The sequence below is a fragment of the Rhodnius prolixus genome, unplaced genomic scaffold, assembly GCF_049639745.1.
Source record: "Rhodnius prolixus isolate KJV_2025 unplaced genomic scaffold, Rpr scaffold_12, whole genome shotgun sequence".
Taxonomy (NCBI): Eukaryota; Metazoa; Arthropoda; class Insecta; order Hemiptera; family Reduviidae; genus Rhodnius; species Rhodnius prolixus.
In genome coordinates this window covers 174,972-319,150 of record NW_027411635.1, presented here as the reverse complement: position 1 = coordinate 319,150, position 144,179 = coordinate 174,972, and the positions used below count along the sequence as shown (strand labels likewise).

At 38.9% G+C, this 144,179-nt stretch overlaps 5 protein-coding genes, 1 non-coding gene and 1 pseudogene across 6 annotated transcripts; 5 read left to right on the top strand and 2 right to left on the bottom strand.

Annotated features, from left to right (window-relative positions):
• The first annotated feature begins 11,067 nt into the window (after nt 1-11,067).
• On the top strand, nt 11,068-11,222 carry LOC141462107 (5.8S ribosomal RNA). The gene has a single exon (XR_012463108.1). It is a non-coding gene; the product is annotated as a 5.8S ribosomal RNA (ribosomal RNA).
• Nucleotides 11,223-31,084: 19,862 nt separating this feature from the next.
• Nucleotides 31,085-32,863, bottom strand: LOC141461954 (protein FAM200C-like). The gene has a single exon (XM_074143440.1). The coding sequence runs from the start codon at nt 32,861-32,863 to the stop codon at nt 31,085-31,087; it is 1,779 nt and encodes a 592-aa protein (XP_073999541.1).
• A 9,433-nt stretch (nt 32,864-42,296) lies between these two features.
• LOC141461953 (uncharacterized) lies at nt 42,297-43,127 on the top strand. Its single transcript, XM_074143439.1, has one exon. It carries the CDS (start codon nt 42,297-42,299, stop codon nt 43,125-43,127), a length of 831 nt encoding a protein of 276 aa, XP_073999540.1.
• A 51,436-nt stretch (nt 43,128-94,563) lies between these two features.
• Nucleotides 94,564-116,567, top strand: LOC141461948 (uncharacterized). Its single transcript, XM_074143432.1, is given in 3 exon segments — nt 94,564-94,573; nt 94,735-95,185; nt 95,187-116,567. Coding segments are annotated over 3 exon segments (945 nt in total). The 3' UTR covers nt 95,671-116,567.
• Nucleotides 99,156-108,306, bottom strand: LOC141461947 (uncharacterized). The gene is made up of 3 exons (XM_074143431.1): nt 107,654-108,306; nt 102,398-107,551; nt 99,156-99,818 (listed from the first exon to the last, which is right to left on the bottom strand). Exons 2-3 carry the CDS (start codon nt 106,298-106,300, stop codon nt 99,156-99,158), a joined length of 4,566 nt encoding a protein of 1,521 aa, XP_073999532.1. The 5' UTR covers nt 106,301-107,551; nt 107,654-108,306.
• A 3,486-nt stretch (nt 116,568-120,053) lies between the features above and the next one.
• On the top strand, nt 120,054-136,469 carry LOC141461946 (uncharacterized; annotated as a pseudogene).
• Nucleotides 136,470-136,911: 442 nt separating this feature from the next.
• LOC141461945 (small heat shock protein C2-like) lies at nt 136,912-137,367 on the top strand. The gene has a single exon (XM_074143430.1). It carries the CDS (start codon nt 136,912-136,914, stop codon nt 137,365-137,367), a length of 456 nt encoding a protein of 151 aa, XP_073999531.1.
• Nucleotides 137,368-144,179: the final 6,812 nt, after the last annotated feature.

The following is a 144,179-nucleotide window of genomic DNA, read 5'->3' as shown; positions in this document are numbered from 1 at the left end:
TTGAAAAAGCGTTTTGAATGACATAGGAAGGTATTTGTACGTAAATAGCAAAATTAAACTGCGATTTCAGTACTTCCTTTTAAGAGGAGTAAGGAAAATAAACTACTATTGCAGTACTTCTTCCTAAAAGGCAAAGAGGCAAAGATCTTTTAATCGAACGACAATTCATTGATTTAAATCGGTTCACTCATTGATAATTTAAATGATTGCAGTACTTCCTCTTAGTAGGTGCAAGAGCATCAGCAACGTAGAGGAGCTTTAACCACTTATTCGAGCTGAATTTTATCAAAATCGGACTAAGCGTTATAGAAATATTGGTAATAATAGTTTTAGAAAGGGCCTTATTTGGGTGGGGCAAACTCCCCTCCTTATGAGGCACGGCGTCGAGACTTTTAAAGTGCAAATCTGTACAAAATTTCGATTCGAATGACCCTTCATTCATGCAAATCGGTTCACGTGTCGATAATTTGCAACGATTGCTATACTTCCCCTTAACAAGTGTAAGAGCAGATCGTCGCTTTAATGTTACGTAGGGGAGCCCTAACCCTATCATCCTACCAAATTTTATCAAAATCGGGCCAAGATTTACAGAGTAATTAGTAATAATAATTTTGGAGGGGGCCTTACATAAAGAGGGCTAACTCCTCTCCCATTCGATGTACAGCGTCGAGACCCCCAAAAGGCACATCTACATAAAATTCCGAATCGAATGACACCTCATTCATGAAAATCGGTTCACGCGTTTAGGCGCTACGTTGTTTACAAAAAAGGTAACAAGAAGAAGAAGAAGAAGAAGAACAAGAACAAGAACATTTTTTGAAAAAGCCGTTTTTGCTCATTTTTGGCAACTTTTTTCTCGAAACCTATTAGATCTGGGTTGTTGCAAAAAAATTACAGTTATAAAGGAGGGTTTGCCCTATAATTTAAAGAAAATTTGGGAATTTTATCTTTTATAGAAAAAGAGAAAAAAATTGTCAAAGTTTGGTGTTTTTCAACGTTACGCTTTTTCGTGCAGTTTTTGATGATCAACCCTTATACAACTGTCCTACCGGACAGTTTTAATATACGTTGTCTTCCATTTTACTGATGAGTTAAAAAGCTGTGGAAGGACTGACTGGTGAGTAGACGGAAAATAGGCAGACCTAGAAGGAGCTAGACTGAATAGAATAGAATAAACTTTATTTAACAATTGAAGTATATACAGTCAGAGTCATAAATATTCGTACACCTGCAATCTATTCAGAAAACATACACAAAATTGGAGTTAAAAAATAAAAAATAAAACGCTTTGCCCAACAATTGTTTTATTAACATCATATCAATTGAAATTTTACCATTTAACGTCTTTTAAAAATGAATAAATATTTAATATACAAAAAACATATGGGTTACGAAAAAACAATATGTATCAAAAGTATTCGTACACAACTAGGTATATGAAAATTACACATTTATAACAAAAACAATATCTTTTAGGAATTAATATTTTGTTGACCCCCCTTTAGCCTTTATTACACATTCCAAGCGCCGTGGCATGGAATCTACTAATTTTTGTGTGACTGAAGCGGGGATTTGATTCCATTCTTCCAAGATTGTGTCCTTTAAGTCTTGCAAATTAGTTGATGGACGTTCGCGTACTTTTCTTTTTAAGTACCCCCAAACATGCTCAATTGGATTGATGTCAGGTGATTGCGGAGGTGTCACCAACCACTTTGGAACGTTGTGAATGATCCACATTTTAGATTTCCATGCGGTGTGCTTAGGATCATTGTCTTGTAGGAAAATAAAATTTTGCCCAATTCCTAATTTTCTTGCACTAGAGTGAAGATTCCTTCTCAGAATGTTTATATACTTCACATGATCCATAATACCATCAATAAACTCAAGAAAGCCTACACCACCGGCACTCACACACCCCCAAACCATGACTAATTTGCCACCATATTTTACCGTTAGAATGAGATTCTTAACATTCATGGCATCATTTTTCCTCCTCCATACTTTTTGGTTTCCTCGGGTACAAAATAATTCTAATTTAGACTCATCAGTAAAAATCACTCGATTCCAGAAATCAGGGGGGTTGTTTATATTCTCTTTAGTAAATTCTAATCTTTTCTTTTGATTAGCATTACTGATGTAACTTTTTTTCCGAACCCTTCTTCCATGTAAATCATTTCTTTTCAAACACCTTCTAATTGTGCATGAACTTACTTGTCTTCCAGTTTCAGAATAATATTCATCCGCCAATTTCGGAGCACTAATTTTTGGATTTTTTTTTAACTTTTCTCACTATGACCCTTTCATCGTGCACACTTAATTTTCTTGGACGTCCACAACGTTCTTTAGCCCCTAACGTCCGCACCCCGCGGAAAGGTGGTACTGCTCGTTCAGTTACCTGCTATGTGTGTGGGCAAATCGGTCACTATGCGCGCGAATGTGATAAAAGAGCCACTCTGAGGAAGGTAGCGGCCACCAGATCTCAGGAAGGAACTAACCCAAAAGGCGAGGGCTCGATGGATGCCCCACCGTCGATCGCCCACCCTTATTAGGGGCAGCTCCGGCACTCGTACCCAGCGTCTCATCAACGCGCCTTCGAGGCCTGTTGTTAACTGCGGAAGTGGGCATACACAGGTTACAATTGCTCCTTGACAGTGGGTCCGAGATATCAATACTTAAGCTGCCAATCCCGGAAGTACGAATTGGTAGTTCGGAAATGAGGGCGACAGGGGTTATGGGGGGAACAATTCCCATCCTAGGCGAACAGGAGTTGGTGTGTAAAATTGGAGACGAGGAAGTACACCATGTCTTTGTCATTGCAAAGGTGACAACGCGCGGAGACGACATTATAGGGTGGGACCTAATGACTAAGTTGGGAGTAATAATCAATGCGGGAAATGGGGCTGTCCAAATAGAAGGAAAACCGGTGTCCTCGGTAATACTGCCCGAAGGAGAGGAACCTCACAAAATATTGGGTAGCACGACTTCCGAGAGGGAAGTGTCAGAGGAAGCGGACTCTCCACTCCTATCACCTAAAACAGTTAAGGCTGTGGGCGCTAATTCGATACCACCTTTTCACGAACAAATGATTGAGGGCAAGTTAAACGGCCGTCTAGAAGGGGATTGGGTGTTGGAGCCCGTTCAACAATTACACTATGGAGTGAGGGTTGCCCGAAGTGTGAACCGAGTAGAAGGACGACGAGTCTGGATAAAAGTCATCAATTCCACAAGGGAGGCAATTCAGTTAGAGAAAGGTCAGATATTGGCTTTCGCGGAGAAAGTTCCTGCTTCAGTAGATCATACAGTGGTTGCGGCTACAGCGGAAGCCCAGAGGGGGGCAGGGAGTTTGGAGGAATTAATATGCGAAAAACTGGCCCATCTGAAGGGAAGGGAACGTCGTCAACTACTCCAAGTCTTATGGAAGTACTCGGGAGTATTCGGGGAACCAGGAAAGGAGGGATGTAAGCTGCCGGTACATCACGCGATCAAAACAACAGAAGGGGGGCCCATTGCCAAGAGACCATATAAAGTACCGTTCCATCAACGAGACCTAGTCAAGCAGCATCTAAACGATATGCTTGCTAAGGGGATAATCGTCCCTTCCACGAGTCCTTGGTCAGCCCCTGTGGTGCTGGTACCAAAAAGAGGCGAGAATGGCCAATGCCAATACCGGTTTTGCACCGACTTCCAGGGGCTGAACAAAATAACGAAAACCGATGCCTACCCTTTGCCCATTATTTCCGAAACTCTAGAGAGCTTGGGCCAAAGTAAGTATTTCTCCACAATCGACCTCGCGAGTGGATATCACCAGATACCCATTCGTGAGGAGGATTGCGAAAAGACCGCATTCACAACAGTTGGGGGCCATTTTGAATATAGACGCATGGCATTTGGTTTGGTCAATGCACCTGCAACCTTCCAACGGTTGATGGACCAGCTCCTAATGAACTTGAAGGGAGAGGAGTGCATGGTCTATTTGGACGATGTGATAATCTATAGCCGGGATCTGAGGGAACACTGCGAGAGGCTGGACCATGTATTTCAAAAAATAGAGGAAGCTGGATTAAAAATTAATCTGGCTAAATGCAAGTTTGCCCAGACGGAAGTCAAATATCTCGGTCACGTAGTATCGTCTGAGGGAGTCAAACCCGATCCGGGAAAGGTGTCGGCTGTGAGGTCCTTTGCGACACCGACATCCGCCAAAGACGTTAAAAGCTTTCTTGGGCTTGCTGGATACTACCGGCGTTTTATCTCAAACTTTTCGGAACGCGCCAAACCACTAACTGTATTGCTGGGAAAAAATAAGACTTTCCATTGGGGTGATCAAGAGCAGGAGGCTTTTACCGATCTGAAAGGAGTGTTATGCTCCTCGGATGCCTTGATATATCCCGACTTCCGGGATCCCTTTTTGTTAGCCACGGATGCCTCCGGAGTAGCGATAGGAGCGGTCTTATCCCAAATTCGAGAAGGCCATGAGAGACCAGTTGCTTATGCCAGCCGACAGCTTAATAAAGCAGAGCAAAATTATTCAACAACGGAACGGGAGTTGTTAGCGGTAGTGTGGGCAACGGCTCAATTTCGGTGTTACCTCGTCGGGCGTAAATTTACATTGTTGTCAGACCATGCAGCGTTGAAGTGGATGCTGCACCTAAAAGACCCTTCGGCCAAATTGACCCGCTGGGCGCTGCGGCTATCGGAATTCGATTTCGAAGTAGTGCATCGGCCGGGAGTGAAACATCAAAATGCGGATGGGTTAAGCCGCGCCGAGGCCATAACCCAAACGCAGGAGATATAGAACCGCGCGGCTCAGAAAGGACTTACCGAAAAGGATAGATGGAAACGGGAACAAGAACGGGATGCATGGTGCACAGGTGCCAGACACAAGTTCCCGGACAAAGTAGCACAGGATTCAGGGTTATGGTATTGGACCCAAGGCGAGGATAACTGCAAAGGGTGGAAGATCATGGTACCAACCAAGCTACGCTTCCACGTGATTAAAACCCATCATGACACTCCCTGGTCGGGGCATCCGGGAGCGGAAAGAACTGCCGCTAGGATCCGAGAACAGTTCTACTGGCCAAAGATGGACCAGGATATTCAGAAATTTGTGAAAAGTTGCCATTCGTGTAACTCCCGAAAAACTCCAAAAGGGTTAACAAATCCCTTAGGAATGGTGGAGGCGGCAAACTTCCCACTAGAAATAATCTCGCTGGATATAGTCGAATTTCCGAAAAGTAGGAATGGCTACCGTTATTTGCTATATATGGTGGATAATTTTACTAGGTACGCGGAAGCGGTGCCTTTAAGAAGTTTGACGGCCGAAGAAACAGCCAAAGCAGTATTAAAAGAGATAATTTTAAGACATGGGGCACCTAGGTGCATTCTAACGGATAGAGGAACAAACTTTGTGTCACAACTTTTCAAAGCGATGTGTCAAGAACTGAGAATCAAAAAGCTGCAAACAACAACATATCATCCCCAAAGTAATGGGATCATAGAACGTCTGCATCGCACTCTAGTAGATTCGTTAGCCCATTATGTTCGCCGGGATGGGCAGGATTGGGATGAGTGGATTCCCTATGCGTTAATGGCTTACCGAACCACCATCCATTCGTCCACTGGATTTTCACCGCATTACTTATTTTATGGGCGGGAGCCGGAATTACCATTCGATTGTCCGTACATTTTGAGGGAGGAAAACCATGATCTAGAAGAATACACGCGGACCCTAAAAGATAAACTGGTTCAGGCCTACGCAGATGCGAAGGAGACAGAGGTAAAAGCCAGAGAACGATGGACCCGAGCACATGACCGCGGGAAAGAGTTACGGGTATTCGGAATGGGACAAAGGGTTTACTTATTAGAACCAGCGGTCCCCCGCCACCATGCGAAAAAATTTCATAAACCCTGGACAGGACCACATGTCATTACTGAGGTTATTGCTCCTACAACCTATGAGTTGGCTCTCAAATCAGGGGGTAGATATGTAGTGCACACGAATCGTTTGAAACCGGCGTTGGGTCGAGAAAATGAAGCGGATATACCAGCAACATTACCTGCAAGTAGGGAAGGGCACTCCTTCGAGGAAAGTGATGACGGTGCGACTAGCTCCGAAAGTGACCAAAAACAAACCGAAGAGGAAACGGCGAGCGGTCAAGCCGAGGAAGAGAAGTGGGATACCGGAAATGGGATTGGGAGAAAGAGGGTGGCTTCCCCGAGAGAACTCAGCGGGTTTACAAGAGAAACCATAGGGGGGAGAGTAACCCCGGAAGTCGTAGACCCAGCCGATCCAACGTGGCATCCCGATCGCCGGATTGTACATGAACGAGAGCGGTCCCCATATAATTTGAGAGGACGAGAGATGACAGATGCGGACGGTCCTTCCACACCATTTAGGTCACCATACACGCTGGTGAACACACGGCCCAGAAGGCGGCAAAGGCAAAGGGAAACGAGCGAGAGCGAAGAATGAATGGAGTGAATGACTATACCTGACCCCCCCCATATACCCTTCTGAAGTACTAGAACATAAAGTGGGGAACATAGCTTATTAAAGTAGGTTAACGTAGCTCTAAAGACGCAATACGAGAATTAGTAACATGAAAAACTAGGAGTTAATGTGGGGAACTTGGTTGAGTGGGAAAGGGGTGTTGAGGGGAGGAGCATTTGGCAGAGAAACTCAAAACAGGAAATGCACGTGGCACCGGCGTGTGAGGGCAACCTTCGAAAGAAGCAAACCTCTCTGAGGGGCAGAGCGTCCAGAAAAAAAAAAAAGAGGACGAAGAGGCTTAACAGAGAGAGACGGAAACGATCCTCGCTGGGGCAACCGAAACATCGGAGACACAGGCGCAGTCGCAGAGAACAAGAAAACGATAGCAGGCTTCACAACATCAGAGATGCTGCCAAGGCCGGCCAAGATATCAAGAGGAAGGAAGTCCACCAGCGGCAAGACGACATAATAAAGAAAACGAAGACAGGGGACGTAAAAGTAGAGGATGAATTTGACAGATACTCTACTTTTCAAAAGGGGGGAATGATGTAAAGTGTTGGTTGTGCGCAATAATAATAATAATAATAATCGTAAATAATAAATATGTAGAGGAGGTAGAGTACAAAGTGCAGTAAGGTAAGAACCCTGGTGAGTGGTGGGGAGGAGTGACGGAGGCAGAAGGTGTAAAGCCAGTGCCGAGTTAAGTCCACAAGTTGCTGAGAATTATATCTCTACCCGATTTGGCGTGAGGTGAGCCTGACTCCAGAATAAGCCTTCTGTGTACCCTTAACCACTCACCAGGGTTCGGCCATTAACTCGTATCATTTAATAATTAACATATCTATTTTTTTTAGTTAGAAGAAGTTAAGTTTATTTGGTTTTTAGTTATTTTGCGTTATAGTTTGGTTATTATTTAAAGTTATTCCAGGGTTTTTATGTTGTTGGCATTCCGCGATAGTAAGAGAATTTGTAAATATTGAGTGTATGTAGAATAATAAGTCAGTTGGTAATAAAGAGCTAACAAATTAACTGTGACTTATTCCTACTCCCTACCTGTGTGAATGGTCGTGTGAGTGTGAGTGTGATTGTGAGTGTAAGTGTGTGCAGAAGCTGAAGGAGAGCGCGCGCGTCTGAAGGACCGCGCGCTGTGCCGTAGGTTGGCACTCAGAGAGGTTCACATGTGCAAGATGTGGTGAAGAGGGTCATCACATATCTCGATGCAGTAGGGGGGAAGTTCACTGTGCAAACTGTCGGAGGATGGATTTTAAAAATGATGGTCATCCTGCTTGGTGGAGTGGGTGTCCAGTTGAGAAGACAGCGGAGAAGGACCAGGTATGAGTAGAGTGGGTGTTTTTGGAATACCTGGCGTAGGTGAGTTGCGAATTGGACAGATCAATACTGGTAGGGCGCGTTGGCTATGGATAAGTTGAGGCGGGAGGCAGAGCTGAGAAGGTTGGATATGTTGCTAATTCAGGAGCCATATGTACGGAAAGGAAGAGTTGAGGGTTTCGGACTGAGGGATCGTGTTTTAGTGGATGACAAGTCGAAGAGGCCTCTAGCTGCGATAATTGTGCTGAATGTTGATTTGGTAACTTTTAAATATAGTGACTTGTGTAATGATTGTTGGGTTGTGGTTTGGTGGAGCCGCATCTGTTGTTGGTTTCTGGGTACTTTCGGTACTCGGATCCAACAGCAGAGCATATAGTGCGATTGGAGAGAATACAGAGGAGTGTTGGAGAAATGTGGAAGTGGACATTAGTAGGTGCTGATGTAAATGCTAAGTCGGGTATGTGGTTCACTGGAAGATCGGATGAAAAGGGTTTAATTGTGGAGGAGTTTTTAAGTGCAGGTAATTTGATAGTGTTAAATAGACCAAGTTCCTTAACGGCTTTTGATAATGAGAGTGCGGCCACCAACATTGATGTGACATTGGGGGGAGCGGAGATATGTAGTAGGATACGAAATTGGGAAGTGGTAGATGCTGACTTAGGAAGTGATCATAGATTAATAGTGTTTAAGGTAACTCTTCAGCAACGTATTAAGGAAAGGGAAAAGAAGAAAAGAATAAGTTGGAATAGGTATGTGGAGGTGTTGGGGGGTGGAATTGGAAAATTGCAAGAGAGGATATTAAATGCGGCTCGACAGGCGAGTGGTAGAGGTTTTCGTAGAAAACCACGAAAACAGGTGTGGTGGACCGAGGAGGTGGAGAAGATGAGGCAAAGGTTGGCAGAGAAAAGAAGAAATATGCAGAGGGAAGTGAGAGAAGAGGATAGGGAGTGGAAACGAGAAAAGTATAAGGCATACAGGAGAAGGTATGTAAAGATAATTAGAAAAGGCAAAAGAGAGTGCTGGAAGAATTTTGCTTTTGAGGAAAGTAAAGATAGTATGTGGGGTCTTGAGTACAAGATGGTGATGGGTAAATGTGGGAGTAGGGATGTGGTCCAATCGGTAAGGAATGGAGATGGATATACCTTAAGTATTCGTGAGACGTTGGAAGTGTTGATGGATAAAGTTGTGGTTCAGGATGTCATTCTGGAGGAGAGTGAGGGGCAAAAGGAAGTTAGAAAGGGGAGGAGCACAGCTGATAACATTTTCACTTTGACCAATTTAGTTGAATACAAGTGAAGTATGGGCTATAAAAAGATATATACCTTTTTTATAGATTAAAGGGCAGCGTTTGATTCGATAGATAGGCGAGCTCTCTTCTATTTTCTATTTATATATTTTTTATATAATTTGGATGAGATTATATATATAAAAATGTTCTTTTCAAGTATTTGTATATACATATATATAAACGTGTGTAAAAGATTATATGTACGATATATATTTTCAAAAATATATATACATGGTAAACTAGTTTAGATAGTTATATGTTTAAGAATGGTGCATTCTACCTGCTTATGTGTTGTTGTCGCTTACAGCAAGCAGGTAGAAATTCTATTACCTACTACTTTTAATTTTTATTATTGCTAGTATAATTTGTGTTACAGCTATAGCCGTTGTGTGTTTGTTCTTTGCAACATTCACATAGAAAATATATAGCGGCAAACTGGTTACCTATAATAAAAAATAGTTTGGCGACAAATTTTCTTTATATCGTATATTACATAATATTTTAAAGTTAAAAAGATTTTGTTAATAAAACTAATTTTTATTTTTAAAGTAAGAAAATTTTATTTTTCGCAATAATGCTAAATTTGGAAAAAGGAAACAAAAAGTTGAATAGTTCTGTATTTTGTGGGGAATATTTTTTTCCTCATAAAAAAAATTATCATTATTTGTAATCGAAAACAAACTTTTATTATAAATGTTTTATTTTTTATTAGCAAAATTTAAAACTATAATAAAAGAAAAATCTTCAAGATTGTTTTTATATGTTCTCTAAAGGAGGATTTAAAAACTCTCTGGTTGATCCTGCCAGTAGTCATGCTTGTCTCAAACGTCCACGATGCTGCATTAGGCTTTTAAAGGCCGATGTTAGCGTCGTGTGTACTTTTGTTGGCCGATCTCTCCTACTTCGGTGCTCTTAAACGAGTGTCGAGGTAGGCCGACACTTTCACTTTGAACAAATTAGAGTGCTTAAAGCAGGCTGAAATATCTGCCTGAATAGTGGTGCATGGAATGATACAACAGGACCTCGGTTCTATTTTGTTGGTTTTAGGAATATGAGGTAATGATCAATGTGGACTGGCGGGGGCATTCGTATTGCGACGTTAGAGGTGTTCTTGGATCGTCGCAAGACGCACTAGAGCGAAAGCATTTGCCAAGTATGTCTTAAATGATCAAGAACGAAAGTTAGAGGTTCGAAGGCGATTAGATACCGCCCTAGTTCTAACCATAAACGATGCCAGCCAGCGATCCGCCGATGTTCCTTTAATGACTCATTTGTGGATCGATTTGTCTGGTTAATTCCGATAACGAACGAGACTCTAGCCTATTAACTAGACGATACCGGTATCAATGCTACCGGCGACACTTATTCTTCTTAAAGGGACAGGCGGCTTACAGCCGCACGAGATTGAGCAATAACAGGTCTGTGATGCCCTTAGATGTCCTGGGCCGCACGCGCGCTACACTGAAGGAATCAGCGTGTACTTCCCTGGCCGAAAGGCCCGGGTAACCCGCTGAACCTCCTTCGTGCTAGGAATTGGGGCTTGCAATTGTTCCCCATGAACGAGGAATTCCCAGTAAGCGCGAGTCATAAGCTCGCGTTGATTACGTCCCTGCCCTTTGTACACACCGCCCGTCGCTACTACCGATTGAATGATTTAGTGAGGTCTTCGGACTGGCGGTTATTCTTTATTAACTTTGTTGGTATTGATGTACGCTGGAAAGATGACCAAACTTGATCATTTAGAGGAAGTAAAAGTCGTAACAAGGTTTCCGTAGGTGAACCTGCGGAAGGATCATTAATAAAGAAAAAAAATTATTTAGTTCTTGCATTTATGGTAGATTTAATTTTCCAACCATATTTGCGTGAAAGTTAATAATTTATTTTTTAATATTAACCTTATAAGGTTAAATATTAAAATTTATAAAAAAAGAAAAGTTGCAATTATTTTTTAAAACAAAATTATTACCCTGAGCGGCGGATCACTCGGCTCGTGGGTCGATGAAAGACGCAGCAAACTGCGCGTCGTCATGTGAACTGCAGGACACATGAACATCGACATTTTGAACGCACATTGCGGCCCTGGGATTCTATCCAAGGGCCACGCCTGTCTGAGGGTCGTTAAATAATTGCTAGCATATATTTTTTATATAAAAATAGTGCGCGCAAGTTTTTTTTTCATCCCATTATTTTTTTTCTTTAAAACTAGTAGTAGCAGCAAGCCTCTCACACACAAAGTATATTTGTATATTGGGGTTTTTGCTATATAACTTTTTTTTAAAGGAAAAAGGATATGAAAAAAAATGAAATGTCCTGTTTTTTTCTATAAAAAGTACACATCTTTTTTATAGTAATTCAGCATTTTTAAATACTTTATAATTTATTTTTTTTCCCCTTTTTCTTGTCATTACTTAAAAATTGCTTTCTATAATGTAAATATAGTTTTTTAAACAATCAATAATGTTAAAAATCTATAACCTGGTTAGTGGCAATATAATTTTATTGCAAGTATTAAGTGGTGAAAAAAAGATAATTTTTCTTTGTTTCAATTTTTTTACAATTACAAAGGGAAAAGAATTTAATAAATTTTCGCTAGTTAGATATAGTCTAGGCGAATTTTTTTCTATTCCCTATTTGTAAAAAAAAAGAAAAACTTGATCCACTAATAAAGTTTTACTTGTAAATTTGCTGCTAAATTTTATAAATAAATGGAAATTTTTTCAATTATACTATAAATCCCAGGTAATTAGATTTGTTATTAATGTTAACTATATTAAAGGCAATTATAGAACAAAGTAATTTTTTGCAAGAAAGGAAAAAAAAAAAAAAAAATTAAAAAAATATTTCGACCTCAGATTAGGTGGGATTCCCCGCTGAATTTAAGCATATTAGTAAGCGGTGGAAAAGAAACCAACAGGGATTCCCTTAGTAGCTGCGAGTGAACAGGGATTAGCCCAGCACTGAATCCCAAAAGCATTGCTTTTAGGGAAATGTAGTGTTTGGGAGGGCTCAATTAACCCCAAGATATGTGCATTTCGCCCAAGTCCATCTTGAACGAGGCCACGGTCCCGAGAGGGTGCCAGGCCCGTTGTTGGCAAATGTCTATTTCGGGTGGGCCTCTCCTTAGAGTCGGGTTGCTTGAGAGTGCAGCCCTAAGTAGGTGGTAAACTCCATCTAAGGCTAAATACAACCACGAGACCGATAGCGAACAAGTACCGTGAGGGAAAGTTGAAAAGAACTTTGAAGAGAGAGTTCAAGAGTACGTGAAACCGCTCAGGGGTAAACGGAAAAGACCTGAATATCCGGAAGGGGAGATTCACGTCTTACCATTTGCTCAACTTTTAAATGATTTGAGATGGCCTCTCGCCCTATTCAGTGTAACAGCTGTGATAGTGGGTTTGGTCGCTCTCATTTGAATAGCAAGGGTAATGGTGGACCGCACTTCTCCCTTAGTAGGACGTTGTGACCTGTCAATAAATATTCTAAGTATTTGGCTATTATGTCTGTTCTAAGTTATACCGTTAAGGTATTTTCTTTAAAACAGTTTTAGCCGTTTTATATACTGGATAAAATTGACAGTAACGAATTATGGTGTTGAGCCACATGAAATTATATATATGTAAAAATATATATAATGGAAAGTGTCCTAAAATATGGCTGTTTGCAAGTGGGTTGGTAAAAAATAATTTTAATTCGGATTTTTAACCGGTTAACTATTCCGCCTACTGTTGGTAAACTGTTCCTAGGACTGTGCTTATTATCACCGGTCGGCAGCGATTCAGGTTCAAGCTCTTATCCGACCCGTCTTGAAACACGGACTAGCGTGTACGCAAGTCATTGGGCCTATAAACCCATAGGCAAAATGAAAGTAAAGAGTTTGAGTTTTGTAAATTTTTATATTCTCTACTTTAGGGAAGATGGAAAATATTGTGCAGCAATGTATAAGATTTTCCCGCATTCCCAGGGCGCTTGATTCTTGCTTTGCAAGTCAAGCTCAACCTTGAAATAGTTTTGTCCTCTGTGAGACCCCCTGGTGGTGGACCAGCGTCTATGACCTGGTCTGAAACTGTGTCGGTGATTTTGGACTCTTTAATACCGGATGATTCTCCTTTGGATGATTCCGATTTTCAACGCAGTTTGAGAGAATCTTTTCAGTCGTATTGGTCACCTACATTGGAGCCGGAGTTCGATGATTTGGAAATAGAAACCGCGATCAGTCAATGCCAGGTGGGTAGATCCCCGGGGTTGGATTTGATGGAGGTTGAGGTTCTTAGAAGAGTCTGGTTAGTGTGCCCTCAAGTTTTGACCAGTTTATATAATGAATGCTTGGCTTTGGGAATTTTCCCTCAATGCTGGGAAGTCAGGGAGCTTAAAATTGTTATTAAAATCCAATGATAAGCCGACACATGAATGTAGATCCTGTCGGCCCATCTGTTTGCTGCCGATCGCCGGAAAGGTCTTGGAGCGCTTGTTCGTGGCACGGCTGATGAGGCGGTATTGTTCATTTGGGTTACCGTCGAGTTCCCAATTTGGTTTTAAGAAGGGCTGCTCCTCGGAGGATGCCATGCATGCTTTGGTAAAGGCTAGAGAGTCACCGGAAAAGTATGTTGGGGCTGTTTTTATTGATATAAAGGGGGCGTTTGACAATCTTTGGTGGCCGGCTATTTTTGAGCAGCTGCGTTGTAGGTTTTGTCCGGTTAATTTATATTATCTTATTTATAGTTATTTGTTTAATAGAAAAGTGGTTATAAACTCTGCTTTTAATGAGGTGCAGAGGACTGTTGTCAGGGGTTGTCCTCAGGGTTCAGTTTGTGGTCCGGTGTTTTGGAATATGGTTTACGACGATTTGTTGAGCATGGATTTAGGGACATACACACAGAAGATTGCTTATGCGGATGATCTGGTATTAACGGTAAGTGGTTGTAGTAGGACCGATCTTGAATCCCGTCTTTGCTCTGTTTTGGATAGGGTTATTGGATGGTGTGCCAAATATAAATTGGAGATTTCTAGTGAGAAGACAGTGGCCATGCTAATTAAAGGTAAATTGCACCCCGAACGCCCTCCGGTTGTCTCTTTGGGAACGACAAATTTAAGATGGTCACAGCAAGTGAAGTATCTGGGGGTCCTTTTTGACTCCCAGTATTACCCCAAAACTGGTGGCAATAATTAAGGCCTGACCTCGCTCAGTGGAGAAGGGGGTGGGTGGCTTAAATGACCAAAAAAAGAATCGAAGAGAAAGCAAAGAAATACGGGAAGAAATTAATTTAAAAACCGACAATCGCTGGGCGTCACGCTGTTAATAAAGTGGTAACAGCGAACCACAAAAAAATTAAAATAAACATAAACAAAACAGGAAAATAATAACAAACAATAACAGAAAAATAGAACAATAAAAGGTAATATCAAACACAAAACGCAATATGTATTTAAAATAAAGTGACAAAAAAACAAATACAAAAAATACAAATACAGTTTAAACTAAATTAACAATATACTATTGGCCAATATTACAAAATTGTCTCACAGTTTTGTTTTCCTCGCTTCCGGTCGTCCACGTAGGTGATAGGCGTTTCCCTAAATCCCTCAGAGGTGGTCTGCCGGGAAAACTCTTCCAGGCAAGTACGCTGGCAGGGTACTTCTGTTTGCCTATTTCTTTACTGAAGAGAAAGCTCCTCAACAAAAAATCCGGTATTGACCGTATTATGGACGTCCGTCTAACATGAAAACTTCCCCTCTCTCGGCCTCCGCGTCCACTAGTCTCCTGTTCCCCCACCTTTTAAGGGTCTCCTGTTCCCCCATCGTTTAAGGGGTTTCCGGCCGTTCTTTATACGAGTATTAACAATATAAATTATCTATATTACCCGAATATATTCGGGTAATATTCCCCCCCTTACCTCCAGGACGGAACGTCCCGCCGAGAGGATCTAAGGGTTTGGAAGGTACAATAGATATTAAGGACTCGAAGGATTCGGTTTCAGATCTTGCACATGCCAAGTCCCTAAGTTTCTCCCGTCCAAGTCCTCCAATTCAGGTATAACATCAGACAGCATTCGACTCACTTTACATTGCACAAATCTTGGTGCAAGTTTGCGGGTGAAATGTTGACTCGCATCGGACTGAGCGAAATTTTTCTTCCAGACGATGTCACCACGTCGATATTTCACCGGCCGTCTCCGAAGGTTGTGGGTCTTTTGGCCCTTCTCATACGCTCTCGCAAGTCGATCTCGCACTTCTTCGTATAAAAGAGGAAGTTTTTGTAGCTGTTCCTTGCGGCTTTCTCTCGAAATATCAGGAACTTGATGTTCACCGTCATTACCAAGGGTGTCTGGGTAATCTTTTCCGTTCCTCTTGAGTTCTCTACCGAAGTTCAAAAAAGCAGGAGTAACTCCAGTAGCTTCGTGAACGGCGGTTTGTAATGCAAACCCGATCTTTGCTAGGTTTTTGTCCCAATGCCTGTGGTTATCGTTTGTGTAACAAGAGATCATGGTCTTGATCACTCGATTAGCTCTTTCCGTCGGATTTGCCTGTGGGTGGTAAGCAGCCATATACCACAAGGTGCATCGGTACTCTTCCATTAGATCTTGAAATTCCTTGCTTTTAAATAGCGTTCCATTATCGCAGACAACTAACTGAGGGGCTCCAAACTTCAACAATACATGCTCTTCCACCAATTTGTTGACACCTTTAGCTGTAGCTTGTCTCATCGGTAGTAATATACTGTATTTAGAAAAGTAGTCAACTACTACTAATAAATATTTATTCTGCTTTGAGGAAGAGGGTAAAGGTCCCATCAGATCTATGGATATCAACTGCCAGGGTTGTGTCACTATCTTCTGGTGTCCCATAAGACCTGCTTTAGCTTGTTGCGATGGTTTATTTTTGAGGCAGATCGAACAACGCGCTACGTATCGAGCTACGTCCGCTGCCATGCCTGGCCAATAATAGTACTCCTTAATGCGGTGTAGTGTCTTGAAACCACCTAGATGTCCTGAAAGGGGACTGTCATGAAATTCTGTTAGAATATCCTTTCTTTGAGTCTTCGGTACCACCAATTTCCATCTACATTCGTCACCTAACACTTGCTCTCTTGAATCTCTGACCCGTTTATACAATTTCATGCCTTGCTCAACCTTCCAGCTTGGGTAACTTGCAGCGTTCTTTGTTACCTTCCTTACCATCTTCATGTACCAATCATCCACATCAGTGAAGGAAATCTGGATAGTGGCTAGCCTGTCTTCGTTAGTACGTGACAGTGCATCTGCAGCTGCGTTGTCTTGACCAGGTCGATGTTGTATGTTGAAGCTATACTGTTGCATTTTTAATGCCCATCTGGCGAGTCGCCCTTGCGGATCTTTTAAATTCTTCAACCAAATGAGAGAGTGGTGATCTGTGAGGACTGTAAATTCTGCTCCTTCTAAGTAAGGCCTGAATTTCTCTATGGCCCAGAGGACCGCTAGACATTCCTGTTCGGTTGTTGAGAAGTTACGCTCATTCTTCGTAAGACTTCTACTCGCATAGGGGATGGGTTTCTCGCCCTCGTCAAAAATTTGGGATAAGATTGCCCCAATGCCAGTCGACGAAGCATCGGTTTGAAGCACAAACGGTCGTCTGAAGTCTGGGCACATAAGAATAGGTGCGGACACAAGAGCTTCTTTTAATTCCTTGAAGTCCTTATCTTGATCTTCTCCCCAACACCATTTCTTCTTCTTCTTTAGGAGTTCTGATAAGGGAGCACTTACTGAAGCGAAGTGAGGAACAAACCTTCTATACCAACTAGCCAAGCCTAGAAAACGTCGCATTTGTTTTACTGTCTTGGGTTGCGGAAACTGCAATATGGATTCCACCTTCTGCGGATCCACATGTAGTCCATCTTCATCAACTATATATCCCAGGTAGGATAGTTTTGCTCGGCAAACCTGTGCCTTTTCCCAATTTATGGAAAGTCCCGCATCTCGGATCTTGGTTAAAACTTGTTCCATTGTTTGAATATGGGGATCAAAATCCTGTGTCACTATAACTATATCGTCTAAGTACACAAATACCTTTGGCTCAAGTTCTGACCCTAAGATTGTGTCAATGAACCTCTGCCAGGTGGCTGGTGCATTATGTAGGCCGAATGGCATGCGCACAAATTGATACAATCCTCGTCCTGGCACGGTAAAGGCAGTCTTTTCTCGATCCTTTTCTGCTACTTTAATCTGCCAATAAGCTGATTTTAAATCTAAGGAAGTCAGATACTTAGCATCTCTCAATCTGTCAAGAATCTGGGTTACATATGGTAAAGGGTAGGCGTCTCTTTTTGTTACTGCATTTAATTTTCTATAATCGACGCAAAAACGGTACTTTCCCTCGGGCTTTTTCACCATGACAACTGGCGATGACCAAGGACTAGATGATCTTTCTTTAACAAACATTCTTGTATGTACAAACAAAGCTCAAGTATTTAACGTGTATAACTTTATTACTAGCGCAATGAAATTACGTAGTACTTTGTTACAGGAGTAACTCCAATCTGTGCCTACTTGAACTATCGTGTAATGTTTTTTATTTCAGCCAGTAATGCGAAGGTTTTATTTATGATTTTATACCTCCTAGACTCCTATTTACTAACAGTTTATGTTCTATTGAGTTTCATTTTTTTTCTTTGTTTTTTTAAGTTCACCTGCAGTTAAATTACGTTTTGTAAAAGTTTGTTTTAAGTTTTGTAAAAGTTTGTCTATTTCAATTATTTTTGTATTCTTAATTGTAACAGTACAGTAAAAGGTTAACTCCTGTAAAATACAACTTTGTATAAATACAGAAATAAAAAAAAAAAATAATAATAATAATAATTGTAGTGCAACTGTAAGGTGTACGTAAACATTGGGGCCACTTTCGTTTCCAAGCTAATAATATAGTTCGGGGTATTTCGCGGCAATCTCAATAGTTTCTTAATAAAGAAAGTTAGCAATTGCTCTACTTGTTTATACGATTTACCCCCCAAACTTGTGCCCCGTAGCACATAATGGCTCGACTGACCGCATAAAACATTTCCATTTTTGCCGTAAAAGGAACTTCATTATTAGCTATAAAAAACTTCCAGACAGAATTTAACCCCTTTTCGCATTTAGTAATCTACCATCCAAAAATTTACCTACACTTAGTTGCGGAGTCAGATTAACGCCGAGATATTTATACGAATTCACTATATCTACTTTTCATCGCCAAAAAGCCATTTCTCTCTCCTGGACGGTTTACCGCCATTTCTACACACCATTATTTTGGGTTTTGTTAAGTTAATTTTAAGGTTCCAATTCTGACAGTATTTTTTAAGAACAATAATGTTATATTGTAATTCAGTCGGATCTGAACTAATCAGTGCCAAGTCATCCGCAAAAGCCAGTAACTTAATTCTTGTTCCATTTATATTGATTCCACCTAATAAATCTTCATCAATATCGTTTATAAAAAGAGTAAATAATAATGGACTTAATAATGCACCCTGTTTAACACCCATAGTTGTTTGAAATACATCAGAATAAGCATTTTTACACCACACTGTCGCTTCAGTATTTTCATGCAGCTCCCTTATTAACTGTATTATCTTAGTTGAGATTCCAATTTCATGTAATTTATTGATCAAAGCGTGCCTGTCTATCCGATCAAATGCCATGGACAATCTACAAAAAAGATATAAACTTTCTGTCTTTTCTGCATCAGCTTTATATTAATTATACTAGAAAGGGTAAAAATGAATACTGGCAGTATTGAAAGACGGTTTTTTCTATTTTTCTATTTATTTTTACTTAAATACTTCCTATTTACTTATTTATTTATTTTTATAGACATTTATTATTATTTATTTACCTATTATTTATTAGTATTATTTATTAATTACTTATCAATATTATTTAATATCTATTAATTACTTATTATTTATATATATCTATTTATATATAATTAAATATATATTTACTATCAAAATTTTTTTTTTTTTAGTCTGGCTTGTTTTGAGTTGGTTGGATGTAATTTAGTTTAGTTTCATTCGATTTAACTAATTAATATTTATTTTATAGGAAGGTATTAAAGAAGAAAATATGATGGCAGAGATTCCTAGAGGGGAGGAGGAGCTGGATGGTGGAAGCGGGATCGCAAATAGAGGATATTGGTGGGAAAGGGGAAAATCTGGTCGCTGGAGTCAAATTGCTGGAGTCAATGGAGGAGGGAAAAGTAAAGAGCTTGTTGAGGGAGGCGTTGAAGGAAGAAGCGCAGTGTAGGGAATGGGTAGAGCCAGGGAAGAGAAATTTGTCCCAAAAGTCGGCGGCCTTTGTGGACAAGAAGGTTGGGAAGTTCATGAGCATTATTAAGGAGATGGCTGAGGAATGTAGGGGGATGGAGAGGAAGGTAGAGAAGGCAGTAGAGCGTTATACGGGAGTGTGTGCGGACATGGAGAGGAAGGGGGAGAGGATGGAAGGTTTGGCCGACCTTTTGGATAAAAAGGTAGATTTGTGGGTGAAGGAAGGAAGGAGTGAAGAAACTTGGAGGGACCTTGAAGGGAGGATTGAGGAGAGGGTGGGGAAAATAGTGCGAAGAGAGTTGGAGAATTATAAGGAAGGAGAGGGTAGGAGGGTACAGAACATCTGAAAAAATTGTATGAAGCGGTGAATAAGGTTCACGTTGGATTAGAGAGAGTTACACGAGAACTGGAGAAAGGGAGAATGCAGGAAAGTGGGAAGATGGAGGAAATGGAAAGTAAAATACAATTGATGTGTGAGAAAGTTGGTCAGAGTGTGGGTCGGATTGGGGAGATGGATAAGGAAAGGACTGAGAGGGGGAAGAGAATTGAAGAAATTGTGGAGGATATAAAAAAGGTGGGAGTTAGAGGAAGGGATCGAGTGGAGGAAACGGAGACAGAAGGAGAGGGAACGGATACATATGCGTGGAGAGTTAAGAGCGGGAAGAATGATAAGAAGAAGTCGGTGAATCTGGTGAAAATTGTTAAAGAGGATGAAGGGAAGAAAGGTGGAAGTAAGAAGGGCGTTAATTAAGGAAATAGATCCGGTGCAGAAAGGGTGGGGGGTTCAAGGCTTTAGATTCGGACGGGAGGGTTTTTTTGTAGAAGTTAAAGAGAAAGATCACATGAAGGAAATGGAGAAAGATACGGACCTTAGAGACAAGGGATTTAAGATTGAAGAGGTGAGGAAGAGAGCCCCCTGGATTATTGTGTATGACGTTCCTATTGAGCAAGAAGAGGAGTGAGTGGTGGAGAGGTTACGGGAAATCTGTAAGAAGGGAAGGGAGGAATTTAATAAGGAGTGCAAGATGAGGTCTAGAAGAAGATTTGGGAGCAGAAAGAATTCGGTGGTGGAGGTGACACCTGAGATTCGTCGTATGCTTCTGGAGGAAGGGAGGTGCAGGATAGGGTGGGTTTCCTGCAAGGTGGAAGATTATACGGAGGTGCCCTAATGTTATAAGTGCTTTGGATTTGGCCATATGGCAGCAAGGTGTAGGGAGGAGGTCCACTGTCTGAAGTGTGGGGGGAAAGGACAAATAGAGAAGGGGTGTAAGGAGGAGAGTGGGAGGTGTGGGAATTGTAGGAGTGCAGGGCATGGGAGCAGAAGTAAAGAGTGTCCAGTCTATAAGGCAGTACTGAAGTCTTGGATTAGGTCTATTGATTATGGCTGTTAGAAGAGAAAGGCTGCGGATTGGGCAAATTAACCTGGGACGGTCTCGAATAGCGTCGGATGAGATGAAAGGGTGGCGGTGGAGGAAAAATTAGATATTTTGTTGCTGCAGGAGCCATATAGTGTGAAGGGATCTATTCCGGGTTTTGGGGTAAAGAGTAAAGTGATGACTGGACAGGGGGTGCCCATGGCGGCTGTGGTAGTTTTTTCGGAAGATTTGGACTGTGTAGTGGTTGATAATGCGAGTAATAGCCACTGCGTAATGGTGGATATAGCAGGTAAAGATATAGGGAGGGTGGTAGTGATATCTGCCTATTTCCAATTTGGAGATTTGGTGGGTGAGTATTTAGAATGGTTGGAAAGAGGATTGAGGGGATTGAGGGAGGGGGTAAATAGAGTACTAATGGGGGCAGATGTGAATGGAAAATCCGAGTTATGGTTTATTGTAGGGAGGATGAGAGGGGAAGGGAAGTAGTGGATATTATTAGGGAAAATGATTTATATGTGTTGAATAGGGAGGGGTGCTTAAAAACATATAGGAAGGGCAGGGAAGGTACTAACATAGATGTTACGCTATGTGGAGAGGGGATTTTGGGGTTGGTTAACAAGTGGGAGGTTAGGGAGGCTGAGATAAATACCGACCATCGGTTGATCTTGTGTGTTTTGGAAGGGCGGGGGACTGGTGGTGGGATGGAAGGTAAAGAAAAGAAAGTGGGGACAAAAAGGATAGTTTGACGGGAGTACATTCTGGCTTGGAGGAGGAAGCCAATGAGGGGAGGAGGGCTTGGGGGGAAGAAACGGAGGTGGAGGGAAAGATTAGGGATTTACAAGGGTGGATGGTGAGAGCGGCGAGGGGTGCTTCGGTGGGTGGAAATCGTGGTAGAAGGGGAAGGAAGCAAAGGTGGTGGACTGAAGAGTTGGAGGAGAAAAAGAAGGAGGTGTATAGGTTACGAAGAAGATTTCAAAGAGAGAGGGATGAGGAAAGAAGAATGAGGGCGAGGGAGTTGTACAAGGTTGAGTTGAGGGAATATAGTAAGAGGGTTAGAGAAATTAAGCAAGAAAGCTGGCAAGGGTTGTTGAGTAGAGAATCGGAGAAGTTGTGGGTGTTAGGATATAAGCTGGAGAGTGGAAAGTTTAGAGTGCCTAGGATGTGGCATGCTTTGAGAACAGAGGAAGGGATGGTAAGTGAGGTGGGGGCAGTGCTAAGGGAAATGGTGAAGGGGGTTGTAGTGAAGGAAGATAGAGAAAGAGAAACGAGGTGGCAGAGGGAGTTAAGAGAACGGTTGACGATAGTGGAAAGGGAGGTAGAGGAAGGGGACTTAGGGCCGATTGATGGGGAAGAGGTGTATGAGGCTGTTGAGAGGTTTAAGAAGGGGAAGGCACCTGGGCCAGATGGTGTGACTGTGGAAATGATTAAGTATGGATGGGAGGTGATTGGAGAGGATGTTGTGAGAGTGTTGAGTGAACGTTGAAAGGAGGGAAAGTTTCCGAAGGAATGGAAGGAGGGTGAAGTGCGGATGTTGAGTAAAGGGGGTGAAAGGGATCTGAGGTTGGTCTTCTCTTATAGGCCGGTGTGTTTGTTGCCGTGTCTAACGAGTGGGAACGAGTGATTTTGGAAAGGATGTGGGGAGTGATTGAGAAAGGATGGGATGAATGGCAGTATGGTTGTAGGAGGGGAAAAGGGGTGGATGATGCTTTAATGGAGATTGGAAGAAAGGTGGATGGGTCTAACTGTAGCATCTGTAGTAGGTTTATTTTTTGATATTAAAGGGGCTTTTGATCACCTGTGGTGGCCACATCTGAAGCTGAGATTGCTGGTGAATGCCAAATCGGACTTGTGGTTTAGCGGAAGGGAAGATGATAGGGGACAGATGGTAAAGGAATTTATATCCGTAAATCGGTTATATATAATGAATAGGACAGGACAATTAAGGACCAATACTAGAGGGAGGGACGAGACAAATATCGAAATATTTGAAATACCTTGTGTGGTGAGAGAATTGTTAATTCGGTGAGGTTTTGGAAGGTGGTGGAGAGGGAGGTGAATACCGACCATAGGTTGATTGTATTCGATATTGAAACACTGCAAAGAGGAGGTGGTAGGAAAAAATGCAGGAGATTGAAAAGTATTCAGTGGAATAAGTACCCGGGTTACCTGCGAGAGGAGTTTGCGAGGGTTAGGAGAGATAGGGTTATGGAAATGCAGTTAGGACGAAGGATCCAGGATCTCCAGGAGAGCCTGGTGTTAGCAGCCAAGCGTGCAACGGTTGGTGGCGGGGGCCGGAGGAGGAAGGAGCAGAGATGGTGGAATTCGGACATCGAGAGTAAAAAGAAGGAAGTTTACCGGCTTAGGAGGGTTGCCCAAGGAGAACAGGAGGAGAGGAGAAGAGAAGCTGCAAGACTCTCCTACAATCGGGAGCTGAAGATATATAAGAAGATGGTGAAGAAGGCCAAGCAGGATAGTTGGGGGAAATTCCTGGATGGTGGGGTGGGGAAACCGTGGGGTTTAGGGTACAGTTTAGAGAGCGGGAAGAATCGGGATTCGGCAGTTTGGCATGCGTTGAGCACCGACTATGGATATACTAGTGTTACGGTGCGGGTATACCCACATGGAATTTTGGGTTAAATTTGGAAAAAAAAAGGGGGAAAAGAGAGAGAATGAATGCGTTTCCGTTTCGAGGTAGAGAGTGTTGCAGAGCGACAAAAATAAAAAATAAAAATAAAAAAAATTGTGGGGAACATGGTAACAGAAATAAATATAAACAGTATAACCATAGAATAATAGAGAGATGAACAATAGAGTGTGGTGCAGGGCGCGTGGGGAAGTTAACAGGCCCGAGAGTGGAGTAGCAATCCGGCTGCGAAGCAAGGAGGTGCGACACAACTCTTACGGTGTTCACCGGATTTTCTTTCGTGTCTGGAAAATTCTTTACTACCTTTTTGCCAGCCCAGTGTGCGTGGCGAATCACCTGCAAAGGGATCAAAGTAGTAAAGACGGAAGTGGAGTTGTAGTCGAGAAAACTACCAGAGAATCGCAGGGAAAACAGCACGACGAGTCTAACCATCACCAGATAAGTGAAAACTACAGCATTTTCTTCTTATCGTCATATTTATATAGCTATATAATACCTACGGTAAATAAAGGCCTTATTAAACAGTCAATAGTTGCGGGTGGAACTGTGGGGACAGTTTTGAATTTTCTAATAATTTTTTTTTGTAATAATTTCTTTTGTAAGTGTTACATGTCGGTCGTCTTTGGAAAAGAAAAAGAAGAGAGAGGACAAAGGTTTAGCGGTTATTTTAGTGGCGGAATTTGGGTTCTTTTTTTTTTTTTATAAGAGTTTTATTTAAAACGAGAGTATTTTATTTTTCCTTTTTTTTTTGTAAGATATATTGTATAATTTTCATTTATTATTTTATGATTAGGTTATTAGTTTGTAGAGAGAGCGGAAATGGGCGAGGACGGCCGAACGCCGAAACGGGGACCCCCCTAGTATAGCCCGAGTCAGTGTGGCCTAGAGCGTGGGCTAGAGACAAGCTAAAAGGAGTAATACTGCGCTGTGCACTACCTGCGAGCCGGAAGTTCGTCATGTTCGTCGTGGTGTCAACCTGGTTGGGAGAGACTATTCTTAGTTGCTATTAATACGTATGTGTGTATAGAGATTTCTTTTATTTATAATAAAGTTTTGTTTTCTTTTCGTTTACGTTGGTTTCCTTACTTACCTTCCCCCTCCCTACAAGTGGTGTCAGGTGTAGCGGTTTTTATTTTTCTTGTGTGGAAAAAAAAAAAAAAAATTATGTGGTATTAGAATGTATGTATGTGTAAATTAGCTTTAAGGTGATATCATTTAAAGAGTAAAACACAATTAATAATTAAGTAACGCAGTGTAATAATTCAGGTGAATTAATTACTAATACGTGAAAGGTGCGCTAGTGGCGGTGACCTTGAACGACTAGCATCGTTCTTGTTGCTAAGGGCTATAAGTACCAAGTTAGACGCACGTACTTATTTCGTGCTGTACAATAAGCAAATTGAATTTAAAAGGGAAAGATTCTTTTCAAGTTTATTCAAATTGAATAAACTTAATTAATAATAGATTAATTAAATTCAATAATTTATTAATTAATTATTAATTTAATTAATAATAAATTAAATAAAGCAAAAGTTAGTTAATTTACCACTGTAATAACAAGTTCTGTGTTTTTCTTCTGATTTCTTGTGGCACGAAGGTAGTAATCTTCTGGCTTTGGTAAGGGATATTGATCTACAGACAAAAATTTATTGACCGTTACTTTTAGATCTACACAAATACGAATTTTACCATTTTTTTTTGGAACACACACAATGGGAGAGGCCCACTGACTATTTCTAACTCTAGATATGATACCTTTGTTTTCAAGAAATGATAACTCTTTTTTCACTTCGTTACGTAATGCATAAGGAACATCATAAGCTTTGCAAAAAATAGGGACACAATTTTCTTTTAAATTTATATTGACTTTGAAATGTTTAATAGGTTCATTATTTGATTTTTTACTGAATGCTGCAGGAAATTTTTCTTCAAGTTCCTGAATAACACATGATTTATTGACACTGTTAACTAATAAGGGTTTAATCTGATTGGTCTTACCTACATTGCTTTCTATCACACCTGGGCTATTATCTGAAAGAAATATTTGTCGCCAAGCTGGTGAAAGGACATCTAGCCAATCTCGACCTAATAATGCTCTATGATGTTTCTGTAAGGTTACAACAAGGTTTAGATTATGGAAAAAATTAGAATTGAATTTGACAGTGACCACACATTTACCCAAGACTGGTAGTGTATGATTGTTTGCTGCAACTAAATTTCCATTAAATTTACTTAATTCGTAGTTATCAGAAAGAAATTTTTTGAAAATATTTAAAGGAACCAATGTACAAGTTGAGCCTGTGTCTACGTCAAAAATAACTAAATTACTATTAATTTCGATACTTAGTTGTAACGGGCTAGTAACTGTTAAAGTACTCACATGATTATTGCAAAAATAAGTAATGCTATCATTACGGTGTCTTTCGTTACCACAAAATTTAGAAGTGTGACCTTTTTTCCCACATGAGTAGCACACCCAAGACCTGGAAGGACAATTTTCGGGCTGATGTTTGAAGAAGCACTGCTTGCAACGCCCTCTCACTTTCTGTCTTGTTTGATTTGGACTGACTGATCTTTTCTGAGAGCGACCTGATGAAGCGGATCTTCCTCTGGGTCTATGACTATATAGACTTCTCGAATGACAACTTTGACCTGCAGACGAAAATCTTCCATACTCAGACTTTTTTACTTCACTGGCAGAATTTACTGTGTAGACTTCACCGGGACGAAATTGATTTGACACTATCTTTGAAGCAGACTGACTCGCACTTTCCATATCAAGGACTATCTGGCATGCTTTATCAAACGTAAGTGAATTGTCTTCAAGTAACAAACGATTCACCATTGGTTTGTCATATAGGCCGACTACCAACTGGTCTCGTAGAGCTCGATCGAGCGAATCATTAAATTCACATTTTATAGACAGTTGTTTCAAGGCAGAAATAAAATCAGAAAGTGTCTCATCTTTCTGTTGATATCGACTATGAAATTTGAAAGTTTCTGCTATTACCCGTGTTGCAGGAGCATAATGAGACAACAAAAATTTTGAACATTCTTCAAAAGAACAATCTCTTACTTTTTTTGGCACCACTTTGTTTTTTAAGATATTAAATTGATCAGGTCCTAATAATATTGTTAAATGATCCACTTTGAGTGCACTAGAATTAATGCCATTAATATGAAAATATGATTCTAAACGTTCTAAAAAATTTTCAATAGGCTCCTCATTCGGGTTAAATGGTGAAAATGTACTATTAAACATACGTGAACTAGAAAATTTTCCTTTAGTTTCCTCTTCTTTGGACATGTTGAAATATTTTAGTTATATGTATAATATAACTCGAGATATGCTGAATTATTGCCTCGTCGCCAAATATGTTGTGACTTGGTTATCAGACAAAAGGTATATGCTGCAATTTATATACTACACAGACTTCTCATTATAGCTTTATTTTAGACTCACATATTAGACGCCATCCTCCATATTCTTTTTTCCATATCACTGTCTATCGATAATACATATTTATTACAATCGATTATACAACAAAACTTACTAAAATATCTAATAGAATCAATTCTTTCCAATAATTTTAAAATATATTTTCCGTTTCCTGTTGCCCAAACTTATCTTCTTTTAAACAAGTAATTTTTCATTAAGTGAAGAAATTACAATTTTGGGAACAGAGAAAAGGAAAATCCGAGAACCCATTTAGCACAAGAGAACTTTATTTTAGCTTTTCTTTTTCCGGGTCACTACGAAAAGATATAAAATCGTTAACTTTATAATAAAGGTTCATGGGCCAAAAATTTATTTATTTTTACTTTTTCGGGTCCCTGTTCGGGCGCCATAATTTTCCCTTGTGACCGGTCAGGGGCGGTATCCTTGCGGGCGCCAGATAGCCGAAGCTATCAGATACGGGATCCCTAACCAGCCTCAAATAGAAAAAAAACCCTTAAGGGTGCCTCTGGCGGGATAGCTCACTGGTGAGAGGAGGGAGGGTCCTGGAGACAATCACCCGGGGCGATAGGGTGTAAAATAAAATTATCCTGTGCTTAATGAACCAAAAACAAAATACTTTTACTTTTTTTTTTTTTTTTGTTTTCTTTTTTTGGCATTGGCTTCCGCCATACAGCCAGCATCGTCTAGGTGCTTATCACTAGAATATCACTTACTCTCCGTTCTTACCTACAAATACATTCGCTTCACACATTCATCATTCTACTATATACCGCTATTTACATAAATTACTGCTAATGGATGGAGCAGCACTCTGTGCTCCTGCCATCCTTCTCGCTTAACCAAAATTAAAATCACGTAATCCTTCTCTAAGCATTTTGTTCCATTCATTCTAATTCGGCTATAGCTTCTAAATACATTCATATTTCATTGCTAGCTCTGCTATCGACTTAAGCACATAACTGTTGGTGGAGAATATAATGTCTTCGTAGCGAAATGGTGCATCTAAATACCTGTATATATCGTCAAACATTCGTTTCCTTTCTACCACATAACGTGGACATATCATTATTACATGTTTGAAATCTTCCTCCTCATTGCAATCTACGCAAAGAGGAGAGGACCTTTTGTTGATCCTGTGTAGATACGATCCGCACACCGCGTGGTTCGCTCTCAGCCTGCTACTTTTACTTAAAGAAAAATTAATACAAAAAAGAAAATGTATGCTAAATACAAAACGATAATAAAAATATAAAACTTACAGACGATAGATAACCTAAGCAGGCACTGGCCAGGCCGAACGCACGGTAGAGAATGAATTATTTATATTTTTATTTTGGAATCTTGGCTGTAAACAGCACATGGTCTTGCATTCCATAGTTCAAATTTACACTACGAAGCAGCTCCTGCCATCTACCAATATTTTTCGGTTACAATGGTTAAGGAGATTAAGTATTTGGGAGTGTGGTTAACACCAGGATTGAAACTGAGTGTTCATGTGGAGCGAATGTGTGAAAGAGTGGAGAGAAAGTGGGAGAAATTGAGAAGGTTGTGAGGACGGGACTGGGGTTACGGTTTTAGGGATATGAGATTAATTTATAAGAGTGCAGTGGAGTCTGTTTGGTGTTTTGGCGCAAGTTTTGTTTGGCCTAGGTTGCTTAGTGGGGATAAAAAACGCTTAAAGAGGAGTCAGAGGCTGGTGCTTTTGTCCCTTTTAAAGGGGTACAGGACAGTCCCGACTTGTGTGTTGCCTGTGATCGCGGGGGTGCTGCACATAACTTATAGGATGGAAGAAGCATGTAAGGGTTATTTAGTCCGACGGGGGTTGAGTGTGTTTATTGGGGGTAGGGAGGTGGATTGCGACGAAGTCAAAGTGGAGGGTATAGAGAAGATCAGGTCGAGAATACGCAAGGATATTTTGGATAGATGGCAAGCGGAGTGGAGGAACGGGACGAAAGGACGACCTGTGCTTGACTTTATTCCGGAGGTGGAAAAGAGATTCCAAGAGAAATGGTGGACCGTGGACCATTATGTGATGCAGGTTATGACAGAACACGGGGCCTCCCGTGTCGATTTGGAATCTGGGACCGAAGTAGCTGTGTGTGCGCTAGAGAGGACTTGATCAGACATAAGGTTTTTGACTGTGTATGTGGTGATAGGGAATGGTTCCTTTTGAGGAAAGAGATGGAAAGACGTGGTATTATGTGGCCAGCGGAGTTAAATGAATGGTGTAATAAAGATGCGTGGCCGTTCCTTGTGAAGCTAGCAAGGGAGCAGCAAACGCTGTATGTAAATACTATACAAGTTTTTTTTTTTTTTTTTTTTTTTCTTTGGCGTAGGTGTGTGGCGATACCATCGCCCAGTGAGATGCAAACAGCCACTGGCTCTCCAGGTTGGGGAGATTCAATACCCATTAACTTCCACAACCCTTCCTTCATTCCTATCCCCCGAGGATTTGCAGTCATGTTGGTTCTTGGCTCCTAGGATACTGTATACCTGACCCCTGAGACAACGGGTCAAATCAGTAGATGGTAAGTAGTAGGTCCATCCGGCGTGCGATCAGTCACGCGGCTATTCATAAAATAGTGAAGTACTGAACTACGGGCGCAAGCGCCAGATTCCAAGCCCAATTGCTTGCGATTGAGGTAGGACTCGTAGTGGCCGTTGGTTAAACAAGAGCTCCGCTGTCCTCGGACATGAGCTGGGCGGAAGGGTACACCGCAATATAAACGAGTATCCAGCCATCGCTTGACGATGGAAGTGCCTTACGCTAGAGGGTGCGGCTGACCAGAGCTAAAGTAGAGATTGCCTTCCCTACGATCTGGGAGTAAAGCTAACGTTTGTTGGCTCTATGCGCTGGTTGAGCGTGATCTCAACCCGCCTCTTTGGAGGCCAAGCGGGGGAGTGCCTGGGTGGGCACTTCCGCCATGGTGAGGCCTAGCACTTCAGCCTCTCCGTGGTGGTGACATCCTTCTCTTGTAAAACGATCCTGTGCTTGCACATGGGGTCTGGTATATCCGAAAGTATAGGAAGGACCTTAAAGAACCCCTAGTACTAGACAGGAACGGGTAAGAAGGGAAGAATGACCCTATCTACTGGTCACTTCTCACTCGACTTCCACGATTCAAACGAATGCCAAACACAAAGAAATAGACCGATCTGGCTGAAACTTGGTGTGTGTTCTTCCAAGAGATGCTACTAACTAAACATAACCTCGATACGCGCCAGTAGTGCTATCTCTCTGACTTTGCACGGACTTTTCAAACGACCCTCGTACTTCTGAGGGAACGGTGTTTTAGGGGCGATTTCTGGTTGGCCTCGCGGGGTGGCTCCGTGGCTGGGTGAACATTTTCACATTACTCACAGTACAGTACAAGCATTACAGATTATTACAGACTTTACATTTTTCCTTAATAGAAAAATACTGTTTAAATTTATGACCAAACTATTTTGATCTGTAATACTTCTCCTTGGGGAGCTCAGGTGAGTAGGGGAGGTCGAAGCAGTTACCTATCTCACGTTAAATAAAGTGTCTATTTACAATTATTGTACAGGGATATTTACAGAAATATATAACCAAACTATTTTGATCTGTAATACTTCTCCTTGGGGAGCTCAGGTGAGTAGGGGAGGTCGAAGCAGTTACCTATCTCACGTTAAATAAAGTGTCTATTTACAATTATTGTACAGGGATATTTACAGAAATATATATATACATAGAAATACTTACAATCACATAGATAATAGCAAAGCAATTGATATATACAAGCAGAAGAGTAATGCTAGATAGACATGCTTGAAAAACTAAAAAAGAAACCATGCACTATTGCATAACAAAAGATAAACTAAGGTAAACTAATAATAAAATAACAAAACTAAAGCTGATTGATAAGGAAAAACAGAAATATTAAGAAAATAAGCTTTTTGAGCACATGCTCTAGAGCAGAGTTCCCCAAACTTTTTTGTGTCGTAGACCCCTTGCCATGTTTTTCCGTGTTGGGTAGACCCCCTACTTACCTGATATTGATTTCCTGTAAATTTCTAACTGTAGTGAAGTTTAGTGTTAAAAACTTAAAGTAAAAACACATGTTAATTTATACATTTATTAATTGAATTTAAATTAAAACTACTCAAAATAAAATTTTGTATCTGTTATGTAAAATATACGTAACATTAAATAAACATAAAATAAACTATAAATAAAATAACATAAGCAATAAGTCAATATTTTTAGTGAGAAGGATGAACCTGATGCTTTAATAATAAATTATCAACATTTGGCGTCAATTTTGTAAGAGTTAATCTTAAATCTCCTCGGCTAATGATGTCCAGTCTGTTTCTTTTTTTCGTTAGGAGATTGGTAACAGCGCTGAACCCCCTTTTCACTAGGTATGACGATGGCAAGGAAATTAAAAATTTCCTCGCTATATTCCATAATACGGGATAACTAACGGGTATGTTGTTTTGCAGCCAGAATTGCTGATATCCGTTTTTAAACTGAACCTTAAGTTCTTCGTTTGTACTTAGTTCAGTCAGTTCCTCTTGTATTATGACATTCGTTTCTTCTATGTCACCATATGGATTAATTATCCACAGTGGTATTACCATAGTCAAAATATCCTCAAACCTAGATTCAAAATCTGAATAGAGGGCATTTAAATGTTGAACGTAAGTTGAAACGTCGTCTTCCTGGCAGCTTGTCTGTGACAAATTGGGGAACTGAGAAAATTCGCCCCGTCCAATATTTTGCTTCATTAGATTAACTCTGGCAAGAAACGCTGATAAGATGGACTTTGTTTTAATCAAATTTAAACTGTCGCCTTGTAATTGCAAATTAACCATATTAAATTTTGTAAACAAATCTGTTAAATAGGCGATGTCTGTTTTCCTCTTCATTAAATTTTCTTTTAAAATTTTATCTTTAGTATCCAGAAATTCTAAAATAGTCTCAAAAAGTGCAAAAAATCTTGTCAAACATAAGCCTTTCGACAGCCAGCGTACTTCAGTGTGAAGGAGTAATTGATGAAAGTGTTCGTCATTTTCTTCACACAACTGCGCAAATAACCGCGTATTCAACGCGTTGCTTCGGATTCGGTTTACTGCATCAATGACTAAATGAAGTGATTCATGCAATCTAACACTCAAATTTTTAGCAACTAATTGTTGTCGATGGATGACGCAATGTATTGCTAACACCCCTGACACATTTTGTTTTAAATAGCTTATAAATCCACGATAACGTCCAACCATGGCAGGTGCTCCATCTGTAGCTACTGATATTATATTTGATAAAGGAATTGCTTTTTCAATGAAGTAATCCTTCAAAACATGAAATATTGATTCACCTTTAGTGTCGGTTATCAAAGTTCTTGCGAAGAGCAGTTCTTCGTAGATTTCTTGATTCATAATAAAACGAACATATGCCAATAATAATGCTGCATTATCAGGTAAAGTTGACTCGTCCAGTTGTATAGAGAAATGGGTCGTTTGCAAATAATTACATAAGAAGCTTTCAATATCAGAACTCATTTCATCAATACGTCTTTCAACAGTATTGTTGCTTAAGGGAATTCTTTTAATGATATCAGATGCAGGTTTGTGTAAAACAGTTTTTAAAACCTCTTCAACGGCTGGCAAAATTAACTTCTCTCCGATAGTATGCGGTTTTCCGGATTTTGCTATAAGTAACGAGATATTGTAAGACGCCCGCAAACCATCATCATTTCTTTGTGACGTCGAAGCGAACATTCTGTCCAGTGTAGGTCTCTTCTGAAGTTTATCTTTGAGTGTTTGAAAGTATTTCAAATCTTTCTCTGTTTTATCAGGGTGGCATCTTCTCAGATGATCTTGCAGTTTAGATGGTTTCATAGCGTCATTGCCCAAAACTTTGTTGCATAAAAGGCACATAGGCGATTGTTTGTCCGGCAATGATGGAATGAAGCCAAATTTCAAATAATCAACACTGTACTGTCTACATTTCTTTTTAGATTCGGACATGGCATCAGTCATCTGTGGGCAAAATTAAATTATTTAAATAAGACAGAAAATCCAGCAGCTGTATATTAAAAATATTTTTTGATTTTTCCGAAAACATTCCATAATTCGAACATCTTCTTGCAACAATTAGCTCGAATTACGGAGATTGCACTGTAATTATAATACCGATTGCTAAAACTTTCAAAAAGAAACTATTGAGAAGTACTCGTGTAATTTTGCATGATTGAATATTAAACTACTAATAACTAAAGTCATGATTGGCGTAATTTATCTATCTTTGCTAACTACGAGTACAAAACTAAAATTTAATAAAAAATAATGTACTTACTTTTCTCCAGCACTCTCAAACAAAATAACACTGACTCACTATAATTTGTGTGATATACTATCTGTTTATATTTTTTTAAATATTTTCTTAGCACTTTCCTTTTCAAGATTCAGGAAACGAATAAACTAAACGTATTTGTCCCACATTCGTATTTATAGAGTGACGAATTGAACAAGTCAGTGCAAGGTAGCGAAGCTCTGAGACTGCGACTCTCAGGTTTTTACAAGTTCAAAATGTATTGCGACCACAAAGCGAATACCAACATCCTACAACTTACACAATTTTATAAACATATATAATAAATTTTTTACTTCATAGGTACTTTTATAAATAATGTATATGTTTTGATATTATAAGATAGTATGATGTAAGTAAATAGGTACTATCAGTGTATGTGTTGAGATCCACTATCGTGGACCCCATTTTCATTTCATGGACCCCCAAATTTTTTTTCGCTGACGTAGACCCCTTGCAGGTTGTCATAGACCCCTAGGGGTCGATATAGACCACTTTGGGAATCACTGCTCTAGAGACTGGAGAGAAGGTTATTCTTTTCGTTGGGTTCCGCTACTGGCGCTAGCTGTCCCTGACAGATCTGCCAACCTACGCGGTTACAAATTATAGAAGTTATTTTTTATTAAAAAAAAAAAAAAAAAAAAAGTATTTATCATAAAGAATACAATTATCCATTTCTTTTCTACAAATTCAGCATGTCTTCTGAAGTAACAAATGAGCATCTTGCAGCATTAATTGAGAAAATGAACTTAAATCTCCAAGGTGAAATTCGCAAAAAATCTGTAGAAATAAAACTCTTTAGAGAACAATTAGAAGTGACCAATAAACATATTATTGAGGTTGAACATGCTCAATTAGATATTGTTAAACAATTAAGTGAACAAGAGAGTCTAATTAAAAAGTTAAATAATCTCTACAGAAGAAATAATATAATTATATTCAATTTAGAAGAAGTAATGGAAGAAAATAAGCTTAATCTAATGCAAACTATTATAGAACTATTCTCTACTAGAATGGAAGTCACTCTGACCCCACAAGATATTGATGATGTTTTTCGTTTGGGAAAAAGCAGAGGTAATAGACCAGCACTTCTCAAATTGCATTCTTTTTGGCAAAAGACGGTGATACTTGAAATGGCCAAAAAACTTTCTTAAAGGTGATACTTAAAGGCACAAAAATTGTTCTTTCAAATGACTATCCAGAAGAAGTAAGAGCTGTAAGAAGAAAATTAATACCATATTTGAAAGAGGCTCGCGAAAATAACAGCAAAGCATTTTTAAGACATGACAGACTAATTATTGATAATAAGGAATACAGGTTAGAAAACTGCGAGAGAGGTCTACATAGAAATACGGAAAATCAGACACCAGGTGTATCCGCAAATATCGGTACCAAAGAAATTACAACATATACCAGTGGAGGTGAAGAAAATCTTAAGAATAAGGTGAACCATCCTAAAGTTAAGAGGAATCAGTCAATGAAGAGGAAAACTGTACCTAATGGCTCATCGTCTGGGCAGCTCAGAAAATTTGGATCGCTTGAGTCATTCATCAGAAGATTCGAATTTGATCCTGAAGAGAGATCTTTGGCTAGTCAATCAGGTAAAGATACGGTATACCAGAGGCCTCATATCGACAGGAACACCCAGGTATTAGGTAATCGGAATTATAAGTTAGGCTTATGTAAATTTGATCTTTTAAAGATTTGTTTTTGGAATATTGACGGATTTCAAACGCTATTTAATTTAGATAATAAAGAAATAGAATTGTTATGTAATTATAATATTGTAACGAAGTTGACCTGGGCGGAGAAGAAAGGCCTAGATTGTTCTAGAGGTTGAACGACCAAAGTCAATAACAGGCCGCCACTGCATAAACAAAAGGGGCGGTATCTACTTGTGGCAGAAAAGAAAGGCCTAGATTGTTCTAGGGGTTAAGCGACTAAAGCCGGTAGCAGGCCACCACTGTGTAGACAAAAGGGCCGGTCTATACCTGAACTAGAAAGGAAAGGGCTAGATTGTTCAAGGAGTTAGTGACCTGTGTAAAAGCCAGCTAAGAGAAAGGCCTCAGTTGGGGTGGTGGCATATGTGTTTCCCAGCCAGTGATTGACAGGTGAGAGTGAGACAGACGGAGTTGGAGAGAGACAGAGAATGGGAGGAGGCGGCTCACAGCTGAGGTGGTGGCAGTATGTTTTCTCCAGCCAATGAACGTCAGGAGGGCGTGGAAACTCATGCTCAGAGAGTTGGAGGAGGGCAGTCCCAGTTGGAGGGAGGCACGCAGTTAAAAGGAGGCCGACACAGCTGGAGAAGTCAGTTTTTAAGCAAGTTTTAAGGAGTTATTAGAGTTTATAGTTATTAGTCAAGTTTATGAGTTAGTCTTGGAGAGTCAGTGTTGCGGAGTGCTTCAGTGGTAGCTAGTTGGGCAATTAGTCAGTTGATGAGTAGAGCTGTGTTAGTGTAGCTGAGACTAGTGCAATTCGGTGCAGTGCGGACCAGTGGTCAGTCGTGGAACAGTTTTGTGGCGTTACGAAGTGAGTAAGTAACAGTAAACTGTTGTGACTGTTGTAAATGGTGACTGTAATGAATAGCGTTAGTTGCTTGTAAATGTTAATGTGAGTAATGTTAACGTGTTAATAAATCAGGTTATTACTTACAACTTTAGCGAGTTTTATTAGTTAATCAAACCCACATATTTAATAACTAGTGGCAGGCATTAGTTGTGTAAGTAAAGTTTTTAGAAAAACTTTACATTGGTGTCAGAAGTGGGATATAGTAAAACCGCTAGACGAGTAAGTGCTGATTCTATTAGTTCGTGTGAAGTGCTGGAAAGTCTTGGGAGGCAGACTAGTGGTATATGCCAGTAAGTACTAGGAAGCAGAACATGGAAGAGTTAATGACACTGATGAGGGAGATGAAGGAGGGCCAAAATGAGATGAACAAGCGCCAAGATGAGACGAACAAACGCCTAGACGAAACAAACAAGGGCCAGGAAAAGATGAAAGAAGAACTAACAAGGGATATAACCAGGCAAATAAGTAGGATGCAAGAAGAAATGAAGAATGAAATAGGTAAAGTCCAAGAAGAAGTAAATCAAGTCCAGAAGGAAATCCTCGATTCAAACGAATGCCAAACACAAAGAAATAGACCGATCTGGCTGAAACTTGGCGTGTGTTCTTCCAAGAGATGCTACTAACTAAACATAACCTCGATACGCGCCAGTGGTACTATCTCTCTGACTTTGCACGGACTTTTCAAACGACCCTCGTATGTAAACTTTTTACAGGAATGTTATCAAAGAGAATAATGCTGTGGGCAGAAGAGAGCAACAACAAAATGCAGGGGGTTCTACAGGGAGATTGTCTGAGCCCGTTACTGTTCATCTTGTTCATTAGTGATATTATTGAATTTTATGAAGAGCGTAATTCCAGAGGTTTAAATATAAATAACAAAAAAGAGTTAATTGTGTTGTTGTTTGCTGACGATCTGGTGTTATTTAGTCAGTCCTGGTCTGATAGTGTCGCAAAATTAAAACTATTAGAAGATTATTGTAGAACTAATTCGATAACATTAAACCCTTTGAAAACTAAGATGTTGCCGTTCAGTGCAGCTAACCGTACAAAATACATTAAAAATGTCTATTGGCAAGGCGAACCTCTGAAAATTGACAAACGGTACATTTATTTAGGAGTCCCTTTCACTACTAATTCTAAATTTAAATATGCAGCGCAGTATTTTTTAGAAAAGGCTACCCCTCAGATTGGGAAAATTATAAATATATTATGTAAGAGTAAATGCAGAAGTTGGGAAGCCTGACTAAAATTATTTGACGCTATAGTCTCCTCTACACTGCTGTATGGCGCGGAATTTTAGGCATCACAATATTTACATACTGTAGAAAGAGGGCAGGTAAGGTTCTTTAAACAGCTCCTCTGTTGGCCTAAATGTACTCCCGACTATATAGTCAGACTAGAAACTGGTAGGCTACCGTTAAGCGTAACTATCTTTAAGAAAATGTTGTCTTTTTGGATTAGAGTTCTGGCAATGGAGGAAAACAGATTACCAAAACTCTGTTTTGAAAGACTAAAAGAATTAGATAGAGTAAGTGATAAAGGAGCAGAGAGGAATTGGTTTGGTCAGTTGCGGAAGTGGCTAACAATTATTGGGGAACAAGATGTTATTTATAAAACGGAAGTAGATTCAGTTAAAAAAAATGCTACCTGATCTTAAAGAGAAGTGGAAAAACCACGAAATTTCAGTAGATGTTCAGAGGGCTATTAATTCAAGTTACAGCACTGTTTATAGACATATAAGTGGGTTAGGTGCGCCTGAGCAATATGTAACTTACAATAGTGCGATAGATAAAATTAGAGTGGTGAGCCAGCTAAGAGTGTCTAGTGACAAAATAATAAGAATATGGTATAGAGCTGGGGGCTATCACTCTATTGACACTCAATCTGTTTGCAATGTCTGCAATTTAAATAAGTGTGAAACTCTAGAACACTTTTTACTAGAATGCCCTAATTATAGCCCATTCAGGAAGCGTTAATTTTCTGAATTTATTGCCGATAAAGACGATATTCATTGGCTCTTAAACATTCAAAATAGGAACCATTTAGACAAAATGTATTTTTTCATTATAGCAGCTCTAAAATTAAGGTCATTCCATTCTGTCTAAATGAATGAAAATAAAACATAAATAATAGAAGCAATAAATTAAAACTGTCCGGTAGGACAGTTGTATAAGGGTTGACCATCAAAAACTGCACGAAAAAGTGTAACGTTGAAAAACACCCAAATTTGACAATTTTTTTCTATTTTTCTATAAAAGATAAAATTCCCAAATTTTCTTTATAATATAGGGCAAATCCTCCTTTATTACTGTAATTTTTTTGCAACCACCCAGATCTAATAGGTTTCGAGAAAAAAGTTGCCGAAAATGAGCAAAAACGGCTTTTTCAAAAAATGTTCTTCTTCTTCTTCTTCTTCTTGTTGTTGTTGTTCTTGTTACCTTTTTTGTAAACAACGTAGCGCCTAAACGCGTGAACCGATTTTCATGAATGAGGTGTCATTCGATTCGGAATTTTATGTAGATGTGCCTTTTGGGGGTCTCGGCCCTGAACATTGAATGGGAGAGGAGTTAGCCCCCTTTATGTAAGGCCCCCTCCAAAATTATTATTACTAATTACTCTGTAAATCTTGGCCCGATTTTGATAAAATTTGGTAGGATGATAGGGTTAGGGCTCCCCTACCTAACAATAAAGCGACGATCTGCTCTTACACTTGTTAAGGGGAAGTATAGCAATCGTTTCAAATTATCGACACGTGAACCGATTTTCATGAATGAAGTGTTATTCGAATCGAAATTTTGTACAGATTTGTACTTTAAAAGTCTCGACGCTATGCCTCATAAGGAGGGGAGTTCGCCCCACCCAAATAAGGCCCTTTCTAAAACTATTATTACCAATATTTCTACAAAGCTTAGTCCGATTTTGATAAAATTTAGCACGAAGAAGTGATTAAAGCTCCTCTATGTGGCTGTGAAGTGCCATCATGCTCTTACACCTACTAAGAGGAAGTACTGCAATTGTTAAAATTATCAATGAGTGAACCGATTTACATCAATGAATTGTCGTTCGATTCAAAATCTTTGCCTTTTAGGGAGAAGTACTGTAATCGCAGTTTATTTTTCTTGCTCCTCTTAAAAGGAAGTACTGAAATCGCAGTTTAATTTTGCTATTTACGTACAAATACCTTCCTATTTTATTCAAAACGCTTTCTCAAAAAAATGGTTATTGAGGATGGTTTGGGGACCGCAACTATAATCATTCTTTAAAAAGATCTCTCCAGTGGTAGTTACGGTTCCGATTTAACACCTTATCAGGTTATAATGATAGAATAGCTTATTCCAAATTTTAAAAAATCTGTAAAGCAGACGTAACTTTGCAAATAGACAAAAAGGAAAATCTATCCAAAAGGTACAAAAATCTCCTTAACAAAAACTTACAGTTTTAAAAGTTAAGTATAAGGGTTGATTAAACGCCAAAAGGTACACAAATCAGCAGTTCCCAACATTTCATTAATACTTCATTGATATAATTTAAGTAATTTTACTGCATTAACTTTTCCTTCACATTTTTTAGAATTTATTAGATGTCACAGACCCTTATGCTGGCCAGTTCATTCATAATATTTTTTTATTATAATTATGATAAAATGAGTGATGAATTATTCTGAGTAGTCACATATACATGCATGTTAAAGTAGAAAAAAACAAAGTTAGAGTCGGCCACTTTTTAAATTTCAATCACGGAGGATTCAAAACAATATTTCAGTCTTAAATTCGTCTTACCGAAATATTCGTGAGCACAAATAACATACATTTAATAACAAGTAGATTATTCAACAATATTTACTCATTTCTCAATTGTAATTTAATTTAGTCCCCCTAATTTTACTTATGGTAAAATACTGGAATAATTAGCTGTCCTAAAAATATGCATATCTTTATTTTCTTTATTTTATATTACATATATATAACATTGTGGGAAGAACACCTAGATTGAGAATGTAATTGAAGAAAACTATATTATTTGCGATAAAGCCAGATTATTTATTACTTATTATTGCAAACGTTTGACTACAACATAAAATAACAATTACTTTAATCGAAGTATGAACTTAAACCAATGATTTTTATTTAAAAATAAAAATAAATGCATAAAATCATTGATGTAAAAAAAGTTTATGAATTTTTTAGCCTCTTATTTTTTTTATATTTTTTATATCGTTTTCTTTTTCACCTGTGATTAATAGTTTGATTATTATAGATAAATAGATATTACAGTCAATCTAAGTTAAATGGTGTGCTACTTGAGTAAATATTTTGTAGACGAAAATGGCCAGCATAAGGGTCTGTGACATCTAATAAATTCTAAAAAATGTGAAGGAAAAGTTAATGCAGTAAAATTACTTAAATTATATCAATGAAGTATTAATGAAATGTTGGGAACTGCTGATTTGTGTACCTTTTGGCGTTTAATCAACCCTTATACTTAACTTTTAAAACTGTAAGTTTTTGTTAAGGATTTTATTAAATATGTAAAGAATTTTTAAGTTCATTGATAAATTGTGGTCGCTAATTTTTGTTTTCATTTTTATTTTCAAGTTTAAGTATTGAATAAAGTTTAAGTAAAATTAATGTACTGAGAGTATTTTTATTTGCAATGTTTGTTTTCAATTTGTTTTATTTTATTTTCTATCTGTTCTTGTGGAAACTATTATTTTCCTTTATTGCTAATATTATTAATATTCATTTTTATTTTTAAGTTGCCACCACAGCTATTATTATGTTTACTACTTCAATTTATATTATGACTGTGATTTTATCAGTTGAACTTTTGTAAAATATGTAACACAGAACCCCTGTAATGTGTATATATACACTAAATACAGAATATTATCTAATCTTATCTACATTTTTCCTTAATATCAATTATATGAAAATGTCGACTGAAGAGATGAAAAGCCCAAAGACACCATTGGGCACTGAGCAGCCCCGCTCAACTATACATAGAGAAGAAGAGAGACTGTTGGAGGGAGTCGGTGAATGGAGGGCGCCAATCATGTCTTCAAGAAAGCGGGTGAGAAGTTCTCCTTCATTGCCATCAGAAATTCTGGAAGAGGGAGTAAACTCAGGTATGCTGGATTTACTTGCTGAGGCGATAGAGGTTGAGAAGGAAGTGAAGGAGTGGACGGATAATAGGAAGAACATATCTCAGAGAGCTGTAGACTGGATACAGCCTAGATTTACTAAAATCTTGTTAGTTGCAAAGGATATGGCAATGATGTATGCTAAAGCGGAGAAAAAATATCTCCAAGAGGCTGTAAAATCGGCGGCTGGGGATATAAAGTTAGTGGAAAATCTCGACAATATAAAGAAAAGTATGGCTTAGGAATGGATAGGATGAATAAGCGATTAGAGGCATGGATTGATTCCATGTCTGAACTCGATGACAAATTGAATAACTTCCAAGGTGTAGTGGCCAAAGAAGTTAAGACTGGCATTGACACAGGGAATAAGATTCAGGAAGGGAAACTGGTTGAGGTTACGCAGAAATTAGATTTGATTTGTGACGTCACTAATAAAGTGTATGATGGGTTGGACTCAATGGGAACACAGTTACAAGGAATAATTGAAGAAGAAATTACAGTCAGGAAAAAAGATATGGAAGAATTTAGAACAGGAGTTACTGCTCTAACTAAAGAGGTGACTGTCCCTGCTGCAACATATGCAGATAAGGTGAAAGAAGTTCCGGCAATTAGTGTAGTTAAAAGGGCGGTGCGCCCGGTGGCGCCAGTTGTCCTTGTTCGACCTCCCTTGGGAGTTAAGGATACAAAGGGAGACATTTTAAAAATTGTTAATCCAGTAGCGGATAATATAAAAATTAAAAATGTAAGGAGACTAGGTCAGGGGGGAGTAGCTGTTGAGACCGCTACTAGTGAGGATGCAGCTAAAGTGATGGCACATATGGAACTCAAAAATAAGGGTTTCAAAGCAGAAATTCCGGGGCGTCGTGGTCCCAGGGTTATTGTACACGATGTTGATAGAGCATTGACAGAAGAGCAAGTAATGGAAGCGATCCTGAGGCAAAATGATTTTAATGAGGATGATGCTGCTGCTTTCAAGACGCAGTTTAGGCTTAGATTTAGGGATGGTAGGCCCCGTGAGGATCTTGTGGATTGGGTAGCGGAAGTTTCACCAGATGCAAGAACTAGATTACGTAAAAGAGAAAGACTGTATATAGGTTGGACAGCGTGTAGAGTACAAGACTTTATAGCTGTCAGCCGTTGTTTCAAGTGTCAGTTGTATGGCCACATTGCGAAGTATTGTAGACAATCAGGAATGGTATGTGGTCATTGTGGGGAGGATGGCCATGGAATTAAGGAGTGTAATAGGAAAGACTCTCCCGCTATATGTATTTTATGTAAGCGCGCGAAAAAGGAGTTCAGTCACGCCATTGTCAGTAAGGAATGTCAGGCATATCAGTATGCGGTTGACAGATTAGTAAATAGAACTGATTGTGGCCTTAGCAACTAGATTAGGGATGAGCGGTACTGATAAGGTGCTTCTGGGGAACGGACAGAGATCTTCTGCGGTTGCCCCACAGATAAGAAATCCGAAGATTGAAGAAAAGAGTACTAGAAAACTAGGTGTGCCTGGCGTTGGAGAGTTGCAAATTGGACAGGTTAACGCTGGTAGGGCGCGTTTGGCTATGGATGAATTAAGGCGGGAGGCAGAACTGAGAGGGCTGGATGTGCTGTTAATCCAGGAGCCATACGTGCGGAAAGGAAGGGTTGAGGGGTTTGGTCGGGGGGATAATGTTTTAGTGGATGATAGGTCGGAGAGGCCCCTGGCTGCGATAGTTGTGTTAAATGCTGAGTTGGTGACCTTTAAATATTGCGACCTGTGTGACGATTGTTCGGTGGTGGTATGGGTAGAGCCGAACCTGCTGGTGGTGTCCGGGTATTTTAAATACTCGGACCCAACGGCTGAGCATATTGGTAGGTTGGAAAGGATAAAGAGGAGGGTGGTAGAGAGATGGGGACAGGTTATAGTGGGGGCAGACGTTAATGCTAAATCGGAATTATGGTTCAGCGGGCGTACAGATGAAAAGGGGTTGAGTGTGGAAGAGTTTATAGGTGCGAATGATTTGTATGTTCTAAATAGGATGAGCAACCTTACGACGTTTGAGAATGGAAGATTTGCCACCAATATTGACGTGTCACTTGGAGGAGGGGGGATATGTCGGTGTGTGCGGGATTGGAGAATATTGGATGTGGTCATTGGTAGTGACCATAGACTGATAACGTATGGGGTAATAGGTTCCCCTTTTAATAGCAGCAGTGTAAAGAAAAGGAAGAAAAAAGTGTGTTGAAGGAGTTACGTGGAGAGGTTAAGCGCAGGAATAAGGTGGACTTTCACGGTTCGGGGTTAATAGGTTGCCTTCTTAAAAGTGGCAGAGTAAAGAAGAAAAAAGTTTGTTGGAAATGTTACGTGGAGAGGTTAAGTGAAGGAATGGAGGTGGACTCTGGTGGAACTGTGGAGGACAAAATAGGTAAATTACAGGAGAAAATGTTAGATGCAGTGCGGTATAGGAACGATGAGGGGTTCACAAGAAAGCGGAGGAATCAGAAGTGGTGGACTGGGGAGATGGAGGAGATGAGGAAAAAGGTGATAGAAATGAGAAGAAATATGCAGCGGGAGGGGAGAGAAGAGTTAAGGGAAAGGGAAAAAGAAAGGTATAAGGGGTATAGGAGGAGGTATATGAACTTAATAAGAAGGGGAAAGAGGGATTGTTGGAGGAATTTTGTCAAGGAAGAGGGTAAAGTTAACATGTGGGGCACGGGGTTTAAGATGATGATGGGTAAATGTGGGAGTAGTGAGGCAGTCCAATCAGTGAGGAAAGAAGGTGGGTACACTTCTAGTGTGCTGGGGACATTAGAGGTGTTGATGGACAGGGCTGTGGTTACTGAGGATATGTTGGAAGAAAATGGAAGGCAAGTGGGAGTTCGCCGGAAAATAGAAGAACTAGAGGAAGGTCTATGTGAAGGAGAAGATTCTGCGGTGGAGGAAGAAGTTTGGGCGGCGATTAGGAAATTTAAGTTGAATAAGGCCCCGGGGGACGATGGTATAACGGTAAAAATGGTGATGATGGGATGGAATTATATTAAGAGAGAGGTGGTTGGGATTATGGAGGAATGCAGGAGAAAGAGAATGTTTCCAAATCGGCGGAAGCGGGGGCGAGTGATCTGGATACGCAAAGTAGGTAAAGATAGAGCGGATCAAGGAGCATACCGTCCGATCTGTTTACTCCCTGTCTTCAGAAAGATACTGGAGAGAATCATACTGCATCGAATGAGCTCAGTTTTGAAAAGGTTGGAACATCGATACCAGTGTTTGGGTGTCGTGTAGGCAAATCGATAGATGATGTAATGGTTAAATTAGATGATGTGGTGAATCAGGTAAAGGAAAAATATGTTATAGGTTTGTTTTTTGATATAAAGGGGGTTTTCGATAACGTGTGGTGGCCATTATTATGGATAAGGTTATATTATGGGACGGCGGCGGCTGAGATAGTGTATGATTGGGGGCGCTTATATAAGTTACAAGTGTCGAGAGAGAAGTCTGCAGTGATGATGCTGAAAGGGAGACTCAATAGAGAAAGGCCTCCGCGAGTTTTTATGGGAGATGTAAGAGTAAGGGCGGTATTGGAATATAGGTATTTGGGGATTTTGGTTGGAGAAAGAATGCGGATAGATAGACATGGAGGAAGTGTGTGGGAAAATGTTAAGAAAGTGGTATAAGTTAAAAAGACTGTGGGGAAAGGAATGGGGATATGGTATGAAGCAGAGGAAGATATTGTATAAAGCGATAGTTGAGTCTGCTTGGACCTACGGTGCGCCATTTGTGGATACGAGAATGGTAGGGACTGTACGGAGGAGACTGGAGGCGGCGCAGAGACAGGTGCTAATGTCGATGGTAGGTGGATATCGGACGATTTCTCTGGATGCCCTGTTAGTGTTAGTAGGAGTATTGCCAGCGGATCTGGCGGTGAGGCGGGCGTCGTCAAGGTATTGGGTTAGGAGAGGAAGGAGTTTTGAGATTGGGGGGAGGACAATAGATGAGGACGAAATAGAAATGTTTGGGGGAGAAGTGATAAAGGGGCAAGTGGATCATTATATCCTGACGGAATGGCAGATGAGATGGGACACTTCAGGGAAAGGCAGGGTAGTGTGGGAAGTGATAAAGGACGTTGGAAAGAGGATGAAATGGAAATGGTTTGAGGTAGATCACTGGTCGACTCAGGTGCTATCTGGACATGGTGCGTGTAGGGAATATTTGAGGAGGTTGGAGATAAGGGATTCAGGGCTATGTAGATGTGGACACCCTGACACGATGGAGCATAAGATATTTAGATGTGTGTTAGGCGATCGGGAGAGGTTCTTGTGGAGGCAGCGGGTGGATAGGTTGGGATGGGGTTGGGAAGAAAATGTGGGTTATTGGGTTTATAAGGACAGGTGGGCCGGGTTTATGGGGTTGTGTAAAAAAATGTTAGTTAAATTGGGAATGTAGGTTTAGGTTAGTGTAGGTTAGGTTAGTTTAGTTGATATGGAGGTGGAGGAATATCGAGTACTCCACCTCTTTAGGGTTAATAGGAGTGTGTTGTGAGGTATAAATGTAATTTATTGATTGACTGCTGTAAGTGTGGATGAGATAGTTTTTGTTTTAGGATTAAAATAGGGGTACCTGATTAGTTCTTAGGTTTTATGAGATGGAGTAATATCAAGTACTCCATCTCTAGGGGGATAGGTAGTGGAAGTATTTATTGTGTGAATGTGGTGGCCTAGGGGGGCGTAGGTACGTAGCGACACCATCGCCCATTCTGGACGGAATGCAAACAGCTTCTGGCCCTCCAAGTTGGGGATCCCATTCCCTTCCAATACCGTCCCTATTCCCCGTCCCTCTTACAGGGTTGCCTGTAGGATTCCTGGGAAACTGTTCCCCGGCCCCTCAGGCAACGGGTCGAAATCAGGAGATGGTGAGTGAGTAAGACCATCGAGCGTGCGATCAGTCATGCTGCTATAGTTCAATAGCGAAGTACTGAACTACGGGTGTAAGCTGTACCAGACTACCAAGCCCAATTGCTTGCAATTGAGGTAGGATTCGTAGTGGCCGTTGGTTAACCATCAGCTCCGCTGTCCTAGGACATGAGCTGAGCGGAGGTACACCGCTATAGAAACCAGAGTACATATTGCCATAATCAGTCACTCTTACTTTGGCCTCTACCGCTTTCCGCCATCCCAGGCATTCCATCCCATTGATCCTATGGTCCGCCTTCCTTCCTAACCCCTTACACAAGCCACACTCCGGGGGGTCAGCACTCTTTGGGCACTCCCTACTACGGTGGCCTGACTGCGAGCAGTGGAGGCACACATCCTCCTTAACCCTGCAATATTTAGCTATATTCCTCTCACCTAAAACCGGAAGAAAGGCCAAAAGCAGTCCCCCGGCTGCAGAGAGAGATTGCCCACTTCTCAAACCTTATCTGCAGCACAATACTGTTGCTAAGGGCCCCACCAATACTACAACTACACCACACACTACCGCAGACGTTAACGTACTACACAAATACGTCACACTTCACCTCCAATCGCCCCTCGCCCAAACTTTAAAAACCCCTTAATTATGGCTTACCTGAGGCGATTTCCTTCGGGTTTTCTGCCACTTTTCCCTCTTCTAACCCTACCACACACTTCTTCCACTCACCGGACCAAAAAACTCCACCCAAAGACCCCCCAAAAAAACCTTTAAAAACCCTATTAAAACTAACCTACCAACTAACCAACTAAACTAACTAAAAACTACACTTAACAACTTTATACAAACAATATATACAAAACTTTTTCCTAACAAACAGCACACTATACACTATACCTACACAAATTTTCACTCCTCTACCTCACCTACCAACTTAGAAAAAACCTTCAAAAGAAGAGAGACACAAATCACGATGTTCACTCCACGAGAGCTGACAGCGAAGTCCAGTAGTTAGGGACATTCTTTCCCGTCTAACCCGTTCCTGTCAGTACTAAGGGTTCTTTAAGGACCGTTCCTATCCTTTTGGATATACCAGACCCCCTGCGCAAGCACGAAGTCGTTTTACAAGAGAAGGATGTCACCACCACGGAGAGGCTGAAGTGCTAGGCCTCACCGTCGCAGAAGTGCCCACCCAGGCATTCCCCCGCTTGGCCTCCAAAGAGGCGGGTTGAGATCAAGCTCAACCAGCGCATGGAGCCAACAAGCGTTAGCTCCACTCCCAGATCGTAGAGAAGGCAAACTCTATTTTAGCTCTGGTCAGCCGCACCCTCAAGCGAAAGGCTATGGAGGAAGTGTGCAAGGAAATGGTGAAGAATGTTGTTGTGAAGGATGTAATAGAGAATGTCAGATTGGCAGAGAGGAGTGCATGGGAGATTGGCGGTTAAGGAGGGTGAATCGCGATTAGGGGAGGTGGATCTAGTGGATGAAGAAGAGGTATTGTGCGCAGTAGGGAAATTTAAGAAAAGGAAAGCACCTGGGCTGGATGGTGTGACAGTGGAAATGGTAGTGAGGGGTTGGGAGGTGATTGGTGAAGAAGTGGTGGATGTTATGAATGAGTGTATGAATGAAGGTGTGTTTCCGAAGGAATGGAAGGGGGGTGATCTGGTTATGTTAAGGAAGGGAGAAGATAGAGATGTGAGGCTTGTATCTTCGTACCGGCCAGTGTGTTTGTTGCCCGTTTTGGGGAAGGTATGGGAGAGAGTGATTTTGGAACGCATGTTGGGAGTAATAGAAAATAGTTGGAATGAATGGCAGTTTGGATGTCGCAAGGGTAGGAGTGTGGATGATGTTCTGAGTGAGCTTGGGAAGAGAGTGGAGGAATCCCAGTCTAAATATGTTATGGGGATTTTCTTCGATATTAAGGGGGCTTGTGATCATTTATGGTGGCCTCATTTGAAATTGCGGCTTTTGGAGCTGGGTGTGTCCAGGGAAGTTTACCAGATCGTGGCGAGTTTTCTTTCGGAGAGGTCTGTGGCGTTAAGAGTTAGGAGTTGCGAGGTGAGGGAAAACGTGGAGAGGGGATGCCCACAGGGGTCGGTCTTAGGGCCGTATCTGTGGTGCGTTGTCTTTAACGAACTGTTAAGCGAACTTAGGACTAGGGGTATGATGGGCTTGGCCTTTATGGATGATCTTTGTGTCCTTGTTGAAGGAGATTCGAGGGTGGAACTGGAGAGAAGGGGTTCCTCGTGGTCGAGTTTTGTATACGAGTGGTGTGCGGAGAGGAAGTTGGATGTAAGTGAGGAGAAGACTGCGGGTATGTTGTTGAAAGGGAGGTTGCATGTGGAGAGACCGCCTCGTTTGGAGATGTGTGGAAGAAGGGTAAAAGTGGTTATTTTAAATGGAATGGTGACGCGTGTGCTTCAGGGTTCACACACGAACTGGACCCGCTTTAACCAGATGACTTTGGTGCGGCGGAGGGTCTAGTGTTTGTGTTAGCAGTCAGGTGAGAGCGACCACCTTTTGGCCCGACTTCGGTCATTTCAAAATTGTGGTTGCTGGGGATTGACAGGCAGCCTCCAGCTTCCACCAGTCGCAAATATATATATATATATATATATATTTAAAAAAAAAAAAAAAAAAAAAAAAAAAAAAAGCCAAATGCCTCGTCATCTAATTAGTGACGCGCATGAATGGATTAACGAGATTCCCTCTGTCCCTAGTTCAGTGACTCGTGTTTGTGCAGTCACAGGGTAAACATCTCTGGTGCGTGCTCCGTGTTTGTGCGGTGTTTTTAGGTGGTTCTTGGCGGTTTTTTGAAGTGATTTTTTGGTAAAGTGATCCTTTTATTGTTTCAAGTGTTGTAAAAATTGTTTGTGAGTGTAGGTTTTTATTAAGTGAATAAATCAGTGTGTTTATATAGTGTAGTGGTTTTGCCATTTTAATAGATTATTTATAAAGTCTATTTTGGGGCCCCAGGGCGTAGCCCCGGGGTTTTGTTGTGAGGAAAGTGTGTGTTAGAACACATATAAGTGAAATTGTAAAAAAACCCGGCGGAAATTGGTTAAGTTTAGGATATTTTTTGTGTTATTTATGAAGGTGCCGACCGATGGATTGGGGGTACATTGTAGAGTGACCGTTATTGACCGTTGGGCTGTGCAGTTGTGCCATTGGTTGTTATTGCAGACTTCTAATTGGTTGTTGGTTACGGCCAGCAATACTGGTAGTATTAACAGACGGTTTCCTATTTTATTTATATTTTATTTATGTAATAATTATTATTTCCGTTATTATTTTTACGTAATAATTAGTATTTCTGTTATTATTCGGTTATTATTTTTACGTAACAATTAGTATTTCCGTTATTATTTAGTTATTATTTTTACGTAATTAGTATTTCTGTTATTATTCGGTTATTATTTTTACGTAATAATTAGTATTTCCGTTATTAATTGGTTATATTATTTTTTTTAATTGAAATAAATTAAGGTATCTTAACGCAATGGCTGAGGTTCCCGGAAGGAAGGATGAGCAGGATGGTGGAGGATTGTGGGAGGGGGAAGGGGAAGCATGCACTTCGCAAATGGAGGATAGTGGGGAGAAATGGGAGAACTCGGAAGTGCTGTTTGAGTCGATGGAGGAAGGTAAGGTAAAGAATTTGTTGGAGGAGGTGTTAAGGGAAGAGGCGCTATGTAGGGAATGGGTTGACCCCGGAAAGAGAAATTTTCTCAAAAGTCGGCGGCATTTGTTGACAAAAAAATCAGGAAGTTAATGAATATCATTAGGGGGATGGCTGAGGAATGTAGGGGGATGGAGAGGAAGGTGGAGAAGATGGTAGAGCGGTATACAAGGGTGTGTGCGGACATGGAAAAGAAGGGTGAGAGGGTGGAAGGTTTGGCCGACCGCTTGGATAAAAAGATAGATTTGTGGGTGAAGGAAGGAAAAAGTGAAGAAACTTGGAGGAACCTTGAAGGGCGAATAGAGGAGAGGGTGGGGAAAATAGTAAGAAGAGAGTTGGAGAATTATAAGGAAGGAGAGGGTAGGAGGATAGAGGAACATTTGGAAAAATTGTATGAAGCGGTGAATAAGGTTCGCGTCGGATTAGAGGGAGTTCCACGAGAACTGGAGAAAGGGAGAATGCAGGAGAGTGGGAAGATGGAGGAAATAGAAAGCAAAATACATTTGATGTGTGAGAAAGTTGGTCAGAGTGTGGGTCGGATTGGGGAGATGGAGAAGGAAAGGAATGAAAGAGGGAAGAGAATTGAGGAAATTGTGGAGGATATAAAAAAGGTGGGAGTGGGAGTAGGAGGAAGGGATCGAGTGGAGGAAACGGAGCCAGAAAGAGAGAGAACTAATACATATGCGTGGAGAGTTAAGAGCGGGAAGAATGATAAGAAGAAGTCAGTGAATTTATTGAAGATTGTGAAGGAGGATGAAGGGAAGGGAGCGCCGGGGGTCGAGGTGAGGAAAGCATTAATGAAAGAAATAGACCCAGTACAGAAAGGGTGGGGCATTCAGGGTTTTAGGTTGGGGCGAGAAGGGGTTTTTGTGGAAGTTAAGGGGAAGTAGCAGATTAAAGAGATGGAAGGAGATAAAGACCTTAAAGATAGAGGCTTTAAGGTTGAAGAAGTAAGAAAAAGAGCCCCCTGGATAATAGTCTATGATGTTCCCATAGAGCAAGAGGAGGAGGGAGTGGTGGAGAGATTGCGCGAAATTTGCAAGGAGGGGAAACCGGAATTTGATAAGGAGTGTAAAGTGAGGTCGATAAGGAGACTTGGGTTCAGAAAGAACTTGGTGGTAGAAGTAAATCCGGAGATTCGACATAGACTCCTAGAGGAAGGAAGGTGCAGGATAGGGTGGGTATTACACAGAGGCACCTCAGTGTTTCAAGTGTTTTGGGTTCGGTCATATGACGAGAAGATGTAAAGAGGAAGTACACTGTGTAAAGTGTGGAGGGAAAGGGCATCTGGGGAGAGTTTGCCAGGCGGAGTCTGGGAGGTGCGTGAACTGTAGAAGCGGTGAACATGGCAGTAAAGCCGGGACTGCCCGGTATATAAAGCGGCATTGAAAGCATGGGTTAAGTCAATAGACTATGGCTGTTAGGGGGACATCTTTACGAGTAGGGAAAATAAATTTGGGAAGATCCAGATTGGCTACAGATGAAATAAGAAGAGTGGCTATGGAAGAAGGATTGGATGTATTGCTTTTACAGGAACCATATAGCATTGGTGGAAAAATTCCGGGGTATGGGGTTAAAAGCAAGGTGGTAGTGGGGCAAGGTGTACCGATGGCGGCTGTGGTGATTTTTTCGGAGGAGCTGGACTGTGTGGTAGTTGGTGAGGCGACTAATAGCCACTGTGTGGTTGTGGAAGTGGTTGGTGAAGGGGTTGGAAGGGTGGTGCTAGTATCGGCCTACTTTCAGTTTGGAGACCCAGTCGAGGGTTATTTGGAGTGGTTGGAGCAGAAGTTAAGAGGGTTGGGAGAGGGAATGGGGAGGGTGCTAATCGGTGAATGGGAAATCTAATCTGTGGTTCAGTGGCATGGAAGATGAGAGGGGTAGATTGGTGGTGGAGTTTATTAGGGCAAATGGTCTATATGTTTTAAATAGGGAAGAGAGCTAAAAACCTATAGAAGAGGAAGAGAAGGGACAAATATAGATGTGACCATGGGAGGCGAGGGGATTTTGGGGTTGGTTAGGAAATGGGAGGTTAGAGAGGTGGATGTAAACTCGGATCACCGGTAATCCTTTGTGTTTTAGAGGAGCGGTGGAAAGAGGGTAGGAAAGGGGAAAAGGCAGGGGAATAGACTGGGGGAAATATGTTTCGGGTTTGGAGGAGAAGGTGGAAGGAAGGGGAAGTGAATGGAGTAATGGAGTAGAGATGAGAGAGAAAATTAGCTGGCTGCAAAGAGCGATGGTGGAAGTGGCGAGAAGTGCTTCTGCTGTGGGTGCTGGAAGACGTAGAAGGGGGAAGAAGCAGAGATGGTGGAGTGAGGAGTTGGAGGAGAAGAAGAAGATAGTGTGTAGATTAAGAAGGAAGTTTCAAATGGAGGGGGATGAGGAAGGTAGGCGGAGGGCGAGGGAGGAATATAGGAAGGAATTACGTGAGTACAAAAAATTCGTTAGAAGGGGGAAACAGGAGAGTTGGCATCGTTTATTGAGTGGAGAGTCTGAGAGGCTGTGGGGGTTGGGGTATAAACTGGAGAGTGGAAAGTTTAAAGGAACCAGGTTGTGGCATTCCCTGAGGACAGGAGAAGGAATGGTAAGCGAGATGGGCAGTACTTAAGGAAATGGTGAAAGGGGTAGTGGTGAAGGATGATAGAGAACTGGAGACGATTTGGCAGAGGGAGGTAAGGGAGAGAGTGTTTTTGAAGGAACAGGAGTTAGAGGAGGGAGACCTAGGGCCAGTTGATGGAGAGGAGGTACTGGAGGCGATAGGGAAGTTTAAAGAAGGGAAGGCGCCTGGACCGGAAGGGGTGACGATGGGGATGATAAAGCATGGATGGGAGGTGATTGGAGAGGATGTTGTGAGTGTTTTGAATGAATGTTGGAATGAAGGAATTTTTCCGAAGGAATGGAAGGAGGGCGAATTGTTGATGTTGCAGAAAGGGGATGATAGAGACCCGAGGTTGGTCTCTTCTTATAGGCCGGTGTGTTTGTTGCCGTGTTTGGGAAAGGAGCGAGTAATTTTAGAAAGGATGTGGGGAGTGATTGAGAGAGGATGGGATGAATGGCAATATGGATGTAGGAAGGGAAGAGGGGTGGATGATAGTAGGGAGAAAAGTATTTATTATAGGCATTAAGGGGGCCTTTGACCACCTGTGGTGGCCACATTTGAAGCTGAGGTTGCTAGAATGTGGCATCACGAAAGAAGCGTATAGGGTAATGGCGAGTTTTCTCGCAGAAAGATCGGAGATCTTGGAGGCCAAGACGTGTGGAGTGAGAGATGAGGTGGAGAGAGGGTGTCCTCAGGGGTCGGTCTTAGGACCGTATTTGTGGTGCATGGTGTTTAATGAAATTTTGGGTGAACTTAGAGTCAGAGGTATGATTGGATTGGCCTACATGGATGATCTATGTGTGCTGGTTGAGGGAGAGTCCAGGGGTGAAATAGAGAGGAAAGGATGTGTGTGTTGTATGTTGATAAAAGAATGATATGCGGAAAGAAAGTTATATGTGAGTGAGGAGAAAACGGCGGCCATGTTGCTTAAAGGTCGCTTGAGTGAGGAGAGGCCACCTCGGATAGAGATGAGTGGAGTGAGAGTGAAAATGGTTAAGGAGTATAAGTATTTGGGTGTGTGGTCGTCTCCAGGATTGAAAGTGGGAAAACATGTAGAGAGAATGTGCGAGAGTGTGGAGAGGAAATGGGAAAAACTGAGAAGATTGTCTGGGAGTGATTGGGGGTATGTATTTAAGGAGATGGTTGTAGTGCATAAGTGTGTGGTAGAGTCTGTGTGGGGATTAGGAGCTTGTTTTGTCTGGCCTAGGTTGCTGAGTGGAGATAAAAAGAGGTTGGAAAGGTGCCAGCGCAGAGTGCTTCTGGCTTTAGTGAAGGGTTATAGGACGGTGCCGATGGTTGCATTGCCAGTGGTGGCAGGTGTGCTGCCGGTAGTTTTTAAAGTGGAGGAGGCCGCTTTATGTTATTTTGTCAGGCGAGGATTAGAAACTATGCTGGGGGGAAGGGTGGTTGATAACAGACGAAATGGAAATGGAGGGTTTGAAAGGAATGAAAACGAGAATAAGGAAAGATATTTTGGATAGGTGGCAGGAACAGTGGAGGGAGGGTACGAAGGGTAGGCCGGTGGTTGAGTTTATTCCTGATGTTAGGGAGAGGATGGAAGGGAAATGGTGGGTTATGGATCACTATGTAACACAAGTGATCACAGAACACGGGGCAGGAAGGGCATATCTTAGTCGTTTTGTTTACTTCCAGTTTTAGGGAAAATCATGGAAAAGTTAATTGTGTTGAAACTAACTAGAGTGTTTTATAGTAGTATTTCTGGTAGGCAGTTTGGTTTTATGTATGGTAGATCAACTGAACAAGCGATATGTATGTTGAGAGATATAGTTGGGAGGAGGCAGGAGAAGTATGTAATGGGTATTTTCCTAGATATGACTGGTGCTTTTGATAGAGTTTGGTGGCCTGGTGTTTTGTGGGTATTGAAAAGATTAGGTGTAAAAGGTGATGTATATAATTTGATGAAGGATTATCTTAGAGGTAGATGGGCAGAAATGAGATGTGGTAAATGGAAGGTTGGTAAAAAGGTAAATAGAGGTTGTCCCCAAGGATCCGTTTTGGGTCCGCAGATTTGGAAATTGGTGATGGATGAATTAATAGAGGAGGTTGGGAAAGTGGGTGAAAATGAAGTAATTGTTTATGCATATGATGGAGCAATTGTTGCGTGGGGTAACTCTCGGAAGGAATTGGAAGAAAGAGGTGCTGAAATAATGGACCAGGTAGAAAAATGGTGTGGAAATAGGAAAATGAAGTTGTCTCAGGATAAAACAGTTGTGATGATGTTGAAAGGGGTGTTGTCGGAAGAAAGGCAGCCCAGGGTTGTGTTGTCTGGGAGAGTTTTAAAATCAGTTAGTAAGGTTAAGTATCTAGGAGTTATTTGGGGTAGGAGATTGTCAATTTTTCCACATTTAGAAGAGGTAACAGATAAAGCGTTTAGGAAGATGATGAAATTTTTAAGAGTAGTTAAAAATTGTAAGGTAAATTATGAGGCGATTAAAATGATTTATAATGGAGTATATGTTCCTATAGTAACTTATGCAGCAGCAGCTTGGATGGATAGACATGGGGTAAAAGAAGTAAATAAGCTGTTAAGTGAACAAAGGCGAGTATTGTTGAGAATGATAAAAGGATATAGTACAGTGTCGAATGATGCGTGTTTGGTTATAGCTGGAGTACTGCCTATAGATCTGGAAATTAGGAAGAGGTGTGTACTTAGGGAGATAAGAAGTAAAGGAAGTGCTATAGTCAGCGGGAAAATTTTTAGTAAAGTAGGTTGTAAGAAGAAAATTATGGATGAAATGTTGATTTTATGGCGCTGATAGATGGGATTTATCTAACAAAAGTAGGTGGACGTATGGTTGGTGGAATAAGGTAGATGTGAGATTGAAGTCTAAATGGGTGACTCCAGGTTATTATGTTACTCAGTTTTTGAGTGGGCATGGTGATTTTAAGCATAAGTTACAGTTTTTTGGTTTAAAAAGTAGTGGTTTTTGTGAATGTGGTGAGTTGGAGACAGTGGAGCACGTTTTATTTGTTTGTGAACTTTGGGAAAATTTGAGAAATAGAGTAGAGTGTGTATTAAGGGAAAATGGAATGGAAATGAATAAATTAGCACTTGTTAGTGAGATTGGTTTTGAATCTTTTGCCCAGTTTGCTCGTGAAGTGTTAGAAGAAAAGGAAAGAAGAGAGTTGATAAGTATATAAGAATTGTGTAGGGTGGATTAGTTACCGTAGATTAGGAATTGGTTAGGATCTGGAATATTCAGTACAGTCATCCTTATGTAGGTTTGAATTTAGTGAGTGAAAGTATTTATTGGTGTAATTGTATTTATTGGTATGTTTGGGAAAATTTTTTGGATAAATTTAAAGGATAAATTTAGAATGGGAACACGTCGTTGGTCATCCAAAACCATCTTCATCTATAATGGTGTAGTAAGTCCAAGCTGACTCCAGGAGGGTGCGGATAAACCGTAGGTCATGCTATGCATGACTGGGCCAGTGACCATTCTAGGCCCTAAGTAGGGATATAGTTTCTCTACATAATGGTACCACGGGATCGTGAGTCAGCCCGCTGGAGTTCTGGCTCCAGGCTCACGAGTTGAGGAAAGGTTTCGTGGTGGTCGAGGTATTGCAATGATGAAAGTAGAGTCCCCATGATCTATTGTTTGGGAGGAGGATGGTTGGTTTGTCTTCGGGAATAGTTACGCCACCTTCTAAGTCTCCACAAGAACATGTCCCTAGTTCGTTGTCTGTTCTCGTAGAGTGCACATCGTGGTTTTTTGTCTCTCTTCTTTGTGAAGGTTTTTCTAAGTTGGTAGGTGAGGTAGAGGTGTGAAAATTTGTGTAGGTATAGTGTATAGTGTGCTGTCTGTTAGGAAAAAGTTTTGTATATATAGATAGCTGTTAAGTGTAGTTTTTAGTTAGTTTAGTTTGTTAGTTGGTAGGTTAGTTTTAATAGGGTTTTTTAAGGGTTTTTTTTGGGGTCTTTGGGTGGAGTTTTTTGATCCGGATTGTGAAAGAAGTGTGTGGTAGGTTTAGAAGAGGGAAAATTGGCAGAAAACCCGAAGGAAATCGCTTCAGGTAAGCCCTAATTAAGTGGTTTTTAAAGTTTGGGCGAGGGGCGATTGGAGGTGAGGGCTTACGTCATTAAATAGGGTATCGGTGTTTGTGGTAGTGTGTGAGGGAATTGGTGTGGTAGTAAGGCCCTTAGCAACAGATTTGTGCTGCAGCTAAGGGCTGGGAGGAGGAGAATCCTTCTCTGTAGCGGGTGGACGGGTTTTTTTCTGTCTTCCGGTTTTCTGGTGAGGGGAATTGGTGGAGGAGGGTTTTTTTCTCTTGGGTGGGTAGGAGGAGTTCCTACGGTGAAAAGGAGCCTTTTGTTGGGTGGCTCGGTCGCTCAGGAGAGGAGCAATTGAGCTTCGAAAGTCGGTAGAGTATCAGGAGGTAGCTGTGATAGGAGCTTGAAAGATTTAGAAGCTTGGTAACAGTGTGGGTTGCATACTGGTTGCCCCCAAATAACTTAGAAATTTTTAAGGTAAAAATTTTTTCTCCTAGTGGCAGGTGGTTTTGTAGGGTTTAGCGAGGTTTTAGTCGTCTTTTTGCGGGGTTTTCGATTTCTTTTAAGGGGAATAAAAGGGGAGTATTTCTGAGAGGGTTTTTTGGTTTAAGGGGGGAGTTTAGGTAGAAGGAGGTGCTGGGAAGGGTTTTGTTGGGGGAAAAATTCTTTGGGATATTTGAGTTGTGGGGTTTGGTTTGCTGATAGGGAAGCGGGATTATGGCTGAAGGGTCGGGTAAAGGGATGGGGGTTGGGGAAGAACATTTAGGGCGGCCGGAGGAGGAAGTAGTGGAGGGGGGTCTCAATTGGAGGGGGCTGGAGAGGGGAATTGGTAGTAAGTGGAAGTTTCATAACTCCAGTTATGAAAAGGAAACGGTTGGGAGGTGATTCTCCCCCAGAGCTTTTATTGGAGGCCTTGGGGGTGGAGGCTGGACAGGTAAGGAGCTGGCTGGAGACGGCAGTGCAGGAGGAGGCACAGTGCAAGGAGTTTTTGGAAGTGGCGAAGAAAAACGTCTCGCAGAGGGCAGCGAGTTTTATGAGTAAAAGGATCAATAAGTTTATGACTATCATTAAGGAAATGGTGGCGGAATATAAAGGGATGGAGAGAAAAGTTGAAAAGGTGGTGGACAGATATATAAGAGTCTGTACAGACATGGAAAGGATGGGGGAGAGGGTAGAAGGAGTTGCGGATCGGCTGGACAGGAAGGTAGATTTGTGGATGAAGGTTTGGGAGGATGTGGAGGGGAGGAGTGAAAACTCTTGGAAGAGCATGGAGAAGAGGGTAGAAGAAAGTGTGGGGAAAATGGTGAGTAAAGAATTAGAAATTTATAAGAGAGGGGTGGGTAGGAGGGTGGAGGAGTTATTGCATAAAATGGACATATTGTGTGAAGCAGTAAATAAGGTGCATTTTGGAATAGAGGAGTTGCCTAGGGAATTGGAGAAAGGAAGGATGCGGGGAGTGGGAAGATGGATGATGTAAAGGAGGAAGTGCAAAATATTGGGAGTAAAGTGGAAACCAAGTGTGAATCAGTGGGGAGAATTAGGGCAATGGAGAAGGAGAGGATTGAGAGTGGAAAAAGAATTGAGGATATGATGGAGGAGATTAAAAGGGAAAGGATGAGAATGGCGGAGCGGGGAGAGGCTATGGAGGTAGTAGAAGAAGGAGTGTCAGCCACCTACGCCTGGAAGGTGAAGGAGAAGAAAGTGAAGAAGTCAGTAAATCTAGTAAAAATTGTAAAAGAAGATGAAGGGAAGAAGTACCGGGAGTGGAAGTGAGGAGGATCTTAATTAAGGAGGTCGATCCTGTAAAGAAAGGGTGGGGGATACAAGGTTTTAGGGTGGGACGGGAAGGAGTTTTCGTGGAAGTGAGGGAGAAAGAGAATATTAAGGAGATGGAAGGGGATGTGGACCTCAGGGAAAAAGGGTTTAAAGTTGAGGAGGTGAGAAGGAGGGCCCCATGGATTGTGGTTTTTGATATACCAATAGAGCAGGAGGAGGAGGGGGTGATGGAAAGGTTGAGGGAGATAGCTGAGAAAGGAAAGGAGGACTTTCAAAAGATTTGCAAGGTGAAGGTGGTGAGAAGATTTGGGAGCAAGAAGAATATGGTGGTGGAGGTGAATCCGGAGATTCGTATGAAGCTGTTGAAGGAAGGAAGATGTAGAATAGGATGGGTCTCTTGTAAGGTGGAAGATTTTGCCGAGGCACCTCAGTGTTTTAGGTGCTTTGGTTTCGGCCATATGGCAAGAAGGTGTAGGGAGGTTGTGCACTGTGCCAAATGTGGAGGGAAGGGGCATATAGAGAGGGACTGCAAGGAAGAGAAAGGAGTGTGTATTAACTGTAGAAGTGAAGGTCATTTAAGCAGGAGTAAAGAATGTCCGGTGTATAAAGCTGCGCTGAAAGCCTGGGTCAAGTCCATTGATTATGGCAATTAGGAGTAAGGAGATAAGGATAGGCCAAATAAATTTAGGGCGTTCAAGATTAGCAGTGGACGAAATGAGACGCTTGGCCGTGGAAGAACAAATGGATATTTTGTTGCTGCAGGAACCTTACAGTGTTAGGGGAAATATTCCAGGTTTTGGATTAGGAAGTAAGGTAATAGTGGGGCAGGGGGTGCCGATGGCGGCGGTGGTGGTTCTTTCGGAAGAATTTGATTGTGTGGTAATGGATGAGGCAAGTAATAGCCATTGTGTAATGGTGGAGTTAGTGGGTAAGGGGTTGGAGAGGGTGGTAGTAATATCTGCGTATTTTCAGTTTGGGGAACCAGTGGTTGGGCACCTGGAATGGCTGGAGAGAGGGTTGAGGGGGTTGGCGAGGGGTTACATAAGGTGTTTATAGGGGCAGTTGTGAATGGGAATGTTACGGTGCCATTTAGGCCCAGCGTCACCTCAGTGGAGAAGGGGGTGGGTTGAGATGAGGAAGAAACCAATAAACTAAAATAAGAGGAGTAAAAGAGAAAATAAAAAAAGAATAAAAGAAAATGTATTCAGGGCGCCACGCTGTTTTAAGTTAGTTCCGCAGGGAACAGCGAACCTGCGGGACCATACTGGTTTTTAGGCCTGCAACAAAAAAAAAATAGGTTGGAGGGAGGGAGTTCTGAAAAAAAAAGAAAAAGAAGAAGGCAATTTGGAGAAAAAAATATATATTGAAAAAAACGAAATTTTTAATGAAACCAAAAAGTATTTGGTGGCAAATGTGTATCTTTTTACATACTATCAGTTAGAGTCACGGCACTTAAATATTCAATATAGTAAATCAAGTAAGAGCTGTATTTCAACAATAAAGAAAATGGAAAAAAAACCCAGGGCGGAAGCTTCCGTGTAACTGTTCTATTTCTTATAATAACAAAAAAATACCTTAATAGGGTTACAAAACTAAAAAAAGATTACACTATTGAAAACCTTAATTATATACAAAATAATTGGGGAAAAAAAGAAAGCCGTGAAAACTATATACATACCTAACTGTTTACAAAAGAAATACTTAACTTACCCCAGGCCTGGGTCTTACTCGGTTTTGCGGGGGTGAAATTGTATTCACTGTTTTCAAATGCCTTTCCGGCGCCTGTTCGCAGGCCACTGCAGCACTTCTCCCAACTTCCTTCTCTGTGGTTGATTTCGTTGAGCGCAATCCCCACACTGGGAAATGTTCACCACCGCTGGTAACTTCACCTGCTCACGAAAAATTTCCTAATTTCTGTCCGAAAATTGTAGGTCTATCCGGCCAAGCCGACGAAAGGAAGTCACCTTATAACAGAGCTATCAGTGGCTTACTGCCCACAGTCGGGCTCTGTCTCTCCGCATACGCGCCGCTCTCTGTTTATCTCCTTTTGTTCGCTTCATAAACAGGCCGAAGTACAATTTCACTCGCTAACTTACCCAAGACGTATTTCTTTCTATTCATATTCCATTTGATGTACACATTTGCCCCCTAATTGAATTGTTACCCGATTTTCTATACAAGTTAATTAAAAAGATTTAATTTAATTAAATTGTTACAGATTTTCTATCTGTAACAGGAAGTCTGGTTTGTGGTTTAGTGGGAGGGAGGATGAAAGGGGTAAGGAGGTAGGGGATTTTATAACGGCAAATGGGTTATATGTGTTAAATAGGGAAGGGGGGTTAAAAACATACAGAAAGGGGAGGGAGGGGACGAATATAGATATAACGATATGTGGGGAGGGGATTGTTGGATTAGTTAAAAAATGGGAGGTTAAGAAAGTTGAGGTGAATACCGACCACCGGTTGATCCTGTGTGTATTGGAAGGGCGGGGGACTGGGGGTGGGAAGGAACGTAGGGGGAAAAAGGATAGGATAAAGGGGATAGTCTGGGGGGAATACATTTCTGGATTGGAGGAGCGAAGTACTGAACTACGGGTGCAAGCTGTACCAGACTACCAAGCCCAATTGCTTGCAATTGAGGTAGGATTCGTAGTGGCCGTTGGTTAACTATTATCTCCGCTGTCCTAGGACATGAGCTGAGCGGAAGTACACCGCTATAGAAACCAGAGTACATATTGCCATCACTTGATGGAAGTGCCTTTCGCTAGAAGGTGCGGCTGACCAGAGCTAAAGTAGAGTTTGCCTTCTCTACGATCTGGGAGTGGAGCTAACTTTGTTGGCTTCAGGCGCTGGTTGAGCGTGATCTCAACTTGCCTCTTTGGAGGCCAAGCGGGGGAGTGCCTGGGTGGGCACTTCCGCCATGGTGAGGCCTAGCACTTCAGCCTCTCCGTGGTGGTGACATCCTTCTCTTGTAAAACGACCCTGTGCTTGCACAGGGGGTCTGGTATATCCGAATAGATAGGAACGGACCTTAAAAATGTCCCTATCTACGAGAAATCTGGCTAAGTTGGGATTAACTAGAGAGGAAGTGCAAAATGAGGTTTCAGTTAGATTTGCAATTGGTGGGAAGGATCGACCCCGAGTAAACTGGGTGATTGAGGTGAGTGGTAGAATACGAAAGATGTTTTTGAACATGGATCGTATTTTTATTGGATGGAGTTCATTTAGAATCAAAGATTTCGTTTCTATTCTTAGGTGTTTTAAATGTTTGAGTTTTGGCCACTCCTCTAGGGCCTGTACTAAGCAAACGGTTGTTTGTGGACATTGTTCAGAAGAGGGTCACGCCTTTTCGGTTTGTCCGAAGAAGGATATGGAGCCGAACTGTGGTAATTGTAAGAGTCGGGGTCGTGATTCTCGGCATAATATTAGAAGTAATGATTGTCCGGAGTACATGAGAATTATGGTTAATCATTTGAATCGGATTTGTTATGACTGATTCCCGTAAAAATTATAATGAGGATTTACATATTTTGCAAATAAATGCGCAGAGATCGAAAGCGGTAGTTGACCAAATTAAAGAACGTATTGTTGATCGTTGTGTTGATATTGTTTTGATTCAGGAGCCTTACGTGGTGGCCGGACGTGTTCGAGGGTATCCTGGTTCATATAGAGTTGTACAGGGTGACTTAGAAGTTTGTTGGTCGGCCATTGTTGTTATCAATCATGATTTGACGATTACTAGAATCGACTGTTTATGCAATCATTTCGCTACGTGTGTTGAAGTTATTAGTTGTGTCGGTACTTTTTATTTGATTTCCTTGTATTGTCAACCAATTGTTGACTATGGGGTGTTCCTACATTACTTAGAACGTGTAAATGTATTATTACATGGGAAGTATTTTATTGTTGGAATGGATGCAAATGCCAATTCTGTTCTCTGGGGTGGGCAAGTGTCGGACATAAATTGTTGGAAGAGTTCTTGATCTCTAACAACTTGGCGATTCTGAATGTTGATGGTTATCTTCCGACGTACAGTTCTATACATGGCGAAAGTTATATCGATATTACTTTATCTACAATTAATTTTGTTCAGTTTCTTGGGAATTGGAAGGTTCAGGAGGATTGGACAACGAGTGATCATAGATGTATTACTTTTAAAGTATGTGAGAACCGAAATCGTCCGAATGCTTATTTTGATATAAATAGATATAATCTTAGGAGGGCTGATTGGGATTTGTTTTATGATGCATTGACGCAATGGTTCACTGATGAGAAACTTATTTTGTATGAGCGTATGGCGGTGGATGATATTGCTGTAGATGTGCAGGAAGGTTTGCAATATTGTTGTAAACGTTCTATGCGCAAGAAGAAATATAATCCTAAGCATGTACCATGGTGGAGTGATGAACTAACTAAATTAAGAAATGAAGCAAATAGAACCAGGAAATTATACCAGAGGAAAAGGAAAAATGGTACAGATGATGAAATTAAACTACTAAAGGAAAAAGTAAAGTTTGCTAGGAACAGGTTGTATTGACCATTGTAGACGTGAGTCTTGGAGATCGCTAGTCTCTCAGGTAGGAAATCAAGATCCTTGGAGTGTTGTTTATAAGATTGCTATGGGTAAAATTAATCAGTATGAGGTTTTTAACTCTGTTCGAAAAGGTAACCGTGAAGAACTGACTTGGGAGGGCTCTATAAACTTGATTTTAGATAGATTCTGTTTAAAAGATGATGAATTATTAGATAATGAGTTTCATCGAACGGTTAGATCGGATAATAATGGGTTTTTGAGACAGGCTCAGTGTCATTCGCTTGAATCCCTGAGTATTGACCCTTTTGAGATACAAATGGCGATAGAGCAAGCCAAATTGGGGAAGTCTCCGGGGTATGATCTTATTGAAGTAGAAGTTGTAAAGCGTTTTTGGTTTTTTAAGCCGGAATTTTTAAATTATTTATTTTATAGATGTTTAAATGATTCTGTTTACCCGGTTTGTTGGAAAATTGGTCTTTTAAAATTAATTCCAAAGCTTGGAGATAAACCTCTTACTAGTGTAGAGGCATACCGACCTATTTCTTTACTTTCGTGTGTTGGAAAAATTTTCGAAAGAATTGTTTTGAATATGATAGAGCTTAAGTATGGGGAATCGGGTTTAGCTTCTCCGCGGCAATATGGTTTTAGGAAGTATCGAAGTACTGAAATGGCTATTGAGCGCGTACAGGGTTTTGTTTCAGATTCTGAGAAGAAATATGTGTTGGCTGTCTTTTTGGACGTGTCTTCAGCCTTTGACAGCTTATGGTGGCCGGCGATAATGAGAAGACTTCGGATATCAATCTGTGGTTTTCATTTGTATCGTTTAATGAATAGTTATTTCACAATGAGACAAGTTGTCATTCAGAGTCAATATACGAAGTTAGGAAGGTTCTTGGAAAGAGGTTGCCCGCAGGGATCATTATTGGGACCAATGTTATGGAATATTGTATTGGATGAATTGCTTACATTGGAATTGGAAGATGGTGAATTGGTAGCCTATGCTGACGATTTAGTTTTATTGGTGCAAGCTGACTCGAGAAAGAATTTGGAAGATATAGCATGTAGAGAACTTGAGAAGATCAACAAATGGATGGTAAATGTTAAGTTGTCCTTGTCTGTTAATAAGACTAGGATGACTACTAAAAGGAAAGTTAAGTGTGAATCGGCACCCGAGTGTTAAACTGGGCGACCGGTCTGTTGTTTACTCGAAAGTGGTTAAATATTTGGGTGTTGTGCTTCAGGAGGGTTTTGTTTTTGCGGCACACCTCGATTATCTTAAAGATAAGATTAAAAGTCTCTGTGGAAAGCTATATAGAATTACGAGAGTTGATTGGGGTATTAGGAGACGCTCAGTCTCCTTATTATATGATTGTGTCTGTGCCACTTGTAACTTATGCTGCAGTTGTTTGGTTTTCAAACGTTGGAAAAGTAGCTTTTAAAAGAAAGTTGATTTCCCTCCAGAGATTTATGTTACTTACTATTACGAGATGTTGTCGTACTGTGTCCAGTGAGGCTTTGCAGGTTATGGCTGGCAAGCTTCCGTTGGATTTGGTGGTGGCCTTGGCTGCATTAGGAGCCAAAATTAAGAGAAATGAGGAATCTTCGTGCCTAGGCGTTGTTTTACGTAGGAGGCATGGGTCCTCAGTGGAAATATATAATTCTGGTCTGTCCGAGAAGAAGAGGATAGTTAAGGAGTTTGCTTTGCAGTGGCAAAGCAGATGGAATGATGCAGTAAATGGAAGAGTGACCTTCGAGTTCCTTCCGGATGTTAATTTAGTTAATACCGTGGTCCGGCCTTGGCTTTGGCCGAAACTGGCTGCCTCGTTCTTTATGACTGGTCACGGACCTTTTAAAAGTAATTTGAAGAGGCTTGGTATTGTAAATGACGATATGTGTTTTTGTGGACTTGAAGAAACTTGGCGTCATGTTTTGTTCGAGTGTGAAATATATAATGACATTAGAAATCGCTATAGAAGTCTGTTGTTTACTAATACTTTAAATGATCTAATTGTTAATGAGAATAGTTTTTTGCTATTTTCAAATTTAGCAGAGCAACTAATAGGAAGAAGAAGGATTCTGGAACAAATGGAAAACCATAGTTAATGTCGTTTGTTGTATTATTACTAAAATATTAATATTAATTACTGTTAATTATTATATTATTAGTTAATTGGTATTAGTTAATTAGGTTTGTAGAATATACGTAGAATAAGAAATTTATTTTTAAAATTAACAAATTAATTGTAAATGCTCTTTAGAGCATGTGGTTATCAGTTGGATAGTAGGAACACGCCTCCTCGCTGGCAGGGATGGTAACCCTTCTCGAGTAGTATGAAGACTACTCGAGGGGGGGCTAAGTGTTATTGTAATATATTTGGATATAAATGTTTAGCCTTGGGGTATTCTTTTTAGACTTAGGTTTTTTTTTATTATTATTATTCTTTCTTTTAATTTTTGTTTTATTTTTATTAAATACAGATTTTGTTTGTTGTATAAATTAATATTGTGAATTTCAATAATTTATAGTACCTTGTAAGATGGGTATGAGAGAAATCTCAGGAACCATCAATCTAGTGTTTGTAAATAAATGAAAAAAAAAAAAAAAAAAAAAAAATGTCCCTATCTACTGGGGTCAAGGGGGTTGGTGATGACTCGCTGTGTGGTGTTTACATGGAAATGTATACATTGTAAGTGTATACATTGTGCAGTGGGCTTTGCCACTCTCCAGGGGAAATAGCGGGCTTCACCCTCTATTTTCTAGGACCGTCCGAGCGCAGTATTGAGTTACACTGCATCCTGCAAGAGGTGACCCTGCTAATTTACAGAACTCGGCGGATCTAGACGTGGATGTCGATAAACTTCCCGAGCAGCTATGGATGTACGTTGCTCGTCAGCCAGCGTTGTGTCCCCGGGGGCAGCCTGGTTCACATCTCCCTAAGGCTCGGTTGTAAGCACGCCGCAGGCGGTTGGCAGGGGGGGGTACGACCCTGTCTTTTAGTGCTCCTCTGGAAGGTTAGGCGGCCGACCAGTTGTAGGGAATTCGTCGCGGGCGGGATATGCGGGTAGTCCCGTGGGATTGTTTAAGCCTTGCACGTACGTGGGAATTGTATGGATGATCAATTAAAACAAAAAGAAATTGAAGAAGAGGGTGCTGTGGGAGGTACTCCTGAATTGGAGGAGTTTTTTGAAGGTATAGGTGTAGAGGTTGTTACTACTCCAAAAGGAAGAGGAAAGAGGGTGAGAGCCTTGTCTGAAGGCTCGCCCAAACAGGAACTAAGGAGGAGGAGATTGGATAGAGGAGGTATGGTACATAAGATAGATATGTGCACGAAAAAAGTACAGAATGCAGTGCAAGAGATAAAAAGGTATGTAGGGAAAAATTTTTCTAAAGAAAAGCACGAAGGATTTTTTATAGGATGCTTTGATAAAATAACAAATGCACAGAAGGAATTGGTGGAGGATGTTGCTCGGGTTAGTGTCATGTTAGATAGGATGATTTTAGTTGAGGATAGGTTGAAGGATTTGGCGGTAAATGAAGAAGGTGAATTTAATAGGCGTCTAGAGTTGATAGAGGAAAGAATGACTAGACAAGTGAGAGAGGAAAATAGGCAGGCATTAGATAAAGCAAGAGCTGAAGTAGAAAGGTGTAGAGTCATGTTGGAAAGTGAAGACACACAAAGGCAGAATGATTTAGAGAAAATAGGGAAAGACGTCAGTACCAGATTGAAGGAGTTAGAGGGGAAAATTGAAAAAGAATTCAAGAAGATTAGAGATGAACAGGTGGAGAGAATTGAGAGAGATTTAAAGAAGATAGCTGAAGAACAAAAGAAAGGAATTGTTAAAAGGGTTAGCAAGTATGGAAAAGAGAGTTGCAAATGGAAATGTAATAAAACGGATGGAAGGAGTAGAAGGGAAACATGAAACCGTGAGTAAGTTTTTAGATAATGTGAAGAACAATATGGAACTCTTATATGAAAGAATGCAGTTGATGCAACATGCTGTTGAAGAAAAAGGGATAAATGTAAAGATGGGTGAAATTAAAGAGACAATGAAAAATGAAAGGATTAAATTTGTAGAAGAAATAAGGAATGTAAGGAAAGAAGAACAAATGATAGTAGATGACAGTGAGGGAGAAGGTACATCTTGGGCGGAGGTTGTGGGAAAAAGGAAAAGAAAAATTCAAAGGGGTCCTTCGGTTGTTATTGAGGTCCCTCAGGGCAAAGGAGCCAAAGAGGCTAAGGAGGGTTTAGTAGAATGTTTAGATCCGAAAGGGGGAAATATAAGAGTCAAAGGACTTCGGAAAAAAGGTAAGGATTTTATATTGGAACTCCATGACAATGATGATTTAAGTCGTCTGAGACAGCAAGATCAGTTGGAGAGAGCAGGTTATAAAGTGGATGGAGAACCTAGATTGGGAGATCCTCGGTCATCATTTATGGTGTAGATAGGGGATTAATTGATACGGAGGTATTGAATTCTATTAAATTTAGAAATGAACACTTATTTAATGGAGTTGAGAGTGGGGAGGAGAGTAAAGTATTTAAACCTAGGTTTAAAATAGGTCCGAGAGGGACGTGGTTAATTGGGTGGTTCAAGTTTCTCCGCAGATGGATTTGGTGCAGTGGGCTTTGCCACCTTCCAGGGGAAATAGCGGGCTTCACTCTATATTTTCCAAGACCGTCCGAGCGCAGTATTGAGTAACACTGCATCCTGCTAGAGGTGGCCCTGCTAATAACAGAACTCGGCGGATCTAGACGTGGATGTCAATAAAAATCCCCGGAGGTGGTGGGACGGCACCTTCGGTACCTGGTTGCGGGGCAGCCAGGCTCTAGTGTGTGTGGGGTTATAATTGTACGATTGATTTTGTTGTGCGCTTTGAGTGATTGTGGTATCGTCGTGTACGGCTGTGGTTTTTTGTTTGTGGTTTTTGTAAACCTTATGTTTAATTTATTTTGTGTAGTGTGTTTGTGTGTTGATTGTGAGAGTATGGGAGGGTTGATATTCATTTTGTGGCGGTTGTCCCATGGCACGGACTGGTTAAATTCTTGGATTATGATACGGTTTTGTTTAATTAGGGCTGGTGCTGCGGCGTGTACCATCGAGATCTTATTTAGGTGGAAAGCGTCCGTATGGCCCCCATGCGATGGCAAGCGCTATATGTTGGTGCCTGTGAGGTTAAAGGCACGTGAGCCCCGAGGCTTAGGTAGTAGGGGCCTGGGACCCCAACGGAAATTGAGTATTTCTTTCCAATGTGGGTGTATTCCGGCTCGGTGGGGGAACTCACTGAATGCAGTGGTTGGTAGCCACTGTAGAGGGTATACCCTGGCTGATAGCCAACATATAGTTGGGATTTATTTCTATTAAGATGTCTAATTTAACTGGGGCCCCCCCGGAAGTGTAGGTGCTGGAGCGTCGGACGTTGGAGAAGGGATGGATGTAGCCATGGGTGGGTGGCTTACGCCAGGTAGGAAACGGTTGAGAACGAGCCGGAGTTCGCCGGAATTGGCTGTGGGGACTCCGGCGACACCGGTTAAGAAGTCGGTGGAGGTATTGAAACATTTGTCGGTTGCCTTGGCGGTAGAGCAGGAAGTGGTGAGATTTTGTGAGCCGGGCTCGAAAAAAGTAGGAAAGGGAGGTGCGGATTTTTTTCAGGGTAAGGTTAATATTCTGGTGGAAATAGTAAAGAGTTTAGTGGATGAGTTTATTAAGCTAGAAAATCAAGTTAGCGTCTCCGCGGACATGGGTTGTAAAATTGATAAAATAGGTAAGACCTTGGAGGGTGTACGGGCCGATTTGACCACAATGCGGGGGGAGATGGTGTCCAAGATTGATGTAGGCACCAGATTGGTCACGGGAGGGGTGGCTGAAGTGGAGCCCCAGGTACAGAAATCTTTTGCCGCGGTCGTTAGGGAAACTAGGGATAGGAGTAGGGGTAGGAAAGGCTGTAAAGTTATTTTAAGGGCTGCCGAGAGATCGGATCTCGATACTAGTGCTAAAGTGAGGGAGGTTGTTCAGGGTAAGATAGGCCCTGTACTGGGTGAAGTCCAGGTTCGAAATTTGAGGAATATTAGGAATAAAGGGGTAATTGTAGAGACAGAGACTGAAGGGGATGTTGTCAGGATAAGGGTTCATGTTAGTGCAGCTGGTATGGGAATTAAGGCGGAGATTCCTAAACCAATAAGGCCTAGAATGGTGATATACGGTCCCTAAAGAGACAACTAGTGAAATGTTGCTCAAGGAGCTAGGGGAGCGGAATTTAAGTAAGCTGAGTATGACGAAGAATGAGGTCCTTGCGGAAGTCTTGGTGAGGTTCTCGTATGGGGGTAGGGATCGACCCAGTATTAATTGGGTTATTGAAGTAAGTGGTAGAGTGCGTGATTTTCTGTTGCGACAAGATAGGGTTTTCATAGGTTGGGGGTCGTATAGAGCTCGAGATTTTGTGTCCGTGTTGAGGTGTTTTAAGTGTCTAGGGTACGGACACAGTGCGAGAAATTGTAGTAAGGCGGAGGCGGTCTGTGGTCATTGTTGTATGGAGGGGCATATTGTTAGTGCGTGTCCTAGCAGGCAGCTTGGTCCGGTCTGTGGTAATTGTAAGTTGCGGGGGCGAGATTCGGGACACCATGTAAGGAGTTTATCCTGTCCGGAGTATACTAGAGTGATGAGTGTCTATTTGAATAGTATTTGCTATGAATAATTTGTCTCGAAAACATAATGAAAGCTTAACAATTTTGCAAGTTAATGCTCAGCGATCAAAAGCGGTAGTCGCCCAGATTCGTGAATGTATCGCTGACGCCTCTATTGATGTGATCCTCATACAGGAGCCTTACGTTGTGGCTGGGAGGGTTCGGGGTTATCCCTGCACTTACAGAGTGGTTCAGGGTGATCTTGGGACTTGTTGGTCGGCGATAGTGATCGTCAATCACGATCTTACTGTCACTAGAATTGACGGATTGTGCACCCATTTTGCTACATGTGTCGAAATTATTAGTCGTGTAGGTAGGTTTTACCTGGTTTCGTTGTATTGTCAACCGTCTGCCGATTATGAAATATTTGTACAGTATTTGGATCAAGTAAGTCACACTTTAATCGGACAACGTTATATAATTGGATGGATGCAAATGCCAATTCAACTCTTTGGGGGGGCCAAGAATCGGATACCAGTGGTGTGTTATTGGAGGAAGCTTTGTCGGCCGGTAATTATATGATAGTAAATGCTGATGGACATCTTCCTACATATAGTTCTATTCATGGGGAGAGTTTCATTGATATCACCTTATCATCTTCAAATTTCATACAATATATATTGAATTGGATGGTGCAGAAGGATTGGACAACAAGCGATCATAGATGTATCACTTTTGGAATTTCAAAAGATCGTAGTAATGTTTGTGATTATTTTGACACTAATAGATTCAATCTTTAGAAGGCAGATTGGGATTTATTCTATGATAGATAGATAAATTCTGTATTTCGTGAAAATACTTCACATTACAGGGTTCTGTACAAAATTGTGGTATAACATAAAATAGAGTTTGAAATAAATTTAGAAATAAAATCAAAATTATTTTTATATCATACAATTAGAACTAAAGTACGCTTATAATGTTTAAATAAATACAAAAACAAAAGAGATTGAACAAAAAGAAAAAATAAACGACACCTACACTTAAACATATACAATCTCATAAATATAGTAATATACATAAAAACGGAAAATAAAGAAATTCAACATTTTCTCACATTATTGGCCTCTTCATCATTCATTAATTAAAAAAGATCTTAGTTTGAATGCTTCAATAATAAAGTAATATAATTTATTTAATTTTATTGGTGAATCAATGGTCAATATATTCACCAAATTATTTTTTGAATTTGTAATAAAACTGGCGAGATGGTGATCCCTTATGGGGTTGTATATGGGGCACTGGAGCAAGATATGTCCCAGATTTTCCTCCACATTCATATTGCATATATTACAGAGGGTGCCAGTGTCGACAGAGTGGTAACCTCCGCTTCTGTTCCAGATTCGAATAGTCTTGTCTCCACTCACTCGTACTTGGCTAACCACTCTTATCTTATCAATGGAACATCTATACATTATATAATCTTCCATCATACCCAACCCACTTATGTCTCTATAGACGGCACTATAGCTTGAATTAATTGCTCTCTGTATATCAACTGAGATAGAGTGATTGTACCATCTCTCTATTAAATCCGAAACTTTTCTTTTGATATTATCTACATCGTAGTTGTAAATAATGTTTGGTTCCCCAATAACACTGAGCCAGAGGCGCAATTGAGTGAAAAAATTTTGTGCTGCTTTATTATTCTCTTTACCATCCAACTCTTTTAACTTATTCCAACATTGTTTTGGTAACCTAGTTTCGTCCATAGATAGAATTCTGATCCAGTTAGACAATAATCTTTTAAAAACTGACAGACTCAAGTGTGGCCTCCCCGTTTCCAATCTAACTAAATAGTCAGGTGTGTTTTTTGGCCAGCAAAATAATTGTTTAAAATATCTGACTTGGGCCCTCTCCACAATCTCCAAGTGTTGCGGGGCCCAGATTTCAGAGCCATACAGAAGTGTGCCCGCAACAATGGCATCAAAAAGCTTCACCCTTGGCTCCCAAGAGTCACATTTACTCTTACACAATATGTTAATTACTTTGCCTATCTGGGGTATAGTTTTGCTTAGAAAATGTAGAGCGGCACATTTAAATTTAGAGTTGGAGGTAAATGGTACTCCGAGATAGATATATTTATTATCAAATTGCAGTGGTTTATCTTTCCAGAAAATATTTTTATACTTTTTTGATTTATTTGAGGAGCAAAAGGGGACTATTTTTGTTTTATTTGGATTCAGGGTTATAGCATTCATTGTTAGTACAATATTTATCTAATATTTTCAATTTACTAACCGCGTCGCTCCAAGATTGGCCAAACAGTACCACATCATCCGCGAACAATAACATTATGATTTCTTTCCTATTGTTTACGTTCAGTCCGACAGCTTTACACTGTTCAAAAAATTTAACGATATCGTTTATATACAGAATAAAAAGAAGTGGACTTAAGCTGTCCCCCTGGAGTACACCTTGCGTGACTTCTATCTCCTCAGAGTGATTTTTATGTTTCAAGTACATACCCGCATTATTGTATAAATCCTTAATAATACGAATTATCTTCCTACTGACTCCTATATAATATAATTTATACCACAGTTTTTCTTGGTCAATCGAGTCGAATGCTTTTTTAAAATCTATGAATACACCAAGAAAAGAACTTTTCTTAAGCCTTGTGTGGATATTTAGCATAGCGCCGAGTGTAAATAAGTGATCGTTACAGCCACGCCCTTTTCTAAATCCGGCTTGTTCTTCTAGAAAGATATTATTTGCCTCTGCCCATTCATATATTCTTCCAGCCAAAATTCCTGTGAATATTTTACACATGCAATTCAACAAAGCTATACCACGATGATTTTCAGGGTAATTTTTATCTCCTTTTTTAAAAAGTAACGTTAAGTATATTTTAGACCAGGATCGCGGGACACTTTCCTTTTCCAAAATTGTATTAAAAAAATTCAATAAATAATGCTCCCACTCTGGAGAGAGATGCCTAAATACCTCATTAGGTAATTTATCTGGGCCGGGCGATTTATTAGTTTTAAGTTTATTTATGGCTGATTGTAATTCTGTTAGTTCAATACCACGATCCAAGAATGGGTCCGAGACAGAGTAGAATGTGTAAGGCAAGACGACCCTTGGGGGGTAAATATCTTTAAAAAACTCAATCCATCTAGCTACTTCAATATTGTCCAACTGAATAGATTTAAAATTAAATTTCTTAACTGTAAACCAAAAATCTTTACTATTTTTGACATTTGCTAATTTGGTTAATAATTCAGAGGTATATTTATTTTTTTCTAAGTTTATGCGTCTCTTATAGTTCTTTTTAAATAGTAAATAATCTTTAAGCAGAACAGAATTGTTTACATCTTTTCTACAAAGTTTGTATTTATACCTAACTTGTCTTTTCATGTCACATAACTCTGGACTGAACCATACTTGTTTATTATTTCCTACATTGCTATTATTCTTAGTTTTATATATCATCTTTTTAACTAACATATTACTGTTAATTAATGCATTATAAATTCCTACCAAAAAATTTGAATTTAACTCATTTACGTTATCGCTATTAAAATAAATATATTTATTTTTTAAACTAAAATTGAAAGTTGGTAGTTTTTTGCAATCCCATTTAATAAGTTCTTGACATTCTCTTATTTTTTATGTCTTATGTCTATTGAGGGTAAAATTAAGATTTAACAATAGTGCACATAATAGATGATTAGACTGTTCGCAGAGATTAATGATTTCGAGATCGCTAATAATATTCAAAGTGGACATGCCCGTCCATACCAGATCTACAGTGCTATTACCCTTCATAGAGACATAAGTGAAGTTACCCGGTATATCGGAAGTACATCTACCATTGCACACAAACATTCCACGGGGCTCCATAATGTCCACCAACAATCTTCCTCTGTGGTTAATTTTCTTATCTAGGACATATCGCTCTCCGCACATACTTAAACCCTCAAAGAAATCGTCCTCAAAACCATTTAAATCTTCTATCCTACAATTAAAATCTCCGCCAATTATTTTGTGGACGTGGTCAGAATAATTATTTTCTAAATAGAGTAATAGATGTTCAAGTAACTCTGTACAGTATTCTATATCTGAAGTAGGTGGCCAATAAATATTGCCTATAATAATAATTTCATTTTTCAGAGATAGTTCTATAAAAATATAATACTTATTACAATTGACTACTTTTACATTTTTAATAAAATTACTTGTCAATATCATTAGACCCCCACTTGCACGACCTTTTATTTTATCCTTAGTTGCTTTGCAGTTAAAGAGCCTATATTTATTTAAGTAATTTGGTAATTTTATCTCATCGGACGTCACCCAAGTTTCCATTAAACAAATTATATTAAAATTACATAATATTTCTTGCTGTTTATAATCTAAATTAAAGAGATTTCCATATCCATCTAAATTCCAGAAATAAACCTTAAATTTATCCGATACAGTGAAACCTGATCCGAGCGTAAAATCGTTACCTGTTAATTCATGCTGAGTATATTCTTCGTATTGCTATGCAGTGTCGCCTCTAGCTTTGGTGCTGCCTACCGTTTCTTCACACTTCATCTCATACCTTTTAATGAATGACTCTATTGAATTGAATTTTCTCAGTGGTGGTGAGCCTTTCGGAAGCATCTTCCTCTTCTTTGTCCGTAGTTTTCTAGCTTTGTTAGGACTTGATTGTTTCAAGCCGCCACTTCTTGGGTTTAAGGTACTATTTGTATCATTTTCCTCCTCATTATCATCCTTCACTACCTCTGCTCCATCCCTTGAACTAGATATTGATGGTAGTCCTTTTAAGCAATTTTCTAGTGAATCACGATCAATCACGATCTTACTGTCACTAGAATTGACGGATTGTGTACCCATTTTGCTACATGTGTCGAAATTATTAGTCGTGTAGGTAGGTTTTACCTGGTTTCGTTGTATTGTCAACCGTCTGCCGATTATGAAATATTTGTACAGTATTTGGATCAAGTAAGTCACACTTTAATCGGACAACGTTATATAATTGGTATGGATGCAAATGCCAATTCAACTCTTTGGGGGGGCCAAGAATCGGATACCAGTGGTGTGTTATTGGAGGAAGCTTTGTCGGCCGGTAATTATATGATAGTAAATGCTGATGGACATCTTCCTACATATAGTTCTATTCATGGGGAGAGTTTCATTGATATCACCTTATCATCTTCAAATTTCATACAATATATATTGAATTGGATGGTGCAGGAGGATTGGACAACAAGCGATCATAGATGTATCACTTTTGGAATTTCAAAAGATCGTAGTAATGTTTGTGATTATTTTGACACTAATAGATTCAATCTTAAGAAGGCAGATTGGGATTTATTCTATGACGCTATACTAAATTGGTTTACGGATCAAAAACTTTCTATGTATGATAGAATGGCGGTTGATGATATAGCTTTGGATGTACAGGCGGGTCTTCAGCATTGCTGCAAGTACTCTATGAGGAAAAAGAAGTACAACCCTAAACATGTACCTTGGTGGAGTGACGAATTAACGAAGTTGAGGAAGGAAGTAAATAATATTAGAAAATTATATCAGAAAAAGAAGAAAAACGGGACAAATGAAGAAATCGAACTGTTGAGAAGTAAATTGAAATTTGTTAAAAACAAATACAACAGTAGTATAAATCGAAATAGAAGTGAATCTTGGCGAACATTAGTTTCACAAGTTGCAAATCAAGACCCGTGGAGTGTTGTGTACAAAATCGTAACGGGTAAATTAAATCAACAGGAAATTTATAACTCGATTGTTAAGGATGGTAAGGAAGAGTTGAGTTGGGCCGGGTCTGTAAATTTGATCTTGGATAAATTTTGCTTAAAAGATGATGAGATATCGGACAATGACTTCCATCGTACGGTAAGATCGGATAATTTAAATTTTTTAAGACAATCTTATAGTAATCAGCTCGAGATACTAAATATCGATCCGTTAGACATTCAAATGGCGGTTGAGGATATGAAGATGGGTAAGTCACCAGGATTGGATCTTATTGAGGTTGAGGTGGTAAAACGGTTGTGGTTTTATAAGCCGGAAGTTCTGAATTATTTATATTATCGATGTTTAAATGACACAATATACCCGGTTTGTTGGAAAATTGGGCTTCTAAAGTTGATCCCAAAATTAAGTGATAAACCACTAACAAGTGTAGATGTATATCGGCCGATCTCTTTATTGTCGTGAATTGGTAAAGTCTTTGAAAGAATTATAGTTAAAATGTTAGTATTTTAATATTTTATTTATTTGCACTGAAGAATAATCTTCATGGCAAAGGAGTTGGAACATTGGCAATAATAACGTACAATGTGTCATAAAATACAGATTACAAAAAGTAAATTTAGTAAAGACAATAGTGAAAAACTGAGTTAACAATCAGAAAAATTCATAATACTAGTTTTACAATATATAAACAGGAAATGATTTTTATTTATTTTTTAATTTAATGGCATTAAGAAAAAATAAAAATATGTCTTTGATTTGGCTTGAAGAATTAGTGGCTAACAGGTTTGTTAAATTATCAAGTGCAGAATCATCATGTGATTTTAAATACTTATTGATAAATTTAAATCTGTGGGTCCTCAACTCGGGGCATATAAATAAAAAGTGATACAAATCGTTTTGAACAAAGTTACAGAAGTCGCACAATTCATTTGGAAAAAACTGTAATCTCACATCACGAACTAAAATTCTAGGATGTTTTTTAGAGATCATGCGCAACTGCGCTAAAATCCTTATCTTTTCAATATTTCCCTCTATCTGAAGATAAGACATTTCATTAGAGCCAAGAGGACTGACAAATCTATAGTGATCATTAAATCTGGAATTTATAACAAATTCAACGTCTTTGCTCAACAGGTGATTTTTAAATGCGATTAACATATCACTTTTACAGGCTGAAATCTCTCTAATGTTCTGGTTAATTAACCGTTCATAACCAATAATAGTCAAATAGTGTTTAAGATGAGTGTACCAGTTGGAAGGAGACTTTACATTATTATTGTCTAATTGAGCTAATCTAGAGTAACACATCTTTGGTAATCTATTATTATCCATTTTTAATAGTACAATCCACCAGCTAAGCATTCTACTTAAGATTTTTAATTGAATATGAATTCGTCCTGCCTCTACTCTAACAAAGGCACTCGGTGTCTGAATGGGTAGTCTTAGAATTGATTTAAAAAAAGAAACTTGGCCTTTCTCACATTGGTCATAATGAAGAGGGGCCCAGATTTCGGATAGATAGAGAAGTACACTCTCAGATATGGACTCATATAACACACATTTCGTTTCCCAGCATTCAGATTTGACATTTCTCAGTAAAGTAAGCACAGATGAGTTGGCGGCGGCAAATCTAACCAGAAAATATTTAGGGGCAGAACTAAAGGTATTTGAAGAAGAAAATGGAACACCGAGATAAATGTGATTGTTAACGATATTGATAGTGGAGCCGTTATACACAATATTTTTATATTTGGGGAGACGACCACCTTTGTTTAAAATGTTAGTAGTTAAATATAGGGAATCGGGTTTGACCTCTCCTCGACAGTATGGCTTCAGGAAAGGACGTAGTACTAGTATGGCAATTGAGGGCGTGCAGGTTTTTGTTGCAAGTTCTGAGAAGAAGTACGTGTTGGGGATCTTTTTGGACGTAGCAGCGGCATTTGATAGCCTTTGGTGGCCAGCAATAATGAGGAGAATTCGGATGGCTGACTGTGAACCTCATTTATATCGATTATTGAACAGTTATTTTACACTAAGGCAAGTTATTGTGCAAGGCCAGTACATTAAGATCAGAAGATTTCTGGAACGAGGATGCCCGCAGGGCTCTCTGTTGGGTCCTATTTTATGGAACATTGTGTTGGATGAATTGCTTTCCATGGTGATAAATAATGGTGAACTAGTAGCTTATGCTGACGACCTTGTGTTGTTAGTTCAGACCGACACACGAAGAAACTTGGAAGAGATAGCATGTAGGGAGTTGGAGAGAATTAATCAATGGATGATGAACGTTAAATTAAAGTTATCGGTATCAAAGTCTTCCATTTTATTACTAAAAGGAAAGCTAAGTGTAAATCGTCATCCGATTGTTAAATTGAGTGGCCAATCCATCACTTACTCTAAAACAGTTAAATATTTGGGTGTCATGCAGCAGGAGGGCCTTGGCTTTGTGGCGCACCTCGATTTTCTAAAAAATAAGGTTAAAAATCTATGTGTAAAATTACATAGAATAATGAGGGTTGATTGGGGCCTTAAAGGAAGATCCGCTTCACTGATATATGATTGTGTATTTGTCCCACTTGTCACGTTTGGTTTTCCAACGTGGACAAGGTGGCCTTCAGAAGGAAATTATTATCATTGCAAAGATACATGTTGCTTCTTATTACAAGATGTTGCCTCACCGTGTCTAATGAGGCCTTGCAGGTGATGGCGGGCAAGCTTCCCTTGGACTTGGCTGTGGCATTGGCGGGATTGAAAACCAAAATAAGAAGAAATGTTGATGCTTCATGTTCGGGAGTGGTGGTGAGAAGAAGAGAAGGCTCTTTTGTGGAGATATGGAGGAGTGGTGTGCTGGAGGGTGGAAGGATATTGGAGCAACTTATGTTGCAGTGGCAAAATAGGTGGGAAGGTACGAGCCATGGAAGAGTTACTTTTGAGTTTTTACCTGAGGTTGGCCTGGTTGATGCTAGGACTCGTCCCTGGCTTTGGCCGGGCTTAGCAGCCTCGTTTTTTATGACTGGCCATGGCCCATTTGGTAGCAATTTGAAGAGATTGGGGTTAGTGGAGAGTGAGATGTGTTTTTGTGGAGCCGAGGAGACTTGGCGGCACGTTCTGTATGAATGTGATCTGTATCAGGACCTTAGATGCCACTATGCGGACCTTTTAAACAATAACTGTTTGAAGGATGTTGTTGTTGTTGAGGACAAGTTTTTGCAATTTTCGAATTTGGCGAGTCAACTGGTAGGAAGAAGAAGGATCTTGGAGGGGTTGAATGGTTAAATTGTGACTTGTAGTAATTGTGATTGTTATGCGTTTGTGTTAGTAAATTACATTTATTCTAATTATATTATATTGATATTTTTATATTGATATAATTATATTATATTTTATTTTTTTCTCTTATTTTTTCTTTTTTTTTTTCTTTCAATTTTTTAACTTTAATTTTAAATTCAAAATTGTGTTTAAAAGTTGTGTCTAATTTTAAATTGTATAGGATATTTGTAAGATGGGTATGAGAGAAATCTCAGGTACCATCAAAATTAAGCTTGTAATAAATGAAAAAAAATGTCCCTATCTACTAATGGAAGGGAAGCGGGAGAAAGAAAGAAAGAAAGAAAGAAACTTTTATTTTGTCCTGGGACAATATCCCTTAAGGACAACAAACAAAATTTAAATTACAAAATTAATTACAATAAGTTCTCTATAAGTAAAAGCAATATAAAAGTAAAATTATTATAACAAAAATTACATTGAAATGCACTTAATTTATAGATATAAAACTAAATAATAAATTCTCTAATGAGAAGCGTCTTCTATGAAGGACCGCATTAAGAAATCATACAATGCATTTTTAAATGAAGCTATTGTACTTTTATGAATTAATGTAAGAGGTAAAGAATTCCAGAAAAGAGAAGATTGCACAAGAAATGAATTTTTATAGGTAACTGTTCGATATGGAGAAATATAAAATTTGAAATTAACAGTTCTGGTATTTTTTAAATCTAATTGGGCCTTCCTAATAAACAGATTAAATAAATATTCGGGACGTTGATTTTTTAGAAGCATAAACAGAAACCTTCCCAATAAGTACTTCCTTCTATACTTGACATTCAGCCAATTAAGAAAAATAAAATGAGGAGTAATATGCTCATCTCTTCTTACATTTAAAATAAAACGAACACAGGAATTTATTGACCTGGACTCCACATCAAAATTTAGATTTAACGTTTCGACTACTAGCTGCAAAATTTAGTGAAGTTTCTCATGTTGTTGACCTGGGCAAAGTTACTGTAAATAATGTATCAGATTTAATAGTTTTAACAAATGTTGAAAAAGTAGCATTTGACACCAATGTGGAATTTATTTTAACAGACGAAGAAGGGAAAGAAAACTTTTTGTCTGATAATTTGCCGCTCGCACTGCGTGAAAGATTATCTGGAGAGCTAACAGTAAAGGCAAATTTAAAAGGGTCAAAAGAAAAAAGTCCAGTGCTATATCCTGGGTTACAGCTAGTTATAGGTAATATAGGGGAAAAAGGAGATTATGTTACAAGAAGTATTACAGCAGGAGCTAACACTAAGATAACAATTACCTATGATGCGCTAATACCTGGCACTGCAGATGTTAAAGCATATGTACAAAAAAACGTGGATTGGCAATTAGTAAATTTAAAATCAGGAAAACCAATTAGAGAAAATTGGGTGGAAAGAACCCACGTACTGACAAACTTTAATGCCAGTGAAACAAGGGTAAAATTGGTTTTAAGTGGTACGGTTATCTATCGGCCAAAGGTAAAAAACTTGCGGATTGTTATAACATAAGAAAAATGCCAAATGATAAAACAAGGCGTGGATATCCTTTACCGCATCCAGAGAATATTGCTGCGCAGGATGTTGTTCGTATCCGTACCACAATTGAGAAAATAGATGAAGATATTACCGAAAGAGAAGATTAGCATAATCAACTTAAGAGTAATTTTGAGCGGTTTAATTTTGAGACTTTTTTAAATTTTTGGGAATGAAAGAAGCAATATACCAAAGGATAAAGGATTTAGCAGCAAACAGCACACCTGATCAACTGGCATATCTTGCGAAATCGCTAGAATTGATAGCAGATAAAAAAGCTATTGCTGACATTGTGCAGATGACTGAGGTAAAAGAGATAATTGATGCACTACAAAAAAGACTTAAGGATTTAGCGGCAAATAGTACACCAGATCAACTAGCATATCTTGCTAAAGCACTGGAATCAATAATCGACAAAAGTGCGGTTCAGTTGTTGATTGAACTTCGCACGGTCAACATCGTTCTATAAAGTGTCTACTGTGCTGCCTTTTAGAGTAGAATCTTACTTAACTTTTAAGTTTAATTTTTCTTCTCTTCTTTTACTTTAACTTTTCTTTCATTCCTGCCTCGCTCTTTCACTATTAATTTCTCACTTATCTCTCTCTTATTTTCCAATATTTTTTTTTTTTTGTGCACTTTTTTAGCGCACCAAATTCTTACTTCTGGTGAACATGTCAGCGAACAGCGGGGGCCCTGGGCCCCCGTCTTCAAATATTGACTCAGATAAGTTGTGTGGTGTCGGGGAAAGTACTATCAATGTTACTAACATAGATGATACTAATGGTGGTAATACTAATAGCATGGAAGTGGATCAGGCTCTCGCTAAAACTGATTCAACTCCTTCTAACCATAATGAAACCCCTCGTGGTCATAAGAGAGCTAGTGATCTAAATACTTGTACCATAAATAAGGTGCATGTGTCTGAAATTAAATCCGGGTCAAACAGGAGCCCTTCTCCTAATAAATCGGATTACATTATTAAAGCTATGAAAAACCGCTATCGAGCGACTGATAAGGGTCCTTTTGTAGTGAATTTGGAAGGGAATCGAGGTAACCTGGGAAAGGTGCATAGAATGGCCCTTGGTAAATGGCTGATTAAATCATCCAGTGCCCAAAAAGATAGTATCGTGGATATCTCAGTTACCGGTCTCAATCGGATGAAAATTACTACAAATACTGCACAGGCGGCAAATGCTCTACTTAGTTTGGATACTCTTAAACAGAGAGAAATTGTTGCATACATCCCAAATTTTCGTGTCCAGTGTACTGGGGTGATTAGAGATGTGGATGTGGAGCTAGAGGACAACGAAATTCTTTCTGAGCTCATCTCACCATTCACTCCTATCAATATTCGGCGACTTACACGCAAAAAATACGTGAATGAAAAAATGCTAATTGAAAAACTTCCCATATGTTTCATTGACTTTGATAGCCAAGTATTGCCTCAGCACGTCTCTTTATATGGTGCTAGGTGTAAAGTCGACCCATATATTCCGTCTATTAGGCAATGTAGGAAATGCTTACGTTTTAGGCACTCTGAGGACCAATGCCGAAGCAAAGTCAGGTGTGAACATTGTTCAGAGAACCACCATATTAGTGAATGTCCGGTATCAGACGCTGTATTGCCTGTCTGCATACACTGTCAGGGCGATCATCGCTCAACATATAGAGATTGTCCAGTGAAAATAGCTCAAAATAGCGCCATTAAGGATAAGATAATTAATAAAATTTCATTTGCCTCCGTAACTAAGAATAAATATGAAGCACTCAGTGAAGAAGAATTTCCAGTACTACCGGAAACATCCTCGGCTACACCTGCACTCATACATAGAAAACCTATTAAAAAAATAACAAAAAGCAGGCCAGTTAAGGTGGAATCTTATTCAAAACAATATCGTGACGAAATGAAATCAAGAGAAATCGAAGTTGACGAGGTTGCAGATGCCGAGAAAGTACAACAGACAGACGTACAAAATATACGAAGTAAAACATTCACTTCTACTACAGACGTTCGAAATCGGCACACACGGATAGACAGACAAACTTCTAACATTACACAATTAAATTCATCTACCAATAAACTAACTACAGAAAATATTGATGAGAATGCTGATAAACGTTACATTTACCACTTAATCAACCAAATAGGAAATTGTCGCTCGGATACAGCAGACGTATTTAAATTTATATCGTACAAATTAGAAGAGATTCTCTCAAACATGAACAATCCTAAAAATAATAGTTATTCTAAACATAATGTAACTATTACAAACAATAAAGATTAAAGACAAAGTACAGACAACAGTAATAGTAAATAAACTCAATGTTAAAACTTTTATCATCCCATTCACGACAATCATAATATCTGTATCCATTCTTAATGTATTCCAAATAATTTCATACAATAAGAATAATAATTCCTGTAATCAATTGAAATCTTCCATTTTATCATTTAATTATTTATTTTTCTTTATTTTTGTTCCGTTACTCCTTTTTTTTATTTATTTATTTATTTTTTTTATTTTTATTTTTATTTTTTTGTTTCATTATTTAATTATTTATTTACTTATGATTAAAAATGTTTAAAATTTTGCAGCTAAATATTAGATCTCTCGCTGCTAATAGGATTATCTGGAATCATTTCTTAGACTGAACAAAATTGATTTGGCATTACTTTCAGAAACTTGGCTTAAAAAATCACAATTATTTACTATTTCCGGTTATACTATTGTAAGAGCGGACAGAAATGATGGCTATGGAGGCGCGGGCAATGTGATAAAAAATAATATACAGTATCAAATAATTAAACTCCCTTTAAAATTTAATAACAATAAGATGCAAATTTGTGGTATTGTGTGCAAAGTATTAAATTTAGAGATCAGTATCCTTTCAATATACTGTGCACCTGGCCATAAATTAAATACTGACTACTGGACATCCCTAATCAGAACAATTAAACCTCCTTTGTTGATGTGTGGGGATTTGAACTCGTATCACACTAGTTTCGGATGCTCTTTCGATAATTTTGAAGGTCGAAACTTAATAGATGCCATAGACATCGAGAATCTCTGTTTTCTAAATGATGGGACTCCCACTCTTATACGGAGACATGACAGACGTCCTTCCGCAGTTGATCTATCCGTTGGTACTCCATCTCTCATACCTAGGATGGAATGGGGGGTTGTGGATGAGCCGTTCGGGTCGGATCACGTGGGCATCCTTATGTCAATAGATAAACAAGTTCTGCCTGATCATCATCCTCCTCAGAATAATAGAAAATGGAACCTGAAATCTGCTCAATGGGACAAGTACACTCTCTTAACGGACCAGCTGCTTTCTCAGATGCCTACCTCTCAAGATCCTTGCCTTAATTATGATCATTTTGTGGCGTGTATTAATGGTGCGGCCGACATATGTATCTCCAAGTTCAAACCCTACCTAGGACGCAAACCTAAATATCCTCCCAAACCTTGGTGGGATGAGGAATGCGATAAAGCCAGGAAAAATAATATAGATGCATTCAAGCAGTATAAATTGTCTCCCAGTCTGTCAAATTTCATAAACTGTAAACGAGCCTCTACTTTATGTAGGAAAATATATAGAGAAAAAAGGAGAAAGAAATGGGCGGAGTTTTGCAACTCCTTCAATAGAAATACACCAGTCAAGAGGATCTGGAATGGGGTGAGAGCGCTCAGGCATGGATATGTTGGTCGCAAAATCTCTTCAGACAACTGGGTTCCTGAATTCTTGAACTCCCTCTCCCCTGAAATAGTACCAAATCAAGATCAGATTCCTGATACATCCTCTGTCTCCCACAAACTTAATGAACCATTTTCCTACAATGAACTCATCCTTGCCCTTAAAACAAATACAAATACCTCCCCTGGTGAGGACAACATCCACTATCCAATGCTGACTAATCTGTCAGCCAATGGTAAAAAAGCTCTGCTGAGAGTGTTAAATGATGTTTGGGTTCAGGACAAATGCATAGATGGCTGGAGCAATCAAATAGTTGAGCCGTTATTAAAACCCAACAAAGATCCTTCCCTATCCGACTCCTATCGTCCCATTGCTTTATCCTCCTGCATAGGTAAAACCTTTGAACGCCTTATTAAAGCCAGATTAGAGTGGTGGGTAGAGGCAAACAGAAAAGTCCCACAATATCAGAATGGCTTCAGGAAGAAGCGCTGCACTCTTGATGCTTTAGCTGGCTTTGTGTCTGACATACACGACTGTTTTTCTGACAACAAATATATGATGGTAGCGAATATCGACTTAAAAAACGCTTATAATAATGTCAGTATATCCGTGCTCATAAATAAAATGGTTAATATGGGCATACCATCTAGAATTATCAGACACACTCATAACCTCCTCTCCTTCCGCTCCATTAAAATCCGGTATAACGGCAAAACATATGGTCCTCGTGTAACGCACTTCGGATTGCCACAAGGGGCTGTTCTCAGTCCCTTGCTCTTTAACATCTATACGGCCGATCTTAAGGCTGCCGTGGGCACGGATGTTTCTGTATCTCAGTATGCCGATGACATCATCCTGTACAGCCAAGAGCTAACGTTAGACGAAAGTTTAAGAAAACTAAGCAGCGCAATGTTGTTGTTCAGCCGGTGGTGCTCAGACATGGGTTTCACTCTGTCTGAGAATAAAAGTGGCGTGACTGTGTTCACTAGACACAGAAAATATTCTATTTCATCCTCGATATCGCTAGGTGGATATCAACTACGAGTTGAGCCCATCATGAGAACGCTAGGTATGGTAATAGATAACAAATTGTTATGGAGACGGCACATTGAACAGTTGGTAAAGGGATGTGAACAGTCGCTAAACATACTGAGATGCATCAACCGTCTAAACTACGGAGCCGATATCAAAACATCGCTAATGCTGTACAGACAATTAATTCTTTCTAGAATAGACTATGGTTGTTTCCTCTATGGGGATGCTGCAAAGAATCATTTGGTGAAAATAGAAAGAATTCAGTACAAAGCGCTGAGGTCCTGCTTGGGGGCTCTCAAATCCACTCCTACCAACGCCCTTTTAGTAGAGGCCCGTGACTTTCCTCTAAATATAAGAAGGAAGATGTTAGCTTCCCGCTTCATTGTAGACAGACTGAGAATCAAAAATCACCCAGTAACTCGCAGAATTAGCCACATAGCTACTCGAGCCTTCACAGAAAGATACTGGCTTAAAAAGAAAAGTCCAATACTAGTAGAAGTTTTCTGTGACTTGTCGCACTTCTCAGTCCCCTTAAATCACCTTGATCTCCTTCCTAGGTATCATTTTGACTACTCTACACTTATTCAAAATTATAGTTCCCATATCTCTATCAACTTCTACCAATACGACCCTGATCTTCCCAATGCAGTAAATAATTCTTACCTCCTCTCCAAACTCGAGAACAAATTCCCTCACTTTAATTATTTCTATACCGATGGCTCTAAAAGTAGTGACGGAGTTGGATGTGCAATTTATGATCCCCAGTTAGATACCAGTTTTCAATATAAACTCAATAATGTAGCCTCAGTTTTTACCGCAGAATTAATAGCCATCAATAAATCCTTAGCTTATTTACTGTCATCGACGGTCCAGCACGCCATTGTTTTGAGTGATAGCAAGGGCGCGCTTCAAAAATTACAAAACCCAGGCAGAGACCCCTCTTTCCTGATTATAGATTCCTTAAATTTGCTGCACCAACTGATTAGGAACGGTAAATCAGTATATCTGATATGGGTGAGAGGCCATTACGGGCTGGCCAGCAATGAGAAGGCTGACGCTGCGGCGAAAGAAGCGACGCGATTGAGCGAGCCTACCATTACCTTACTTTCTCCCTCAGACATAAAAAGTTCTTATAAGAAAATAAGCTATAAAAAATGGGAAGAAAGTTACTCCATATCAAAAAATCTGAAGGGTAAATTCTATTCATCCATTCAACCTTCCATTCCGGTCAAACCGTGGTTCAATCAATTCACAGAAGGTAGAGGATTCTACAGCACGATCTGCAGGCTAAGATTTAATCATAATTATTCACCACATCATTTGGCGCGTATCGGAATTTCAATAAATCCTACATGTGCTTGTGATTCTGAATCAATAGCTGACGCCAATCATATAATCTTAGCCTGCGACAAATATACCAACGGCAGGGATGAGCTGTGGAAGGCAGTACTGAAGACAGACTGCCCTCTACCAGCCGATTTACATACTATACTGACGCACCATACAGACAACATCTACCGAGAACTATACAACTACATACGAGCAAACAAAATAACAATATAAAAGAAATAAATTATATCCCCTCTCTAACACCTTATAACACATACTAAATCCGACTGTTCAACTTTCAATTAATCGCAAGGTACACGTTACCAATGGCTAATTTGCGTTGTACAATAAGGCCAAAAAAAAAAAAAAAAGTGCGGTTTCTGAAATTGTGCAGATGACAGATGGTAAGCTAAAAGAACTTCTTGATAGTGCAAAAAAACACTTAACTGATCTGGATAATAAAAAAGCTAGTTCTTTAGCAGTGATCTCTGAATCAGAGAAGCAGTTATTAAAGAGAATTGATGAAAAAGGGACAACAAATTTATCGTTACTTGATACGAGAAAGAATGCCAATATTGCAGCAATAAATAGCATTAGTAATAGTCATAAAGATGGTCTTAAAGGTTTAGTAGAAGATTTTCGTGCTGTTAATAATGTACCACCTGGCTCATCAATTATAGGAGAAATAGAAACTCGAATTGAAATCATCTCTAATGAGGTAAAAACTCGGGATGAAGAGTTAAAAGCGTCTCTTATAAATGAAATAAGAAAGCGCAATATGGTTGAACCAGGGTCATTACCTTTCTTATTTGGTGTACTTGGAAGAAAAAATAATTACTTTGGCCACGGAACTTTTATGACAGAGCTTGGAAAGTGGAGTAGTGATATAACAAAAACTGACTATATGTTACAACTACTAGCAGGTAGCCATACGTACAATACAGATTACGTTAGTTTTTATCGGCCAAGACAACTAAGTTTTATAGAGGGAAGCAAGGGAACATTTATTTACGGAGAGTTATGCACAAAAAGCTTTTCGGGTAGTTATGATGAGATATACTATTACCCATATGCTGCACTTGGAGTAGTATTTATAAAAAATACAACCAATGTGAACATAAATAAAACAATAGAATTTGTTGGATCATCGTACTCTAGTACGGAGTACGGGGGTGCAGGACTATTTGTGGGACACCAGATAATACCAATTCTAATAATTAGTATGGATAAATGTTTACCAATACACGAGTTCTGATAGCAAGTTAGCTGGATCTGGTAATGTGGAGATTCCAGCAGGAAAAACAGTTGCAATATTACTTTACACATCATCTTACCTGTATTCCAGAACACAAGTTAGTCAAGGTATGCTTGCATCAAATTATGTACACAACTATGGTCAATTTATTCAGTGGGGGATTTATAACATACGTAGCAATGTTCTAACTACAGGGCTTGAGGTGGACGTAGAGAGAACGCTAAAAGCTTGGCAATGTCCAGGATTAGAACGAACTGATCAAATATGGCAATGAGGAGGAATTTGTGACTATTTATATACGTTTTGAAAACCACAAGCAGATTGAAACAACAACACTTGAAAACAAGCCAACTGGAAACGATTGGTATGAAGCACCAGAAGATTTTGATTGGCAAAAAAGCTATTGTTTAACAGAAGGAGGCAAAATTGCTCAGCGAAATCAAGAAGACATTGAATTGGAGTTACTGCAAAATGCGAAGTTTTCTGCACTTTCTAATCTTCGTGCTTATTATGATAACTATACTCACCAATACGCAGGGCATTCTCACCAAAAAGCTAAATCTTATGAGATTCAAGCGAAAGCCGCAGAGAACATTTTAGCAGCACCAGAATCTATGAATGAAAAGGATGCAGAAATTATAGAGCCTTTAGCAAAAGTACGTGGTATTACAGTTATTGAAATGGCAAGAATAATTGAGGAAAAAGTGAAAAAAGCAGTGAAAGCAATAATTAAATGTGAAGAATTGATGGATATAGCTGAAAGAGAGATCGGTGAAGCTAAAAGTAAAGAAGAACTGCAAACTTTGCTAGATGATTGTAAACAAAAAATGCAAAACCTAGAAAATTAAATTCTTTTCAAAAATTAGCGTGCAAGGAAAAAAATGACAGAACAATTTTTACACGGAGTAAATGTCATTGAGGTAACTTCAGGGGCAAGAACAGTACGTACAGCTAAATCATCAGTGATAGGTGTAATTGGTACTGCATTCGAAGCTGACGAGCAAAAGTTTCCACTGAATAAACCAGTGTTAATTGCAGGAAGCTTAAAGGAAGCAGCAAAGCTTGGAAAGAGTGGAAGTTTACCTTCTGCAGTAAATGGAATATTTTCCCAAATTGGTGCAATAGTAGTAGTTATTCGAGTTGAAGAAAGTGAGAACAGCGATCCAAAATTAAAAGAAGAAGAGACGCTGAAAAATATAATTGGCGGTGTTGATAAAGAGAATGGAGAGTATCAAGGGATAGAGGCATTCCTCAGTAGTGAAAGTATAGTTCATGTTGCCCCAAGAATACTCATTGCACCTCAATTTACTCACAAACTACCAGAAGATGGTAAAAATCCAGTAGTTGCAGCATTAATTTCTATAGCAGAAAAGCTGAGAAGCATAATAATAGCAGATGGACCAAATACCAATGATGAAGAAGCAATCAAGTGGAGAAAAAGTGTAGGCAGCTCAAGAGTTTACGTAGTTGATCCATGGGTTAAGGTACTTATTGAAGAAGAAATTTTGCCGTCTAGCCCATTTGTAGCTGGTTTAATAGCGAAAGTAGATAGCGAACAAGGATTCTGGCACTCACCTTCAAATAAAGAAATAAACGGTATTGTTGGAACAAGCAGGCCTATTGATTTTACGCTTGGTGATACAAATTGTAGAGCAAACTATTTAAATGAAAATGAAGTAACAACGATAATTCATCAAAATGGCTATAGGCTTTGGGGAAATAGAACATGTTCAGATGATTCAAAATGGGCTTTTCTATCAGTAAGGCGCACTGCAGACTTAATTAACGACAGTCTACTTAGAGCTCATCTCTGGGCAGTTGATCGAAATATTACCAAAACTTATATAGATGATGTGATTGAGGGGGTGAATTCCTATCTGGCAAGTTTAAAAGCGCAAGGAGCAATTATCAGTGGAAAATGTTATGCAACTCCCGAACTCAATACACCGGCAAATATTGCAAGTGGAAAAGTGTATTTCGATTTTGAGTTCACGCCACCATATCCAGCAGAACAAATTACTTTCAGGTCACACCTTGTGAGTGGCATAATATCGTAAAAAGGGGAGAAAAAGAGATGTTACCGAAGATTTTAAAGAATTTTAACGTATTCGTTGATGGCCGGGGTTATGCAGGAAAAATAGATGAAATAACTCTACCAAAACTTACCATAAAAACTGAAGAGTACAGAGCTGGTGGTATGGATATTCCAATAAATATTGACATGGGCATGGAGAAGCTTGAAGCAGATTTCACTTTTTCTGAATATGATACAGAGCTCTTTCGGCTATTTGGGTTGATAAATGGAAATTCAGTAGCTTTGACGCTCCGTGGTGGAATGCAAGGGAGTGGTAGTAACGATATTGAAGCTGTAGTAATCAATCTCAGGGGAATATTCAAAGAATTTGACTTTGGTAGCTGGAAACCTGCTGAAAAAGCAACGCTAAAGTGTACTGTAGCTGCCCATTACTACAAACTTACTATAGGTGGTAATGAATTAATAGAAATCGATGCTGAAAATATGATTAGAAAGATAAATGGTGTTGATCAGATGGCTTTGTTACAAGCGGTTTTAGGAATATAAAAACTTATTTGAAATTTTACTTTTAAGGAGGAAGTAATGCACACTATGACACTAAACAATCCAATAACAATTGATGGAATTTCTGTCTCAGAACTTACCATTAGACGTCCAAAAGTTAGAGATTATTTAGCTATTGAGAGACTTAATGGTAGTGATCTGAGTAAGGAAGTAACTTTGACTGCCAATCTGACATCAGTTGCAAAAGAAGCAATTGAAGAGTTAGATATTGCTGATTATTTGAAAATTCAAGAGGTATTAAAGGATTTTTTTTCACCGATTATCCAAAAAACTTGAGATTAGAAATACTAGTGCTTGGCTCTATCATAGGTGGTGGAGTTGAGCACATTCTTGATATGGAGATTAGTGAGTTTATTTCATGGAGCAAATCAGCAAAGGAGTTTAAATGTCAACGTTATCTATAAAAATCGGAGCAGTCTTAGATGGTAGTTTCAGTACTGTAATAAAAGGAAGTAGCAGTCAACTCTCTAATCTTGGTGAGAATATAAGAAAGCTTGATTCATCTTTAAAATCAGTATCAAAGTTTAAGCAGTTGGGTAGTGATGTTTTAACTAGCAGAAGGTCATGGAAAGGTTTTGAGGATCAGGTAAAATCTTTAGCTAAACAAATGAAAGCAATAGAGAAACCAAGCAAAACTTTAAAAGCTGAGTTTGATAAAGCTAAGTTTTCTGCAACAAAAGCAAAAGAAGCATATTTGAAAAAGAGAGATGCTTTGCATTCATTTAATGAAGAAGTAAGGAAAAGTGGAAGAAATATTAAGTCATTAGTAAGTAATCAATATAAACTTGGCTCATCTGTTGAAGCGCTAAAAGGTAAGTATGGTAAGCTTGGGTCTGCAATACGTAGTCACCAAAGTTTTTTAGCAAGTAAAGCACATTTTAAGTCACAAATTATAGAGACTATTGGACTAGGTCTTTCGCTTGCAGCTCCGATCAAGGTTGCGATTGATTTTGAAAGTGCTATGGCTGATGTAAAAAAAGTAGTAAAATTTGTGCAAAATGATACTAAAGATGAAGCATCAAAGTTTGCTAAAGAATTAAAGAAATTATCTCGTGAAATACCCTTGTCAGCTGCAGAATTAGCACAAATAGCTGCAAGTGGTGGTCAACTTGGTATTGACAAAGATGAACTTATGAAGTTTACAACAGTAGTTGCTAAAATGACCACAGCGTTTGACATGTCTTCAGAAGAAGCTGGTAATGCTATTGCGAAAATATCCAATGTCTATGGAATTAAAGTTGATGGTATGGAAAATGTAGGTAACATAATAAACCATCTTTCAGATAATACTGCCGCCAAAGCTAAGGAAATGGTTCTTACACTGAATAGAATTGGTGGTAATGCTAAACAGTTTGGTTTAGAAATTGATCAAGCAAGTAGCTTAGCAAGTGCGTTCATAAGCTTAGGTAAACAACCTGAAAAAGCAGCAAATGCTATAAATAACTTTCTTAGTAAACTACAGACTGCAAGAGAGCAAAGTCCTGAATTTCATGATGCATTAGATGAGATGGGAACAAGTATAGAAGAGCTTGAACAAACCATTAAAAAAAATCCTCAAGAGGCAATATTGCAATTTCTTGAAACTTCAAAAGAAATAGATGATTAAGAGCGTGCCGGTATTCTTATGAATCTATTTGGTGCTGGGTTTCAAGATGACATTGCTCTTTTAGTAGGAAGCTTAGACATTTACAAGAAAGCTATTGAACATTTAGCTGATAAAGAAAAATATAACGCTTCAATGCAGGACGAATTTAACAATCGGGCAAATACTACAGCTAATAAATTACAATTACTTAAAAATGCAGTATTTGAAGCTGGAATGAATCTAGGGTCAGTAATGTTACCTACTTTAAATTATGTAGCTGGAAGTTTGAAAACAATAACAGAGCGTATAGCTTCTTTTGCAGAAAAACATCCAACTTTAACTACGGCAATCATGAGTACTTTAGCAGCTTTGATAAGTTTAAAAATTGCAGCAGTAGGACTAGGATACGGATTTACATTGCTAGGAAGTACGATTTTTGGTCTGAAAGCAAACCTACTTGGAGTATTTTCATTTTTATCAGCTACAGTTTTTCCTGCAGTAATAACAGGACTAAGAGCAATAACGTTTGCTGTAATGAGTAACCCGATTGGACTTTTAGTAGCAAGTCTTGTCACTGGTGCAGCTCTTGTTATCACTAACTGGCAAAAAGTGAAAGACTTTTTCTCTAGCTTTTGGAAATCACTCATTAAACCTATAGGAGAAGCTTTTTCATGGATGGGAAATACAGTAAGTAGTATATTTGCTGAGAATAGTCCGATTAGAAAATTTGAAAATAATGGAAATGTTGTTAATGAGCTTTCTAAAAATAGCATTTTCAGTAACGGAACCTCATTGACAAATAATAGTGCTATTAAACAATTTTCAGAAAATAGCAAAAGCAATTTTGAGAATTTTAAAGTTAAAAGTGTTATAGAAGAAAAAAGAGCTATAGAACAAGAAGAAGTTGAGAAAGCATTCAAGAAAAGTAGATATGAAAATAGGGAATCGAAAGTATATAACCAAGCATTCTATCAAACGTTTAATATCAACATTAAGTCTGAAGATGTGCGCAGTGTTGCTGATGCAGTAATAGAAAGGTTTAGAGAACAAGCACGTGGAGCACTTTTTGATATAGTTGAAGAGTTGCATTAATGTTGCTTGGGAAATGTAAGCTTGAACCAACAAGCCTAAGATACATTAAAGAAGAAAGGTGGTATACAATTGAATGTATTGAAAAAACGTCGCTACAAAACATTGGCTCAGGAATTGAATGTATTGATTTGACAGGAGTAATTTATCCACGTTATCAGAGTAAAGGCTTAGAACAGCTAAAAAATATACGTGATACTAAAGAACCACACGTTCTGGTTGATAATTCAGGAAATGTACTTGGGAATTTTGTCATTACTAATGTAGAAGAAAAACAGATATTATTTTTTCCTGATGGAAAAACCAAGAAAAGTTGAGTTTATTTTGAAGTTAAAAAGTTACAGCAAGTGATTTATTATTACACTAAAGAAAACGAAATGTTGGATTACATTTGCTGGAAACATTATGGATACAGTAGTGGAGCAGTGGAGGAAGTATTGCTTGAAAATCCAGGACTTGCAGAATACGCAAGCTTTTTGCCCGCTGGATTAAAGATTAAGCTTCCTAAAATTCAGAAAATATCGAAAGAATCCGTTATAAATATTTTAGATGAATGACACCAGACTTTGATATAGTAGCAAAAAATAACCCAGTAACAGAGGTTTTAAAAAAGAGTTTAATATTACTACGTGTTACTGATGGATCCGGTACTACAAGTGACGAAGCCGAGATATATATTAGTTATAGCTCTAGCGCTTTAGAACTTAAGGGTAATTTACAAATTTTTCTCGGATACAAAGAAACAGGTTTACTACCTATGGGAGTATATAAGACAAATCAAATTACAATACAAAGTCCACCACAAACTTTAAGAATAAAATGTGATGCTGCAAGTTTAAGAGGATCATTAAAGGAAAGAAAATCAAAGGAATGGAAAGACATTACCTTGGGAGATTTGATTAAAGAAATAGCACAAGAACATGGGTATGAAGGTAAAGTTGCTGAAAGATTTGAAAATATATTTATACCACATATCATTCAAGCAGATGAAAGCGACATGAGTTTTTTGGAAGGGTTAGGGAAAAAATATGATGCACTAGTAAAACCAGCAGGAGGATATATAATTTTTATTCCAAAGGGAGAAGCAAGATCAGCAACTGGAAAGATGTTAGGCACAACAGTACTTACACCTAAAGATGTTATAAATTGGGAGGTAAATTTTAATGTGCGTAACAAATATGGATCTGTTATTGCAAAATGGCACAGTTATGAAAAGGGAGAAACTATAGAAGAGAAAGTGGGAAATGAGGGTCCAAGTTATACTCTGCAAACGCTTTACTCTACTGCAGAATCAGCAATTAGTGCAGCAGCAGCTAAGTTAAGACAATTAAAACGTAGTACATCAAACTTAAATGTAACTGTTCCTGGTAATCCAGAATTATTTGCAGAAGCTAAGATCAGCCTTTCAGGATTTTGTCAGGAAATTGAAGGTGAATGGATAATTAGCAAGGCAGAACATATTCTCAATAATAGGGGATATCAAACTATAGTAGAGGCAACAGTGAGCAAAGCTGTGTAAGTGAAACTTAAGCAAATGATTATTTAATTCTAGATGGGTATAATTATTGCAGTACTACATGAGCAGAAATGTAAGAAGGCTTTTTCATAAAAATTCAATTATACGTCAAGGAGAATTTGATGGATTAATTTTTCTTATAGTGCTAACGGTGTGTATTGTGGTTATATATTTTTCCTTGTTTAAAAAAGGAGATGAGAGTTACAGCGCCACATTAGAAATCGCAGCTAAGAACTGTGACTTAGAAACTGTGAAATCCTTGATAAAAGATAATATAAGTATTGGTGAAAAATCATTACGTTATGTTGCAGGAGAAGGATGTTTAGAAATCGTAAGGTTTTTAGTAGAAGATGGTATTGATATTAATGCTACTAATAAATTTAAATGGACAGCGCTACATTCTGCTGCAGATCAAGGCTATTTAGAAATCGTTGAGTTTCTACTAGAAAAAGGAGCGAATCCTAACATAAAGGATAGCAATGGAAAAAGCCCTAGAAGAATAGCTGTAATGGCATCAAGGCACAACAAAGATAAACCTTACAGAGAAATAATAAAGCTACTTGCAGAAGCAGAGGATCGATACAAATCAATAGAAAGAAATCACTAAAGCTGTAAGTTTTCTATAATCTGTATATAAACTTCTAAAACTATCCATAACAAGTTAATATCTTCACATGAAAAAGCAAAAAATCCCAATCACAGTAATAGTAACGATAGTAATACCAATTCCCGTTATGCAGGGATCGAATAGATAACAATGCCGTTTTACCTGGCTATTCTATTTGCTTAAGTAGAGGCTTTTTTTAGTTATTGTCCCATGTAATGGGAATTGGTATAATACAGACCATAGCAACAATTTGGTGGCTCGCTAAGCTTGATTTAAAAGTACAAATTCATGATCAATTTATAGAACGAAATCACGAACTAATGGAAACAGTTTATCGCCTTGAGGAGCGGGTAAAAAACCTCATTGAAGAAGTTAATGAGCTTGAGCAAAAACACAAATAAATTTCACAGTGGTAAAATACATTTTATCCGTTGATGGAGGTGGCATTAGAGGGATAATACCTGCCATTATTCTAGCAGAAATTGAATCTAGGACAAAAAAGCCAATTTCCCAGATTTTTGATTTAATGGCAGGAACCTCAACCGGTGGGATTATTGTTGCTGGACTTTGTAAAAGCAATAAACTTCAATACTCTGCCAATGATTTGGTTGAACTTTATCAAGAGTATGGAGCATATATCTTTCAATCATCATTTTGGAGAAAATCAATTGCTTCTTGGCTGAGTGGTTCTCAGTACTCATATAGAAATATGGAATTTATTCTCAACAAATACTTTGGTGAAAGTACTATGGCCGATGTTGCGAGTAATCTACTACTCACCAGTTATGACATTCACAATAGTTGTGAATTTTTCTTCAAAAGTTGGAAAGAAAAAAACATTGAAAGATGCACTCAGAGCTACAACAGCTGCTCCAACGTACTTCACACCAAAACGTCTGAAAATTAGCCAAACAGAGAGAGTATTGATAGATGGTGGAGTGTTTGCAAATAATCCAGCGGCTTGTGCATATGCAAGTGGTAAGAGGTTATTTCCAAATGATGAGATTATACTGCTATCAATAGGCACTGGTGGAACAGATAGAAGTATAAAGTATGCTAACTCAAGGAAATTTGGCAAAATAGGGTGGATCAAGCCACTACTGAATGTGATGTTTGCCTCCTCTGGATTGGATTGCGTTGATTATCAACTAGAACAAGTAATAGACGATAAATATATAAGAATACAATCGCAATTGAAAGTAGCATCGACTGAGATGGACAATATTACACTCAAAAATATCAAATCTCTTCAGCAAGAGGCAAATGCAATGATAGAGGACAACCAGAAATTAATAGATAAACTTTGCGATTTCATATCTTAATTTATACCAAGCAAAATTCAACTGAGCCAAAAAAGTTGGTTAGCAAACTCTACTGGTTAAATCATTAACTAATTTTACTTATATCTTAAACACATTCAATTTTCACACTCACCCAACTCATCAGCAGTTAGGCCACTTGCTCGCACAATAATATCAATAGCAACACCTTCCTTAACTAGATCTTTTGCAATCTTGATTTTCTCTGCTTTTTTAACCTTTTCTTTACCAGTTTGCATTCCTTCAGATAAAGATCTAGCTACCGTATCCAGTAATTCTTGATCCTCAATTTTTTCGCATTTACCTATAAACCTCAAAACTGGCTCATTTTCATATTCTGTTAGTCCAAGAGCTTTAATGTTAACTGATAATGTCTTTGCTATCTTATATAATATTTCAATTGGAATGTCTGTATATCCTCGTTCATAGTCGTGTATTTCTTTAGGCGTTGAACCGATTTTATTTGCCGAGTCCTCCTGAGTGTATTCCCCTATTAATCTCTCCTCTTTTATCCTTTTCCCCACTTTGTAGAGTATAGAATCAGTACAAATTTCTTTCTCTATATCATCATATTCGTAAGTAGATAAGCGAGTCACTTGGGAAATAATATCAACTGAAACTCCTTCTTTCACTAGATTCTTTGCTACTTCTATTTTCGCTTCTTCTTGGCTAATTTTCTCGCTAATATATACGAACCTTACTAATGGATACAGCTTCTTGCGTAATTCCTGATCCTTAATTTCTCTATGTATTTTTGTTAGATAGACTATTTCTTTATCCTCATCTTCATACCAACTGTTTTCTCTTAGTACTGTTGGTCCTGGAAGTAGATCTATAACATTAACTGACAATGCTCCTGCTATTATATACGATTCTTTGATTGTAATAGCCTTGCACCATAGTTCAAAGTTATGTATTTCCTTATGTGTTAAACCAATTTTGCTTGCTAATTTTGCCTGAGTATACCCTTGTACTATCCTACAACCTTCTATTTTTTTCCCCAGCTCGTAGCTTACTGAGCCAATATGCTCTGAATTATCATAGATAAATCCTCTAAAAGCTGTTTTTCCTACAGAAGCAAACATATATTCTATCACAAAAAAATCCACTATTGGCTAAGTTTTTATGAAATCACAAAAATTTCTCAATCATATAATTTGATAAGCCTGTCGTTTGCAAGATAATATCAACAGAAATTCCTTCTTTCACTAAATTCCTTGCAACTTCAATCTTCTTTTCCGCTCTGACCTTTTCTCTATAAACATGTAGACCTTCAAATAAAGACTTGATTAGCATATCGCGTAATTCCCGACTCTCAATCTTTTTGTATTCTTCTATCAAATTTGATAGCTTTTCTTCCGCTTCACTATCCTCATCTGATTCGGGAAGTAGATCTATGATACTGATTGATAATACCTTTGCTATTTTATCTAACATTTCAAGTGAGACAGCAGCTCTCCCTTGTTCATACTCGTATATTCCTTGATTTGTTATGCCAACTTTATTCGCTAAATCTTTTTGTGTATATCCTCGTATCAATCTCCACTCTTTTATCCTTTGCCCTACTTTGTATCGAACCGGAATTTTGTTCTCCTCATACTCACCAATAGATAAGTTAGTTGTTCGAGAGATAACATGAGCAGAAACTCCTACTTTCATCAAACCCCTTGCTACTTCTATTTTTACCGCTTTTCTGCTTTTTTCCTCACTCAAACGAATAAATTTGGTTAATAAATAAAATACCTCGCTTAATTCTTTATCTTTATAACCTTTTACTAAATTTAATATTTCTTCATCTTCAAAATATCTTTTTTCATCTGGTAGTGTTTCTCTACAAACTAGACCTTTAACATTTACTGATAATGCTTCTGCTATAGCATATAACTTCTTAATTGGAATTTTACGGTTCCCTTTCTCATATTGCAGTATTACCCAGTACTTTACACCAATTTTCTCAGCTAAACCCTTCTGAGTATAACCTCGCTCTAACCTCCAACTTTTTACTTTTTGTCCTACTTCATAATCTAGACTTTTTTCCACGCAAAAAACCATATATATAATATTTTCTACTATAGCTCAAAGGCTCCAGTAAACTCTGGAACCTTAAAATAAATGAATTAAAGTTCCCTAAAGGTTTCTTTACTACCTCCACATACCCTATTTACCCATGAAGACAATACTTCATCATTGCTAATCTCTTTTACAGCATACTTTTCACTCCATATGCCACATCTAGTGAAATTACCTTTCTCTACTGCTTCTTGAAGTTTCACTCCTCCAAAAAGGCAGTTTTTTCCTATTTCTTCTCCTCTTTTTTGTAACTCAGCCCACATTTCTTTGTTTTCTACTCTCACTTGTACTTGATCATATTTTTTTACATCGTGGTACAATATAATATTTAGCTTACCAATGCTTGTAGGAAATTCTAATATAATAGAGCTTCCATCTGACATATCGATATAGTTTCTTATACCTCCCTTCTCACTTTTAACCTCAACTGCATCATTGCCTATTTTTAAAATATTACTTCCTAACCCTCTCAGTATTTTGGCTACCTCTACCTTGCTATCCCCAGAAAATCCTATATACGATGTTGTATTATCTATCTCAACATCTATTAATTCTCCTTCTTGCACAGCACTTTCGCCAGCTTTCTCTAGTTCTTCTAGTCTCTCATCTATCTGTGGCTGAACTTCTGGTTGTAGCTCATTATAGATTTCACCTATCAATTTATTCTCCAATAAAGTATCATGAAACTCTGCACCGTTTAGCATTAATTTACGTATTAGCTTTTTACGATCAGCCTTATCAAATTTATGAAAATGTGTGCCCAGTATCACATATTCCGCGAGGCTCCACTCTCCATCATTACATGCATTTAGCCTTGCTCCAGCAGCTAGTGCTTCGTCTACAACCTTGTGCAGTTCATTTGGACTTTTTGCTCTTACCACAGCACTCTTAAACCAGCTCAACTTTTCTGCACTTGGCTTTATTTTTTTCAAAGCTGAAGCAAATGGATTTTTATCTTCTTGATCACTTACAGGTTTTGTGCCATAAACATAGTCAAATCCTTTCCCATAGTTGATTTTGTTTTCGCGAACTTCTCTACCAGGGAAAGGTGCTATTTCTTCAGGCTTTTTAGTCTTATTAATTTTGTTTACAAAGGTGGATTGCTCCTTAGTACGACCAATTCCTACAATAGCATTTAACACCTCACCTTTTGATAATCTATCAAGATCAATGTTTAACTCGTAAGTACCTCCTTCTTGATCATCAAAAGGTACAATTATTTTATTACCCATATTAGCCTCCGCTATTAAATATACTTTACTAAGTCTATAACCTACTTTATTACTTTATTATTAATTCAATATACACTTTTTCATTAATTATAAACAAGAATTAATGTGCTTGCAAATACTTTCTTCATTCAAGTAGTTAAACAACTCATGAAAAGTAAAACTCTTCATCTACTTCAAACATCTGCTTTATAACAGTCCTTGCTCTTTAAAGCTAAAATACCCAACACTTGTGATGATAATGTGATCCATTAACCTAATCCCTATAGTCTGACAAGCTTTAGCCAAGTCTTTAGTTACAGCTTCATCTTCATCAGATGGCTTTAACCTTCCTTCTGGGTGGTTATGCGATATTATTATTGACGTCGCTTTTCTTATTAATGCCTTTCTTGTTACCTCTCTTATGTAAAAAGGTACCTTATCCACTGTACCAGTGAACACTTCTTCCCCCTTTAAACGGCACTTTTGATCAAAATATATTATTTTCATCTTTTCCTCCTCTGAATAACCAATACTCACCCTTAAATATTTTACGATGGTTTCCAAGTTATCCATTACAGGTCCTTTCTTTAACTCTTCTCTTGGTACCCTCTTTGAAGCTTCCTTTAGGCATAAAATTACTGCTACTGTAGAGTCAGTTATCCCTTCTATAGTTTTCAAGTCATCTATTTCCTGGCCTAAAACTCCTCCTATTCCAAAATTATCTATTAGCTTTCTAGCAATAACTCGAGCTTCTTCCCTGTCATGCACTGCACTTAGAAACGTTTCTATTACTTCACGATCAAGTAGAGCTTTACCGTTGCTTTCTAATGCTCTGAACTCTATTTCTTCTCTACGATCTCTACTACTTTTCTTATTGTGGAGTATTTAAACGGGAAATACCCACTTGCTAAAGATCAGGAATCAGGTGGTCGAAAAATAAGAACTAGTCTTTTAGTGTTTCCAACGACTATGCGTTTATTTCTCTTCACTACATCCCTTTTGGTGATGATACCCCAAAACCCAGTCTTCAGCCGGCAACGCCGATGTCAGGCGCACTGGTAATGGACTGGATTAAGCTGTCGAAGCCCATGCAGATCCAAGGTGCTGGTGTAAATGAGTGAAAACGGCAGACGTAGAGGCAAGCCCCCACAATCCGGTTTCCTATGAAGTGGAGGACCAGCTCTGGCCTATGGAAAAGATCAGAGCAAAAAGTATAAAAGAGAGGATAAATGTTAAAAGGCCCTTAAATCACCTTTGATAGTAAATAACAAATATAAAGTGGGAAATACCTTGAAGACGAGGCTATCCTGAATCAGCGCTAAGAAGGAGGCTGAGATTAACTGGACGCACACTGGATGCGTGTAAAACAGTGCTCACAAATTGTAGGTAGTGCCGAATAATTAGGTGAAGCAGCAGAAGTGTAGCGTAAGTTGATGAATGATGTAAAAGAGTGAATAAACATCCGCCAGCAAGTCAGACCACTCCCAGGTAGAAGGAATAATAATAATGTTAATAGTAATAAGAATAATACCCCAGGGGTAAGGAGGATGTAAAGGATAAAATAGGCTGACTTACCGATTGACGAATTGATTCACCTGTTAATCCACTATTTGAAGCGAATTGGAATAAAGCTGCTTACTAAGTTGAATGGCACAGTATAAAAGGAACCACCACTGCCACAAAAAAGGCCGTCTAGGGCAGATAAATGATAAATGATCAAAAGGCAGACATGTGCTGATAGCAGGCAAGATGGCGTTCCGGTCCAGTTGAAAAAGGCTGTACTGTACAAGCACACAGTTAAAAAGTTGAGAGAGCAATGACGAATGACGATAGATGACTACTACTACTAGCCGCCAGGGGTGTTGAACTCAGCACTGCCTACTGAACAGTGTGGCCAGTCAATCGTATGTATAGAAAAATTGGGAGTCCCCCCGCTGGTGTCCCTTGTTTATAAATTCGCGTAGTAATACGCGACACTGGGGGCCAAAAGGAGAATGACTCCATGTGAAAATCGTAGTTAACTAAATATAAGCCATAGAGGCGTAAGCGATAAAGTGTATATACAAATGAGCAAAGCTCAGGTGTAGCGCTGTGGCTACAGGGAGAGAGTAACGAGAGAATAAGCAGATATGTACCCGGCCTCCACTCAGACTCGCCCAAGGGAAGTCATGCTACGGAGCAAGATTAAGAGACTGAACCCAAGGGGTCAACGTCGTCGAGAGGCCTTGAGAAGATTAGATAGGGGCCAACCGGAGGAAACGGCGCTGGGCCTTGAGATAAATTATATAAGGCAACCTCTTGAGAGGATACAAAAACCTAATGAAGTGTAAAACTGATTGAAATAACTAGCGGAACAAGAAACATAAGAATAAGAATAGTTAATGAAGGTAGCTTGCAATTTAATCATAAATTGGAAGGCGAAAGAGCTTAACTGCTGGACGAGTAAGCTCTGAAGTTGCAGTTTTGAGACGAGCACGTCGTACTATACCATCTGTACCAGGAAAGACCTTGTAAGTGGGGATGTAATTGGCAATGAGCCTATTCAAATGGTATTTAGCTGATTGAACAGCACGTTCCCACAGCCCTCCTTGGTGAGGTGCAGAAGGTGGGTTGAAATGAAATGATATAGATTTTGAAAAACAAAAATCATTAATAAGTTTAGAAAATTGTAACTCCGCTTGTAATGATTGAAGTGCTCGTGTAAGGGCGGCAGAAGCGCCAACGAAATTAGTTCCGCAGTCTGAATAAAGATGGGCAGGACAGCCGCGTCGGCTAATGAAACGCTGTAGAACGTCTAAGAATTCACTGGTGGAAAGATCCGATGCCAGCTCTAAATGAACAGCTTTAGTAGAGAAGCATACAAATATGCAAAGATAAACTTTGACAGTAAGAGCCTTACGACAGTCCGAGATCCGAATTGTAAATGGCCCTGCAAAATCCATGCCCGTATGTGTAAAAGGAAAGGAGGGATTGACCCTCGCTGATGGAAGTTGACCCATTAAGGGAACGTTATGGGATGGTTTGGCCCGAAAACACACCATACATTTATGGATGCGTGAACGAATAGCTTGTCTGGCTGACAGAATCCAAAAGGAACGTGAAAGATGATAGAGTGTAAGATTTAGCCCTGAATGAAGAAATAAAGTGTGATAATGGTCAATCAGTAAATTGACTAAATAATGGCTCTTAGGTAAAATAATGGGATGACAAGTTTTAAGAGAAGTAGTATTTTGGAGTCGACCGCCGACTCGAATTAACCCATTAGAATCAATAAAAGGCGTTAAACGCTGTAGTCCGGCAGAGGAAGATCGTCCTGATCGTAAGGCAGAGATATCTTTCTCAAAGGCAATCCTTTGAATGTAGAAACAAATAGCAGTAATCACATGACTCAATGCCGGGGGGGGATACCCCTTGACTTTGGACTTCCAAGTGAGTATAAGTTTAATCACAAGGAGTAATGAACTCCATGATGGAATGTGATCAAATAGTTGCACAGGAGGAATCGGAACTACAGTAGCGCATTCAGCTTGGAGTGAAAATTCCGATGAGACTGAATGCGGAAGAGCCAAAGGGCCAATGATAGGCCTTGAAGAGGGCGTAGACAGCCATGATGGGCCGTGCCACCATAGTGTATGGTTAAGCAGTGTAGAGGCATTGCAACCTCTAGAGGCAATGTCAGCTGGATTGTCCTTAGTGGGTACATAATGCCAAGTGGCAGTGGGAACCCAATCTTGAATCTGGGATACCCGATTTGAAACATAAACCTTGAACTTATAAGGAGGTAATTGTACCCAATGCAGAACGATCTGCGAATCGGTCCAGAGGTGGACACTTGTGATAGTAAGAATAGAAGAAAATAAGTTCAAGTAATGAGCGGCAAGTGATGCCAACAAATGAGCTCCACACAGTTCCAATCGTGGAATAGTTAAAGTGTGTAAAGGAGCAACGCGCGTTTTAGCGCATAAAAGAGCTGGAGGTGAGCTCGATTCCACCCCAACCAAGTATAAAACAGCTGAATAACCTCGTGCTGAGGCATCAGAGAATCCATGAAGGATGTAGGAAGTAGTAGCCGCAGTGGGCGTGAATGGGCGAGGTAATGTTGCCTGCTCCAAAATAGAAAATTCATGAATAAGAGACTGCCATTGAGAGGCAAGTTGCTCTGGCAAAGGAGTGTCCCATTGGAGAGACTGTCTCCATAAGGCTTGTAAGAAGGCCTTTAAGTTAAATGTAAAGGGTGCAAGCCAACCGCATACTTCAAAAATTTGGGCTATAAAAGAGAGTACCAAACGTTTGGTAACAGTGCCACTGGGGCTGGACTTGATGTCAAGTCGAATGCTAAAGGAATCCGTAGTAGGGTTCCATAATGCGCCCAATAAAGAAATAGAGCACGCTGAAGTGGTGCTGAAAGAAGTGGAAGCAACGTGGTGCTCCAACGGGATTCCCATAAGTAGGGAAGGGTGGTTAGCAACCCATTTACGGAGGTCAAAGCCTCCAGAGTGTAATAGCGCAATAAGTTGATTACGCAGACGTATAGCTGCTGTCAGGGAGTACGCACCCACGGCAACGTCATCGACAAATATGTTTCTTTTTAAAGCAGCAGCTCCCTCAGGAAAATTTGTTTCCTCATCATCGGCAAGCTGAGCCAGTGTACGGAGTGCCAGATAAGGAGCTGATCTTGTGCCGTATGTAACAGTGTTTAAGTAATAGGTGCGTATAGGCTGGTCTGGAGATGACCGCCATAAAATGCATTGGAACTGTCTGTCCTCGTAATGCATAGATATTTGGCGAAACATTTGCCTAATATCACAGGAAAAGACAAATGGATATTGTCTGAACAATGAAATTATATCGGATAAAAGAGGGTGCAATTTAGGACCAGCAAACAAAAGATCGTTTAATGAAGTACCACTGGGGGTTTTAGCGGAGGCGTCGAAGACGACGCGAATCTTGGGGTTGTCCCCATGATTCTTGAAAATCCCATGATGGGGAATATAGTAAGAGACAGGTCCATCAGCTAATTGCATATGGTTTTGGTCAAGGTAGTCTTGCATAAATTCAATATATAGTTTCTGAAAGTTAGGATCTGTTTTAAACTTTCGTTCCAAGGCGCAAAAGCGTGAGTACGCGGCAGCATATGAGTTGACCACTAAGGAAGGATCCTTATTAATGAAAGGTAATCTAACCTGATACCGACCGGAGGCATCACGTGTAGTGGTGTCGCGGTAAAATTGCTCGCACAGCTGTTCCTGTGGAGAAGGTGCAGGAGAAACTGGGGGTGAATCTTCAGCCCGCCAAAAGTTCTCTACAAGGGCATGTAACTCATTGTCGGGTGCTGCGCAGCATGCGGCTACGGCAGAAGAAGTTGAAGTAATGGGGTTTGAAGTAGACCCCGAAGAAGGAGAAGTCGCCACTGGGGCTGATCCCAAGAGAATATAGCCAAACGGAGAAGGTACCGCTACTGGCATATCCGTTCCTAACGTGATAGGAGAGCCTTGACCAAATAACAAAGAGGCTAAATCTGAGCCTAAAATGCAATCGATCCTAGAAGGTTTATCAAAAGAGGGATCGGCTAAAACCAAATGTTTGGCTGCTTCACGTACTGAAGCATTTATTTCAACAGTAGGAGTTGTGACTGCTATTTTATCTAAAATGATAAATGGGTGTTGAGGTGCAAGGATGGAACCACCTATAGTAGCAATATCAAGGGAGCAGACGCCCTTATTTGTTGCGGTAGTATTGCCTATCCCGGAAACAGAAATTGGAGAATGCCAACGCCGACATCCTAATCTCTGTACGCAACGATCAGTTAAGAAAGAGGCTCCAGCTGCGGTGTCTAAAATTCCCCTAAGCACCAAGTAGGAGTGCGGGGATGTTTGAATGCGGACGAGTGTGGTCGCGAGTAAGAGTGACTGCCGCTTAGTGGACACAGTCGTAGCAGCAACATGGGCTGGTACAGTCACCGACACTGTAGGTGGTGATGATTCAGGCTGAGGAGCTCTGGAAGTTCCGGGTGGTGTAGTATTACCAGGCCTCGAAGGAGGAGACTTGGGTTTAGGAGATTCACCTCTCTTCGTGGGAGAAGTCCCAAAATGTAAGAGAGTATGGTGAGGCTTCCCACACCTTTTGCATTTCGCGCGATTAGTGCATTGGGAAATGGAGTGGTTCCGCAAACAATTAATGCAAAGGTTCTTGGATTTAATGAAATTGTAACGCTCGCGGGGTGACTTGGCTTTAAAGTCTTCACAATTAAATATAATGTGTGAAGCTTGATTGCAAAAGTTGCAAGTATATGTTAAGTCTAATGGTTCGGCCGCATAGACAGGCGCCTTAAATTTAGACTGGTTGAATCTAGGCTTAGGCTTATAGTTTGATCTGGGAGTCGGAGTTGAAGTTGCAGTTGGGTGAGAGACGTCCAACTGTCTCTCCTTCAAGCTTTGATCTAGAAACTCGAGGAGTTGGTTGACTGTAACCGTGGAGTTATTTTGTGCAACTCTCCGCCGATATTTTTTATATTCATGTAAGGTGGCTGGATCAAATTTCGAGACCAGTAGTGAAACTATAATGGCTTGATGTTCATCAACCTGGGGCAGAGCAGCCAGTGCACGATAGTGTACATTTAAAGTGTCCACAAATGTGGCAAAGTCCTTAAAGGAGGAGCCCGGTTTAGAAAGGCCAACAAGTCCGTTAGCATGATAATCAATGATGCCCTGAGGATCATCATAACGCTTCTTTAAGATATTCAAAGCTACTGGGTACATTTCAGGTGTGAAATCCAAATGCGAGATTAAGGTTTGTGAATTGGAATCCAGACCATCATAAAGAAATTGAAACTTTTGAATTGAATTTAGTTGGTTACTCGTATTGATAATGGATTCGAAACGGGAAATAAACCCGCGCCAATCCGAAGGTCTCCCAGAGAATTTAGGTATTGACTGCACCGGATAAAAAGCATTAGAGGTGTTAATAGAAGAAGGTGCAGTAGACATAGTAGTATTAATGTCTTGAGGATCAATGCTAAGCCTAGTAGAGCTCGTCGGTAATGAGGAAACTCGAATTAATGAGGATAGTCGTCGCACAAGCCCTGTGTAACAATCGCCAACAGCCTCCAACTGTTGGTCGAGAATCTCAAGGGTAAGGTCAGGCAAGGCCTCAGCTAACTCCCGATAAGGAGTGAGCTCCCCTTTGACATTATTGTGATCATTTTGAAGAGCATCTAAAAGGGCTTGATACTCAGTCACGGGGGTAGAAATGGACTGCGAAAACCTATCAATTTCTGCTTGAATTTGATTATAACCGCGAATAGCTAATCGGCATATGCGATTAAATGCCTTGGCAGACAAATGGGGTGACATGTTGAATCAAAGGAAGTCACTAGAGCACAAAAGTTAACAAACAATTCAAATAGTAAAGTAAAAGGCACACTTACCCTACGAAGTAACAAGCATACCAAGATGTGCAAATGTGGATCACAACTTCAATTAAGTATAATAAAATGTGGATCACAACTTCAATTTAAGTATAATAAAATGTATCTAGAAGCATAGAAGCATGTGAGTATACAATCAAGACAAAAAATATAAAGTAAGGTATACACAATTTAAGTATAATAAAAGGTATCTAGAAGCATAGAAGCATGTAAGTATACAAAATACAAAATGAAATACAAGGCAATGTATAAAAGTAAACTCAAAGAGTCAAGTGGTTACCCAAGACCGGAAGTAGGTGCTAAGGGGGGTGCACGCTAAGTTGGTGCTTATCCACACTCCTTAATACACACAGGCAATAAGCCGATAACAATACTAGACAGGGCTAGACTAAACAGTGATGGTAACACTGTATTCAGTGCAAGCGACACTCAAGCAAAGGGGTCGTAAATCCCTGTGATTGGGGTCACCAGACACGTGTAAAATAAAGATGATTTAAAGGGAAATTGTAAAATTCCTTACCGGATGTAGCCAGAAGGAAGAGAGCCCAGAACGGAAATGAAGTATGTCCTCAAGAGTAATGATGAAACCAGTAAGAAACGGCCCAGAATGCAATTAGAGATTAAAGAACTTCCTCTGGTAGTAAATACCAGTCGAAAACGGCCCAGAATGTAAGTAAAGATTATCCTCTGGTAGTAAATACCAGTCGAAAACGGCCCAGAATACAAGTAAAGATTAACCTCTGGTAGTAAATACCAGTCGAAAACGGTCCAGAATGCAATTAGAGACTAAAGATTATCCTCTGGTAGTAAATACCAGTCGAAAACGGCCCAGAATACAAATAAAGAATTATCCTCTGGTAGTTAATGTGGAGTATTTAAACGGGAAATACCCACTTGCTAAAGATCAGGAATCAGGTGGTCGAAAAATAAGAACTAGTCTTTTAGTGTTTCCAACGACTATGCGTTTATTTCTCTTCACTACATCCCTTTTGGTGATGATACCCCAAAACCCAGTCTTCAGCCGGCAACGCCGATGTCAGGCGCACTGGTAATGGACTGGATTAAGCTGTCGAAGCCCATGCAGATCCAAGGTGCTGGTGTAAATGAGTGAAAACGGCAGACGTAGAGGCAAGCCCCCACAATCCGGTTTCCTATGAAGTGGAGGACCAGCTCTGGCCTATGGAAAAGATCAGAGCAAAAAGTATAAAAGAGAGGATAAATGTTAAAAGGCCCTTAAATCACCTTTGATAGTAAATAACAAATATAAAGTGGGAAATACCTTGAAGACGAGGCTACCCTGAATCAGCGCTAAGAAGGAGGCTGAGATTAACTGGACGCACACTGGATGCGTGTAAAACAGTGCTCACAAATTGTAGGTAGTGCCGAATAATTAGGTGAAGCAGCAGAAGTGTAGCGTAAGTTGATGAATGATGTAAAAGAGTGAATAAACATCCGCCAGCAAGTCAGACCACTCCCAGGTAGAAGGAATAATAATAATGATAATAGTAATAAGAATAATACCCCAGGGGTAAGGAGGATGTAAAGGATAAAATAGGCTGACTTACCGATTGACGAATTGATTCACCTGTTAATCCACTATTTGAAGCGAATTGGAATAAAGCTGCTTACTAAGTTGAATGGCACAGTATAAAAGGAACCACCACTGCCACAAAAAAGGCCGTCTAGGGCAGATAAATGATAAATGATCAAAAGGCAGACATGTGCTGATAGCAGGCAAGATGGCGTTCCGGTCCAGTTGAAAAAGGCTGTACTGTACAAGCACACAGTTAAAAAGTTGAGAGAGCAATGACGAATGACGATAGATGACTACTACTACTAGCCGCCAGGGGTGTTGAACTCAGCACTGCCTACTGAACAGTGTGGCCAGTCAATCGTATGTATAGAAAAATTGGGAGTCCCCCCGCTGGTGTCCCTTGTTTATAAATTCGCGTAGTAATACGCGACACTTATTATTCATAAAAATTACCCTTCACTAATAACAAAATGTTTTTATATATTTACTGCTGTTTTTTTTGTCAGCATTGGCATAAGGCCATAGCTTTTGAGTGAAGTCAAATCAATTTTTCAATCTTTTTTACTTATTTTTTCATCAAAAAGTAAGGATGTTAATAGATACTGATTTTTTTATTTTAAATTTGTTGAATTTCGTCTAAAGAGATGCCTACTGTTTTTAAAATAATATTGATAGAAATTCCTTCCTTAACTAAATTCTTTGCAATTTTCATCTTTTCTACTTTCTTAACTTTCTTTTTGCAAATTTGTATGCTTTCAAACAGAGATTTTATTAGTACATTACGTAGTTCTTGGCTTTTAATCTTTTTGTATTCTTCTATTAACCTTGATAGTTCCACTTCACTATTCTCATTTTCTCTTGTTTCTGGAAGTAGGTCTGTAATACTAATTGATAGTACCTTTGCTATTTCATCTAACATTTCAAGTGAAACAGCAGCTCGTCCTTGTTCATATTCATATATTCTTTGATTTATTATGCCCACTTTACTTGCTAAATCTTCTTGAGTGTATCCTCTTCTCAACCTCCATTCTTTTATTCTTCGACCTACTTTATACGGAATAGAAATTTTTTTCTCATCTTTATCATATTCACCAATAGATAAATTAGTTGTTCGAGAGATAACATGAGTAGAAACTCCTGCCTTAACTAAACCCTTTGCTACTTCTATTTTTACCGCCTTTCCACTTTCTTCCTCACTAATATGAATGAATTTAGTTAATAAATAAAACGTTTCATGTAATTCTTGGTCCTTAATCTCTTTATGTCTTCTTACTAGATTTAATACCTCTTCTCCCTCATACCCTTTCTCATTTGATACTTCTTGTCCGCAAGCTAGATCTCTAGCAGTTGTTGATAATGCTTCTGCTAATTCATATAACTTCTTAATTGAAATTCTGCGTGTTCCTTTTTCATATTGCAGTATTACCTGATATGTTGTTCCGATTTTTTTTTGCTAAACCTTTTTGAGTATAACCCTTTGCTATCCTACAACTTCTTACTTTCTGTCCTACTACTTTATAATATAAAAAATTAGAGTAATTATTCTCTTTTTTCACATTTTATACTCATAATCAGAAGAGCCGTTACGTATACCTAATTGGGAACCTTTTTGACAAACTGAACTCATCTCCTTTCAAACAATTTTTCTATATCACTTAGTTTCATTTCTATATAAGTTGGTCTTTCATGACCAGAATATGGAGTTTTCTCAATTTGTCTTAGTATCTCATTCATCTCTTCCAATTTCATTTTTCTTCCTGCTCCATGGCAAGCGATTGCGGCTGATATTTTATTCACCTTATCCTCTATTGGCACCGTATCTTTCATTTCCATTAACTTATCTACTATATCAACTAGCATCTCTTTTATATCTATTGTTCCCAAGATTGCAGGTATTTCTTTCACCCTTACTTTATCTTCTGATTCTGTTTCAATACCAAAACCCATTTCAAAAAGCTCATCTTTATAAGTTTCAATCATCTCCATTCCAGCTTGGTTTTTGATTTCAACTGTTTCAGGAAGAAGAAGTTTCTGTCTTTTTATGCTTGATTTTTGCTTTAAGCACTCGTATATCAATCTCTCATGAGCTGCGTGCTGATCTACTATAATTAACTTGCCTTTAGCCTCAGCAATAATGTAAGTACTGTGGACCTGACAGCGTGCATACCCTAGAGGATGATCCGCTATTAAATCAATTTGCTCCCTTTCTAGAACCATAGTCTCCGCTTGTAGTGGTAATCTCTGTATACCAGTATAGTCAAATGATTCTGACCGTTCTGATAAGCCTTTCTCTCCTGCATTTGGCAAGTTGAATCCTTTCATTAGACGATTTTCTAAAAGACTTGGCCTCTTCTCATAAAACTCTTTTTGATTTTTTTTCTCTTCACTATTAACCTTCTCTTGACTATCAAACTCTTCAATACTTTGAGACTTAACATCACTTGCTGCGAACCTCGTCGATAATGCTTTTATTATCCCTCTTCTCACTATTTCATATATTAACCTTTTATTCTGAAATCTTACTTCTAATTTATTTGGATGCACATTTACATCTACTTGATCATATGGTATTTCTAAGTGCAACACTGCAAAAGGATACCTTCCAACCGGAATAAAATCTTGATACGCATATCTAATTGCACCAATAAGTAGATTGTCTTTTATTGGCCTGCCATTAACAAACGTATAGATCTGAGTTGAATTGCCACGACTAATAGTTGGTTTACAGATGTGTCCCGTAAGTTTGATTCCTTCTTCTTCCTCTTTAACTTCCAGCGAATTGCTCTGAAATTCTTCTTCTGTTTCACATAGTCTGTTAAAGAATGAAGTTTGTTTAGCATATTTTAAGAGCTTTTTATTACTGGAAGTGAGAGTAAACCCAATACTGTAGTTAATCATTGCTAAGTTATTTACAATTTCAACAATGCTTTGTGTTTCTGCTCTTTCAGTTTTTAGAAATTTTAGTCTATTTGGAGTGGCAAAAAATAAGTCACGAACTTCAATATATGTACCCTGTAGCAAAGAACAAGGGATAACCTCTCCTATTTTTTCTCCTCCTTCATAACTTATAGACCAAGCTTCTTTGCTCCACTTGCCTTAGACGATAAGTTCATTCTACTCTGCTGCAATTGAAGGCAAAGCTTCTCCTCTAAACCCAAGGTGCTTGATTTCTATTAACTCACTATCGCTTAATTTTGAAGTAGCGTGGCGCATAAACGCAAGTTCCAAATCTTCCTTATCTATTCCATTTCCATATTCCATTTCCATTATCTGTCACAGTGATAAGGTTACGCCCACCACTTTCTATCTAATTTTAATAGAAGGCCAATTAATTACAGAAATCAAAACGCTAATCAAACAAACCATCGCCAATCCATGAATCCTACATCTACTCAGCGTTACAAGCCAAAATCCTATTCTGATGTAGTTAAATCTAACACGAATGAAAATAATGTTAGCAATACTAACACGCCAACCTGTCAGTATTGCAACAAATTAGGCCATACAGCTCGCGCTTGTTTTTTAATAAAGCCAAAAAACGGTTAAATCCCCGGCAGTCTCAAAGGACAACTACGGCAGTCATCCCGGCATTCACATCACACGATAATTTAATCGTGGACCTACGTTTCCATAAACAATTAATTCATGCTCTCGTGGACACAGGCGCTAGTCACAGCCTTATTGATTCTTCTTACTGTAAGAATAAGAAGCTCCAGCCTTCAGACATACTACTAAAATCACTCACTGACCAGATTATACCCAACTACGGCGTCGCGTCCCTTCAACTACATGCGGGCGGCGTCAAGAACTCACACTTTAAGGGTGAATTCATTGTGTCAAAGCTTCAGGGTGCATTCCAGGCTATACTCGGACGAGACATACTTACACACAACCAAGCCATCATAAACTTACGCACTCAAACACTCACATTAAACAAATGCAACATTCCATTTGCAAACTCTTCACAATCACTTCACATTAACAGCATTCAACCAGTCAGGTTGCCCAAAACGCTACAGCTTCGACACAAAATTTCAGTACCACCACGTTCACACATTGTACAAACACACACAATGTACACCAAAATTCCACAAAACGCACAAATTCTATTAACACAACATGAATCCTTACCGACTGGATTATACATACCAAATTCTATTCTACAAATAACAACCAATACGTGTACCATAACTATTATTAACACTTCCTCACGCGAAATTTCTATTCAAAAGCACCTACCCATCGCTCACATAGAATATGACTTTGACACTAACTTACCGACTCATACTATTAACGCTGTACAGTCAATGACTTCAAATGACTCAGAGAAAATATCTCTTTTTCAAGACGAACTGTACAACAAACTGACGCACTTACCAGAAGACCAAAGAAAACACATCTTACAGGCACTAACACCCTTTCACGACACATTCTCACACGATAAGAACTTCCAAACAAAATTCGCGAACATAACACACCACATTGATACAAAAAACCACCCACCTATCGTATGTCGTCCATATAAGGTTGCTCATTCTGAGGCTCCAATCCTCAAAGCCCTTATACAAGACAGCCTTGATAGGGGTATCATTGAAGAAAGTAGCGGTAAATGGGCACACCCTGTTATCTTGATAAAGAAAAAACGCGCCACACATACTACTCTTGACGTAAATGACATCACACAATTACGCAAACAGTATAGGTACGTGGTAGATCTTCGTAAGCTCAACGCTATCACCACCAACGAAATCTATCCGCTACCTGACATACAGCACATCCTATCCACACTACACAATACACGTTACTACACAGCCTTGGACATCAGCGGTGCCTTTCACGGTATCCTCCTTAACGAACAAAGCAAGGAAAAAACATCTTTTGTCACCAACTTTGGCACGTATCAATTCAGAGTTCTTCCCTTCGGACTAAAGACGGCCCCAACCTCGTATCAAAGATTCATCGATAAAGTTATGTCGGGTTATACCGGTGACCTTTGTCATACCTTTATTGATGACATCTTGGTATTTCACGGACAGACATTCGACGAACACCTCGACTCACTGACAAAAGTGCTGTCGCGTCTTCAAGCCGCCAACTTATGCGTAGACCTAGGTAAATGCCAATTCTTCAAAAACACTTGTAAATATCTAGGCTATGTCATAGGTTCGGATGGTATTCGACCAGATGAGGAAAAGCTTAAGGCTGTAAAAGACTACCCAGTGCCACGAAAATTAAAAGACGTCAGAGCATTCCTAGGCTTCGTAGGTTTCTACAGACGATTCATCCCGAGGTTCTCGGAGATCGCTAAGCCACTTTCCGATTTTACAAAAACAGGCGTTAAATTCATTTGGACGATTAGAGCGTATACACAAAACAATAGCCACTGCCATTTCACACTACACACGTAACCAATGGCACAAATACATTCCACTCATCAAGGCCGCACACAACTCCACACCAAACACATCCACGGGTTACGCCCCACACGAACTAGTATTTGGCAACAAATTTAAGTTCCCATGGATACTAGACTACCCATCACGTGACCTCGATAATTTTAACACACACACTCGTGCATTACACGATAAAATCAAAGAGGTACGCGCGTCGGCGAAGTCTAATAACCTAAAGGCGAAGTTAAATAGGGCCAAATACTACAACAGAAACGTTTCAAAACACCAATTTCACACCAACGACCTAGTATATTTAAAAATTTTCAAGCCCGATGGCAAATTTTCTAAAAAGTATACTGGACCTTATAGGATAGATAAGGTCTACCCTAATCAAACTGTTCGCCTCGACCTCGGCAACGAGAAAAAAATAGTCCACCTTAACAAGATAAAAAGGGCCCAAATCAGACAAACACCACAAAACACAAAAACTCATACAATGGTTCTACGCACCCGCCGTAAACCATAACATCAACACTCACACACAAACACCACTTCCGGTGTTGGGAGAGGTTAATAACCTTAGTCCAGGAATAACACCCACACAATCATTCACACAAACAACAAAATCAACAATCTTAGCCCAGCGAAAACACTGGCACATATCTTACACTATATGTAACGCACATTTAATCACCACCAAACCACAACATACTGGTGCATAGATAATACAAATATCGAAAACTATCTATTATAAAGCACAGTTTTCAACAAAATACCATGTACAATCATTTTTCTTCTTTCTGTAACAGGTGCCATCACAATATTATATTATACTTATAAGGTTATGGGAAGAATCCCAGTTAATATGTTACAGATGCACAGCTTCAGCAATTCATCGCGTGTCACAGCATACGAGCGCTAACCACTCTTCATTATCTAGAGTAGGTTTTATTAAGGATATTAAAGGTATGTTTTATAAAGGGGTATATCAAACTTATATATGTAAGCAACTGTGTACACAAACGTATGTATTTTAAGGTTACTTAGAGGATACAACCAGTTAATCTTAAGAATATTAAGTAGTAATTAAGTATAAGAACTTAAGTATAAACTAAGTATAAATCAAGGCCAATTCCATGTCATTTAATCATCAATTTCAGGACACTACATCGTCTACGATGGAAACCAAAACCTTCCCAGAAGAGAGCTCAAACCCAATTCCCAAAAGCGCTTCCTCTCTATCCCATGTGCGCGCAGCTCGCGATAGATAAAAAAAAAAAAGAAAAACAAACAAACAAATTGCATGCTAAACAACGAATCAAAACGAAATCAAGTACTTGACAAATTAAACAAAAAAATAACTTATAATTAAATAAACGAATTAATAAATAAAATGATTACGTGATCAATAAACGAATTAATAAATAATACAATTAAAACTCGACGATACTAACCACGATGATGGTTGTTATACTGTACAGTACAATAATATATATAGCACAAATGCTAATATAATAAAATCAGTAATCAATTACGTCAAGAGATCATCGCAAGCAGGTTGGACGCTCCAAAACGAACTTCACAAAACATACACATATTTCTTAAGGGGATATACATTCAATGATTTTTTTTTCTCAACACACACACACAAAAACACCATAAGGGAATTACAGACAGATTTCCTTTTCTTCAGACACCCTTCTCACATTATATCTTTCACCTTACCACCTCCTTTCATTACTATAATTGTACCTTAAGCTTTCACCAAACTACATCAAGCTTGTAAATAAATATGTAAAATAAGGGTGCACATTTTAACGTTGTTCTAATCAATCAATATATTTTCATAAAATTCGTATGATAATTTTTAATTATTCAATATAATTGCATAATATTAATATATTAGTTTTTTCAACCATTCATAGCACAAGTTTTCTATGTTAATTTCTTTTAACTATTCAATATAATGGCATAATAATTGTATGTTAACCTTTTTCAATCATTATAGCATAATATTTGTAAGTTAAATTTTCTTAATTTTTCACCACCATAATATTGTATATTAAACCTTCACATAATATTTACTTTTATTCATCTATTTAATTTCATAATACTTGTGTGTTTAATTTTTTTAATCGGTCAATATCATATATGTATATATATATTTTTTCTAGCATTAGTATTTCCATTTTCGATGCTAATTTTTACTATAACATTTACATGTTACCCTTTTTCGATTTTATTGATCATTTGTATTTTCATATTCTATATTAATTTTTTGTTTACATGTTACCTTTTCGCATTGGTAATTTCATTTGCTATGTTAAATTCATTTAATCAAACTAATATTGATAACCTTACAATGTTTTTATCATACATATATAATCAATATCATTATTGTCTCATTGTTAAAAATTTTTTTTTCTCATTGCTAAAACTTCATTATCAAATTTATTCATTGTTAAATTTTTCATTGTCAAACTGATATCAAACCGTGATTTTAAACTATGAAACAAATTTAGCACGGTACAAATATTCATAAGTTGTAAAAAAATTCAAGCATACATGTAAATACAAATAACTAAAATGCACACAAACTAATTTAAAATTCCAAAAATAGGGCACGCACGAACAACGACGTAAATCATAACATTACGAAAGATCCAGAAGATGCAACTTCAAGCAACGGACACTCGCCTCCACGACCAATTTTTTTCATGCTGAAAAAAATTCTCACCGAGGGGGGAATGATGTGATGTGATAACAGAAGAAAAAAATATAATTTTTAATTATAAAAATTATAACTAGTGGTGTCAGTCAGACGCTAGTGCCGCGGTCAGTGCACGGGCAAAAAGGGACCGCCCGCCAAAGACACACCGCTTTCAAAAGGGTCATTATACGGTCAGTATACAGTGACTACCTGGCTACAGCCCTTTGACAACATCCAACACCTTTCACCGGCCTATTCAAGACTAGGGTCAACACACGGCAAGAGATGTTTGAGTGTGACCCGTAATTACAAGACTTGTCAATGTGTGGTGAGGGCTATATATGGTCTCTCTACAGGAAGTGGGGCATCAGTCGATGATTATTCTTCAGATTTTTACCACCGTAACCTCAAGATTCTACCAGCGAGTTACACCGCGAGCGCGTCCCTATCTAAGTGTTTAAACATATATGTATTCAACGTCGTTATAGTTGTGCATTCTAGTTACAATTTAAATCATTCTAAATTATTGTTAAAATATATATATTTATTTTCCGAATATCCACTCTTTATCTATCTATCAAATCTCTAACTAATTCCCGCATCATAAACCTCCTCTTCAAGTCATCTGAACCCATTACAGTAGCGTTTGATGATTCCAATAAACGTACTTTTCAATCTTTAAGTTCCTTAAATAATCTCGTAGAGCCGAGTACAAGACTTTATGAAACTTCTATAAGTAATGATACCAAACGTGCAAGATTAGAATAAATACATTTTTTGTCAGTACTAGAGTTTTTTATGAACAACAATTAGTCGTATGGTTCCAGAGAGGTGATACATGAGAAATTGCTATAATGCCAAAACACTAAACTTAGTGCTTTTTTATGTAAGTTGATCATCATTTCTCTTTGTTGTTTTCAAACAGGTTATTATTAGTAGGTGTTACTAAAAATTTAAACAACCAACACATTTCCCACACCCAAAATCAAATGTTGTGAAGGCTTTTCGTCCTGAAATTGCAGGATTAGTAGATATTCTCTCAAAAATATTTTATTAACAAAAGATGCTATTTTAAATTTTGCCATATTAAGTAAACTTTGCTATTCTAATACTGGTGTAAATATATCTCAGAGAGGGTTTATGCATGTACCTAAACAACAAACCAGTTTTTATCAAGAAGATAAACAGTTTTTATCACGTTCTTACACATCAAAAGAGGAGTTTATTAGAGAATATAAAAAGCTACCGCAGAAAAGCAAAAGCTGAAGAACTTTATCTCCTGGTTTTAACTGAACTCGAAGAGGCAATATCAGATGGAAATGTCGACAGCTTAAAAAAATTAAGCAATTTTATTGATTACATAAGTGATGCAGAAGATCAAGTAACTTTGAGAGACTATTATGATAATGCTAACAATCCTGTTAAGAGTACTAACTTAGTTATCTTAGCTTGTAAACACAATAAGGTGAAGATTTTAGAATACCTACTTGGCAATAATAGTAAAATTCTCAGTAATTTATCTGTTGGCATCAGAGAAACTACTATATTACCAGATGATAAGGATGAAACATGCCATAATGCGTTTTATTATGCTATACGTTCAGGTAATGTTGAACTTCTTGATACACTCATTAATAAATGGCCAGGTAATTATTTTGCTGTTCATTTCAGGGAATTAGATGAAATTCTTTCACGAGCTTATGAGGAATTAAAACTAAAGAACGTATTCTTGTCAGAAGAGATAGAAATTTTTGTTGAAAATAAGTTGATAAACCTCCGTTTTTTCTCTAGTGCTTCTGAACAAGATCAGAATGTGAAGACTTATCTTAATAACATCAGAGAGCGGATTGAGTTAGTACTTCAAAATATTAGCCTGTTAAAGGCAGAGTATTCAAACACAGAAAAAGTAGATGAAAAGTTTTTATTCATAGCAAAGTTTATTGCACAAAATATTCATATATTAAAGCGGCAGTTGAAATCAACCTACGATAGACTGCCTTGGGAAGAAATGGAATTTTGTTTGATCAGTTTTGTTTCTTCTCACATAAAACGACAGGAAATGAATCTATTCTATAATGCCACATTGAATAAAAGTAAAATACTAAACCACTTAGAAAATTTTGCAAAGAAACTTAAAGAAGAAAAAGATATTATAGAAGGTGTGGACATTGGTAAATTTGCTGATCTCCCAAAGTTAAAACGTGAGATGAGAGGGTTGTTGCAGAGATCGTTAGAAATTATCCTCAAGTTGGAGAGTTGTATAGCGATTATCAACAAATTAGGGATATTCATTCTTTAGAGAAAATAAGTGATTATATAAAGTTGGCATTATCAGCTAATCCTAAAGAAAGGGAAGGACAGTTAATTATTACAAGGGTTTTACAAGTTATTGGTGAATATTTAAAAAACACCCTAGAATCTCCTAAGTTATCTAGCACTACAAGCGAGCTTCTTCTACTATCATTACCAAGGAACACAAGGGAAGTCATTATAGATTTACGTAATTCACTATCACATGCTTACTCGCTCTCTAAAAGAACAGAGATTGAGGAAAATACAGATGTTAACTTTTTTATTGGTGTTCAAAATGATACTAAAAGAATCGATAATGTAATTACTGATATTCTTTACAATAACAAGATTAAAATAGTCAGAATATTGCTAAAGAAAATTACCAGTAGTGAAAACTTAGACGAGATAAAAGAAGTTGCAGGAATATTTAGTAACGTTGAATTAGATGAAATGATTACAGAGAGTTTTAAAGTGATGGAACATGATAAGCTTGAAAAACTCATAAAAGAATTAAGCAATAATATAACTGAAAAGACGAATTATGAAAAGGAGCTGTTTAATAAAATTGATAACATAATCAATTTTGTAAAAACTAAATCAAAAAATATCAGAACTGATTATGTTACGGCGTTTATATCATTAAAGAGCTTAGATGTTGGTTTGAATGACAATAAGATTAACCATAATGTTATTAGAGGAATAAAATTCTTTGCTAATAAAACACTAGAGAATATTCCTTCCCAAATAGAGTCTCACAATCTTAAAGAAATTGCCGAACTATCAATGAAAATTTCTCATAGTGTTAGGTCAAGAATACAGGATGACAACCTTGATAAAGTAAATAGATTAACTTGTGAGATTTTTTACATTGCTGAACTTGGAACAGGTGACCTTAAATGGATTGAGGAATTAAGAAACAAGTTGAATGAGAAAGGTTCGTTTATTCCTACATATAAACAAAGGAAGGCTTACAATATAACAGAAGAAAAATACAATAACCAGCTTGAACTGAAGTTATCTGAACTGAAAAGTAATTTGAGGAATAACGCATTAAGTGGCAAGTTAACTGAAAAGCTCCCTTCCTACAAGAGGAATAAAAAGTTGCAAGCAGTAGTAGAAATGCTTGTTCTGGATATAATGTCGATCTTAGGTAGATCAAAGAAGCATCTAGAAAACAATCTACTTTTTTTAGATGATAACACTCCTTTATTAACTGGAAAATGTTTGCGTAATCATTTAGCACACGATAATACCTTAGTTGATGTATTGTTATCTGATCCCTCAATAGCAGTTATCTTGAACGCTAAAAAACTTATTTCAAAAATGTAATAAAAAGTAAGAAGAAAATTGGCAAGTCGGTAAGAGATGATCCTTCCAAGCTGAAAGATAAATACGATCAAAACCTTATCACTATTGCTAATCAGGAAAAAATGTTTGCTGCGTTGGAAGAAGGAAATCTTGAAGACTTAAAGAGTTATCTCAAAAAAGGAGCAGACTAGAAGTATTAACTCATGGACTACATTACATTTTGCTGCTAAGGGACCTAGTCTTGAAATTATAAAATTTGTTCTTAATCAAAATTTAGACGTTAATGTTAAAGATATTAATGGTCAAAGCCCACTACATATTGCTGCTGCATATGGAAGGAAAAATATTGTGGAATTTTTTATAGGAAAAACAGGTGTATATGTTGATGATCTAGATAATAGTGGCAAAACATCACTACATATTGCAGCTAAAAATGGTCACAAAGATGCTATTGAAATTCCACTAAAAAATAATGCTAATACTAATACCAAAGATATAGCTGGTTTTTCACCTTTACACTATGCAATAAAAAACAATCATATTGATGTTGCTAAGATTATGCTGGAAAAAGAAGCGAATGTTGACATCAACGAAACTATGGGTGGCTTTACTTCACTACATATAGCTGCAGAAAGTGGTTATCTAGGGCTAGTTAATTTTTTACTGAAAAATGAGGCAAATGTTAATGCAAGAAACGATAAGGAGGGAATACCATTACATACAGCAGCACTAAATGGCCACCTAGAAGTAGTGAATGCTTTAATTCTCAAAGGAGCCGATGTTAACTCCAGAGTTATAGATGGTTGTACACCATTACACTATGCAATAGAAAACGGTCATGAAAAGATAGCTAATATTTTATTGAAGCATGGAACTAATGTTAATGTTGTTGACAAAACCTATAATAACACACCTTTGCACTACGCAGCAAAAGATGGACATGAGAAAATTGTTAAGGCTTTACTGACAAATAAGGCAAATGCTAGTATTGCCACTGTGGAAGGTATAACCCCACTACATTTTGCAGTGCAGAGTGGCCACTTGAAGATAGTTGTTGCTCTTCTCGAGCATGGGGTTAACATTCGCGCTAAAGATAAAAATAATGCTACGCCATTACACTATGCAGCAGAGAGTGGTCATAAGGCAGTTGCTGAGCTTTTAATAAAAAATGGAGTAGAAATCAATGATAAAGCCAATAATAATCTAACACCATTACATGTAGCTGCTCTGAAAGGTCACAAAGATATTATTGAACTCCTAATAAGAAATAAAGCTGAAGTTAGAGCTCAAGACATTAAGGGTAGTACACCATTACATGCAGCTGCAATGAATGGTAGCAAAGATATTATTGATCTTCTAATAAAAAATAAAGCTGAAGTTGATGCTAGAACTAATGATGGCATGACCCCATTGCATGTAGCTGCTCTAAATGGACATAAAGACGCTATTGCTTTTCTAATCAAAAGTAAAGCTGAAGTCAATACTAGTGCTAATTATGGTCTTACACCATTACATGCAGCTATTGTGGGAGGTCACAAAGATATTGTGAATCTTTTAATAAAAAATAAAGCTAAAGTTAACGCAGAAGGTATTGCAAGTAGTACACCATTACATGTAGCTGTGGAAGGAGGTCATAGGGAAATCGTTGGAAGTTTTGGTAGCAAATAGAGCCAATGTTAATGTTAAGAGTAACAACCTAACACCATTGCTTTCTGCTATTAAGCATAATCATAAGGAGATCGTTGAAGTTCTTGTAGAAAATGGAGCTAGTGTTAATGCAGAAGGTGGTGAACCTTTATCATTAGCAGTGCTCGCTGGTTATAGGGATATTGTAGAGATTTTGCTAAAAAACAAGGCCCATATTAATATAAAAGGTCCTGAAGATGCTACACTATTACATTTGGCTGCTAAAAGAGGACATAAGGGAATAGTAAATGCTCTGATAGAAAGGGGAGCCAATGTTGATGCTATGACTATTAATAGTACAACACCATTATATCTTGCGGCACAAGAAGGCCATGAAGAAGTTGCTGAACTTTTGATAGCAAATAAGGCTAACGTTAACGTTGTAAATGTTGAAGGTACTCCACTACATATAGCTGCAGGAAACGGCCATGTTAATGTTGTTGAAGTCCTATTAAGTAATGGAGCAAAAGTTAATGTTAAGGATAATAAGAGCAGAACACCTTTAGAGTTAGCAGTTGCACATGGTCATTTGCAAGTGGTGAAAATGTTACTGCAGTATAAAAAAGTAGATATGAACGCTAAAGGCAACGATGATTGGACGATACTGCACATTGCTTCACAGGAAAATAACTTAGAAATGGTAAAATGTCTAGTAGATGAAGGGTCTAATATTAATGCTAAAAATGCCTCTGGCTCAAAGCCTATACATATTGCAGCTAGAGAAGGTCATAAAGATACTGTAGAATTTTTCCTTAGTAAGGGGTTAAGTATTAATGACTCTGGCGCAGCTAATCAAACATTACTACACTATGCTGCAATGAAGGGTCATTTAGAAGTTGTAAAGTATTTGATAGCGCAAGGTGCTGACGTCAACGCCAAAGATGCTAATGGCTCAAGTCCTGTGCATATTGCTGCTAACTTTGGTTATAAAGACGTTATTGAAGTATTATTAAAAAATGGTGCAATTTATAATGCTGTTGACAAGCTTTATAGAAGACCTTTAGAAATGACTAACAACAAAAATGTTATCAATTTATTAGCATCAACTGAAGAATTATTTGAGTCTGTAAAACGTAATAGCTCTTTAGAGGTTGAGAATTACATTAAAGCAGGAGCATTTGTTAATGCAAAAAATGCTGATAGTGGAACGTCATTACATTATGCTGCATGGAAAGGCTATGACGAAGTTGTCAAGATTTTATTACAGAATAAAGCCAATCCTAATGCGGTTGGTAGCAAGAGATTTACTCCTATACATTATGCTGCTAAGTTCTCACATTTAAAAATTGTAAAAGCTTTACTGTCCCATGGTGCAGTATATAATGCTGTTTCTGACGGCGGTAAAACACCATCAGACTTCACTGTAGATAGAGATATAACTAGTTTATTTAAGTTAATTAGTGAATCATTTAAAAAAGTTAAAGAAGGTAATGCTCAAGTTATTAATGACTTAAATAAGATAAAGGATATTGATACAGTAAAAGCAGTGATGAGTGCTCGTAATAGAGAGAACAAAACGTTAGTAGTTGCTGCAGTACATAGTAACTTTTCAAAAGTCGAGCAGTTGAAGCAGATATCGCAAAGTGACGTATCCGCTCAGATTGATACAGCTTTAGTGCTCTTGAATCAAGGCAATTACCAAAAAGCCTTAAGTATTTTCAGAAGCGCATTTGAAAGAAGAAAAGAAATACTAGGACAGACAATCCTGGTACTTTAGATATTCAGACATATATAGCCAAAGTGCTATATAAGCAAGGAATTTACCAAGAAGCTTTAAATATGCTTGAAGAGATTTTTCAGAAACAAAAAGAAATGCTGGGTTTAAACGATAAGGATACTTTAAGTACAAGAAGTACAATCGCTTTAGTGCTGCATAGACAGGGGAAAGATGAAAAAGCTTTTAATATTTATCAAGAAGTCTATCAGAGACAAAAGGAGATACTAGGATCAAATCATTCAGATACCTTAAATACTCAGTTTCACATGGCATTAGTATTAGATAGACAGGGAAAATATGAAGAAGCGTTAAATATCAATAGGGCAGTTTTTGAAAAGAGGAAAGAAACACTAGGTACACATGATCTAGCCACTGTGAGTGCCAAAAATAATATAGCAATGGTACTAGCTAACCAAGGTAAATACGAAGAGTCCTTAAAAATCTATAAAGAGGTTTTTGAAAAGAAGAAAATAATTTTAGGTATTAATCATGCTGATACCTTGAGAACGTTACATAACATTGCTGGGGTACTCTTCAATCAAAATAAATATCATGAAGCCTTGAAAGCTTTTCAAGAGGTTTTAAGTATCCAGAAAAAAGCTTTACAACAAAATCACCCAGAAACCTTGAATACTCAATACAACATAGCAAATGTACTTTTTGCTCAAGGGAAATGGATCAGCGCACTTAAAGTCTACAGAGAAAGTTTTGATCAAAGAAAAGCTGTTTTTGGACCAAGTCATCCGAGTGTTTTAGATATTTTAAAAAAGATAGAGATAATTAGTTTTAGATTTAAGCTTGAGGGTAGCGAAGCATCAGAGGTTCTCCAGCATCTGCAGAAAGATATCAACATTGCTGCTAGTAAAGGTGATATATGAACTGTTCAGCGTCTGTTAAAAGATGGAGCTGATGCCAACGATAAAGATATTGATGGAAGAACACCGTTGCATTACGCTGTTAGCAATGGACACATAGATATTGTAAACATCTTACTAACAAATGGAGCTAATGTTAGTCAAGTTACTAATAAAGGTAATACACCATTACACACTGCTACTTCCAAATGTTACAAAGAAATTGTTGAGGTTCTGTTACAACATATCAGTCGTGATAAATTAAATGACTTTGTTAATGCTAAAACTACTTCTAGTGGTACTACATCACTTCATGTTGCAGCTAAAGGTGGCTCCTTGGAAGTTGTAAAATCTTTATTAAAACATGGTGCAATTTATAAAATTGAGAACAAAGAAGGTAAAATACCTATTGATCTTTCTAAGGACCAAAGAGTTACTAACTTACTGAAATTGATCGAAGAATTGTTTAGAGATATAAAAAATGGTAATGTTGAATCTATCAGCAAGCTAAGAGCAGTAAAACCTGATGAGTTCTTAGCTATAACAAATGCTCGTAATAATCAAGGGAATACATTATTGCAAGTTGCTATAGCCAATAAACATAAGAATATTGCAACTAAATTGTTAAAAATGCTGAAGGAGCCAGATCAAGTTCAATCACAGTTTAGCCATGAATGTGAGTTGGATCAACTTGAGAAGCTTAAAAGTGCTACAGAGGTGCATATCCGTTTTTCTGAGCTTTACCTTCCTATGTTGCGTAGCATGTCGCAACCATATAGTTCAGAAAAGAATACTTCTCCTTGGAAAACTCTTAAGGAAGGTTCTTATTACCTAGGAAATGCATATCGCTTAGTTGAGGTATACAAAGATTGTGTACCTGGTTCGATAAATAATAAAAGCATACAGTCAGTAAATGATATGCTAGTAGCACTAGAATTTGATCCAAAACACATAACGTCAGGGTATACAGATGAAGCTTACGGTGGGAAGGCTGAATGCTTCGTTTCCAAAGGGCAAGGTACAAAATATTATAAGTTATTGCATAGTGAGTTAAAGAAAGATGTAAGATCGTTCATAGAAATGGTTGAACTTAATATTGACATTCCTGTAAAAAGGTTTTTAGAGTCAATCAATCAGAGATTACAGTCTGTTTTTTCTGAAAAGTTACTTGAGGCCATAGAAAATGACAATCCTTTAGCGGTTGAGAATTGCTTCAAAAGAGGGGTAACTGTTAACTTCAAAGATACCGATGGAAGAACACCATTACACCATGCTGTTAACAACGGCAACATAGATGTTGTAAGTACCTTATTAAAAAATGGAGCTGAAGTTGCTCAAATTACTAACAAGGGCAATACGCCATTACATATAGCTTCTTCCAAAGGTTACAGAGAAGTTGTTTAAGTTTTATTACAATATGTAAGTCGTGATGAATTAAATGACTTTATTAATGCTAGAACAACTTCTGGTGGTACTACATCACTTCATGTTGCTGTTAAAAATGGCTTCTTAGAAGTTGTAAAATCTTTATTAAAACATGGTGCAACTTACAACATTGAGAATAAAGAAGGCAAAACACCTATTAATCTTTCCAAAGATCATAAAGTTGCTAACCTCCTGAAATTAGTTGAAGAATTGTTTGAAGGTACAAAAAAAGGTAATGTTGAAATTATCAACAAGCTAAGGGTAGTAAAGCAAGATGAATTTTTAGCTGTAACGAGCGCTCGTAATAATCAAGGGAATACATTATTGCAAGTTGCTATAGCTAATGGACATAAGAATGTTGCGGATAAATTGTTAGAAATGCTAAAAAAGCCAGATCAAAATTTACAAGACGTCAATATAGAAAGTGGAGTTAAAAGTTTGAAACTTTGAATAATGCTATTGAAATATTTATATATAACCTAAGTTAATGTTATATTATACTTAAATCAGTTACAATATTTGAGTTTCAGCAAGCCATGGAGTCAAATTAAGGGAAAGTAGATTGTAGAAAAAGTACAAGTTTTTGGTACATGGGCTACTTTATACTCCGCATCACAGCTACAAGTTTACCATTTTATTCTATTAGACATATTTATTGCGTTAAAGGAGTGTATGTAAACACCTGAATTCATTACAGAAACTAAAACATTGCAAGATAGTAAAAATATTATGTTTAAACTAGTTTGACTTATATTATATACTGTGGATAATATATCATCTATTTATAATGATATTAATATAAGGAAAATGTTATAATCTGGAGGGTAAGTAGTTATGCTAGGCAATGATAATACAAGCTACAGTTTAATTTCTGCAGTTCGTGAAGGAAGACTAGAAAGAGCAAGGGAGTTAATTAATTCTTTTGGACTATCTTATTCACAAGCATGGTCAGAAGGATATGTTTTACTTCGTGATGCTATTGAGAATAAACATACAGCAGTTACTAAACTACTTTTAACAAACGGTTCTAAAGTTAACAGCAAAAACAAAAAACCTTCTAATACTCCACTTCATTTTGCTGCTATAAATGGTGACATAGAAATTGTTAAGATGCTTCTAGACAGAGGTGCTAACATTGATGCTAAAAATCAGTATGGCAGAACTCCGCTTCACAATGCGATTGAAAATAAGAAAATGGAAATTACTGAACAATCAACGATTTGCTGATCTGTGATAGGGGATATGTTTCTTATCGGTTTTTTGCTGAGCTTGCACAAAGAGGTATTAATTACATAATTCGCTGTCCATATTCGTCATTTAATGAAATTAATGCTATGTTTAAGCCAGAAAGTCCATCTGATGCGATAGTCGTGTCAACCGCACCTGTCAAGGTAGCAAGACAGCTAAGGAAGCTAGGATTACCTGATAAAATAAAGTTTAGATTGGTCAAGATAGTTCTTTCTTCTGGCGAGATTGAAGTGTTGGCTACATCGTTGTTAGACGAACAGCAGTTTAAAGTTGAAGAATTTGGAGAGTTATATTATTTACGTTGGGGAGTAGAAACATTTTTTTCCAAACTCAAAGGAAGGTTAGGTTTAGAAAATTTTACAGGTAAAAGTGTTGAAACCATAAAGCAGGATTTTTGGTCAACCATCTTTATTAGCAACTTAGAAAGTATTATGACAGAGGATATAGAAGAGACATTGAACGCGGGTCTAGCCAATTGCAAGTACGAGAAAAGCATCAATAAATCTGTCTCATTTAATGCAATAAAAAATTTAGCTTTCGATGTTTTTTCTACAGAGTCAGACATAGACTGCATTATGGATCGATTATCACAGTTATTTTTGATGAATACTTTAGTAGTGAGAAAAGGAAGGAAGGTCGAGCGTAATAAAGTAACTGATACTCGTTCACTGAACTACCAAAAAAGAACTAGAAAACATGTGTTTTGATCCTAAGATATCTTTTTGTTAGAGGTTACATCTCTCACTCAATAACCTACAGTTGTTATTTTTTCAGTACCTTGAATTTTACTTCCCTCAAGGTTCACCATAATATTTATCATCATTACGAAATTACTTATATTTTTGGTCGAATTTTAACTCCTATTTCCTTAACTTAATGGCAGTGAAGATAGTATAACCCCTCTTCATATTGCTGCTAAGAAAGGATATATGCATATTGCCGAAGATCTTCTAAACCATGGTGCTTGTACTCATTCTTTCACATTGAAGGAAGGATATATGCCACTACATTTTGCTTCTGAACTAGGCAATGAAGAAGCTGTGAAATTATTCTTGAATAAAGGTGCTGATATTAATGCTAGCACAAATGGTAATTTAACGCCACTTCATGTTGCTACCAAAACAGGACGTAAAACAGTTGTAAAACTGCTCTTACAACATGGAGCTAAAGTTGATAATCAGGATAAAGATGGTAAAACCACACTACACCTCGCTGTTGAAAAAGGATATTTAATGATTGTTGAGGATGTTTTAAAGTATTGTCCTGATATTAATCATCAAAGTAACAGAAGCTCTCTTAAAATCGCAGTGCACGGCTATGGAGAAGAGTATAAAAAGATTGTTGAGGCTCTTCTAGAATATGGCCTTATTGTTAACCCAGAAGATGCAAATAATCCTAAGTTATTACATGCTGCTGTTGAAAAAGGATATTTGAAAATTATTGAAGACCTATTAAAGTATGGTGCTGACGTTAATACTGTAAAGTTTTTCCCAAAAAAAATAACTTTACTTACACAACTAGTGCCTGCCACTAGTTATTTTAATAATATGTGGGTTTGTTTAAATAATAAAACTCGCTAAAGTTGTAAGTAATAACCTGATTTATTAACACGTTAACATTACTCACATTAACATTTACTAGCAACTAACGCTATTCATTACAGTCACCATTTACAACAGTCACAACAGTTTACTGTTACTTACTCACTTCGTAACGCCACAAAACTGTTCCCCGACTGACCACTGGTCCGCACTGCACCGAATTGCACTAGTCTCAGCTGCACTAACACAGCTCTACTCATCAACTGACTAATTGCCCAACTAGCTACCACTGAAGCACTCCGCAACACTGACTCTCTCAACACTAACTCCGAACTTGACTAAAACTCTCTAAAACTTGCTTGAAACTCGATTAACACTGACTTCTCCAGCTGTGTCGGCCTCCTTTTAACTGCGTGCCTCCCTCCAACTGGAACTGCCCTCCTCCAACTCTCTGAGCATAAGTTTCCACGCCCTCCTGATGTTCATTGGCTGGAGAAAACATACTGCCACCACCTCAGCTGTGAGCCGCCTCCTCCCATTCTCCGTCTCTCTCCAACTCCGTCTGTCTCCCTCTCACCTGTCAATCACAGGCTGGGAAACACATATGCCACCACCCCAACTGAGGCCTTTCTCTTAGCTGGCTTTTACACAGGTCACTAACTCCTTGAACAATCTAGCCCTTTCCTTTCTAGTTCAATAAAGACCGGCCCTTTTGTCTATACAGTGGTGGCCTGTTACCGGCTTTAGTCGCTTAACCCCTAGAACAATCTAGGCCTTTCTTTTCTGCCACAAGTAGATACCGCCCCTTTTGTTTATGCAGTGGCGGCCTGTTACTGACTTTGGTCGTTCAACCTCTAGAACAATCTAGGCCTTTCTTCTCCGCCCAGGTCAACTTCGTTACACTGCTCCCCTCTTAGAACTGTTCGTCCCGAACAGAAGTCTCTTTCGTGACGTAGGGGAGTAATCGGTCTAAGTGTACTACCTTCATTTTGGATCTGGGCGTGCGTTGAATTCGGTACACCAGGTCGTTGAGTCGTGAGACAATGGTGTAAGGTCCTTCCCAGTTGTTCTGTAATTTAGGGGATCTTCCCTTCTTGCGGACTGGGTTATACAACCAAACTTTCTCGCCTTCCTGGAACGTTCTTCCGGTGACTCGCATGTCATACCGTGTCTTCATCCGGTCACTTTCCAGTTTTATCCTGTCGCGCACCTTTCCATGTATATCTCTCAACTTACGGCGAAGTTCCACAGCATAACTATCCATGTCCGATTCTTCCGTCTCCGGGCCGCCAAATAAAAGGTCACTGGGTAGCCGCAGCTCCCTACCGAACACAACGCTCGCAGGTGTTCGGCCAGTGGTCTCGTGAACGGCTGATCGGTACGCCATCATTATGAGGGGTATATGTTCGTCCCAATCATCCTGATGTTCATTTACCAACATCCTCAGATGGCCTCCTAAGGTCTTGATAAATCGCTCCACCATGCCGTCGGACTGAGGGTGCAGCGGTGTTGTCCTCGTCTTCCTAACACCGAGGATCTCGCAGACCATCTTGAACAGATTGGACTCAAAATTCCTTCCCTGATCGGAGTGCAATTCCAGTGGTATTCCAAAACGGCTGAACATGTTGTTTACTAAGGCTTCAGCTACCGTGGACGCGTCCTGATTTGGTAAAGCGTAAGCCTCTGTCCACTTGCTGAAGTAGTCGGCTGCGACCAGAATATAGCGATTTCCTTTCTTGGATTCAGGAAAAGGTCCCGCTATATCGATGGCTATCCTTTCGAACGGTGCCCCCACATTGTACTGTCTCATTGCACCGCGGGTTCTTCGGCTGGGCCCTTTACTCGCTACGCACTTAGTGCAACGTCGACACCAGTCTACAACATCCTCGTGGTACCCTACCCAGTAGAACCTCTGCCTCAGCTTGTCCAATGTCTTCCTTACTCCAAAGTGGTTCCCGGTAGAACCTCCGTGCATTTCTGTTAGTACCTCTTCCCTTCTTGATGCTGGCAGGATCACTTGATTTTTCTTTTCCCTTCCGTCTGCGCTTTCCCACGTTCGCAGCAATACCCCATCTTTGATGGTGAGCGAATCCCACTGGGCCCAGTAGCACTTCACGTCCCGACTGCTGGGCGCAATCTCCTCCCAGTCCGGCCTTGACCCTTCTTCCTTGAACTTGAGCACCGATCTAATGTCCTCATCCTTGAGTTGCTCCTCCCTGATCGCTTCGGAGCTCCATTCCACTCCTGGAAGAACGATGGTTCGTTTACATTGGCCCTGCTCCTTCTGCTCCGTCCTGCAACAGTGCTTGCACTCATGGTTACATGGCCGTCTGGAAAGGGCGTCGGCATTACCATGGAGTCTTCCCTTCCGGTGGGCTATCCTGAATTGATACTCTTGAAGCCTCTCTATCCAGCGTGCTACCTGACCCTCCGGGTTCTTGAAATTCAATAGCCAAGTCAGGGATGCATGGTCAGTCCGTAACAGGAACGGTTGTCCATAGAGATACTTATGGAAATGTTCCAGCGTCTTCACGATAGCCAGAAGCTCTTTCCTCGTGACGCAGTAGTTCTTTTCAGCCTTAGAGAGGGTTTTGGAGAAGTACGCGATGACTCGTTCTTCGCCATCCTGTACCTGCGATAGTAGACCCCCTATCCCAACCATGCTGGCATCTGTGTCCACGATGAACTCACAACCAGCTCTTGGGTACGCCAAGACTGGGGCTGCTAATAAGGAATTCTTTAGTCTCTCGTATGCTTCTTGGCATTTCGGAGTCCATTCAAAAGGTTGCTCATTTTCAGTTAACCGATGAAAGGGCCTGGCTATATCCGCAAAACCCTGAACGAATCTCCTGTAGTAGGTACACAACCCCAGGAAGCTTCTCACTTCGCGTTTGTCCTTTGGTACTGGCCACGCACTCACAGCTTCGGTTTTCTCGGGATCCGTTCTCACACCTTCCGAGGAAACGATGTGTCCTAGGTATTTCACCTCCCTTCTGAATAGATGGCATTTCTTCAGGCTAAGCTTTAAGCCAACGCTGGACAATTTTTCCAACACCTCTCCCAGGTGCTTGAGGTGTTCCTTCAGGGTTTTGCTGAAAATGATCACGTCGTCCAGGTATATTAAGCAGGTCCTCCAATGTAGTCCTCTTAGAGTGGTTTCCATCAGCCTCTCAAAAGTTGCTGGCGCATTGCAGAGTCCAAATGGCATTACGCTGAACTGCCACAACCCGGTACCCGTTGAGAACGCCGTTTTCTCTTGATCTTCTGGATGTATCTCTACTTGCCAATAGCCACTCTTTAGGTCCAGAGTCGAGAACCAATTGGCCTCCGCTAAGGTATCCAGAGTGTCGTCTATCCGTGGCAGTGGATAGCTGTCCTTCTTCGTGATGTCGTTGAGCTTGCGGTAGTCAACACAAAATCTGGTAGAGCCGTCCTTCTTCTTGACCAACACCACGGGAGAAGCCCAAGGACTGCTGGAAGGTTGGATTACCTCTCGTACCTTCATGTCCTCTATCATTTGGTCGACCTCCTGTTGTTTGGCCAACGGAATCCTCCGTGGCGCCTGCTTAATGGGCTGGTGATCGCCGGTGTTGATGCGGTGTTGTACTGTCTTCGTCCTTCCCAGGTCGTGGTCACCGCAGGAAAACACATGATGGTATTTGTGTAATAGCTGCTTAGCTGCTTCCCTTTCCTGAGGTCTCAGATCAACAACTGCACTTTCTATGAATTCGTCTACGACCCTAGGCCTTGGCGTAGATTGCTCCCTAACCAGATTTGCATTGGGTACCTCAGAGCCGGTTATCATATGGACCTCCTCGCATCTACCGATTATTGTTCCTTTCTTCAGTTTTTGGTCGAAGTCCTTGGTGTTCAAAAGTCTAGCCGGTATTGTATTAGTCTTAGCCGAGATGAGCGTCCGTCCTATGAGTATGCCGTTATCGCGCTGCGAAGCCGGCTCCAACACTCCCAGTACTCCTCCTGGTTTTTCCTCCAATGAAACGGTGGCTATGGTTTCACTGCGTGCAGGTAACACAAGGTCTTCCAATAGCGTTGCTTGTCTTATCACCCCAACATCTTCCTTGGACATCTTGAGTATCGTTTCTTCGTTCCCAATTCGAATGGATCTTTCATCGAAATCCAGGACAACTTTGTGTGAATTCATAAAATCCATTCCCAATATGACCGGGTCCGAGATATTCGCTACGACCACCCGATGGGGAATCTGCTTAGTACCCACCTCGATGGTAACTTGGGCTTCCCCTGCGACTTCCATGCTGTCTCCGTTGGCCGTCACGATGAGATACCCTCTTGACGGAGTATGTAGTTTCAAATTCGGTATAAAACCTTTCCTGACGATAGTATGGGTGGCTCCAGTGTCTACAACCATCTGACAGGCTTTCCCTGCTATCTTTCCTTCCAACAGTAGGCTGCTATCTTCACACTCTAGCCGTGACACCTTTATCTGTGTTGGGGCAAAGGAGAAATGAGCCGGCTTTCGCCCCACTAAGCCGACAGCTCGTCGTTTCCCTGACGGTCTTCTTCTTTTGGTTGATTTCTGCGAACAGGACGTGTGCAGTCCCTCTTCATATGTCCAAACTCGTGACAATTATAACACTTCAGGGAATTCCTTTTCTTCGGATTTGAGGGCACCAGTCCTCGAATCTCTCGTATCAATCGCTCCAACACCTCTTCCACTTTGTCGTTGTTCGCACCATCTGTGCTTGTAACGGCGGGCGGCTTCAAGTAGGTCTGTCTCACCCGAACTGGATCCCTCTGGATGCTCTTCTTTACTGTCTCAAACTCCAGAGCTCGAGCCAGCGTCTCCCCGAGCGTCTTCTGTTTGGCCAACTTAAGCGCCTGCTTTAATTCGGGGTCCTTTAGGCCGTCCGTGAAGGCGTCCACTGCAAATCCCTCCAATAGTTCGTCATCTACCCCAGGAAACGCAGCTCTTGCCAAGCGGTAGACATCAGCGCTAAACTGCTGGAGAGCCTCCCCTGGTTGTTGCCGCCTTGTCCTAAATTGCGTGCGGTATAGCTCCTGCATATGCCGGTCGCCAAACCGCCTTTCCAAGTGCCCTGTCAGGAGACTAAAATCTTGTCGGTGAGCCTCTGGAACACTCTGAAGGATGTCCAGAGCTTCTCCCCGCAGCGAGACTATCAACGATGTTACCTTGTCTCGTTCCGTCCAACCATTTGCAGAAGCTGCCGCATCAAACTGCAGTAAATAATTGGCCCACGATGAGGTCCCGTCGTAGGCTGGAGGTTTGATTTGTGGTCCGGCTCCGTGCGCGGCTCTCGGGCCTTCGTTTTGTGGGTGACCGGTCCCGGCACTCTCCAATCTTTGCCTCACATACTGCTCTACCTCGTCGATTTTCTTCTCCATCTCGGCTTTGCCGTCTCTCATTTCCTTCTGGACTTGATTTACTTCGTCTTGAACTTTACCGATTTCATTCTTCATTTCTTCTTGGATCTTACTCATTTCCCTGGTTATTTCCCTTGTTATTTCTTCTTTCATCTTTTCCTGGCCCTTGTTTACCTCATCTAGGTGCTTTCTCATGTCTTCCTTCATTTCGTCTTTGCACTTTTTCAGATCTTCTTTCATTTCATCCTGGCCCTTTCTCACATCTTCCTTCATCTCCCTCATCAGTGTCATTAACTCTTCCATGCTCCGCTTCCTAGTACTCACTGGCATATAACACTCGTCGGTTTTCCAGAACTTCCAGCAATTTACCCGAACTAATAAAATCACACTTATTCGTTTAGCGGTTTTACTAGATCCCACTTCTGACACCAATGTAAAGTTTTTCCCAAAAAAAATAACTTTACTTACACAACTAGTGCCTGCCACTAGTTATTTTAATAATATGTGGGTTTGTTTAAATAATAAAACTCGCTAAAGTTGTAAGTAATAACCTGATTTATTAACACGTTAACATTACTCACATTAACATTTACTAGCAACTAACGCTATTCATTACAGTCACCATTTACAACAGTCACAACAGTTTACTGTTACTTACTCACTTCGTAACGCCACAAAACTGTTCCCCGACTGACCACTGGTCCGCACTGCACCGAATTGCACTAGTCTCAGCTGCACTAACACAGCTCTACTCATCAACTGACTAATTGCCCAACTAGCTACCACTGAAGCACTCCGCAACACTGACTCTCTCAACACTAACTCCGAACTTGACTAAAACTCTCTAAAACTTGCTTGAAACTCGATTAACACTGACTTCTCCAGCTGTGTCGGCCTCCTTTTAACTGCGTGCCTCCCTCCAACTGGAACTGCCCTCCTCCAACTCTCTGAGCATAAGTTTCCACGCCCTCCTGATGTTCATTGGCTGGAGAAAACATACTGCCACTACCTCAGCTGTGAGCCGCCTCCTCCCATTCTCCGTCTCTCTCCAACTCCGTCTGTCTCCCTCTCACCTGTCAATCACATGCTGGGAAACACATATGCCACCACCCCAACTGAGGCCTTTCTCTTAGCTGGCTTTTACACAGGTCACTAACTCCTTGAACAATCTAGCCCTTTCCTTTCTAGTTCAATAAAGACCGGCCCTTTTGTCTACACAGTGGTGGCCTGTTACCGGCTTTAGTCGCTTAACCCCTAGAACAATCTAGGCCTTTCTTTTCTGCCACAAGTAGATACCGCCCCTTTTGTTTATGCAGTGGCGGCCTGTTACTGACTTTGGTCGTTCAACCTCTAGAACAATCTAGGCCTTTCTTCTCCGCCCAGGTCAACTTCGTTACAATACGTTATACAATTCAACATTTAAAGAAGGTTTTACACCTTTACATAGTGCAGCCAAAAACAAACAGGAAGAAGTAGCTAAATTGTTGATAAGCTATGAAGCTGACATAAATGCTCAAGATAAAACCGGAAAAACTCCAATATTTTATGCTATTGAGAATGCCGATTTAAAAATTACCAAGCTACTTTTAACTAATAGAGCTAATATAAAAGATAGTCCTGATCTATTGAATATTGCTGTTAAGAAGGAATGCATAGAAATCGTTGAAGCTCTTTTGCAACACGATACTGATATTAACGCTAGTGATAAATATGGAAGAACAGCATTGCATTTTACTGCTTTAAGTGAGAGTGAAGGTTTTTTTGGATTTCTTACTAATGAAGATCCTGATATTAATATTAGGGGAGAAATTGCTAAACTGCTTCTAAGTAAGGGAGCTAATATAAATGCTCAAACCAAAAATGGTATTACGACGCTTCATGCTGCTGCTCAGAAAGGATATACGAAAGTTGTTGAAGCTCTTTTAGAATATAATGCAGATGTTAATTCTGCAGTTAAAAGTGATATAACACCGCTCCATCTTTCTGCTCAACAAGGAAATGAAGTAATTAGCAAAATGCTCTTGAACAAAGGAGCTAACGCAAACGCTAAGCAAAAAGATGGAATAACTGCACTTCATATTGCAACTCAAAAAGGCCATAAAGAGGTTGTAAAAGTATTGCTAGAATGCGGTGCTAAAGTTGGTTCTAAAATTAAAAGTGACATAACACCACTGCACCTGGCTGCTCAAAAAGGTTACCAGGAAATTATTGAGACTATCTTGAAATTTGGTGCTGATATTAACTCTAGAGATGAGTATGGCAGAACAGCACTTCACATTGCTTCTAAAGAAGGACATGAAGAAGTTGTTACAACTCTTTTGGAATATGGCTCTGATATTAATATTACGAGTAGAAATAATCATACACCACTTGATTCTGCTATGGCTGGTATAAGGTCATTTTATAGTCAACTCAACAACTATGACTCTGATGATGATGGTTATTACGATCGTGATCGTGGTGTCTGTTCGTGTGAAGTAACTGCTGAAGCTCTTAAACGCCACATAGTTAAAATGAAAACCGCAAATTTATATGTAAGTGAAAAAAATTTACTATCAATGAGTATCAGTGGTGAAATAAGTGGCTTTCAGGATGAATGTGAGGAAGAAATAGCAAGGATGAAGAGTGAGAAGATTAATAATCCTAACATTTCATTTTATGGTATCTTGGCAAAAGGTATAAGCTCATTAGCAATATATATGAGGAATGAAAATATAGTGCAGGTTTTAAAATCAGACGACTATAAAACAAAATTTCCAATATATGCTAGTATGATCGAAAGTCATTTCAGAAAGGGTATGGAAAGAAAAGAGTTACTTGAACAAGGCAATAAAATTTTCCATTTTCTCTTTAACAATTTTCCTGAGTTACCATATGACTGTACTGAAAAAATATTTAGTTACCTGAGTAACGAAGACTTAAGAATTTTGATAGATGCTTGTAAACCTCTTAGCATCAGTAATCCTAATACTAATATTAACAATGTAGTGATTACCTCAAGTACATCTCAAGTACAGTACGTTTAAGTTAAGGAAAAATAGCAGAACAAGCTACTTTCAACATTAAGTAATGGCTTTAGTAATTTAAAGATTATTTTAAAGGTTTTATGGGAATATTCAAAAAAGTATACGTGTCAAGTTAAGGGAAAATGAGCAAATTTAGTGCACTCAAAGTTGGGAAATATTAAATAAATCATTGGAGGTAAGTTTGAAAAGTAAAATACTTATCAAATGAAGATGAAGAAAATAATCGCAGAAATGGGAGGAATGCAATAACTCTACGTACTACAATTAATCTAGTTTATAGCATTACCCATGGTAATCCAAATAAGATTTTTTTCTCATAATCAAGTCATAGTAAATTGGAACAACTTTTCACATCTAACAAAAGCTCTGACTTTAGATTTAGGATTGAAATTAGTAAGTAGAATGGTTATGTAATGCATATATTAGTGAAAGGAGGTACAACATGAGTAATATAGTTCATTCAAATAAAAACAATAACTGTGATAACTTTAGTGTAAGAGGACTACAAAGAGCCGTTGATAACATATTTGATAGCTTCTTTACAGGATGGGACTCAGAGCTTTCCAGAAGAGGTAGTAGTCTATTACCAGCTTGCGATTTTTATGAAACAAAAGAAAGCTATTGTCTCTCGCTAGAGCTACCAGGTATTTCCAAAGAAAGCATAGACATTAGTATATCTGGCGACAGCTTAATAGTGAAGGGTGAAAAGACGTGTAATAATGAGTCAAAAGATAAGCAGTTTTACCATCGAGAAAGATACTATGGATCTTTCTATAGGTCTATTCAGCTTCCAGTAAATGTAGAGCAAGATAAAGTGTCTGCTAATTTTTCAGATGGAGTATTGCACGTAACCATACCTAAGTCGGAGAAACATATCAAGAGAATTGATGTAAAGTAACCAGTAAGTAATAGCAGGCTTGCTACTTTAAATTATTATAGATGGAATGTAATAAAGTTCAATTATCTTTTCTAGATCTAAATTTTTGTCTTAGCGTATTTATTATACAGATAGTGTAAAGCCTTTGTTAAGCTTACATATTGTCAATAATCTATTAATAACTCTTATGGTATAATTGACTTTGAAGAAAGAGGGAGTATGAGTGAGGCAAATCCAATAGTTACATTGAAGGCTAAAATTAAAGAATTTGGTTTTAGTGAATTAAAGGCTGGTGAGAGCAATAAATCAGCAAACTCTGGTGAAACAATGTATTTCGTTTTTCCAAGAATGAACTTTGTTATTAATGGAAAAATTATAGATACAGTTTTAACCTCTGCTTTAATGGAAGGAGCTCAATATCGCAAAAGCAACCTTTTTAATAGTTATGATATATACAGTACTGAAACCGCAAGAGAAAAACAAAGAGAAATAGATACAGATTATGGTAGAGCTTTTGTTGATTCAGTCCTCAAGGATCTTGAAAAGGAACTTGCACATAATGCGTTATGTGAATTATGGAAAAGTCACTGCAAAAATTCTGAAATTCCTGATTATCAGAAAACCACCTCATATGGGAAAGATTTTGAGAGATTTTACAATGCTGGAAGAGAGCATCTGCATCTATTACTAAAAGTAGGAGATGAGAATAATACCAATTCCCATTACATGGGACAATAACTAAAAAAAGCCCCTACTTGAGCAAGTAGAATAGCTGGGTAAAGTGGTATTGTTATCTATTCGATCCCTGTGTAGCGGGAATTGGTATAAGAACTATCGCCCATTTGTAAAAGAAGTCTTTAAAGAAATGTTCCAATACGCAGAAGCAAGTGTTCCGAATGACCCTATCTTAATCACTAATTGTAACCAAGCGGGATATGAATTTGCTGTAAGCATCCCTATTCTTGAAAGTTCACTCTTGGAATATAGATTAAAAGGGGAATATAGCAAGAATAAAACAATGTGTATTGATTGTGCTGATCCAATCAGTACAAAAGTAAAATCTGATATGTTAGTGTTCGTAACGAAGTTTGATAACCCAGGAGAAAAAATATGCGAGCTATCGACTTCACTTGAATTTGTACTTGAGTCTCAAGATGGTAAAGATGGTGTAACCTATAAAGATGGCAAATTATTACTTACTATTCCTAAGGAACTAAAAAATTATAAAGGGGAAAGTAGAAACTTGTTTGATGTTATTAAAGAATATTTTCAAAAATTCTGCGAAAAATTAGGATTTAAATTCAAGATAAAAACACAAAAAATAGTGCATGATTTGGACGATTTGCTGAAAGTAAATAGTCATCTTGAAAGCCTAAGACCACCTATTTGTAGTAATAATTATGCTCTTGGTCATTAAGTACTTTAAATCATAAGCTCAAGTTAGAGAGAATGGAACAAATGTTATTAAACAATAAAAGGTATAGTTGTATCTGGTTACTTAAGTTAGCTATAGAATGCCTTCTGTGTATATTAAAAGGGTATTTATTTTGTTATTTAAGTTTCCTCTTTTGGAACATAGAAACGCCCTAGGAATAATCCTACTGAATTCTATGATATTATTTTTTGTAACATTGTTATACACATCATGATAAGGGTATCGGCGAAGGTTTTTTATTTCTAGTTTTTTTGTTTCTAGTAGGCTCAAATTACAACAGCTATGCGTCAAGCACACAGGAAAGGAGCGCTAATTAGATCGTTTCATAGTGGTCTAAGATCTTTCTCCGATCCAAGCTACTTGAATGGCTTCGAGTATTTTTTCGTTGCAACGTTTCTCATCATCGTCAAATCCTTCTAAACCCAAGACCTTTTTTTTTTAGCTCAGTAAACCTGATATTAACTATATCTTCGCCTGGGAACTTTTCCTCTAAAGCTTCTGCGATGTCTTCTATATCAAGTCATATTTCTTGAACACTCTGCCAAACTAAATTGGTGCACCAGTAATATCAAAAACGAACTCCTCTCACAACCTTTATTTTAAATGGGTAAAATTAGCCATATTGCATGCTTTTTTATTAACTTTTTTTACTTAAAAGAACCCACCTAGTTGAGAACTAACAAAGAAATTAAGGCAAATTTGTAGACAAAATAGAATTGAAATTTTAACTGAGTCAATAAAAGATTTTTTGTCCTCATTAACTTCAACCAAGTTTCTATGGTCTGCTATTTCAACTACCACAACTAAATCAACAAATTTTAACACAAGGAGAAACACCTCATGAGAATGCCAAAAAAGATAAAACAAGCTATTGACGCTAACTATGGATTAGAAAGAGAGTAGAGAAGAGAAGAGAAAGAGGGTAAACTCGAGTATTTTAGCGATAATAGGAGGTTACCCAATGCATAAGAATATAACAGAATTGTTTTGTTTTATAGATGATTATTGCAAAATAATAGATGAGAACTTTGCAAACGGAAAAATTAAACGGTCTTTTATTTGGAGATAAAGGTTATATTGCAAAGGAGCTTGTTGAGAAGCTGTTTGATCGAGGTTTGAAACTTATTACCAAGATGAAAAAGGGCATGAAAAATACATTAATCTCCCCAAATGAAAAGATTTTGCTGAGAAAAAGGTCTATTATTGAAACGGTTTTTGGCTATCTCAAAAATAGACTTGAGATTGAACATACTCGCCATAGATCCCCTGTTAACTTCCTAGTTCACATTTTTTCTACTCTTATTTCATATTCTTTACAACGCAATAAACCTTCTGTTTCTAACTCTTTCTTCATCGGCTAATCCATAGTTAGCGTTTCTTCAGTGGTTCATTTTCATTCGCCTCTCTATTTCACACATGACGCATAATTGCGCCTTTTCCATAACGCTCACTACCTTGGCTCTTTACCAAAGCAGCTTATGGTTATTTGAAGCCTGCTCTTGTAAACCGGCTCCGAGGCTCATCTATTGTACAGCTTCAGCTTACCGCTTCTACGGCACACTCATCCCAGTGCTTCCCTCTCTTGTCACCCAAGTAGCTGGCACTAGGATACTACTTTAATAATAAATATTTAAGAAATTTACCAAAACGAGAAAAAAAGCAAAAGAAGACCCGGTCAATATCTATTTTAATAACTTGGCGTTAATGCTCTATACGCTTGACAAGTAGCTGACCTTGGGGTTGTAAATACCCATAACCCTATGATAATGGAAATGTTAAAACTTGTCAAGCAATTTTTTTGTAAAAAATGGGATTGGTTAAGATTTTAACTAATTTAAAAAAAAGACAAAAAAAACCCCGCAACGTGAGTTGTTTACTGTTCTCTCAAAAACTTGGCGTCCGACTCTCTCTTACACCGCTTAGTAAGCGAGGCTCAGCTAATGTAGACAAAAAATTATAAAGACATGCAGTGTCCATGCTGCAAAAATTAAACATAACACGCCTTGTTTTATACTGTGCTTTTGTCACTTAATACAAGATTAAAGATAAATTTTAGGCCTAAAACACCCACAATTCTATTGTAAAGGCGCTAGCGAAGGTTGTCAAGTAGTTTTTTTGTTGGATGACGGCTAGGGATTGCTTTCGAATTACAATTTGTATAGCTGTATTGTCGGTACACCTAAGTTGCTTTAATAAATTTTGATTGAAAAATAGTTTCTCTATTATATAAATGCTACTTTAGAGTAATCAAAATGGAAGACAATAAATATAGCTTAGGTTTAAGGATTATTCATTGGCTAATGGCTGTTTTTATTATCGGTATGCTCTGCTCTGGGTTTTATATGAAAAGCTTGCCAGTTAGCAATGAGTTTAAATTCAGCATATACACTATTCATAAGGCTTGCGGAGTCACTGTTTTTGGATTGGTCGTAATACGCATATTTTTTCGCGCCTTTACTCGCGTTCCGCCACTTCCAGCAAGTTTTTCTCGGCTTATAATCAATGCGAGTAAAGCAGTACACTTTGGTTTATATTCTTTGATGATACTGGTACCGTTATCTGGTTATGTCATGTCCTCTGCCTCTGGTAGGGGGATCAAATATTTTTTTCATATCCCTTTGTTGATTAGTAAAAATAAAGAACTAGCGAGTGTTGCCAATGGGCTACATTCAATGCTTGCATACTTTATAGTATTCTTTATAGTCTTGCATATACTTGCTGCTTTAAAACACACATTGATAGATAAGCAAAACATTTTTAAACGCATTATATAGATTATATGTTGAGCAATCTCTGGAAAAAAGGAACGGATTTTCTTGGTAGTGAGTTTGCAATAATGGGTGGTGCTATGAGCTGGGTTTCAGAAAGAAGCTTGGTCTCAGCAATCTCAAACGCTGGTGGTTTTGGCGTAATTGCGTGTGGTGCTATGTCTCCAGAATTGCTGAAAAAAGAAATCACAGAGACACAGAAACTAACTAACAAGCCATTTGGCGTCAATCTAATCACTATGCACCCAAACTTGAATGAGTTGATAGATGTGTGTATTGAAGCAAAAGTAAGCCACATAGTTCTTGCCGGTGGATTACCGACAAAACCTAGCATAGAAAAAATCAAGAATGTGGGCACTAAAGTTATGTGTTTTGCACCATCATTAAGCCTTGCGAAAAGGTTAGTAAAGATAGGGGTAGATGCATTAATAATAGAAGGAATGGAAGCAGGTGGGCATGTAGGTCCAGTTTGCACTTCTGTTCTCGCGCAAGAGATATTGCCTTACTTTAAAAATGAGCAAACACCAGTGTTTGTTGCAGGTGGAATAGGAAGGGGCGAAATGATAGTGAATTACCTAGAAATGGGAGCAAGTGGCTGTCAAATAGGTACATTATTCGTCTGCACAAATGAGTCGATTGCCCACAAAAATTTTAAGGAGGTATTTATTAAATCAGCTGCACGTAATGCGGTTTCTTCTGTACAAATAAGTGCTGATTTTCCTGTAATTCCAGTAAGAGCCATAGCTAATAAAGCGAGCGATGACTTTGTGAAGCACCAAAGAGAAGTTATTGATAAGTACCAAAAGGGGCAAATCTTGAAGGAAAACGGACAGCTTGAAATAGAAAAGTTCTGGGCTGGAGCTTTAAGAAGAGCGGTTATCGAAGGGGATATTGAAACGGGATCTTTAATGGCCGGTCAAAGCGTTGGCATGGTTGATAGGGAAAGACCCGTAAAAGAAGTGATGGATATGTTAATTCAACAGGCAAATAATTATATCGAAAGCAAATCCGTAGAAGTGGAAAACTCAATCATTAGCAAAGCAAATATCAACCAATAAGCAAATCGCCATAATCGTCCATAATAGAGCATAATCGCCCAGTTTTAATGTAAAATTAACGCCGATGAGGTATCTATACATTTTGTTTGTATGGAGGAGTGTTATGCTAGGTACTTTAAAAAAGTATAAACGCTAACTATGGATTAGCCGATAAAGAAAGAGCTGGAAATGGAAGGCTTTATGGATTGCATGGAATATGAAATGAGTGTAGAAAAAATGTGAACTAGGAAGTTAACGGGGGATCTATGGCGAGTATGTTCAATTTCTAGTCTGTTTTTCAGGTAACCAAAAACCGTTTCAATGATAGACCTTTTCCTCAGCAAAATCTTTTCATTTAGCGAGATTAATGCGTTTTTCATACCTTTTTTTATCTTGGTAATAAGCTTTAAATTTCTATCAAGTAATTGTAGAAATAAATCTTTTTGGATATAACCTTTATCTCCAAATAATAAACCTACTAGCTTTTTGGTCAGGTCTGGAACTGGTTTTCTATCGTCAACATTACCCTTTGTTAAAGTAACCCCTTGAATTTCACCCTTTTCATTGATTACCATATGTAATTTGAAACCATAAAACCAGCCATAAGAGCTCTTGCTTAATTTTGCAATTCCAGCAAAAACTTTGTTTTTGGATATTCTTTTCGCATGACAAACTGCAATAGGGGTTGAATCAACGTAGTTGATACCTGTTTCTTTTGCTTGCTCACATAACCATTGCAGCAACATTGCTAAATACCATAGAACCCGAGGCTTTAGAGCAATAAACCTATCATACGAAGGTAGTTTGGGAAAGTCTGACTTATGCAATGGCTTTAAGCTACGTATATAAAATGATTTAAAGTTTTCATATCTAGATTGCTGATATAATAGGATTATTGTTATAATTTCAGAATACGTTATTTCAGGTACTCTTGTAGGTTTTTTACCATTGGCTAGTAGTCTACTTTCAAAGTTCTCATCTATTATTTTACAATAATCATCTACAAAACAGAATAACTCTGTTATATTCTTATGCATTGGGTAACCTCCTATTGTTGCAAAAATACTGGAGTTTACCCTATTTCTCTTCCTCTCTCTACTCTCTTTCTAATCCATAGTTAGCGTTAGAAAGTACACTGCGATCTCAAATTCAGCATTCTAATTATATAGCTGAGCATGAGGCTAAATTGGAAGCACTGAATAAACAAAACCAAGAAAAGAGTAAATTACAGGAACAAGAAATAAAAAATTTGAAAAGTGAAAATGCAACACTCAAAGGTGAATTAGAAAAAAACAAAAATCAGCATTCTAATTATATAGCTGAGCATGAGGCTAAATTGGAAGCACTGAATAAACAAAACCAAGAAAAGAGTAAATTACAGGAACAAGAAATAAAAAATTTGAAAAGTGAAAATGCAACACTCAAAGGTGAATTAGAAAAAAACAAAAATCAGCATTCTAATTATATAGCTGAGCATGAGGCTAAATTGGAAGCACTGAATAAACAAAACCAAGAAAAGAGTAAATTACAGGAACAAGAAATAAAAAATTTGAAAAGTGAAAATGCAACACTCAAAGGTGAATTAGAAAAAAA

Coding starts and splice junctions, on each gene's coding strand:
- LOC141461954 (XM_074143440.1), bottom strand. CDS start 32,863: ATGACTGATGCCATGTCCGAATCTAAAAAGAAATGTAGACAGTACAGT.
- LOC141461953 (XM_074143439.1), top strand. CDS start 42,297: ATGAGCGGTACTGATAAGGTGCTTCTGGGGAACGGACAGAGATCTTCT.
- LOC141461947 (XM_074143431.1), bottom strand. CDS start 106,300: ATGTCACCCCATTTGTCTGCCAAGGCATTTAATCGCATATGCCGATTA. Junction 99,819..102,397: donor CATGGAGTTCATTACTCCTT/GTGATTAAACTT, acceptor CTCCACAATAAG/AAAAGTAGTAGAGATCGTAG.
- LOC141461945 (XM_074143430.1), top strand. CDS start 136,912: ATGAGTAATATAGTTCATTCAAATAAAAACAATAACTGTGATAACTTT.